This window comes from Xenopus laevis, chromosome 3S, assembly GCF_017654675.1.
Source record: "Xenopus laevis strain J_2021 chromosome 3S, Xenopus_laevis_v10.1, whole genome shotgun sequence".
Classification (NCBI taxonomy): Eukaryota; Metazoa; Chordata; class Amphibia; order Anura; family Pipidae; genus Xenopus; species Xenopus laevis.
In genome coordinates, this window is record NC_054376.1 from 49,849,880 (window position 1) to 49,959,505 (window position 109,626).

General features: G+C 37.0%; 2 protein-coding genes across 7 annotated transcripts in view; both read left to right on the top strand.

The window, feature by feature from the left end:
- LOC108712900 (probable phospholipid-transporting ATPase IM) overlaps positions 1-19,566 on the top strand; it is a 123,632-nt gene extending 104,066 nt beyond the window's left edge. For all 6 annotated transcript variants that reach the window (XM_018255405.2, XM_041588282.1, XM_018255406.2 and 3 more), the window contains 13 exons: positions 1,873-2,061; positions 4,211-4,326; positions 4,811-4,975; positions 7,896-8,007; positions 9,758-9,863; positions 9,955-10,102; positions 10,481-10,664; positions 12,639-12,862; positions 13,261-13,344; positions 14,982-15,227; positions 16,072-16,210; positions 16,296-16,426; positions 17,538-19,566. In XM_018255405.2, coding sequence (XP_018110894.1) covers positions 1,873-2,061; positions 4,211-4,326; positions 4,811-4,975; positions 7,896-8,007; positions 9,758-9,863; positions 9,955-10,102; positions 10,481-10,664; positions 12,639-12,862; positions 13,261-13,344; positions 14,982-15,227; positions 16,072-16,210; positions 16,296-16,426; positions 17,538-17,807 — 2,114 coding nt within the window. In that variant the 3' untranslated portion in view covers positions 17,808-19,566. The remainder of the gene's footprint in view (positions 1-1,872; positions 2,062-4,210; positions 4,327-4,810; positions 4,976-7,895; positions 8,008-9,757; positions 9,864-9,954; positions 10,103-10,480; positions 10,665-12,638; positions 12,863-13,260; positions 13,345-14,981; positions 15,228-16,071; positions 16,211-16,295; positions 16,427-17,537) is intronic.
- Positions 19,567-26,118: 6,552 nt separating this feature from the next.
- LOC108712901 (NAD(P) transhydrogenase, mitochondrial) lies at positions 26,119-74,509 on the top strand. Its single transcript, XM_018255408.2, has 22 exons — positions 26,119-26,222; positions 27,682-27,866; positions 29,956-30,185; positions 30,968-31,185; positions 31,526-31,613; positions 32,369-32,457; positions 35,506-35,693; positions 36,712-36,845; positions 40,630-40,821; positions 44,169-44,322; positions 46,581-46,742; positions 46,843-46,953; positions 48,169-48,314; positions 48,970-49,165; positions 53,174-53,407; positions 54,130-54,290; positions 55,618-55,797; positions 57,254-57,413; positions 59,558-59,639; positions 62,103-62,221; positions 64,201-64,316; positions 74,321-74,509. The coding sequence occupies exons 2-22, from the start codon at positions 27,734-27,736 to the stop codon at positions 74,459-74,461; spliced, it is 3,234 nt and encodes a 1,077-aa protein (XP_018110897.1). The 5' UTR covers positions 26,119-26,222; positions 27,682-27,733; the 3' UTR covers positions 74,462-74,509.
- Positions 74,510-109,626: the final 35,117 nt, after the last annotated feature.

Sequence of the window (109,626 nt, forward strand, 5' to 3'; positions counted from 1 at the left end):
AAATGCACATTTATATACACACAAATCATACTTCTTCTAATTAGTAGTAATTTTATATCTGATCACAAGTGTGAAATTGGCAAAGTCTACATTTTGCCATTATATTCTCCAGGTGTCGTGTAAGGCACATTACTGAAATTTGATTAGACTAAAACTACTGAAATCTTTGTCCAAAGAACCATTATTCCTAAAGCTGGCCACACACAGATCCAAGGCTTTGTGCAAGATGGAGAGTTTTCACTTCTTTACACTTGTGTTGGAGGGTAAAGGTTTTGCTAACCTTTAGGTCCTTGGTTCCCCATGGATTGTGCTTGCTGGCTAGGCTAGGTCCCTCTTTACAGATGGGAGCAGGAGTAGTTCCCCAGAGGTTATAAAAAGGGATACCCACGTGTGTTCTGCCTCTTTCTAGTGTATCCACTGGCTGGAGGAATTGGGGTGTTGCTATTGGTTAGGTAGGCCTCCGTATAGGAGAAGCAAGTGTCGGGTCAGAAATTATAATAGGTTGCTTTAGGAGTGACATATAGGATCAGGAAAGTTAGTGAGCAGCTTGGGCCCAGAATAACCCACATCTGTAAGCAGGGGCGCTTCGCCAATCAGACGAGTTGAGGCTCGTGGTACTTTAAGAGCCGTATTACCGGAAATTCGGCTCTTCTAGCGTCCTGGCCCTCTCTGCCGCCCTCGAGGACCCCCCTGGACACCCTCAGGTGCAAAAAGGTAAGCGCACAGGGGAGGGGGGGACAGCAGTAACTGCTGCCTCAGGCGGCGGAGGGGCCAGGATCGCTTCTGTCTGTAAGAGTGCAGTGGTTGGTGCAATGCTAATAGGCCTGCCAACCCCCAATAGGGTGTAGTGATCCCTATATGGGATCCAGTCATTTGGCTGACGATGTCTCATATTGGTGCCTCCAATTCAGCTTTCCACACAGTTGGCCACGGATCAATCGTTAGGCAATCAAACAGAATAGGCAAATCTGCCTGTGCATAAGGTAAACCCTTCAAAGTCCAACTTATTTATCTTGGGCATTTGATGTGACAGAGGGGAGAGTTGGAATATATTTTATTTAGATTAATCTTGATGTAAAAGAATCAACAGGCATATTTGAGCACAGACCTGAACTTTGCTACTGATGTTCGAGGGGGTTAATTCACTGTATGAGTTCCACTAGCACTTTCCATAGGTCTGACATTGCAGTCAGGGAATTTCCAGGATTGCTCTGACTTACTTCTGATACATGGTATCTGTTTATGAATGGCTTCTGTACACACCCCCTGACCTTTTTCACAAGCACTTATTGACCAAAAATGGATTTTGTTTTTACATCTATATACAAAGCAGCATTTTTATGTTTGACTTTTGGCTTTTACTTGTACTTTTAATAGTCATATCTGAGTAATGCAGCCTTCTGTTCATTCATGGAATCTCAAACAGATTTTAACCCTTGCGTTCCTGTTCCGAAATGTGCGTGGGATAAAATACAGATTTGAAATTTTAATCATGTGTGATTTACTTTCTTTACATAGAGTGCTACAAAAGCTTTTTTTTACATTTCTTGGAAGTAATGGGCTTAACCTCCATTTATCCTCTCTTGAAAAAGTTAAAGTGCGCATACAGTAATTTTCTGTGTTCTTTGAATATTTGATTTCTCCTTGCTTAATTGCATTTTATTCCTTAGTGTACTGTAATCCAGCTCTCACATGTAGATTATATATATTGCTGTGTAAATAACAAATATGGAGAGAAGAATGTTCTTTAAATGCCAAGTATTTGTTTATTCAAATGCATGTTTTTTGATAAGCAGATACAAGTTTGCCACAGTTTTATGAAATCTATACTATAAAATAATAGCTCATCTTTTTTTATCTTTTATGTTATAGGAGAGCTGGTTTACCAAGTTCAGTCTCCAGATGAAGGGGCGCTAGTTACAGCTGCTAGAAACTTTGGCTTTATCTTTAAATCACGTACACCAGAAACCATCACAGTGCAAGAGATGGGAAAAGTTGTAACCTATCAGCTGATAGCAATATTAGACTTCAACAACATTAGGAAACGAATGTCTGTTATAGGTAATTGGTTTTTACGTGCTCTTTTTACATATGATAATGGACAACGGTGCACATATTTAACACGCAATTATCAATTAATTGTAGAGCATGTTTAAAAAAAAAAAATAATGTATATATACCAGTATGGGATCTGTTATCCAGAATGCTCGAGACCTGGGGTTTTCCGGATAATGGATCTTTTCCGTAATTTGGATCTTCATAACTTAAGGCTACTAGAAAATCATGTAAACATGAAATAAATCAAATAGGCTGGTTTTGCCTCCAATAGATTAATTATATCTTAGTTGATCTAAAAAAACAAGCTACTGTTTTATCATTACTGAGGAAAAAGAAAATATTTTTTTAAAACTTGGATTATTTGGATAACGTGGAGTCTAATTAAAACCTTTCCGTGATTTGTAGCTTTTTGGATAACAGCTTTTTCCGATAATCGGCCCCATACTAATCTTGCCTTTTTTATACGTTTTTTGGTGCACTCACTGTGGCAGGGTAATGCTCATATGAGCTATTTAGAATACAAAAATCATTGAAGTTTTGGGTCAACCTGGAAGAAATCAATATTAAACTAAGGGACATATTCTGCACATAATGGTGATACAGATTACCAATATGTGCTTTACAAACGAATTTACGTTCTATTAAAAGAAAAATGTTATTGCTTATGTTTTAGTTGCATGTTCATGTTTGTAGAACTAGCAAAACAATATGAGAATAAACCATGTAGTGTGTATTAATCCTGTAGTGACCTTTTCATAAAAGTGTTTCATAACCTCAGCTATGTGTCAGCTTGCATACCTTTGCTGGTGAGTGGGCAGAGCTCCTGGAAAATATAAATGTGACACATTGAAGGAAGAAGGTCTCTGAAACAGTATGGGGCAGATTTATCAAAGGTCGTGGGGAATTTTCGAATGAAAAACATTTCGAATTTCAAGCAATTTTTTTGTGTACTTCGACCAGGGAATAGTCCAAATTTGATTTGAATTTGAAAAAAAATTGAAAATTAGAATATCGAAATATATCATGTACTGTCTCTTTAAAAATTCGTCTTCGACCATTCGCCATCTAAAACCTTCCAAATTGCTGTTTTAGCCTATGAGAACCTACTTGGAGTCAATTGGTGGACTTTTTTTGGGAGAAACTTTAATTCTAATTTAATAGAATGTGCTATTACTACGATTCGTACGATTAGAATTAGAACAAATACGAACCTATTCAATTGAAAACTGACGTATTTGGCCAAAAAAAACCTTCGACTTCATTTCGGTTGGTCTTTTTGAATTAGAATTTCAACGTATTTCAAATTCGAATTTCGACCCTTGATAAATATACCCCTAAGTGTGTATGTATGTTTATGTATGCATGGAAGTTAAAGGGTTAATTAGAATTTAGGTTAGTACCTTATCATTTCTTGATATGAAGTAGCAAGCCTTTTCGCCATGCCTCCATTTCCCAATTAATGATACTTTTTGAGCCAGGAAACCCATTACTTCTATATATTATTTCTTGCAGTTTAAATGTTCAAAAGTTTATATGAGCTTTATAGAGAGGAAAAACATTCAACTCCTAAAACACAAATTGGCTGTTAGCTGCGGTTGTCCTCAGAGATTTCCTAACGAAAGTCATGAATAGACGGAGATTTCTGTTCTTCATCAAAATTCTGTTTCTGCCCCTTTCGTGTCTGCTAATCCACATGGAGACAATCAAAGCCAGTAAACATGTGTTTCCCTATTCAGAGGGAATGGCCTGTGTGCAGTAATTGGTAACATGTAAAAAGTCTATGACTCAAGATATAATAGTTTGTAGTTTGTAAATATATATAGAGAGAGAGATACACACACACATATAGAGAGAGAGAGAGAGAGAGAGAGAGAGAGAGAGAGAGAGAGAGAGAGAGAGACAAATACAAGAGTCCTCTCGGTCTTAAATATATTGATAATGGGTTGAGTGCAGAGGACTCTTGTATTTGTCTATACGTATTTTGTGGTCACCACCGCCTAATGGTTTTAAAAATTAGTGGTGAGCACAACTTTCCCTTGTTAGAGAGAGAGAGAGAGAGAGAGATAACTATAAGCTTACTATGTATGTATATAGATAGATAGATATAGATATATTGTATTGTATACAGTTCTTAACTTCCTTTTTCTTACAGTACGGAATCCACAGGGAAAAATTAAACTTTACTGCAAAGGAGCAGACACAATCTTATTTGAGAGACTTCATGACAGTAGCGAGGAACTGATGTATAGAACTTCAGATCATCTTAATGTGAGTTTTTTACAAGTAGAATTGGGTGTATCTGGATATATTTAGCAATGAATCCAAAGCCTTTATTCTATTCAGTACATTTTTTTTATTTACTGCAATATTTTACTTTAGGAGATTAGTTCTGTGTTCAACACAATAATGCAAATGAAACCGTTTGTCCTACAGTTGCCCTTTAAGGTAAGGTCACACTGGGCGATTTGGGGAGATTTAGTCGCCTGGCGACTAATCGCCTCGTCTTTGTGGCGGCCAGTCTCCCCAAATGCCTTACCTCTGTCTTGCGCCGGCTAAAATGAAAAATTGCCTGCGGCATGGCACACGCGTCGATTCGCAGGCGATTTTTCATCTTAGCTGACGCAAGACAGAGGTAAGCCATTTGGGGAGCTTGGTCGCAGCAAAGACGAGGCGATTAGTCGGCAGGTAACTAAATCTCCCCAAATCTCCCAGTGTGACCTTACCCTAATTTAGATCTCTTGTTATCTTCAAGGAATTTGCTGGAGAGGGTCTCCGGACTTTGGCACTGGCATATAAAGATCTCAGTGAGGATTACTTGAAATGGTGGCTGAAGATCCACCATGAGGCAAGCACTACCCTTGAGAACAGAGAGGAGCGTCTTGCAGCTGCTTATGAGGAAATAGAAAGTAATATGATGGTAAGTTTCATCTTAGGGGCAGATTTATCAAGGGTCGAATTGAAAATTAGAGAACCAATTATTTGTATGTGCTTTTGTCTTAGATGTTGGAGTAGGGAGAGTTCTTAGATAAGTTTTATCCTTGGTTCCTGTAAGGATAATACAGAAATGAAAATCTGTATTTTGTGCGTTAGGTTTGTCCTTGTTATAATGATTTATATTTTGACCTTGCGTGTGTTTGTGTATGATATAGTTTTACAGTAGTAAAGGTATTAATCTGCACAGCCGGCACTTTCTGCACAAGAGGATTTTATAGTAATGTTTATTTTCTATTTGCAGTAACCCATCATAGTGAATCTGCACTGATCAGTTCAGTGCTCTTAGAATATCAGGAAATTATTGTTTTCTGCTTTAACAACTATAATAACATTGTAGTATCTAAGCTGTAAACTCTTTGGAGGCCAGACCTCTCTCATTTCAAGTTAAATATTTATTCAACTTTCAAATTTATATGGTTCAGTAAACTAGTGCTCCAGTGGCTGCATCTGAATATCTATTTGGTTGCCTTTACCAGGCAGTAACATTGAAATAAAGTATCTCTCAGACTTGTACAGTTGTGTTCAGAATAATAGCAGTCCGACAGCACTAACCTGATCACTCACTGTTTTTGGTAAAAATTATACTTCTACATGGCAAATAATTTACTAGTCAAGACATGCATGCTGCTGATTCTTCAAAATAATAATAGCTTGTTCCAAATAATAGCAGTGTGGAGTGTTCCGTTGAGGTCATTCAATCTGTGAAAAAAACAGGTGTCAATTATGGCCCTTATTTAAAGGAAAACTATACCCCCCAAACAAAGTAGGTCTCTATAAAAAGATATTGCATGATACAGCTCATATATGAAACCCTGCTTCATGTAAACAAACCATTTTCAGAATAATATACTTTTCTAGTAGTATATTCATTTGGGTAATCATAAATAGAAAATTGCCATTTAAAAAAAAAAACAAGGACCAGCCCCTGGGATCGAACGATTCACTGTGCACACAAACATACCAAACAAACTATACTTCTTAGGTCACATGAGCCAATTAACAGACAGAATTGTGTCTTTTGCTTCCACACTTCTTCCTGTTACAGTTAGAGTTGAAGTATTTCTGGTCAGGTGATCTCTGAGACAGCACACAGACCATCATGAAATGGTGGTTCAAGGCAAGAGATGTAAAAGGGCAATATTTGCTTAAATATATATTCCAGTTTGGTAAGATTCTTTAATATGCCACTTAATATGATATAAACTATCTGTTGCTTAAGTATTAATTTCAGGGGTATAGTTTTCCTTTAAAGGAGAAGGGGGCAACACAGGGGAGGTGGGAGGGATTTTAGCACAGAAGGGGTTTAGTTCTCCTTTAAGGAAGGAAGGCAGCAAATGTTGTGCATGCTGATTATAGTGCATTTCTCTCTGAAAAGGAGTAATATGGGTCGTTCCAGACATTGTTCAGAAGAACAGTGTACTTTGACTAAAAAGTTGATTGGAGAGGGGAAAACATATAAAGAAGTGCAGAAACCGATAGGCTGCTCAGCTATAATGATCTCAAATGCTTTAAAATGGCAAACAAAACCTGAAAGACGTGGAAGAAAACTGAATACTGCTATTCAAATGGATAGAAGAATAGCCAAAATGGTAAATAATAAGCTCCAGGAAGATCAAAGAAAGTCTAAAGTTACCTGTGAGTACTGTTACAATTAGAAGACGCCTATGTGAAGCCAAGCTATTGGCAAGAAGGCAAAGTTTACAGTTTGCTAAAGAACACATTGATTGGCCCAACAAGAAAAATGGTGCAACATTTTGTGGACTGATGAAAGCAAGATTGTTCTTTTTGTGTCTAGGAGCCGCAGACAGTTTGTCAGACGACCCACAAACACTGGTGTTGGGCCTATTTATTACAAACCAGGGATCATGGATCAGTTTCAATACACCAAAATACTTTAATAGGTCATATTGCCTTATGCCGAAGAGGAAATGCCCTTGAAATGGGTGTTTCAACAAGACAGCAACCCCAAACACAGAGTGGCCAGCCCAATACCCATGCCTTAATCCAATAGAAAACTCAAAAATTCTGTTTCTCAGGCAAAAAACAAGAAATACAGAATATTGTGGATTGGTGCCAGAAGTTGCTCAACTCCATGCAACACAGAAGTGCAGCTCTCGTAAACTGTGGTTATACAAGTAAATATTAGTTAAGTGATTCAAGCAAACTCTTGAAACATTTTTCAGTTTAGACAGTCTGAGTTTGTAAAAATTAATTCAGACACTGCTATTTTTTGGAACAGCCTAATATTTCCTTTTTTCACTTTCTGTAAAGGAAAAACCCAAATTTAGGCAATTTTTCTTTGTTTTATTTGGAATAGAATGTGCAGTGTTCCCAGTGCATTTGTGTGTATGGAAATAAAAACTGTTATAAGGATTTTGAGCTTTATTCACTTTTTTTATTCTGAACACAACTGTATGCGACCATCTTCTGTTCAAAAGCCTAGCAAAACATTTACTTTGAGATTCAGCTAGTTGTCTGTGAAATAACGCTGACCTGGCCTGGTTTGATTGCCGTTTTGCAGAGGAGGAGAAGAGGATTGGATTAATTTCCTCTAGGTAAATCCTTGGTAGGGGTTATTTGGTCAAAGGGTTTCTCCAATCTCAAGGGTTGCCTATGTAACTCTGATACCTTATTCTCCAGAATTTCTTTTCAGAAGACAGTTATACTGTATAGCCCCATTATAAACAATAACCGTTTATGTACTTTATGTGCCTCTTTTCCTTAATCCAATTTGGCCAGGCTTTAGTTATAACTGGGTCCGCGTCTGCACTTTGTTAATTTTTTCTCTTCATGAGGTTCCTTTGTAGTGCTGTCTTCAGTGACTTATAGATACTTTCTCAAAGCTACTAGGTGCTACTGCTATAGAAGACAAATTACAAGAAGGAGTCATTGAGACTATTTCACGTCTTCTACTGGCAAATATTAAGGTGTGGATTCTAACGGGAGACAAACAAGGTAATTGTAATTGAATATATTTTGGCTATGACTGTTATGATAGCCCTTACTATAAACTGTGATGGTTGATAAAAAAAAAGACCCTTTTAAGTGTTTTAGAGACTTGAGGCCTAGCTGGTTTTATGGTTAAATAGCATCACCAGCCTTACTGTAATGTGACAAGGGATGCACCAAATCCACTATATTGGGATTCAGCCAAACCCCCAAATGCTTTGTGAAAGATTAGCAGAATACTGAACCGTATCTGAATCCTAACTTGCATATGCAAATCAGGGACAGGAAGGGCGGAAGAGAACTGCATGGTTAAAATTCTTCTTCCTTGTTTGTGTGATGAAAAGTCACATGATATAAACTATAGTTGTTTTTCTAAAGCAAATACACTAGTTTTGCCACAGTGCAGGACAACAGTACGTCTTTCCTTTAAAGCACGTTAATTGTTTGGTGTTACTGTCCCGTTAAAGGAGAAAGAAAGGCTACCAGTAAACCCTCAAAGTAATGCTGCTCTGAATAATCTATCAAAAGAAACACTGCAATGCTTTCCTTCTATTGTGTATACATGTGCTTCTGTGTCAGACTTCCTGGCTAGGGCTTGAGTATGCTCAGTTTCTCTCTCTCTCTCTCTCTCTCTCTCTCTCTCTCTCTCTCTCTCTCTCTCTCTCTCTCTCTCTCTCTCTCTCTCTCTCTCTCTCTCTCTCAGGCAGTGATGTTACAGCAAGCTAATATGGCTGCTGCTATCCTAAACAAACAGAGAGAGTTTATATAGCTGTTTATTCAGGGATTGTAAAGCATTCTGCAGAATAAATATAGCCTTATAGCTTGCACTATTGTGGCTGATCTGTTGCTAATAAACTGCTTCGGTAGCTTTCCTTTGGATTCTGTTCAGCCAGGCATGACCGAATCCGAATTGTGCTGAAAAAGTACGAATCCTGGCCGAATACCAAATCCTGGGTTCTATGCTTTGACAGGCCTTCTCGACCCATAAGTCATAATATGATGTATTTATCGGGCAAGAGAACTTAGAGGTCAAGTATATGATTTAATCCTCAATTAGCACAAGATGTTGGTGCCTCTTCAAGACATATATTCATAACAGCGCTACCAACGGGCAGGATTTACCTAGAGTGTCTAATAGATAGTCCATGTGTAGCCCCAGATAGGCTGGCATACTGCAGTCATTGATGTTATTGTTCCTCCAGGTTGCACAGATCCAGCAGGACTGGTGGTTCCATAAAAGCCTCCCTTCCATAAATTAATATGGTTGCTTTGCTTACAGTGGATTAACGTTCCAATAACAGGTTAGACCCATGGTGCCAGGTGGTGACTCCTAAAAACCTACCCAGTCACTCAATCTGGACTCTATGGGGAAAGCAACAAATAGACAGGGTATGACAGGAAATTCACAGTAGGTGTTAAATTCAGCAGATCGAATGGCACCAGAATCTCTAATGCCTATAACAAGATTACTACCCAAATCACAGTATAATTTAACCCTTACTATCCTGTAACACATGGCACTGAATCACCTACGTGAAAATTGGTTATACTGAGAATACTATATACTAGGAATAGAAAACAATCCCACGACAGGTGCATAGCTAGCCCACAAACAAATATATTTTTTTACGTACATGTCAGCCCTTCAGATGCTCTTTAACTTTAACTTCCTTTTGGCAGCCAGTGTAAATAACTTCATGTTGGCTCTATATACATATAAAGAATACCAATTAGGAGTAATATCTTATTTTTATAGAAACTGCCATGAATATTGGTTACTCCTGTCGCATGCTCACAGATGACACGAATGATATTTTCATTATATCTGGTCACACCGTGATGGAAGTTCGAGAGGAACTAAGGTATTACATTTTGTTTCCTAATTTGAGCTAATGAAATAGTGAGTCGTAGTTATATGCTCCTGGAACTCATGTTTTATTATGTGTTTTAAAGGAAAGCCAAGGAGTGTACCTTTGGACAAAGCAGAAATCTTTATAACGGCCATCAGTTTTCTGAAAAGTCGCAAGATACCAAACTAGATTCTGTATATGAGGAAACTGTGACTGGGGAATACGCCATGGTTATAAATGGACATAGTCTGGTAGGTGTTTTTCTCATATACGGCACAGGCTCATTTATTTATGGATACTGACAGAAAATGATATAGGAAGAGGCAAGGCAGAGAAAGCAGTTGTGATTGTTAGGTACCATTATTTTACTGGAACAGTACAGAAGAGATGAACTGATAAAGATTGCAGAAATTATAAGAGAAAAGCTTTTGGGGCAGTGGTATGAAAAAAAGACCAAAAAACACACAAAACGATAGTAAATTACTATCTGTATATATTGACATATTTGTGCGTTTGAAGCATTCCTGTGGAAGTGACCACATAAATACATATTAAGATATGTAGAATTGTTCTATTTGACCGGTGACTGAATAGTTTGGTTGCTGAAATTAATGTTCTTTTCTTTCTAGGCTCATGCTCTTGAAGCAGACATGGAAAAGGAATTCCTGGAAATTGCATGCATGTGTAAGACAGTTATTTGTTGCAGAGTGACTCCTCTTCAGAAAGCTCAAGTAGTGGAGCTGGTGAAAAAGTACAAAAAAGCTGTGACTTTAGCTATTGGGGATGGGGCCAATGACATCAGTATGATTAAAAGTAAGTAACAAGTATTGCCTGATCTGTCCTATTTACTGTGCATTATGTGTCATGGTGGGGGGGGGGGAGCTGCTTCTTGGATTGAATGGAAATCGGAGAAATTTAAAGGAAAAAAAAAACAGACAAGTGTTTGTTTAATTTTGGTAGAATAAATCACTTAAATGGGTTGTGCACCATTGAGTTAACTTATAGTAACTTATAGTATGATATAGAGTGATATTCTGTGACAATTTACAATTGGTTTTCTTTTTTTATTATCTGTGGCTTTTGAGTTATTTAGCTTTTTATTCAACAGCTCTCCAGTTTGCAGTTTCAGCAATCTGGTTGCTAGGGGGACTATTACCCTAGCAACCATTCATTGCTTAAATAAGAGACTGGAATATGAATAGGAGAGGCTGGAATAGAAACATGAGTAATAAAAAGTAGCAATAACAATTAATGTGTACCTTTACAGAGCATTTGTTTTTCGATGGGGTCAGTGACCCCCCATTTGAAAGCTGGAATGAGTCAGAATAAAAAGGCAAATGCTTAAAAAACCAATAAAAAAGTAAATAATGAAGACTAATTAAAAAGGTGGTAAGAACTGGCCATTCTATAACATACTAAAAGTTAACTTAAAGATGAACCACCTCTTTAAAATATCTAGAATGGTACATTAGTAAGTGTATGCAAATAAACTGTTTGGTGCTCTGTATGTTTTAAAGTAGTACAAAACTACCAAACTCCCTGAGAAAATAAACCCTAGTGTGGTACTAACACTGGCTCAGTGCTATGCAATATTAATTTAACTTCCATGCACTGCAGCAGTGGTTCTGACTTTTTATTTCAGGTTCATCCCACAGTTCACAAGTTTACAACTAAAGAAAAACATTGGTGAAAATCATTTAAACATAGTTCCCAGAATATCTAAGACAGCAATAGGTTTTGACCTTACTGACCTTTAAGTTGAGCTTTTAGGTGTACCTAAGAGAGCAAATAGATACTGGATACTGTTCCCAAAATTCACCCAAAATCAACTTCATCTACTTTTTTGAGCCACTGGTCCAGTTGAGGCCAACCTGTTAATAGATTACCCCATTGCAAATTGTATCACGGGTATGGAATCTCTTATCTGGAAACCCGTTATCCATAAAGCTCAGACTCCATTTTATCCAAATAATCCAAATTTATAAAATGATTTTCATTTTCTCTGTAATAATAAAACGGTATCTTTACTTGATCCAAACTAAGATGACATTAATCCTTACCAGCCTATTGAGGTTATTTAATGTTTAAATAATTTTTTAGTAGACTTAAGGTATAAAGACCCAAATTGCAGAAAGATCCATTATCCAGAGTACCCCAGGTCCCAAAGCATTCTGGATAATTGGTCCCATATCTGTGTTATTATATTATGCATGCTGGCTTTTACTTTATAGTGCATCCTCATATTCAGTCATGTTGTTCAGTCTTACCTGTTATCTCTCTTACTTTTTTTATTTTTATGAGATAACCAGTCACAGGAACCTCTACTTACCTGCTACTGTGTTTATCATTTATATAAAATTAGTTTTTTGGAATTTTTAATAATTTATGCAGTTCTCATGCCCACATCAGGGTGTATGGAAGATACTGTAGTCAGGATGAAAAAGCTTGACTTGCAGGCCCTGAAAAGGGTGGGGAGGTTTGTGGGTAGAGTTTGGAATAATTAGGTGTGACTGTGGCATAATTGGGGAGTGACCAGAAGATCAGAGGTGTGGCCATCATGCAAAGGGGATTTTTTTATTCTGGCCCCATTGCACTGCCCACCTCCCAGGATACCAGGTAACCAGGCTAATTGTTGTAACCCTGTAGGGGGAGGGCCTTGTTAACTTAGTAGTATAGGGCACCATCATTACTGATGGCAACCCTGCTTCACCCATGCCACTATGGAATGTGATATAATACACAGTGGAGTATTTAACCTTTCTTCTACCTGCTATCTGTCTGTACTAGGTGCTCACATTGGAGTTGGCATCAGCGGGCAAGAGGGGATGCAAGCAGTCCTAGCAAGTGATTACTCGTTTGCCCAGTTTAGGTATTTGCAAAGACTACTCCTAGTCCATGGCCGATGGTCCTATTTCCGAATGTGCACGTTTTTGTGCTACTTTTTCTATAAAAACTTTGCATTCACACTAGTGCACTTCTGGTTTGGATTCTTCTGTGGTTTCTCTGCACAGGTAGGTTGAAAACATGCACTATATATAGATAAAATACCAGACACTAATTTCACCTTCAAATTATATGATAACCCTAATAATTCACTTTTGCCACACACATGTATATTATTGGATCATTTTTTTGTCAATAAATACATGACCAAATATGATAATTTTTGTTTCAATTGTTTAAATAAATATAATGTTTTTAAAAAGGACTTGCTTGAAAATCTGATGATGTTTTGAGGTCACATTCATAAATTTTTTTTAAAGGTTTCACAAAATTTCAAGCATGACTGTAGACATAGTACCTCCAATGTTAATGCATGTATGATATCTTCCCCTATATATTTGTGTGAAATTTGTTGGAGAGTCCTTTGCACAACTGGTTTGAATAAAATGTTTTTTTTTTCTTACAGACTGTCTATGACCAATGGTTTATAACACTTTTCAATATAGTTTATACATCACTACCTGTCCTGGCTATGGGGCTATTTGACCAGGTAAACGGTTACAATAAAAAAAACATATATTTCAGGCAAAGTTTTTTTTTTTAATTACAAGTTTACATATCCAGGGCGCCTAAAAAGTAGATTACAATCTGCATAACTCTTTCGAGTACTTTCCCCTCACTAAATAAGAACTGGTTACTGGCTATATCATTAAAGGGAAAATCAACTCTATAACCTTGAGTGAAGCCAATTTATAGGGTACTCTGAAGGAAGTCTGAGGAACACAATCCAACGGCTGTATATCTCCTTCACTTGAAGTCTGGTACTGCAAATATAACTACAGCTGCCTATTTTGAAGGAACTATAATTATTTTACATTGAATCTACGAAACTAATTACAAATTAACAGCATTTGATTATTTTAATTGGAATATAAAAAGGATTCTGTCATGATTTTTATAGTGTCGTTTTTATTTACAAGTGATACTGTTTACATTACAAATAATTCACACTAAAGGGTCACTAAATACTGCATTACTGCAGTTTCAGTTGTTGTACTAGAGTGTTTCAGTTGTTGTTGGACTACAAATCACATCATACTTTTACATATTATCAAGGATAAGGCATGCATGCAAGTTGTATACTTAAAGCAATATTGCTGTAATACAGGCATGTCCGAAGTGTGGCCCGGGTGCCAATTGTGGCTCTTTTTCAAATTTACACTGGCCCTCAGCCTCCATCATGAAATTAATAATAATGCGGCCCCCCAGCACAGTGCAATCAGGAATCCCATAGCAGTAATATTTGGGCACATTAGTGAAATGATCTGCCACTTGGTCTATACAGCTGCCTGTGTGCTGAAGGTGTTGGCAATAGACATGTACTGGTACATAGAGACACGCTGTTTTTGCATACTTCTTTAGGGCTGAAGGTGTCAAGAGACGTACGGACGTGCCAGTACAGTAAACTAAAGAAGTATGGCGTCACTACGTTCCAGTACGTGTCTATTACTAACACCTTCAGCACACAGACAGCAGTATAGTCCAAGTGGCAGATCATTTCACTAATGTGCCCAAATATTACTGCTACAATTACTCGATTCCTGTAATTTAATGTTAATGGTTCAAAGAATGTCAGGCTGAATGGTCGGCCCCCCACACATTTTCACTTTACCAAATCTGGCCCTCGTTGCAAAGAGTTTGGACACCTCTGCTGTAATACAATGCAAATTAATTGTCCAATGAGAATTCCAGCTATCTGTGTAAATCTGGCTCCATGTTCTTTGTTCCTTGGTTTAAGATGTAGTTTTGGTGTAGGCAGCCATCTCAGGTCATTGTGCCTGAGCTTTCAGAAACAGCCAGCACTGAGCAATGAACTTGCTTTCATATAAATTATTCTTTGGGGTGATTACTATTGAGTGTCATTCTTAGATCTACCACTAGGGCATGGGAGCATTTTTAGCAATGTATGTGTCAAGTGTCAGTCACATGACTGAGGGCAACTGGGATACTAACAACATGTTTAGCCCCATAATATAAAAAAAAAATCATTTTGCTCTTTTGAAAAACTGATTTCGCTGTATGGTTCTGCTGGAGTAGCACTATTAACTGATGCAATTAAAAAAAGTAAACTTTTTTTTTTTTTTTTTTGGCTTATTGTTTATCCAATCTTACTTTTTTCTTTTTCAGGATGTAAATGACCAAAACTGTATGGATTACACAAAGCTCTATGAGCCAGGCCAGCTCAATCTCCTATTCAACAAGCGGAGATTTTTTATTTGTATTGCACATGGAATATACACTTCTTTTGCCCTATTCTTTATTCCCTTTGGTGCATTTTTTAACACAGCTGGTGAAGATGGAAAACATATCGCAGACTATCAGTCTTTTGCTGTTACTGTTGCTACAAGTCTAGTTATAGTTGTCAGTGTCCAGGTAAGACATGGTTTGTGGTGTGCACATACTCAAAGCTTTACATTGAAATTAGTCCTCGAAGTAGTTTTTTAATATCACATTTTTAATTAATTTCTCATTTTAACGCAGCCAGCTATGTCATATTAATGTTTTTTTGGTTTTTTTTCAATTAAACCCCTGAAATAAGGTACAAGATGACAGATGCTATCCCAGTGATACCTTTCATCATAACTGTAACTAGTTTGCTGGTTTCCATGTATCTTATCATACAAGTCGTCTTTTCTTTGCACAGATCATTTAAAGGGATTAATTTTACTAAAATCTGGGTGGATTGATGCCGCTACACTTTCTCGTAAATTGAAACAGTGCCCATTATAACATCCAAATGCTTGAATTTTGTTCTTTACTTAATTTCTAATTGATGCATTTGTATTGAATTTCAAGGGAATAGTTTTTAGTCTACAGCTTTCCTTTTGATTCTCAACCCAAATAATGATATCTTAACTGTGGGGTTTTTGGTAGTTTTATGCAGTTTTTATCCACCTTTTCACATAAGCCCAACTGAATGAGTTTATATCAACTAGGAGAAGTATTTTTTTCCCTTTACACCTTCCATGACAAAAGCTGCTGCAGTGACCAAACAAATAGTGGGCATTCTGTAAGTAATCCAAGTATTCTGTACTTCTGTTTGTTCTTTAGGTTGCATTTAATGCTTGTGATTTTCTTGATGGTTGTGTCATGAAGGCTCATTATGTCTGGCAATAAAACAGGGTTCCACGCTGTACTAATTTGGATGCATTCTGATTTTCTTAACAGCATAAACGTTGAAAATATCAATTAATGGAGTGATTTATTTTATCTGCAGATTGGCTTGGATACCAGTTACTGGACGGCAATTAATCATTTTTTCATTTGGGGTAGTCTTGCTGTGTATTTTTCAATTTTATTTGCCATGCACGGTGATGGGATTTTTGATATATTCCCTAGCCATTTCCCTTTTGTAGGTATGTAAAAAAAGTGTTGTGTTATTCCCAGTATGGTTGCATTCTGGCTTCATTCTGACTGTACACTTTTGTATTATTTTAACAGGAAACGCCAGAAATTCATTAAGTCAAAAAAGTGTTTGGCTTGCTATTTTCTTGACCACTGTGATCTGTGTTATGCCGGTTCTCACATTCAGGTTCCTGAAGGCTGATCTAAGTCCAACGCTAAGTGATAAGGTAAGAAAGTTAAAAAAAAAAAAAAAAGGGTGTTCATGAAAGTGTTTCATGACTTTTTGAGTTGAGGAGCAACACAAGCATTTAAAAGTCCCTGTGGGTGCCAAATAATGGCTGCTATTTGGTAGCCCCTATGTGGGAGGCTATACTTGGCACTCTACTTAGTTCTTATGCAATTAAAACTTGCCTCCAAGCCAGGAATTCAAAAATAAGCCCCTGCTTTGAGGACACTGAGAGCAACATCCAAGGGGTTGGAGAGCAACATGTTGGGCTCATTGGTTGGGGATCACTGCAAACACTTAGTACAGTAGATTTAAGCACAGTCAGTTTTACTTGGCACCTGTTAACAAGAATACTCAAGACCTGGAGTGTTCCGGATAAGGGCTCTTTCCATAATTTAGATCATCATACAATAAGTTTACTAAAAAAATAATTTAACATTAAATAAACCCAACAGGGTGTTATGGCCACCAATTAATTAATCTTTGTTAAGAAAAAATACAAGGTACTGTTTTTATTACAGAGAAAAAGGAAATCATTTATAGAAATTAATTATTTGATAAAAATGGAGTCTATGGGAGATGGCCTTCCCTTAATTCTAAGCTTTTTTGATAACTGGTTTCCAGATAAAGTATGCTATACCTGTACAATATTTACTGTGTTATTGACAAGGGTTAATCAGGGCAGCATTAATCAAATGGTGAACTCACCTATTCATTTAAATATGCTTTTAAAAATCCGGTAGTAAGGTATAAAAAGTGGGTGAGTTTTTTTGTCCGGTGAGCTCTAATTTCACACTTTTATAAACCTGCCCCTTAGTGTTGTCCTCTTTCTGCATGTAGTGTGTCCAAAACAACTACAACTATTTTTTTTTCTGTTAATGTTGATAATTGCACTGAATGCAAACCTGACTATTGTGCTCTGCCCTATCTACTTTACTAGAAGTAGTTTAGAAAAATGACTTTTAAAATGTTGAAAAAATGTAAATTAATATAAAACTACCTACATGACATGTTTGTGTTACCAAAGCCATTTTTCTCTGCTCAGCCAAAACAGCATTGTAATAGGATTACCAGCTCTTCCAACCACCCACTATTTGTCTTCTATTTTTAAGGTTCGATATTTGCAGCAGGCTAAGAAGAGACGTAAACCTCTTGAGAATCGTATGCGTAGGGTACACAGAACAAGCTCCAGAAGGTCTGGTTATGCCTTTTCTCATCAAGAAGGCTATGGGGAACTGATTACTTCTGGTAAAAATATGCGTGTAAATAACCCCCAGGCTTCCTCAGGACTGGCAAAAACTTCAAGCTGGATAGAGAATTTACGGAAAAAGACAGCCGAAAATTTTAACAGTTTCAGCAGTGACAAAACGTCCAAATTATGATTTCTGAATACATTTGTTATATCATGTTTTCCTTTTCTTACATTTCTTTTGAGCTGTGGCCTTTTTTTTTTTGCACTGTTTTTTTTTTTCACATCTAATGAGGATGATGGGTGCCTTACAAAACGGAGGGATGTGGAATACTTCATTTTTGTGAAGCAACCAGACATAAACAGCTAATATAACCGATTAGATCATCAAAATTCAGACCGCATCCTCGAAAAAATATCCAACAATTTTTCCATTGGTAGTGACTTACAATAAGGTATTCCATACTGTGAAAGAGGCAAGCAGGTGTTCTACAACAATATCACATCACTGTAGACTTAATATTTTTCCATGTATGACCTACAACTGTTAACGGTTTTGTTTGACTGTCAGCAGTGAACAATCTAGCAGACTTTACTATCTTTTGAATGTTTACTTTTGCTTCCTTAAGTTTAGGGTCTCAACCAAAATTGTGCACAATTTTCTACTGTAAATATTATACTGTTAATCAAATTCCATATCTTTTTACTACTGCATATTTAAGGCTAGGCCAATCATTTTTCCATTTAAAGGATTTCTCTTACACCTTAAACTGCAGTTTTATTTACTATTTTCTTCTGCTGCTATTTACTGCTGCCGTTTCGACCACGGTTTAATGGGGAAAAGTCCTAAAATTTTCTGCAGTTTTGCAGAACACAAATCACTTTGTTTTGTTGATGACCATTAGTACATTAAAAAAAGCAATGTAAAAGGCCCTTTTATCTGACCCTTAACCATTCCTGCTTCTGTAGTTAAGGAGTAGTTTATACATTGCTATGGGCTATTGCTGTTTGTATACAAGAAAACCTTTCACGCATTTTAATGCAACATGGATTCCAAACTTGTTCAGGGTTGATACTTAATACATTCCTAATTATACAGGATACATTTAATTGTTCTGTATCAGCCTTTTCACATACTGAATGTTAATCTACGTATCCTAAAAATATCAGGTGATAATTAATGGCTCAAATTGAGCTTGCCCATTATAACCATCCTAAAGAAAAATATGACTGCAAATTTTTGGCCATGACCATTTCAGCCAAGTATTAAAAAAACATCCCAGCACTATAAAAATACATTTTGCCCTAATGTCCCATCAATGCTATATAATCAAAATTGAATATTTAGCTCTTTAAAAGATGTGATTGTAATCCGGATGTGTTTTTAATTTATTACCCATTCCTAACAAGACCACCGTGCACTCAGGGGATACCCATTTATAGGATATTTGCATTTCTGCATTTGTATGACTTGTATTTTGTCATTCCCTCCTGAATACATATCAAATGACTATAATCATATCACAAACTCTTTCATGTTTTAAAGGCTGTGTTGCACATTGTATAAAAGCAATTCAATTACTACCCCTACCGCAATAGGAAAGTTAAAAAATGATTGGCCTGTACCCAATCTCCATTAGAACCTAGAAATATTCTGTAATATATCTGGAACATGTCTATATGAACACAAGAACAGAAAAAAAGAAATTCCCAGAAGGGAAATATTGGCCAGTTTGAAAAAGTGCCTGAGTGAGTTGATGACCGCCTACTCTATTTCCTCAACAATTAAAGGAGTTTGTTTCAATTTTGCTACTGGTATCAGCAAGTTTTCTACAGATTCATAAGCTTTGTAAATTCTTCTTTGCCAGCGTTTTTCACTGAATGCCCTTAATTCTATTTTTTGTGCTGTACGTGAATAAATGAAAAGAAAAATAAATGTGTACTAATATGTCCAACTGAAAATATGTTTGGAATTCCTAATAGTTACCCCATGTAATGATACTAAGGGGCAGATTTATCAAGGGTCGAAGTGAATTCGAGGACATTTTCAAAGTAAAAAAATTCGAAATTCAAAGTAATTTTTTGGATACTTCGACCATAGAATAGGATACTACGACTTCGAATTTACTTCGACTTCGATTCAAAGTAAAAATCATTCGAATATTCGACCATTTGATTATGGAAGTACTGCCTCTTTAAAAAAACTTCACCTTCAGTACTTCGCCAACTTAAACCTGCCGAAGTGCTATGTTAGCCTATGGGGACCTGCCAGAGCATATTTCTAAGTTTTTGGGTTTAGACCGAAAATCTTTCGAATCGTACGATCGGAATACGATCGTTCGATGAATAAAATCCTTCTAATTCGAATGTCGGAGAATTCTATTCGATGGTCGAATTTCGAAGAATTTTCGACTTCGAAAATCGACCCTTGATAAATCTGCCCCTACGTTTGCCCAGGAGCAGTAGCCCATAGCAGCCAATAGAATGTTTATTTTAAACCGGTGACTAGTAAATTCTAGCCAATGATTGGTTGCTCTGGGTTATTGTGCCTGAGCAAACTTAGCACCTTATTTTACATATAACACCATCCATGTATTAAACACTAAGAACACAAAGATGTTGTGTGGTATCGGTACAGTGTGCATAAATTTTGCAGTATATAATCAGTTTGACATATTAATCCACCTTATTACTTATCATATTATACTTATTTGTTTGTTTTTTTACTTTTAGTGAAAAGATGAAGCAATTTAATGCTCTTCTTTTTCTTTGTATGTATTTTGGTTGGGAATTTTAAGGGTTATATCTTGCCCACAGTATCTTTAGTGCCTCGCATTTCTTATTTGTTTGCTTTTGCCATTTCATTTGTGGCTGAAATTGTTGCCTAGAGTTGGTGTAGGAAACGGAACCAAGGCCACCAGCCTGTGGCTTTTAGGCTGTTACCTGCCATCTCTCTGCTTCACAGTGTCTGATATTGATCAGTGTAGGGAGATTACAGTGTCCAGTTTCATATTTCCTTGATTTTATATTACATCCTAACATCTAGAAGACTAGAACCAAGCTGATTATTGAACCAGCTTTTAAATGTTTTTTTGTTTTTTTAATGGAACCGGTTATAGACCGTCTGTGGTTTTTGACATTACAATATATCTTTTTAAGGATTTGGCATAATACTCACATCACATGCCTGGGTTCTGACTTGCATGTTTGATCTAACAAGTGGGGGTGCTGTGCTATACTAGAAAGAATGTAGATTTCACTCTAGGACTATCTTGCCTGTGCTATATTGGTCCATCAAAGACATTGTACACAGCAGTACTGTGTGCCCATAGATTGTCAGGCTAGCTCAGCAGAGTTAATGTTGAAACCGTGTTTTCTTGATCTGCACCATAATAACTTTATTTTTTTCCCTTTCATCAATTGCTGATCGTCAACTATGCACAAATGATTGGATCTGCAGTCTAGTCCACGTTGTATATAGAAAGACTTGAATGGTATAATAAAAATACTGAATGTATATATTCTTTTTGGTCCAGTAATTTCATACCAACTTTTCTCTGAAACAGCTTTGATAACTGTCAAAAAAAAAAAAGCTTTATCATTTGCTAATTTTCTACTGTTTCAAGTTTTGTTTTGCTTATTGTCTATATTTGCATTTGATGTACTGAAAACAAGTTTTGGCTTGAGGTTAGCTATTTTATATTTACGAAAGGTAAACAATATTTCCATTTATAAGGTATAAATATATATAAATATATATTTAGAAATATCAATCTTTATTATTTTAGTAAGAGACATAGTGTCTTTCAGGTACTTGTATAAATTAGATTAGATTTCTATACTATGTCTGGCTTTTGTTTTGTGTTATAGAGAACAAAAACTTTGTTGGCATGATGGAATACCAAAGAGTTTGCGCTCTTTTGTAACATATTTAAGGTTTACATATGTACATACTGTTCAATAATTTATTTGACATTTATATACAAAATATTTTCTACAAATATACGATTTCTAAGTTATTTTGTCTGTTGTATGATTTCCTTTTATTACTATAGTGAACATACATTTTACCACTCATAATCTGAAAGTGATGCTAGAATTATAAATACCTTAGTCCCGTGTGTCCCTTAGAAGAGGTAAAACTAAAAATGTAGTTACACTTAAGGTATCTTATTATAAATAAACTCATTTATATTCAAGCAGTGGTTATTAGAATAGTTTTTTTGGGGAGAACTATTTATCAAAATTCAAATTTGTGAACTCGCCAAACTCGAAATGTGAGCTTATTTATGAAAAATCTCAAACAAGATTGAATGTTAAAAAAAGTTAAACAGCTGAACATGGCAAAATGGCGTTGCACACATCATTTTCATGAGTCTGGGACAACTCCCATTGACTTCTACATGCATTTGGCTGGTGTTTGCTGTGCCCCATAGTGGAAGGTTTTCATAAACTGTAAATATTGGGGAAATATTATTATATTGCACTTTTGTGGTTTTTAGTGTTAACATAATTTTCCTATAAACATTCAGTAGATAATGTTGGTAGCCTAAGTTTAGTGCTGTATTTAAGTCTGGTGCTGCCGTAGCTACCAGACCTATACTGTGCATGGGCCTCACATTACTCTGGGTGCATATACAGTGGTGCTTGAAAGTTTTTGAACCCTTTCAAACTTTCTATATTTTTATATAAATATTACCTAAAACATCAACTGATTTTCAAACAAGTCATAAAAGTAAATGAAGAAAGCTTAGTTAAACAAATTAAGCAAAGGATTAAATTTAATAATGTATTTATTGCAAAAAAAAAAATAAAAAGATCCAATAACATATCTGCATGTGGCAAAATTAAGTGAATCCTTAGGATTATCATATAGTTTGAAGATAAAATCAGAGCCTGGTGTTTTCAGTCAGTGGGATGACAATCCGGTGTGAGCGAGACCCTGTTTTATTTAAAGAACAGGGATCCAGCAAAGCCTGATCACACATACAACATGTTTGTGGATGTGTATCGTGGCTCGTACAAGAGGTTTCTGAGGACCTCAGAATTTGTTGTTGAGTTGTTGATGCCCATAAAGCTGGAAAAGGTTACAAGACTATCTCTAAAGAGACAACAGACAGACTGTGTACAAATGGAGGGAATTCACCGTCATTACCCTACTCAGAAGTGTTCGACTATCAAAGATAACTCCAACTGCAAGGCATTAATACATTTTGTGAATACATTGAATACAAAATGCCTGGCTAAAGCCCTTTTGTATTCAATGGCACAATAACACTTTACATGATATTTATTTAATTGCATATAAAAACATTGGTGGACACACCGATCGATTTAAATAAATATAAGGTAGGTAAAAATAAGGAAGGAGACCAGAATGGGGGGGGGGCAACCAAAGGAGCACTAAAGAGAAGAGTAATTGGCGGCATGAAAATAGAAAGGAAGAGACAAAATAGGAAATGTTGGAGGAAACCACATGTTATATAAGAGGATAATAGAGGAGAGAAGGTGAGTAAAGCAATATATATTGGGAGATATATATATATATATATATATATATATATATATATATATATATATATATATATATATATATATATATATATATATATATATATTGGATAATCTACATCTTACTGTAATTTTTTAAAAATACTATAAGTGCCTGAGGAATTACATGACCATAAAAAAAGCACAAAACCACAATGTAAAATCTAAACTTCTTCCCTGCCAATTAAAGCAGCTCACAATTCTGCCCTACAGATACTGTACACATTTGGCCCATGAATGTGCGTTTGTGGAAATGCATACTGGTAGTTTCATTCATTTTGTCAAAACTTAATAAGACTGCTGTTGTGACCACGGGGGCCAGTCTGAGCCAGTTGAACATTATACTCTACTGGACATGGAGGCCTATTTATCAACAGTCTCATTTTAGTGGTTTTTGAAACCACAATTAAAACTTGCTTTCTCTAAAACCACAAATGTCATGAAATTTATTAAAAGATCCAAACTGAAAAAGCATGAACATTTTACTTGTCCCATAAAAACTACAACTTATTCATATTGTCATACAAAAGCCAGTGTAAAAAAACACCTGAAAACCTATAAAACCATGAATCAAAAAAAGACTGTCCAATTGTAAAAGGGACATCTGCCATTGACTTCTACGTTCAGGTTATAGCTGGAGTGTTTTGAGATTTGAAAGTGTTGCAGTTTTGTTGCATAATAAATCCTGGAAAAGTAATTTTTTCCTGAATTTTTGGTGTCAAAAAACCTGACCTGATAAAGCCACTGTTATATAAACTGGCCCCATAATTTTGGCCAGTGATTGCTCTTTTTTTCTATTTTTTGAATGTAGTTTTTAAGTGTTAATTGATTTACAATATTTAGGGGCACATTTACTATTGGTCGAATATCGAGGGTTAATTAACCCTCGATATTCGAACCTCGAAGTAAAATACTTCGAATATCGAAGTCGAAGGATTTACCGCATTTCGAATGGTCGAAGGAAAAATTGTTTAAAAAAAAAAAAAAAAGCAAGGAAAGCTTATGGGGACCTTCCCCATAGGCTAACACTGGTGCTCGGTAGGTTTTAGGTGGCGAAGTATGTTGTCGAAGTTTTTTTTTAAAGAGACAGTACTTAGACTATCGAATGGTCGAATAGTTGAACGATTTTTAGTTCGAATCGTTTAATTCGAAGTCGTAGTCGATGGTAGCAGTAGCCAAAAAAAAACTTCGAAATTCGAAGTATTTTTTATTCTAATCCTTCACTCGAGCTTAGTAAATGTGCCCCTAACTGTATACCTAACATTCCTGGGTTTCGTGCAAAACCCTGAAGTTTTCTGAATTTTCAGGGCAAAAAAGCATAAGAAATCTGAGTTTTTCGGGAAAATGTAATGATAAATAGGTGTAAAAAAACCTGAGCGGATTTGATCGGAGTTTGAAGCAGAAGATGTTGAAATAAATTCGGACATAAAGCAAAGCAAATCTGTAGTTTTCTGAAACCCATCAAGTCTCAAAAAAACTGGTCTTCATCACAGATGGGGCTTCCCCCAGGTCTAGCAGAGAGGCTAAAAGCTCCTTCATGTCTAAAGAAATTCATTTAATTTTTGCAGTAGATCAGTATAGTTTAGAGTAATTTATTTTATTTGAAACAATTGCAAAAGTACCAATATTATGGCTACAGTTGTATATTTGTCTTATTAGTGTACTAAAGGAATTTAATCACTATTTAAAAATGATATACAGTAGTAATACCATATAATTTAACACGTAAGAGTGCAAGGCAGAATATAAAACCACATATCAACAATTTAAACTCTGGAAACTAGCCAAAATAAATCTCAAGAGTAGAAATGAGGAAAGGTTTTTTGCCAGGTAGACTAACGAACGTTTTCAAAAAATTCGCACTAGAATTTCTTCATGCAATCTGTTTTGCCAGGAAAACAAACACACACAAAATGAGGGGCTTTTGGTAAACTTACTTTGTAGGATTTTTGGCCTGAGCAACTTGGGGCGAAGGATATCTAGACTGTCCAATTTTCTTTCTATAGGGAACAGTGGTAGTATAGTGGAAAGGGACTTTCCTAACAATATAGGGTGCTGTATCTGCTATTGCGGAGATAAAAACACCTTAACCACAATATATTTTTTACTCCAATACATTTCAGAAAAAAATTGCATTTCTGAAACCTTTAAGTGAAATACCTGGAGTTCACTCATCCATATCAAAAAGCAATTCAGCAGGACCGGGCCCAAGCCTGTTGGCCACCTCCTATGCATCTTGACAATGCGCAATTGAAGTAAAAGCCCCATGGTGGTTAGAGACTAGGAGAAAGAAGATGTATGTGCCCAGCAATCTGCCTCTTCTGTCTACCACTACTTCTGGCCCTGCAATTCAATGTCTGCAGATGCTATTTATTTGGTAGATAAAAATCAAGTCAACAGTTCATTCTTTAGCCAGTTAGTGGCCGTGATATTCAAATATAAAAATCAATATACAGTATCTCATAGTGAGCTAGCAATTGGATTCTAAGCTGGCACGTGATGGGTTCCTTCTGTAGTTGGTGGAAATGATTTTCAAATGTATATGCTGCTAGGTCTACGACTGTTTGAAAAAGTTAGGGCTGCAGAAGGCAGTGGGGTTCATCTATCAACACTGGGCAAATTTGCAGTAACCCGTGGCAACCTATCAGATTGTTGCATTCATTGTTCTACTTGCAGCTGGCTTTGAGCCAATCGCCGATTGGTTGCTATGGGAAAATTTGCCCAGTGATAAATAAGCCCACTGAGTAGTTTACATTTTTGGTGATATGTCTTGTTTGTGTGTGTTTGGAATGTACACTGTTCTGTTGTAACATTGCAGAATATGTTGGTGTAATATGAAGACCTGTTAATAATGTTCTCATTTCCCTTTAAGTCACTCTCTATGAACTTGCACTGTGCTTGCCAGTTTTATGTTGCTTCCATATCAGATGGCTCCTATTTTTAGCTGGTTTGATATGCAGGACTTAGCGTCAGTACATGAACTGGCTTGAAGGTCACTATCTGAAGTTGACTCAAACTCATGCAGTTCTTTCGGGGGGTTTGCACATAGAGACCACAGGTTAGTATGGAACACAACCTCATGACATTAACCACAGTGCTGTAATACAAGATCATATGATAGAAAGCATCTTTGTTTTAAGGTTGTTTAGTTGTAAGAGCGATAATCTATTGTAGCTTAAATTTTTGTTTTGGTTAAGGAGTAAATAAGCTTACATATAGAAGAAGGTTATATATTAAATGCAAGCTTTTAATGTAACTTGTGTCCCTGCTTCAGACAGGGGTGTAGAGGCTGCAGGGAGGCAGGAGGTATAGGGGCCCCATGGGGCCCTAATTCATATATAGTTTCAATAAATATTGGAAAAACAATTCAACCTCTAAGCATTTTGAGGGCCTGAAAAATAATTTGCTGTGGGGTCCAGTGATATTTAGTTTAGCCACTGTTCAGGCAACTATGTAATATCCATTTTTATAAAATATATATTTTCTCATTTTAATGGCAAACACGCACAACATTCTGTTACTATTAATAAACCTAGGTTTGTTTATATCAGACATCATATTTCCGTTAAGTATAAATTCTAAAATAACATTTCGTACCGAAGGGAGAGATTTCTGTGACTTTATATCCAATCACACTGCCTACTTGAACACAAGAAGGGATGCTCAAAATTACAGTTTTTTCTCCTGCTATGTAGTATGGTTTTCATGCATTCTAACAGTCCCAATATACTCTTAAAGGACATGTAAAGCCTACATTTTCTTATCATGTATATAAGTCTGGCACATCTCCCCCACCCAATTGGCATTATTTGTACTGCATACATCCCCTCCATTTACCAGCACCATTCATTTCCCTAAAACAAATAGCAGCTTTCACCCGGGGGCAATTTTCCCTCTGACACATCATAAGTGCATTTATATCTGCAAACAGCACATATGTGATGTAAAGTTCACGCAATTGAAGAATGCAGGCTAACACAGGCACAATTTACTATGATAAGTCCTGCTTGGATTGAGCACTCTAATGGCTAAGCTGAGCTCAGGAGAGGGGGGGTTAGGATCTAAATATAGGATCAGACAGCTAAAGCAGAGTTTCTATGGGAGCCAGCAATGCCATCTCTTCATTGGCTGCTAGACTGGAGGGTGGGTGAGTTGAGAACAAATGAGCATGCTCAGTAGCCAAAAGCCAAAGGAAATTCCCGAGGGAGGGGGCTGTGTGAGATAGAGGAGCAGAAGGAATTCTTAGTGGTTAAGGGGATGCTGCAGCCTTTCTATTAACCTTTGAACAACCAGAGTGGCAGGTATTTAGAGATTTCAAAGAGGCTTTTCAGTGATTAAATGTTTGCATGGGGCGTTTACATGTCCTTTAATGTCTAGTGAATAAAAATATCAACTGAACTGAGTCATATGCTGGTGGCTTTAGCAGGTGTCTTTGCTTTAAGGTGTTGACTATTAATATAAAATGTGTTACAATATATGAATGACAATTCTACTTGTATATTTGATTCTATCCTTAGGGCAGCTGGATCGAGAGAGAGAGAGAGAGAGAGAGGTCACCAAATTTTGACTATGGCAGGCATGCTTCTCTATATAAACCGCTCTTATTTCCCTGTACTGCGCAAGGTTAGAAATTTGCAGCAGTCGACAGGAAAATGCTACTTTAGAACATTTCAGCTATTATGGAATGCACAGGTGATTAAAGGTAAAAACAAAATGTGTTTTGTTGCAGGTCTTTATTTTATTTTAAAAATTATAGTCAAAACTTTTCCCAGCACAGTAGGCTGCAGTACAAATTGTATTTATAAGAAAAACATATATCAAACATAATAACAGCACCCAAAATTGAGACTTCCCCTGCATGCATGCTCGCAAATGCGCCATAGCGATGGGAGCTGGCGAATGCGGTGTTTCCAATGCGGCTAGTCAATATCGTAACCATAAATATTCAATTATAAATAGCTATCATTTATGCTACCAGTTGGATACATACCTTTTCAGGAGCTTACCAGTAGGTAGAGATAAGTATACATGATATTGCTGGGTACATCCAGGCTAATTGGCCCATGAATATTTGTTTAGCAGTAAGTATAAGAAAACCATATTTTTGCAGAGCAGTTCATCCACTGGAATAATGTATAAATAAGGAAAACCCTTATTACTGGAAGCCCATCTTCCATAGACTGCATTTTTTTTTAAAAATGAGTTCCCTTTTCTCAGTCATAATAAAACAGTACCTTGTACTTGATCCTAACTATTATATAATGAATCCATACTGTAGGCTAAACAATCCTTCTGGGTTTAAAGTATGGTGATCGAAATTACAGAAAGACTCCTTATCTAGAAAAACCAGTCCCATGCCTGGATGAATGTATGTGTATATATATATATATAGAGAGAGAGAGAGAGAGAGAGAGAGAGAGAGAGAGAGAGAGAGAGAGAGAGAGAGAGAGAGAGAGAGAGAGAGAGAGAGAGAGAGAGAGAGAGACTATATGCCAGCACAGTCTTTGTGTCAAATAGGGTTACTAACACATAGGGCAGATTTATCAAGGGTCGGATATCGAGTTCATGGGAGTTATTATAAACTCACGTGTAGTCGAAATTCGATCAATTGCAACTTATTAAAAAAAATAATAATTTTGCAAACTCTGGTGAATATGTTTGACCTGAAAAAGTTTTTTTCTGAGAAAAAAAACTCGAATCGAATTCGATTCGAGTTTTTCTTTTCTCCAAAGCAAACTAATGTCAGGAAGGCTGCAAACAACTCCACATTGATCCCAGGATGTCTTCCATAGGCTAAAACAGGAATTTGGCAGGTTTAAGGTGGTGAATAGTCGAATCTGAGTTCGTAAAGGGCCAGTGTATTATAAATCTCGAAAATCTAATTAGAATTTTTAAAAAAAACTCGAATCCAATTTTAACAATTCCATAGTCAGATTTGATAGTTTTGGCCAAAAAAGAAACCTTGAAAATTAGAATTTTCACTTCAACCCTTGATAAATCAGCCCCATACTGTATTGTCAGAATCTGCATGATTGCAGACCAATTTGAAAACTGTCCAAACTGACTGACTATTCTGTATCTGCCTGTGTATATACCATTTATATGCTACCCTATATGCTAATATTTACACATTATATATTTTTATATGATAATGGTGTTCCATTAATATATCTGTCATGAGCACAAAAGGCGTCTGTGGCGACTGTTTCATCCCATCTTGCTTCTAGCCTGTTGTTTATGATAACATGAAAATTGTTTTCTTTGAAACCAGTAAACACACGAAATCTGGAAATGAATCACAGGCAAAATATACAGGCCATTTGTAAGATTAACTTGAAAGCAATGTTTTTCTTGGATTATGGTAAAGTTCAAGGCTTTTTCCCTTTCCACACCCTGTTAATCTGCAGGAAACAAACATCACTTATGGTGCATTTTTTGCAATTTTATCATTGTGGAAAAATATTTTAGAAAAATCTTGATCATCTTCATTTCCCACTGATCAATCAGTGCCGATGTTTTCACATAGCAAACCAATGTGCTGCATCTCCTGTGCAGAATCTGCTCTTGCTTTTATACTTTATTATCTGTTTGTGTCTGGATTCAGCCTGCTGTACAGTTTGTTCTCTTCATCCTTCTGACATGCTCAAGATTCAGTTTTGGTTTTAATTTTTAAGTCCACTAATGGATATGCCTGCTCTTGGCAACTGTGTGCTCAAATCCGTTCATTATAAAACCATCCACTGAAATAAATTCATTTTTAAGATTTCTTAATGGTTCTTTTCTATTGTAAGGTACCCTTTTTCGAGATCTTGTTGTGGGAGTCCCAAAAGAAATCTCAAAAAATGAGAAGAGGGTGGCAGTGACTCCTGCTGGTGTGCAGGCTTTGCTTAAGCAAGGTTTTAATGTCCAGGTGGAAACTGGAGCAGGGGAAGAAGCAAAGTTTTCTGATCAACAGTACAAAAAAGCAGGCGCATCATTAAGCAACACCAGATCTGTGTTTGGTTCAGACATTGTACTGAAGGCAAGTTTTTTTTTTGTGGGCCACTTAATACTGTAAACACATTTGAAAATATTTAGGTGCTAAATTATTTGTACTTAAAGCTTTGCAAATTAATAGATGGTTTTATGAAAAAAGCATAAACAAACCAAGTGGTTGTCTTAGCAAGGACATATTTTGCTGCAACTCGTTCAAAAAAATAAAAAATAAATAATAATAATAATAAAAAAAAAAAAAAAGCTACTGGGTGGGGGGTATATTTGGATTCACAGATCTGTACTGCTAAAGGGCTGTGGTCAGCTTGGGTTGGTACATAATTCCCTACACCTATAATGTGCAGCAGTTCTAGCTTACTTTTTGTTAAGCACTATTGCCATCCATCAACAATTTTTATTTTTGTAGAACACTTCAAAGTTAATCGATTGTTAAATTATTTTGTTCGCAAAAGACTACAGGGCAATTTACAAATAATATGGGGAGACTTTGTTGTATATGCTAAACCTATTACTTGCTTTATGGATTTTTTTTTTTTTTGCACTGAAAATCTCTATGCAGTTAAAGCTTACAGACTCCCCAAAACACTTAACTTTTTGCCACATCTACAATTTAGAAAATAGGTGGCTGGAATATGTCTCCTGTCATAAAATTCTATCATTCATGCAAAACATTTTTAAAACATGCATGATTTAGAAAATAAGGCGTTTGAAAAGCAAAATCGTTTATCTGAACTGAAGCATCTATTTTCTCCAAATCAGATTATGCACTTACTGTACCTGGATTAACTTTTTGCTTTTTATTTTATAAAGGTACGAGCGCCTGGTTTTAACGAGGTTTTGGGAACTCACGAATCGGAACTGCTCAAAGAAAGAGCAACACTTGTTAGTTTCATCTATCCTGCTCAGAACCCTGATCTAATGGATAAACTTGCACAACGGAAACTTACTGTTTTAGCTATGGACCAAGTACCTCGAGTTACTATTGCACAAGGCTATGATGCCCTCAGCTCAATGGCCAACATTGCTGGGTTTGTAAAATATTTTATGCCAAACAAATGAAAATCATGGCCCTAACCATAACATAGCAAAGAGGAAAAATTAGCGCAGCAAAGAATTTCTGCCATTAAAATTGATATAACACCAAATGGGCGATGGCAACTCTGAATCCTATGTTTTATTTCAAGCAAACAACTCTTTTTACACAAAAAATGTACACTCTGATGTACCATGGCATTAGTGGTGAGGTCCCAGACTGTCTTTACTAGTTGCTAAAAGTGTTTGTTGTACTAGCAGATCTCTACCAGAATGAATTACCAAAATATGAATGAATTTCTAATGAAATAAATAATGAAATTGTGCCCCTTCTAGATACAAGGCGACTGTACTAGCAGCCAATCACTTTGGTAGATTTTTCACTGGTCAAATAACAGCAGCCGGAAAAGTGCCCCCAGCAAAGGTAGGTATTGCATATACAGCTTGGTATAACCTAAACACAGACCCATGCTAACCTCTAGTACAGCTGAGCTGTGATTGATTGGATGGCAGTTGTCCAACTGTAGTGATAAATGGAATTCATTCAACTGTCGGCTGGTAGCAAAGATATGTGTACTTTTGTATGTGTGTATTTTAAACTCCAACCAAAACCTACATTATATATCTGTAGAGATTTGCCCTATCACCCTGTGAGTTCATGCATAATTTCAGTATATTTACTTTTATAAAAGGGGAGCACTTCTAATATCAATAAAGGTATGGGACCTGTTTTGCAGAATGCTCAGGACTGGGGTTTCCGGATAACAGATCTTTTTGTAATTTGTACCGTCATACCTTAAAGGTAGCCATACACAGGGAGATCTGATCTTTCGGCAATGTCGCCAAACGAGCTGAACTCTCCCCGATGGATGATCCGATTGTGGGCCCAATGACCGGATAAGAATGAAGGCTATATGGGCATTCGGATCGCGGGACCGCATCAATGAACAGATGTGGCCGCGATGCTTCAGGATTTTTTACCCTGCCTGATCGACATCTGGCCAAATTTCAGGCAGATATCGATCGGGGACACCCATCGGATGGCCACACACATGGCCAATTCAGCAGCTTTTATCGGCCCGTGTATGAGGACCTTTACAGTTCATGTATTTAATGGGCGAGGGGGTTATGAAGTATGAGTAGCTGGTTATAATATTGTGATGTCATTAATTTATTCAGGTGTTAATAATTGGTGGTGGAGTTGCGGGTCTGGCTGCTGCAGGTGCTGCAAAAGCCATGGGGGCTATTGTACGTGGATTTGACACCAGGTAACTGAACATAAATATATCTCTATGAAACTGAAATTAGTCTTTCATTACCTCTGTTCTTAATGTTCTTACCCGTATCCCACACTTCCCACTGACGTGCTTTCTAGCTTTGTTTATCTCTCTGTTTCTTTTTACAGATGGCCTTAAAAGCAATAAATGTAAGAGATTCAAATTCATTGGATCTATTTATTTCAACTATGCATTCCTTTCATGCTTAAACTGGCAAAGGCCCTCCATTATAAAACCTTGCAAATCCCTTTTTTCTAGGAATCTGGGAAGCTATTTTGTTGTATTGTAAATACGCTTGCTTATGAAAATACGGTTAATGAATTGTAGGAATATCAACTGGCCTGATTCAGTTCAATGTGAAATGGATCAAAAGAACCAAATCTACAGATTATTCATATGACCTGGTTTAGGTTAACCAAATTACATTATAATCATACAAACCCTAGTTTGTGTCTCCCCAAAGCATCTAGAAAATGTGGCAATCCAATGGATTTTCTATTGCTGTGCAAACAAATGTCTTCAATGATTATCCATGTTTTCCACCCTAACATTTTTTACACCCAACAGAAATTATCTTTTTTTCTTCCCAGTTTTAAACCTTCTATACTCTAATTATTGCCTACTAACTGTTCCAATACACTCTCCTATTCATTGGTTTCGCTACTCAATTTTCCTGCCTAACACTTTTGATACCCAATTAAATAGGACCCATAATGAAACAACATATAGGGTTCAGTTAACTATCTCAAAGCTGCTATGCTAGTAAAACAAAGATTAAATATGCAGTTGGTGTTTCCAACGAGACACTGCACTTCAGAGCACTAACTTACTCCCTGGGCGTTTCAGATTTATACAGACATGGACAGGAGAGATAGAGCTGCTTCCACCAGCTCATTGCATATTTCAGTGTATGCAACTTGGTAATTATTGAGTGTTGTTGGCAACTCTGTTGAACCTTTTGTCCCACTTAGCAATAACAAATATTGAGACTATCACTGAAAATACGAAAGCTCAGTTCCAAAAGTTCTCAGAAGCGCAGCCTAAACAAATACTGTTTAGTGAAAGTCTAAAAAATATCTATATTTTATAATAATTTAAATGCTGTTATTTAATTATTGTCTTGCTACTCTACTGCCCAAATTACTTTTTCTGTGTTAATTTAAGGAGCAGATTTATTAAGGGTCATATTGAATTCTACTTTGTTTTATGATCAAAATTTGTGAATTATCCAAACTCATTTTGAGATTTATCGCACTCTGGCCTTTTAAGGAATCGAATTCGACTATTCGTTACCTAAAACCTGCAGAGTTAATGTATAAGTCAATGGAAGAGGTCCAGGGACAAATAAGGACATGTTAGTTTTGACCCGTTTCGACAAAAATTTGCCGCCGTCAAATGTCGCCGACGCCCATTACGTCTACGGTCGTCAAAAAAATTGTCGCGCAGCAAAATTTTTTTGATGCACGTCTTTTTATTTTGACGCACAACACCATACAAGTGGGGGCGTAGTTTTTTTGGCGAAACAAAGCGAAAAAATTCGCCCATCCCTAAAGCCTTGCTAACATTTAGTGTTTTTCTGAGAAAAAAACTCAAATTGAGGTTAGTCGAATTCGATTCAAATTCAATTGGAGTTTTCAGGTGGGGAAAATTAGTCAGAGTTTTAGATATTCAATTTTTATTTATAAATAACCCCCCAGTTGAATTTTGAGTATATTCAAATTTAATAGAGTTTTAAAAAACTCGCATGAATTCGAAATTTGACCTTTAATAAATGTGTCTCTTAACTGTCTAAGTGAAGAATTTTCACTTCCCTAATAAATTATGGAATTTTATACAGTATGTATGGTTTTGTTGCTGGGAATTTTAGTATTCGTAGCAAGTGAAATTAGTAATTGTAGCAACTGAATACTGAGCATTGCTGCAGACCCATTCTCATTGTAATTAGCTAATATGTTTACTCTGAAAATCTGTTTGTTTTATTTTTAAATTAAACACCGCAAATGGAACCAGGTTTATTTTCACATTCCCTCCAATTTTCACATTCCCTCCAATTTTCACATTCCCTCCTTCTGCCTGGAATCTGTAGAGGCAGAACCCTGGCTGTTCTAGAAACTAGCTAAATAATTCTTTCTCCAATAGGAAAAAAATAGAGTAAAAAATAAAACATAAAGAATTTCCATTTGCACTGCTTAATTAATAGATACTTATCTTATTCCTTTTCTTTTTTAACATTATTAAAAATAAGACAGATATGGCTATTAATGTGTCTTACCCCATTTATCAGGTCCATTTTTATTTAAATGTTCTTAAAGGAGAAGGAAAGTGTTCTTGCACTTGAGGGTGCCAATAGAGCGAAAAGCCGAACTTTAACTAAAAAGTCGGCTATTTCGCTCTACTGCGCATGCATCTGCCCCGGAAAATTTGAAGAAAAAAGAAGCCTGTATCACTCCATGGTGCTCGTTGGAATAACCCCAGGCCCGTGCAGTTTTCTGCTGATAGGAGCACTGGCCCGGGTTTCAGGTTAGTAAATACATTCACTTGGGGGTGCCTAACATTTGGCACCCCCAAGTGCAAAAAGACTTTCCTTCTCCTTTAATCCTTGACATATATTTTCATCTTGCTGCTTCGCTATATTCTTAGTATTGCCATGACAATTCATCCTATGCTGAAGAGAAATTGAAGAATGAAAAGACAAATACTGTATATCGCCTTGCAATTACAAATCAACTGTTCTATCTACCTTCCCTTTTATATATACATACATCTTATATCTCAGATCGCCCTTTTATATATTTACAACATGTATTTTTATTGGATTCGAGTGTCCGCCTCTTGAAATAAAACAGCTACAAAAAGATAAGGCCATTGCTCCTCAAATAGAAGTGCATATTGATGGAAACTGTGTCTCTTGAAACAGTATGAGAAGTCTGTAGATCATGGCACACCTTCTTATATTACTTTTTCTAAGTGGTTGTTAATGCAGTTTTCCCTGTCACAATAGTCAGCTTGCATTACTGTATTTGCAATTCTTTTCTCCAGACCCCCAGCCCTGGAGCAATTCAAATCCCTTGGAGCAGAACCCCTGGAAGTGGAGATTGCTGAAACAGGAGAAGGTGTTGGTGGTTATGCTAAAGAAATGTCTAAAGAATTTATTGAAGCTGAACTTGCTCTCTTCGCCAAGCAGTGTAAAGAGATTGACGTCATAATCAGCACAGCACTCATCCCAGGTAAGTGTGGAAAGCATTGAGCATTGCCAGGAGGGGATAACCATGTTCACTGTAGGGATGTCCTGGCTAGCCATGTGACTTATTTGCTTCTTGTTTTCTTTTTTATTCTGTGCAATAGACCTGTAGAGTTTAGGGGAGGAAGAATATCTGTGTAGACATTGTTCAATGATCGGTTTCTTTAGATGTTATGAGCAAGCTTTTGAAGTATTGCCTATTGCCATAGCGATCCCTGTTAAAAACCATCAGGGCTTTCAGCATTGGCTTCTTTTAAGAAAATAGATGCCACGTTAATTTTAGGTCAAAAATCCTACATGGATTCAAATTGGCCCTTACAAGTTGTTCTATTTTATTTGAGAGACCAACAATAATCATATGTGTGTGCTACAATAGGGTCTTCAGGTGATTATCTAGCACAGCTGCTTAGTGTGGCAATTCAAATGCCGTGAATAAAGCCGTGTAGTTGCCGTCAGAGAAGCACAGTTATGAATTTTAAAAGAAATGCATAATTTTGTTTTAAAAAGACCGCATTATTGCAGATGTTCGGTGACAACATAACCGTTTGTTGTAAGTGAATAATTCTCTAGAGAAACATATATGATTATGCAGAGATTATTTTGTTTGGGTGAAAGAATTTTATTTTCCTGAATAACAAACAACACTGATCAAAGGAATTTCATCTGTTCCACACTGTACATGTTGCACACTTAAATCATTCTGTGATGACTACGGAAAAAATATCATTGCCTTGCACTATTTTGGCACGCAAGTTATTTAAAATACTATACGTTACATTCAACGCGATGACATTCACAATAGCCAACTACGTATATTTTAATTTTTAGTTATTCAGCAATTCAGCACTTTCTCAGATAAAGATTTTAATGGAAACGAGAACAAGGGCAGTAGTAGTAGTCTAATAGCAATGAATAGTATTGAAAGTTAATTCTGGTTGTGGTTAAGGAAGATGTATATGAGAATGCATTGTTAATCAAATAACACATATACTGTATCTTAAAAGGGAAAAAAGCTCCAGTGTTGATCTCCAAAGACATGGTAGAGTCTATGAAGGATGGATCAGTGATTGTTGACCTTGCAGCTGAGGCTGGTGGAAATGTAGAAACAACAAGACCTGGAGAACTGTACATACACAAAGTGAGTCTATACAGCTAGACACCTGCAGCATCGGCAGTTTTTATTTTCATTTTCATGGAGCCTTAGAAGTTCTCTTGGACCAGTGTCCTCCAGAGAAGTGTGTATGTATGTCACCCATGGCTCTCTAAGGTTGTATCCTGATGGAAAGCTGTACAAATGTATCTGTCTCCTATTTGTATAGAAGGGAGCCACCAATAATACAAAAAAATCTTTCAGTGGAGATGTAATCTGCAAAGGCACATGTTAAGGTTGTGCTTGCTCTCTCTTAGTCAAGGGTAATTTATATAAGCTAGTATTTAAGGTTTTAAGTTCCCTTTGTGTAGTCGTAATGGGAAACACAAGTGTAGATTGTTCATTATAGTTACTGGGCAAATATAGCCTCAAGAAGAAGCACTGAGTTGGCCTAGAGGTCATAATTAGTAACATTAATGGGCCCATCCTACAGCTGTGAAGTTTCTCCAGTCCTATGATGTCTGTGTTACATTGTTGTGGCATTCTCTTGAGCTTCAAGTTTGTACCCCTTGCATGTAGTGTGTGATCAAAAAAGGCTTTGTATTATACACACACACCTGTAGATGGCATAGTTGTGTAAAGTGTCTATACTACAAAATGACCAAGCACAGTGCACCTACCCTTTATAGACTGAACATTGAATGCTTCATGAGAATAAATAGTTGCTCTTGTAGTACACTTCAATTTTTTCTCTTATGTTGTCCATAACATCTATATACAATGCAGTTCTGAGATCTTCATATGAATTAAATATTTTAATTTTAGTTTCTTTGTTTTGCACATTTTAATATACCATTTCTGTATGCACAATAGTCTTTGGCCCCAAAGGAGAATTTTATAGTAATGAAACAAGTCTGTTCTGTGTTGAATTTTTTTATTGTAGTTTGTGTGATTTTACCTAGCATAGGTGGTCTTTACTACTGGGAGCAAGTATGCACTGCAGAGATGTATATAATATACATTAGTACAGTATGTGTGGTTGTATAGGGAATGCCTAGTATATATTGTAGCACAGAGCATGCCACAGGTATTCAAGGTATTCAAGGCATATAAGGTATAATAGTCACAGCATGAATATTAGTTACTGTAGAACACATCAGTAATATGCTGTACTAAGTGATACAGGAATGTGTGATAAGCAGCGGTGTGTTTATATCTTGTGCTTCCTTAGGCCATTGTGTAAGTTAACTGTATATCTATAGCCAGGGCTGCCATTAGAAATCCAGGAGCCCCGTACAACAACATTTTGCCCACCCCAGATCCCGCCCACCCCAGATCCCGCCCACTCCACACAACAGTTAAAAGACCACACAGACATTAGTGCTAAAAAAGGTAACCCCCCACACACACAAGTTATAAGAAGCTATTGATGGACAGGGCCCCCTTATAAGTTAAAAAAAACTGTAGTGCTAAGGCCCCCCTTAAAGTTTTTAAAAAAACATTGGCGCCAGGGCCCCCCTTACAAATTAAAAAAAATAATTGGTGACCAGGGTCCCAATATAAGTTAAAAAAAAAACAAAAAACATTGCCGCCAGGGCCCCCCTTACAAGTAAAAAAAAAATTGGGGCCCCAAAGAATATTTTTTAAAAATACATTGGTGGCCAGGGGATTAAAAAAATAAAAAAACATAAATTGGTGTTCAGTAGAATTGAACTCATGGCTTCAGGACTTCAACTTTGCCTCCTTTCGTGACTTTGGGTCTTTTCGTCAGGACTTTAATTTCGGCTGTTTTCGTGACTTTGGGTCTTTTCGGCGCTTCAGGACTTAAATTTCGGGACTTCGGAAATGGCCGCAGGCTTCGGTGCTGTCAAGGGGGCCCGGCTCTTTTGAAAGTGCAGCACTGCCGGACCCCCCTTCAGGCCTGGGACACTCGTACCCCCTGTCCCCCCCTGATGGTGGCCCTGTCTATGGCATACTCAAGCACATTTGTATCTAATTCAAGGTATATCCTCAGTTATAAACTTTAGGAATAGAAATTAAAATCAATAATTTTGTTGGAAAATAAAATATACATTTTGAACTTAGTTTTCTCTGTGGGAAAAAAAGATAAATAAAAAATATGTACAAATAATATAAAGGTTTAAAAATTTATAAAGTTTTTTCAATTCGAATAGAATTTTGGCCTATTCGATGGTCGAAGTACCCAAAAATTATTTTGAAATTCTAAGTTTTTGAATTCAAAATTCACTTTGAATTCACTTCGACCCTTAGTTTTTGGACCTTTTCAGTTCCCTTTTAAAGGTTCAACATTTGGTCTGGGTTCATTAGCTCAAAGCAAGGTTACTCATATATGAACTACCTTTCAAATAAAGATACCAGAAACTGTAAATATTATGTTCATCCCAAGTATCACCATTGCCCTATTTGGAGAGCAAATAGACATCTTTCCCACATTTCCCAAATAACTGGCATTCAGGCTGGTTCCCCAACCAGTGCTCTAGGCCCACAATTTGGAAACCACTATATATATAGTGGATAATGTACCCCCTACTGTAATTTATAAAGATATTATGTCACCAAGGAGTTATGTGAGCATATAAAAGCACCAGGCCGAAGGCCAAGTGCTTTTATACAGGTCACATTACTACGAGGTGACTTCCAATATCTTTATAAATTTCAGTAGGGGGTACATTATGCATTATAATCTACATTTTGTGTGAAATGTTGGGAGGGGGTCCAACATTTCACACACATTGGTCGGTGTCCAATTCTGGTCGCTGGTGTCCAAATCAGGCGCCCCGGCGTTCAATTTGAACACGGCGTCAAATTTGGCAGACGGGGACCCCTCTTATAAACGGCGCCTTCTGACGTCAGAACGCGCCGTTTATAAGGATATAATTTACAGTCTGGTCCCATAGAGAAATGACCAGACTGTAGATTATATAGTGAATAAAGTACCCCCTCTTGTAAAATATAAGAATATTATAAGTTACCGAGGAGTTTCATGACCATATAAAAACAAGAGGCAGAAGGCCGAGTGTTTTTATACAGATCATGGAACTCTGAGGTAACTTTTAATATCCTCATATTTTACAACTGGGGTACTTTATTTATTATAATACACAAATTTAAATGAGTCATGTGACTGAAATTACTCAGAACTCACCGTTTATAACTGATGATATCAGAACTCACCGGTTATAAGGATATAATTCATGAAATCCAGGGTGAATCCTGATATTCTCATGTCTTGTATCACTTTCTATATTCATATTCATATCATGGAGAACTTGCAGCTATAGTAAATACAGCTCAATAAGCAGACGACGGCTATCAGAGGATGCTGGGAATTATATAAAAGCAACAGCTTGGAATGCTAAAGTTTGAAAGACCCTGACCCAAGTTTAGTAAACTTCAGACAGCATATCTGGATACTGTATTGCTTTTGCTGGGGATAAACTCTAGGGCAGCAATGTCTTTTTATGACTGCATTAGACTTTTTTTATTTCCCCGACAAGAAGTACCGTTGTAGAGAAAATATTTTATTGAATAACTTCTTATTTGTTCTCATCCTTAATGATCAGATTCTGTAGCCAAAAAATATTGGCTACGTGTAGACTTAACTTGGCAGCAGTAAGACCCAGATGGCTAAGTCTGCAATGTACTTTTATAAACTATTTCTCCTGATATATTTGAGGCTGTGCCTGTGTCAAGAACTTTTAATTTGAACACCAAAAGCACATATAAAGATAAACTTGCGTGACGTTCAGCATGTGATATTGTTTGTGTCATGTTAGGTTAATCAACCACATTGGTATTTTTTTCCTACCAGGGAGTTGTACATGTCGGATACACAGACCTGCCAAGCAGAATGGCATCTCAGGCCAGTACCCTGTATTCCAACAACATTGTGAAGTTATTAAAAGCAATTGCTCCAGACAAAGAGTATTTTTATCTTGAGCCAAAGGATGAATTTGACTATGGCACCATTGATCATGTCATTAGAGGAACAATGGTAATGAGAGTAAGTATTAAGTAAATCAAAAGGGCTGTTGCAGACACACAAAGCCTCCAGATCATTAATTTTGTTTCCTTTTATGGATATATTTCAACTTGTTTGGCAAAGGTACATGTTGTATCACATTTATTGCTGGTGCATAGTGGTGGAATGCTACATAATGTTAGTATAATGATATATATTCTACTCACCTTTGTACAGCTTTTTTTTTTTTATTTATTTTTTTTAAATACCTTCTAATTACTTAATCAAAGTTGAGCTTTTAATTCTTTTGACTCTACTTCTAATTGTTTTTTTATTCCGTCTTTCCAAATAAAATCAATTGCCAGTTGATATGTCTGCACTGGCCCTCTGAACTGATAGCAGTTAAATATCTAGGATCTAGTTTTAAAGAAGACTGAAAAAAGCATGAAACACTTTATTGGAACCATCACCACCATCAGCCATAATGAGAATATTATAGAAACCTAAGGGTCTAGAACATCTTTAAGTTCATTATTCATTATGCCTTAAATACACCCATCAAAACTTCCACTTCATTTTAGTGCCCCCACCCACTTTAGCAAATACATTTTATTCTTGCCTACTTTTCTTTCTTCTTCTAATAAATACTAGTGTTATTTACCCTAATGCTGACCAAGGTCCCCTCTAATCTTGTGTAGTCTGTACACACTATGGGGCAGATTCACTAAACACCGAATTTGAGCTAGCTCACATGGCAAGACTTCGCCAGGCGTAAATTCGCCCAGACAACGCTAATTCTCTAACATGCGAAGATACGTCCGGGCTACGAACTCTGGCGAAGTTGTGCTAGCGTTTCTTTGGCAAGAAAAGCGCAGTTGCGCTAGCATTGGCTAATTTGCATACAGCAGGAAGTGAAAGTTGTATGCACATGTATGTTGCAGCAAATACATTACATTACACAAGTCCAGGGAAACTTAAAAACAAAAAATAGAGTTATTATAATGGCCTACACATGAGCCCAGTGTATAGTTTATTTGCCATATGTTTGGAAATGTAGGGGGAAACCCAGGTACCCAAAATCTTTACGGACTTTGGCAGCCTATCGCCCTGAAAAAGTGAAAAGACGCTGGCGTTTTTTGGGACTTCGAAAAATTTTCAACAAAAAAATCAAGGATGTCCTATACACTCCATTGCATTTCGCCTGGTCTGAGCTGGCGAAGGCAAGTCTGGCAAAGTTACGCCTGTCCTTCACTAGCGAAGTTATGCCTGTGCACGTTTGTAAATCAGCAAAGTACCGAAATGACGTCACACTAGCAAATTGTCGCCAGCGTTCGTTACTTCGCCCTTAAGTAAATTTGCCCCCATGTGTCGTGGGTCCAAAAAGGTGCTGAATTTGAAAATTATAATACTGGACCAAAAAACATAAATTACAATAAGTCATCACACTTGATTTATGTATCTTGTACTATGAGATTCATGGTGTTTGAAAGAGGAAATAAGTTTGAAGAAGGGGACTACTACATTTGAATATTTAATTTTAATGCTGAAGAATCATTTTATCTATTTGGAGGCAAATACACAATATTGCACTTACATCTGCACCAGTCACTTTAAAAAATGACTAATGCGTTTTGATTCTAATATTCTTTAATTCATTTTACATAAAAACATCTGCACTTTATGTATTGTGAATTTATTGGACGCACAAGGGTTGGTTATCTACTTGAAATGTGACACATTTTCTGGACTATCACTAGTAAACCACATGAAACCTCTCCTTTAGTAGTGCTTTATCTATGGCTTACTAGTGAAAACTCTCTTTTTGTACAGCTTTATCTATGGCTTTTAAGGAGCCCATGAGCTGACCAACAGCAGGGCTCACTTTTAGTTATATGGGTTAGAGCAGTGATCCGCAACCAGTAGCTCGTGAGCAACATGTTGCTCTCCAACCCCTTGGATGTTGCTCCCAGTGGCCTCAAAGCAGGTGCTTATTTTTGAATTCCAGGCTTGAAGGCAAGTTTTGGTTGTATAAAAACCAGGTGTACTGCCAAACCTCAATGAAGTTTGACAACCCACATAGGGGCTACTAATTGGTCAATCACAGAACTTATCTGGCACCCCAGGAACATTTTTAATGTTTGTGTTGCTCCCCAACTCCTTTTACTTCTGAATGTGGCTCACGGGTTCTAAAGGTTGGGGATCCCTGGGTTAGAGTATACTTTAACTTCCTCCATTCCATATTGACTGGAACAATTGCAGACTGTAACGTAATCTCAGACTTAATACCCATTAAAGTTTAACTGTCTTATTTCCTCTCAAACCTCCTTAAGAATAACCTTCTAAAGGAAGTATTTCAATTGCCTTCTTCTGCATCTACATACCTGTGACTTATGCACTTGTTCCCATCTCCATTTTATTTTTCTGTCTCCTCTTCCTCTGTTAGCATTTCAGGGCAGGGATCCCATTCAAACTGTGTATGGAAGCACCTAGCATGTATGTATTCTCACTACTTAATTTTATAATAACTGTACCCCTGTTTGTGTAATATGCTTTGTGACACTCACTTGCATACTGTTCTGGTGCTATGTAAAGAAATACATTCAATACACTACTTTAACACCCTCGCTTTATGGCACTTTATCAGTCATATTGATAGCAGAAAAGTTCATCTGATCTTTTGCAAATATTCTGCACCTCTATAATATAACTTGCTGCGTAATAATTTGAGTAACTTTTATGATGCACTATTTCCAATCAGTATCCCATAAGCTTCCTATAAACAAGCAATTTACTCCAAAATGGGGCATCCAATAACAGAGTTTGGGAGTGTTCGGTCACACAAACACAGAACCTAATTCCTTAGATTTAGTTGCCCGGGCGGTAATCTCCTCCAGTAGTTTAGTGTGACCCTACCCTTAAAATTTTATAATAGTGTGTATTGCAAGGGTTGCCCATCACTCATTATATAGCTACTGTTTTTCTGTACCTGCCCTATATAATATTCTCTCTCTCTCTCTCTCTCTCTCTCTCTCTCTCTCTCCAATATATATATTCAATATGCTCAAAGAATATCTAACTGCTACCAGTTATATTCCTACCTCTGTTCAGTTTAATTACAAAATAAGATGGTTTAAATTTTATTGTGAATCTATTAGGAGCACAGGGTCTCTTTTGTGTAGCTTATACCTAGTTTTTTTTTTTTTTTAAAAAAGTGACGTCTTCTTTCTCCAAGCCAATGTCCCTGCAGGCCTAGTAGGTTTCACATGTGTGCAAATATGGACATGCTTCTTCTGACTGATTTCTGGCTTATTTCCAAGCTTTGCAGTGTTGGCAGATTGTCTCAAATGTGTAGTAATGATTAATTACTAATAGGCCTGTATTTTTTTTAGGAGGGTCTCCACTTATTCCCTTCTCCACTTCCAAAGACTGCTCCTCCGGCAGCCCCTGTTAAACACAAAAGTGTTTTAGAAGTCAAAGCTGAGAGAAAAGCCACAGAATCTCCTTTCAGGAAAACAATGACATCAGCTGGCGTTTACACAGCAGGTATCATCATCTGGAAACCATTTTTAATTCCTTTTTAATTAATTTTTCTTCTTTAGGCCTTTCCCAAAGGTCCCTGTATTTTTTTTAATTTGATGCAAGGCTATTCCCTGTGCATCGTTAATATATATGTTTTACATATTTAAATATTAACAAATATTAACAAGGCTTTGCTTACATTGTATACTGAAAATTAACTCCCAGGGATGCAAACCTCCATTTTTTTTTTCAAACTTTGCTACATAAATACAGAATGCCACAGTCTACAAAGAAACAGGCAATTAAAATGCACATATTTCTTGATATACTTTTTTTGCATTTAAAATCGAGATTAGGCCAGTGACCAAAAAAGCAAACTGATTGGTCGTTTTATTACCCTTCTTTTCAGATCTACTGTATTAGCACAATAAAAGACAAAACCAGACATTGGTCACATCTGATTACATGGGATGAGCAGGTTTAGTTGTTGTTTAGAAGATGTGAAGGGTTTTGGTACAATCTTTCTGCTTACAATAGAGACATTGCAAAGAAATTATTCACTTAAAAAAAAAAAATTTACTTTATTACTATAAAAACACAATCATTTGCAAGATTTTCTCATGCAGAAGACTGGTGTTTTCCCACTATCACCAGTCCTAGATCCTTTAGCACGGCACACTTCAAAAATCTGGTTTTAGTCTTACAACCCATGTACCATTAGCCTTAGGCTTGTAGGCAGTGGGTATATTGTACTGTGAGGCATTATCTAAAGCATTGTGGCCTTTAATATGCTGTGGAAGGACAGTGCACTCCAGTTTCAGCCTCAGGGATTAAGACGAAAAGAAAAAAACTACAGTCCAAATGAAGCATTACAAATATGGGTGGGTGTTTATTAGCAAATCACAACACAATGTTCAGTCACGTGCTGTACTCAATATCCAGTACATCCCTGTGTGATGCGCATTCTCTCTGAAACTGTAGAAAGGCATGTAGTTCCTTAGGATGAATGATGAAGATATCCAAACCCAAAGAGTGAGTCACAACATTAGACAGGCATTACAAGTCTGTCATTTTTCCATCTGCACAAACTTCCCTGTGACTCTTCCACTGCCTCTGTCACTGTTGACTTGTTATGAGTCACTGAGATAATAAGTACATGGAGTTAAAGGACAAGAAGTTAATCCTTTGACAGCCAGGGGAAGTTTGCTACAACCACAAAAATGCAATCTGTAAAGAATAAAACTGTTACTGTTTAGACAACTCCAGGTCTCATCTATTCTATCACAAGAAAGCAGCACATATCATATAACGCTTCTTAAACATCTTTTTTTTTAAATTTTACTTTATTTGAAGGCAAACCAAATCACCATATTCCGTGCCTACTTAACAAGACACCGCTCCCTAAAATGATTTGCTGGTGTACACTTATCTCTAAATACTATCTAGCATATACGAAAATTAACTGGTAACTCAGACAATACCCAAACTTTATCAGAGGTAGAGTGTAGTCCAGCTCCTTTTCTTGTGACATTAAGACTGGAAGAAAAGTGAAGGTTGCCAGTGCCCCTCTCCTTTCTCTGCAGTGACATAGGATTTCTGGTTCAATATAAACACAATCCCAAATCCTAAGCCAAACTCTGTCAACACAGGTAAAGATAATAACATGCCAATCTGCTCATAATTGTATAAGTTTACCTTTGAGTTGTCAAACAGTTCTAAAGGAATACAGTTTTTTATCCAAATCTCTTCTCCTGATACCCAGGGATTTTTTAATCATTTTTGATGTAACAGAAAACTCTTGGCTTTATGACAGCTGGGCACTCCTTTAGTTTGAGTTAGCATGCAATTAAATTTCCAGCACCCCATAAAATGATGTAAGTTGGTTATTATGCTGTATCTATATCATGCCTTGGGATGATTAAACCACTGCAAATCACAAATTGCTTTAGGTGGTGTATCGGACTGTCAACCAATACTGTCTCATAGTGTAACATTAATGCTGCAATGTTTTACCCTTGTTATTAAAGTAAAACTGCCTCCTGTGCCTCTATTCTTTGAGAATAAGTTGCTTTAACTCATTTCCCTGATTTTCCTGAATTTTACACCATTTTTTCAAGATGTAGTATAATGAATAACAAAATTACACATGTAATTGGCTGGAGGTGGAATCAATTTGTGGCAATACTTCTGATCTTGAAAGGGATCTATAATCTAAATTAAAGCCACCTAACTGAATAGTGCAGTTCTGCAAACTAATAATTTCTTTCCCTTGCTTGTTTCAGGTTTGGCTGGTGTTTTAGGCCTGGGAATTATTTCCCCAAATTCAGCTTTCTCTCAGATGGTAACTACTTTTGGCCTTGCTGGAATAGTGGGCTACCATACTGTGTGGGGTGTCACACCTGCCCTACATTCGCCACTCATGTCTGTTACAAATGCTATCTCGGGTAGGTTTTAAGACACTGGTAAAACAAAATCAAATAACCTATAATTTATAACAGTAAGAACATATGTTTCTTACATAAAATCTATCTGTTGTTCTTTCAGGTCTCACTGCTGCTGGTGGGCTGGTGTTAATGGGTGGGTCATATTTTCCTTCCAGCTTGCCTGAAAGCCTGGCCTTACTCGCAGCCTTTGTATCATCAGTAAATATTGCAGGTACAAATATGTTTTATTCTGATGTTTTGAAACAAGATTTAAATACTGTATATTTATGAATACAACATGTTTTCTTCATACACTGAAAATGATAAGCAGAACTAAATGGCAATGTATAAGTACAAAAGGGAGCACTGAAGAATATAATGCGATATGGCTTTAAAAGTGAAGTGAAGAAAAGGACAGTACTATATATATATATATATATATATATATATATATATATATACATATATATATATATATATACATATATATATATATATATACATATATATATATATATACATATATATATATATATATATATATATATATATATATATATATATACATATATATATATATATATCATTTGCTTTTAGTATTATTGTAATGTTTTCCCCCAATTACATTACAGTATTCACACTGCTTAGAAAATAATTTCCATTGGCCCTTTGCTGCTGTATCACCAAAAAAGGTTCATTGACAGCTACAGTAGTGCTATATATATTCAGTGTTCTGTTGTTGTTGTTATCTTCTATTGAATATCTTCTACTATTGCTTTATGCAGCTGCGAAGTAAAATCATTACATAGGCTGAAGCACTAAAAATACCACTAACCAAGTGACATAACCAAATCTATTAAAGGTTCACAAAGTGATTTTCTAATGTGCATTTAGTGCAGGAGAATTTTGTGACATATGTTTTAGTAGGAAAGTTGTGGACAGAGAAAAGACCAACAACATTTTAGGGGCACGCTCAGATCCTAGTTAGTAACAACAGTAAAAACGGTGAATTATGTTTATTCTTCAAGCTTTCTAGATAAACAAACAAAGGCTCACATATCAAGGGCCACTCTATCACTTGTAATTTCATACATTTATTTCCCTAATGAAATACAGGTAAGGATGGGTGAATCTGTTCCGTTTGGCAAATTTGCGAAAAATTCGCGAAACACATTTAAGTCAATGAAAGTCAAAATAATTTTGACGTAAGCGTCAATTTTTATATGGGCGACTATTTTGTTTAAATGCATTAAAGTCAATTTGTGTCCAAATAATTTTCACACTCGTCAATTTTTTTTAGTTAATGCACTTGCGGCGAAACACGGAATTTCGCCGCAAATTTGTGTCTGCCGAATTTATTCGCCCATCACAGGTCTCCACCTGCTCTTTGTTTGTCTCCTTCAAAACCTGTCTTGAAGTAATTCGTGTTTGTTTGTTTACAAAATAGGAGGATTTCTCATTACCCAAAGGATGCTGGATATGTTCAAGAGACCCACAGATCCGCCGGAATACAATTACCTTTATCTTCTGCCAGGGGGATTGTTTGTTGGTGGTTATGGAGCCTCTCTGGCCCTCGGATATAATATAGAACAGGTCAGCTTATTTGGTGAATATGTGGAACACTGTAGAACATCATTTGAAAAAATGATTGTTCCTACTAAACATTTGTGTGTGTGTGTCATAAGCATAACTAAGAAAAAAAATCCTTACAGGTAAAATATGGTACTGAGAAGGTTAGTTCATGTTTAGTTATAGGCTAATTTGATCTACAAACGGATTAAAGTCAATAGGTTTTTTTTTTGTGACATTTTTCGAGCCACATGCCTTTTTTTTAACTATACATTAGAGTCTATGGAGGTTTTTCCCTATTCATGTTCCTTTTATTTTTCAGCTGGAAAGTATGAAGTCATAACAGGTTTATCATAGAAGCATTTTGCTCCTCTGCAAAGCTGCTTAGCTTATCTGAAAAGTAATTAAAAAAGAAAAAGTGAATTTGGCAAACTGACACAGAAATGAGTGATATCATTGTTTGCCATTTGTCTTATCAACCTACGTGGCCTGCCTCCTTTGTAGTCTGAGTAGGTACTTTTGTAATTAAAGATTTTGGGACCATCAAAAATTATTTTAATTCGATTGGTGAAGAATGGCAATAAATACAAGTATGAAAATGGCTTTGAATTGAAAATAAGCCATCGGCTGCAGCAACCAAAGTTTATAAACTCTTCTCATGTCTATACTTTGCTTTTAGATGATGTACCTTGCATCAGGTCTGTGCTGCGTTGGAGCACTAGCAGGATTATCAAGCCAAAGTACCTCCAGGCTTGGAAATGCTCTAGGCATGATGGGCGTTGCAGGGGGCTTGGCAGCTACCTTGGGATCTCTGAAACCTTCACCAGAATTATTAACACAGATGTCTGCTGCCATGGCTATGGGTGGCACTATAGGTAAGTTCATTAAAATAATATGCTCGTTTGTATGTTGGCAATATACAGTAAGGTTTTGGTCATGGCCATTTAAAAAATGTAGTTTTTAAATCAAAACAATGATTTTGCTTCTACTTGTATGTTTAAAATAACCTTTTTCCTTTTGTTGAATCTATGACAAACCAGTACTGTAGGCTTATAGCTCCCCAGAGCACAACTGTAGACACTCCCCTCAGCTTGACGAAACCTACAAAATGAAATATTGCAGAAACCAATGCATTCATCCATGAACGTCCCTAGTGGGGCTGGGACCTGGGTAAATCTGTATGTTCGATGGGTAAAGTGCTTCTAAAACCCATATTAGAACATTAATACTGTTTTGTGATTTGCCCTTTTACTGTACATATACTGTATTTTGTATATCAAGGAAAACTAGTGATCCAAAATGTTTTTGCATCATGTTTTTATTTCACTGTAACTAAACAATATTCCAAACACACTATCATTAATCATTAAATAAAATTCAGGACACCTACATTTACGTTATGTTTCTACTGAGCTCTGGGAAAGTATCTTGGAAACAATGCTACATTGTAGTGAGCGTTTAGATGGAAAATGTATTCTTTTAAAATTCTGTACAGTGGGTCAACTGCTTTTATAATCCAAGAAAAACAAAACAGTTTCAGGGATAACAGACAAACATTTGATGACAATTTCAAGCAATATCACATGTCTGAAAACATACTTTGCCCGTTGATGAATGTGTGTGTTCGAAATAATAATAGCTTTGATTTTGAAGGGGGTTTCATGGAGCACATGACATTTGCAGAATCTATTATAATTTTCTTTTCTTAGATCTTTAAAGAATAGATGAGCTATTACATCAGAATATGTTGCAGTTATGTGTTAATATCTCAAAAAGGAAGAATATTCAACCTTCCAAATTTCTAATAGAGGAAAGCCAAGAATATATATTACTGAAGTAGTGTACCAGCTCTGCATACAGTTTGTGAGTGACTTCTGGGTAGATTTGCTCCAGATCATTCAGGTTTCTTCCAAAATGCAGGAGTGATTCAACCGCAATATGCAAAATGATTTTGTGGTTGGAATGAGGCCAAGACGGACGATTTTGGTCAAAGTTCACTGAGCTGCCCATACCTCAAAAACCCCTAGCGTCATCCTGTGTGGGGCTGCTTTTCACCAGGAAGGGCTAGACATCTTTTTAAAATAATAAGAAAATGCTGCAAGAAAACCGCCTTTAATCTGCTAAAGAACTGAACCATGGAGTACACTTTTCAGCAGGACATTGATCCAGAGCACAAAGTAAAAGTAACATTGGAGTGACTCAAGAACCAAAAAGGCCCCAAACTCAATTCAGTTTGAGAGTCTCCGCCACCTTGTGAAAATTGAGGTGCTCAATAATCATCTCACTAACCTGAATGACTGGGACCAAATCTGCCTAAGAGAACCACTTCCAAAAAGAGTGCAAATCCTGTACATACCTGTATTTACTCCTAATGGCTGAAAGCTGTTATTGCTGCAAAAGTGCCAGCCTGCTTGTTGTCATCATAAATCCTGTAAGTATGTAGGATACAATAACTGACGTATCTGGCTAGAGGTTGCCCAGGAAAATTTAAAGCTATCTGGGGTACCTGGCTAAATATTCAAACTATCTAAGTACATCTAAGCTCATATAATGTATATGATGACATGTACCCTTATTTCACCTCCCCTCTCTACCCTCTCTCTTGTTTCCACGCCGTTTTCTGTTTGTTTTGTAAATAATTAAATTGAAAACAAAAATAAAAACTGTAAAAAAAAAAAAAAAAAAAAAAAAGAATGTAGGAAACAATCTTTGACTCATTTATTTAGTACATTATACGCAACATCTATTTTGCTTGATTAACATGATAGAAGAAGATGGTGTAATTTATTTTACAAATCCTCTTTGGGAATTTTTTTTTTTAATTTTGACCTTCAATGATATAAAAAAAACCACAATACAAAATTTCCACATATGACATATTTATCTAGTAAAATGTGAGTTTAATTGCTAGTTTTGTTAAACATCCATTACTTTCTACAATGATAAATTGGTAGAGTAACTAACTAGATTTGATTTACTCCTGAATTGATAAATATGAAAGTGCAGTGCCATAAAGTGATTCCTTCCTTAGCCTGTCATACAGTATAATGCACTGGCATACATTAATAGCCAGCAGAGGAAGGAAAGTCGATTTAAATGAACAATAGACAATAGTCCATCAAGTTCAACCCCCCCTCTCCCAAATCACTCCCAGCATTTACTTCCATATACTTATTTGTTATTATATTCTTCGTATATTGTCTTACGAATAATGTCAACTGATCCTTGGAAACCCACAAACCTACAAATCAGATACTGTATCTATAAATATCTTCCAAGACTAGGATTCTTGATGAGACATACAGTAATTCAGATATTCTGTGTACCAAACTTCAGCCCTTAAAAATATATTGGAGGTTGCATTTTATTTTTACTGACAGTTTGGTGAGCTGCATCACGCTGAGATATGTCCTCAACCAGAAACATATTTTATTATTCAGAGCTCAACACAGCCTTTAGACAGTAACACATGCTCTTAATATTATGTATTTAGGCTGGTGTAAATCTCTCAGAAGTAATTATTATCATCAGTTGGTTAAAGATTTCTTTAGGCAGTTGTGGTACACCGCACTGCTGATTTATTTTAAGAAGAATGTATTGCTGGGTTAAAAAAATATTCTTAAAAACAAGATTGGTGGAGAATTGCTTCAGGCTAATATTTCCCTTTTTTTCTTTCTTCATTCTTTTTGGGAGTTTTATTGTAAATATCTCTTTCAATTTAGTGTGAATTTTTCCCCAGACCCTAATTAATACTTAGATTGGGATCTGCTCAAAGGTCCTGAAGCCATGTGTGAATAGTCAAATCTAGTGCATTTGTAATGCATACATGTTAAGCTAGTAAAGGGACAACGGAACAGAAAGCAATCACTCTGGACCATCTTTGTCAAGTTAAAGAGGATGTAAAACCACATCTATTAAGAAGATTAAATATTAGGCAACTTTCAAATGTATATTTTAAACTGGATTTTTTAATTGTTTTCCACATTTTAGAGTAGACTTAATACACACCATTTATAATTAGTGATTAAATAACAGCTATCAGCCATGCTTGGATATTGTCATTCAGAATGGCAACAGCCCAGTGCCAAAAGGTCCCACTCCTTAGCTGGTCTATTGTAAGGGGAATATCAGATTACAAGAAATTATGAAGATCTTGGAGAAAACAATAAATACGTCAATAATACAACATACAGATAAAATGAAATTATGAAGCTAATTTTACCCTTTGATTGTAAATAAAATATTAAAATTGTTGCTGCCTTGCTCCATATTGGGTTTAGTTACAATGCCTTCACCTCCCAAAGCCATAATGTATCTCTAAAGCTTACAGAGTCTCAAATTATTTTTTTCAAATTATTTATTGTTTTATTTCCTAACCTGTGGTTTTGCACCAGCGTAGTTAAACAATGAGCATTTCGTTTTGATCAGTCTACTACATGTTAGAAAATGAAAGCAAATACTTGCCCGTATATTGTTGTAATTTGCTATTTTAAGTCTTAAAGTCTTTTCAGGTTGTACACGTGCAATCTTTCTATAGCAGTGCTTAAGATGATCAAACAGCTTAGAAATAAAAAGGAACATATGTTTTATACATACTCCAGCATGCTCCTGTTTAGTTCTTCAAAAAAGAAAAAGCAGATACCTTGTGTGCCTATAAAGTAAATGTAGCCCATAAACAAATATTACTCAAGAGACCCCCTGTTGTCCTCTTTTCTAGTTGTATGTAGGATGTGCATATTAAAAATAGAGCTCATATCTGTTCCATTTCTTTACCATGTAGGCAGTTGCATTTGTTCATACACTACGATTAGAAGGCTTGCTAATGATACTTTTGATTTTATTCCATTTTGTTAATCTGCACTTTATCTTCTTTTTTCTTTGAGGGCTCACAATTGCCAAAAAAATAGAAATTTCAGATCTTCCTCAGCTCGTGGCTGCATTTCATAGCTTGGTTGGCTTAGCGGCAGTTTTAACATGTGTTGCTGAGTACATGATAGAATATCCACACCTCGATGTGCACCCGTCTGCAAATGTCATTAAAACAGTTGCATATTTAGGCACCTACATTGGAGGAGTCACATTCAGTGGTTCTCTTGTAGCCTATGGAAAATTACAAGGTGAGTTTTTTTCCAAGTAAAGTCATTTTTATCTCATTGGGAATACAGGTGCAATCAGCTATTTATAGTAGCTTATTCATGCCAAGAGGACATCCATCCTTCGGTATCAAATATCCTTTTTTGAGATATCCAAACTTTAGCCCATTAGCAATTGTTGGCCTACAACACCTATATGCAACCATATCTGCCACAAAATATGATATTTGTAATTGTAACACAAGCATTGGTCACTTACCCTTATACTGAAAAATGCTGATAAATATATCTTATACATTACTACATGAGGTTAGCGGATTTGTCACACTGTAACTGAGAAGTAATCAGTGTGAAAATAAAATTCTAGTTCAATATGATGTTTCTTTATTATTAGATTCTTGGTAGCATAATATTAGAATCTTACAAGCACAACAAGCACAAGTATTCTAATTTCTCATACTAATTGAATTGTTCCTTTGCATATTAACATAAAAGCATATCTCTGTTCAGTTAAGAGTAAAATGATGTCAATAAACAGATAATTATCGGCTTTATTGTGTAGGTGATAAAGATTTTGGCAAAACCCATTATCTTTTATGTCATTAGAACCTGGATGGGCACCAACATCCAATAGAATGCTGTTGTATGCAGATTTTTAATAGAGGTTTTTTCTATATTTGTAAAAACTAAAAATGTAAATTTTGCTCTGTTAATAAAAGTTGTTTTAAATTATCATTTGTGTGTAGGGATTTTGAATTCTGCACCTCTCCTCTTACCTGGTCGCCATTATCTTAATGCTGGATTGTTGACAGCCTCAGTCGCTGGCATGGTGCCTTTCATGTTGGACCCAAGCTACAGTACTGGCATGGCTTGTCTTATTGGTGTCTCTGGGTTATCCTCCATTATGGTATGTAATTAATCTCTTACACTGCTAAACAGTGCAATTAAATATGATAAGTAAGGATAATAGTACAATTAAGGTTTTTTTACTAGTCAAAATGAAATATTGCCAGCAGAAATTTTGATAAAAAGTTGGACCAGAAGAACTGAGTTGGAGGTTAGGAGGAAAGCCAGGACTAAGCAAATCCTTGATGGAGAAGGAGCACTTTTAGATAACAAACTTTGCTGTGGCAATCCTGCCAATTAAGAGCAGAACATCAGTGCATAATTATACACTAGTGATGGGTGAATCTGTCCCATTTCGATTTGCTGAAAAATTTACAAACTCCAGCAAAAAATTCAGAAATTTAAAAAAAAAAAATTACGTGCAACAATTTTTTCTCATTCCAAATGCATTAAAGGCAATGGGCGTCAACATTTTTTCTCAGCGACAATTTTGTCTTGGGGACTTTTTGTCCAAATGCAAAATCAATGGGTGTCAAAAAATGTTTGCGACCAACAATTTTTACACACGCAACTTTCTTTCTTCTCTTTCTTTTCATTGTTGCAGCAAATTTTGGCCAAGTTTCGCAAAAAAATTTGTAGGTGGTGAAGTACAGAAATTCGCCGCAAATCCATGCCTGGCTAATAAATTCACTTATCACTACTATACACTCTTTGTGCATGTATGATAAGAATTGCAATGGGCTTTTTATTGCTCAGTTTGGGGCTACATTTGCAGTATGGATAAGAAACATCACTGTTGGGTCTAGGGAATTAACGTGGAGTTTGTCTATGGCCTCTATTAAAGGAATTGTTCAATATAAAAATAAAAAACTGGGTAAATAGATGAGCTGTGCAAAATAAAAACAATATTTTGTATAAAGATAATGTCATAAATGTAATTTATAAAGGCTGGAGTGACTTGATGTCTAATATAATAGTCAGAACACTTCTTCCTGCTTTGCTGCTCTCTTGGTTTCCACAGCCTATCTATTTACCCAGTTTTTATTCTACACTGCACTCTAATTTCTAAAAAAAAAAAAAAAAAAAAAAAAAAGTATCATTTTGCTATGAGTGATTAATTTTAAGAAAGTCATTACGGAAAAACTAGAGATTTTAGTAAATTCTGTTGAAAAGCATATATGAATTTTGGTAGCATAGTCATTTCAAACAAGTTAATGGTTTCAAGCATTGATAGGGGTGGCTTTGTATGGTGATACCCAGATATTTCAATGAGGAGGTCCATTGTATATCCCCTGGAGGGCTTGATTCATGGGCTTGATCTATAGGCAAAAGTATTGATTTTGCCCAATTAATTTTGAAAAGATAATAGGTGTATCTCTTTGTTACAGGGTGTAACACTGACGGCAGCTATTGGAGGAGCAGATATGCCAGTGGTCATCACTGTACTCAATAGCTATTCAGGGTGGGCCCTGTGTGCTGAAGGATTTCTGTTGAACAACAACCTCATGACAATAGTAGGGGCACTGATTGGCTCATCCGGAGCAATCCTTTCTTACATTATGTGTGTGGTAAGTCAAAATGTTAAAAGTGCATTGTGTAAAGCATCCTGCACTGGACTCTATGAGACTTTGACATGGTACTTTCAATGCCATTATTTATCAATATATCCTTTTTACTAGTGAAAATATAAACTATAAATAATAGTGTTTCACACTAACATGCCATTGGCTATTGGTTTAGTTTATTCTTATGTGCCCTATGTGCTTAAAGTGACCCAATTAAATATCTATATCTTTCCTTCAGGATGCATAATTACTTTCTAGTTAGTAGTGCTTTTTACCTTTAAAGGGGTTGTTCACCTTAACTTTAAGTATGATGTAGAGAGTGATATTCTGAGACAATTTGCAATTGGTCTTCATTTTTTGTGTTTTTAAATTATTTCACTTTTGTTCAGAGACTCTCCAGCTTGGAATTTTAGTAGCTATTGTGAATTTTATCCTTTCTTCTTCTTATTATTGTTATTTCCTTCATTTTCAAGTATAGCTTGTATAAACCTGTAAACCTGTATAAACTAAAGATGAGACAAAGACAATTCTACCAGAGAAGATTTATTTATACACAATGGTATGGTCAAATTGTGTGAATTAGCAATACCAACATACTGAGCACATCTTTAAGACTTTCTTCTTTTAAGATCTTGGTAGGATCTAAGTTACCCTAGCAACCAGGCAGTGGTGTGAACCAGAGACTGGAAGATAAATAGGAGAGGCCTGAATAGAAAGATAACAAAAAAAGTAATAATGACAATAAAACTGTAGCCTCACATAACCGTAGCTTTTTTGGCTGATGGGGTCAGTGGAAAGAAGGCTGCGAATAGCTCAAAAACTATAAGGGTAGGGCCACACTGGGAGATTCAGGGAGATTTAGTTGCCCGACGACTAATCGCCTCTTCTTTGGGACGACTAATCTGCCCAAACAAGTCTTCCGGCTGCTAGAATGAAAAATCGCCTGCGGCATGACGACTAAATCTCCACGAATACCCCAGTGTGACCTTACCTAACAAAAAATTAAAAACAATGGAAAAGTTGCTTAAAACTGGCCCTTCTATAACATACTAAAAGTTTACTTAAAGGTGAACTAAACACTTCTCTCACCAGTGTGAAGCTCCCCAATTGGCTCCCGACCATCATGTGTCCAAAATCCAGCTCCCTGGCAACAGAGCGTCCTCACAAATTTCAAAAATGGATTTCCATGGTTCGTTTTTCGTGAAATAATAAAAGCTTCTTTATTTATTGTTATATTAATTGCATGTCAGCCTTGACACAGTGCACATTATCGTTACTACTGACCGGTTTCGTACCTCACTGTACTTCCTCAGAGATACTCTGAGGAAGTACCGTGAGGTACGAAACCGGTCAGTAGTAACGATAATGTGGTGAAGGTGAACTACCCTTTTAATGCAAAGGCTGAATGTTTTGACTTAAAACTAGTTTTACATGAAAGATTTGTAACTCACACATATAGGCTATGAACAGATCCCTACCAAATGTAATTTTGGGTGGATATGGAACATCTTCTACTGGTACTGGGAAACCTATGGAAATCATCGGGACCCATACTGAGGTTTCTGTTGACCAATCTGTTGAAATGATAAAGGATGCTAACACAATTATAATTGTCCCAGGTATGTACATAGTTCAACATATAAAGAGTACAAAAGTTCATCTCTTGAGCTAATGCAAGCTACAGTATGTTAAGAAGCTACAGACATTCTGTGGTCCTTAATAAATGAGACCTTGTAGTAAGGATCACTTTAAATATGTAAGTAGTTTCTGTTACATTTCACCCATGATTCATTTCATGAATACTTATCAAGGTACTTAATTGAATCTATGACAAAATACAAGATTATTCAGTATTCTATATATCCTATTCTATTCCTGCTGTTGAAAAGCCCTAAAAAAAACTCCCTACCTATTGAATGCCACGAACACACCGCTGCCTAAGAGACAGTAAGAGAAGAACAATTAGACCATGCCAATCAAGCTGACATAGAACATTCTACCATTCTCATATGCTGCCAAGTGCTATGTTTTATAGCTTGCTCTCCTGTGAGAATGATGTCCATTTTATGATGCAGGAAATGTATATGTAGGTTCTCAGATGGCAGTAAATTGCCAATTCATCATTTCCTTTGTGACACGTGAAATATACAAAAAGGCACATAATGTACTTAATGTTTACAGATAAAGGAATTGGCAAGTTTAATAGAGATGTACAGTGAAAAAAAATGGCATAACTTAGGAAAACTGTTATTATAAAACTGTTGGATGTTGTCTAGAATATTTTACTTCCCTATTTTGCCTACCCCTTTCTTGTTGGGGATGAGTACTGATGGTTATTAGTGGTAGAGGTTTGAGATCAGCCCCAATAATTAAAAAACTACACAATTCAATTCATGACTTATGTGTATATCTAGAGTAGCAGAATGTATGATTTTGGCACACATTTGAGACATGTGGTGCTCAAGTAAGTGGAGTCATTGTATCCTGTATCCAGACTTTGGTAAGAAGTTATTGAAGGGCGGCTAAAAGCCAATAGTTTGTTGAGCTTGAAATAACCACAAACCATAAGAAGGTATCCCTAGACATCCTGTAATAATTACTAATCCTCTGACATTATCATTTCCATTCCCGGTGATCAGGTCAGAATTGTAAAACTTGGCTTGCTTGCTTCCCAAAATACTAACATGCAAGGAAACTGTGGGACGTTAATGAAGTATGCCGCCATTGATATTTTGTAGTAGATAATTGCATGACACAAAAGACAGAGAAAAGGCAGAACATCTTATTTTATAGTATATTTAGAATGTTTCAGAATTAATATGAAATCAGGTTTAAAATATTTTTCAGTGTTAAAATACAATGAGAAAATAGTTTTTTAAAAGGTTAATGCTTAAAATAATTGGAAAAAGAACTGCATCTCACTGTGACCTGGATCCATCCTAATCTTCTAATGGTCTGCATCTTTGTTTTTATAGCTGAGTGGGATTGGCATTTTCTTGAGCTTAGTGAAGGCATTCTTATAGTAAATATTGAAAGATAAATGGAAAATATTATTTTTGCAGACAGATACAACCGTTAGGTTTTGTTAACATTTCCTTTTTATTTCTATAAATGTTTATTTAATATATCACATTGATATAATGTTGTATCCAGGGAATTTTTACATCTTATATATGCAGAGGCCATTGATGTTCTGAAGAGCAAAAACCGTACCCAATGAGCTTAGGGACCAACGCTCTCTTGTGGTCAGATTTTTTGAACTGGGGTGATGCTAGCCACCTAATGCCCCAGAGCCTGACCCACCAACTTCTGTCCCATAATCTGGTTGTGTCTAAGCATGTCTTAGACATAACTTTGCTTCATGTATAAAAAAGTAATGCAATGCATATATATATATTGCTATGAAAATATATATTGCTCTGTAAATCAGTATAATGTTCCATCAACTGAAGACTTTGACACAGCTATTTATTTTTCTGGGTCTCTGATACTGATGCTCAAAGCCATGTTAGGCGGTGTATAGGAGTTATCAAGCACCTTCTGGTTGAATAATGTTTACTTTGTTTCAGGAAGTCATTCAATACATGAAACAAAACTGTTTTAGTATCTAAATTAGGCAGATCATGGTTTTGTGGAATGATTTTTTTTTAAAAATTCAATTATGTTTGAAATTGGCATTTAATGAGCAAGGAAGTCCAGAATAATCCATTAAGTGGTTGCGTGCATATATGCAACATACATGATGAATCCATTTATTTTTAAGGATGGGGCCTTTGCGCGGCCAAAGCTCAGTATCCCATTGCTGACATGGTGACAATGCTCCAGGATCAAGGAAAGACTGTTCGGTAAGCATGTCCTATGTCTTTCTGTATCTGTTACATCTGGGGAAAATTGTATCCAATTAAAATCAGCATTGTGCAAAATCTTCATAGCTTAGACATTTATAGCACTAAATTTATTGCAGTTTATCAGCAGGTTATCATTGTTTGAAAAAATATATTCTTATATATCCTTAATGAGGTACGGACACCAGAAAATAAACTCTTTTTTTACATCTATCATAATATTGCCTTTGAAAGCAACTTTGCCATAAAGTATTTGCACAATGCTTTTACGTTACCTGAGATGCTGAGATGAGACAGTCAGGTTGACAAAACAGTCAGGTTTAGAAACTTCAACTACCAATTACTTACAAAAACAAACCTCTCAGCAAAAAACGATCAACATGACCTATAGGTAACTTTCAATGTACATTCATATAAAGTAGTTTTTTCAGTGTCAGTATCACTTTAAGTTTCTTTCGCAATGGATTTTCCTGTGTAAATTCTTAATGCGTAATTATCCTTAAAGGTATATGCTCATTACCTAAGCCCCTTTTATTGTAATTAATTCTTTACACAGTCCTTAATAGATTGTTATGCTCTATGACACAGATTTTTCAGAATTCGTATACTTCTAGTTAGGGTATGGAATCCATTATTCAGAAAGCTCCAAATTACGGAAAGGCCATCTCCCATAGACTACATTTTATGAAAATAATCCAAATTTTTTAAAATTATTTCACTTTTCTGTGTAATAATAAAACAGTACCTTGTACTTGATCCAAACTAAAATATAATTTATTCTAATTGGAAGCAAAAACAACCTGTTGAGTTTATTTAATGTTTACAGGTTTTTCTAGTAAATTTAAGGCATGAAGATCCAAATTACAGAAAAATCTGTTATCTAGAAAACCCCAGGTCCCAAATCTTCTGGATTACAGGTCCCATACCTGTGGAGGTTCAATGTTTCCATTAGCTATTCCTCTGCTATATTTTAGCATCATCTTGCCTACTGCCTAGAGATATCCAACTTTTACCAACAAAAAATGCAAGTTAGATTATGAATCAGAATTATATATAAAAATATATGTATATCATCTATCTATCTATCTATCTATCTATCTATCTATCTATCTATCTATCTATCTATCGTTATATCTCTATCTATATATCTATATATACATACATGTATACTTTTTGTATATTTAAATTAAGTTTAAAAACCAAAACATATTAACAAAGAGATGTGTCAAGCATGCAGGCATAGAAATTGTTAGTGACTTCTAAAACACTTTACTGTACTTTCTAAAGATATCCTGCTGTGTGTGCTAAACTATTAGTCATAGTACAGATATATTTTAAAAACAAATATACATACTGTACATATATTTCTTATCTACATTAACAAGTAATTAAGTCACAAGTCATAAACATGCAGGCCAAAATGACATGTTCAAACTTTACTATGGCAATAGATCAAAATGAATACAATATAAACAAAGGCCAGTCCCCAGTTGGCTTACGGCAATCTGTGTTTTAGATAGAAAACTGGTTTCCTGCTTGTATGTCCATTCGAGCTGCATTCTTCAATACACTAGTGTTCCCTACATACAAGTACAGGGTGTTCATTTATGTGCCAGAGCTAAGTACCACCCCTTAAGCCCTTTCCCAAATGAGCTGTGAAGTTGCTTATATTTAATAAATAACTAACATAATAATATGCAAAGTTTATTTGATCCATTACATATCAACAGTAAATTAGAATTAAAACCCCCATGTTTTTGTATCCTGACCTCTGTAATACACTAGAATAGTTGAAAAATCTGCTTCTCCATGCATCACAGCAGGTCAGAAATCTGGAACATTGCTTGGTAAGATTTTACTGCGCAGTCTGCAGCTTCCAACACTGTATTAGTTAACGACTTTCTCTTATTTCTTAGATCTGTGGGATTTGTCTTCCTTACACTGCTTTCTGGCTTCAGTAGCTTGCCAAGTGCCTTGAAAAATGGCCCAAAACTACTAAGGGAAGGGAGCCAAAATAGAACAAAAGTACTGTTTTTCAGATTAGACCCTGACTAGATAAATTGGATGCCTCATTTGGATTCAAAATGCCAATGGCTGGAACGGCAGCTTTAATATTCATGAGCTTATCAGACCACAGTATTTGTAAACAATATCCCAGTTGAACACTATGGGTGGTATATTTGTACTGCAGCAGTAATATGTGGGGAGTTTCTAAATGTGAGCTCTTTAGTGTATCATTAAGTTACTCAGCTTGCGTAGTACTAACCTAAATTCAATTATGGCATTTTCTTCTGGTTTGTGTAGTCAGATGACCAGTGTTTTATCAAATACATGTGCAAATACATACTTTGTACAAAGCTAACTGCCACATAAATGATCTTTTAACAGGTCTGGTTAGTTGATAAAGCTTACAGCCTTTTATAAACATTTGCCAAGATTTCTTTTTTAAATTTAATACTGTAGATTTGGCATTCACCCAGTGGCAGGACGGATGCCAGGTCAACTAAATGTCCTGCTGGCTGAAGCTGGGGTGCCCTATGATATTGTGCTTGAAATGGATGAGATTAATGAAGACTTTCCAGGTACAGATATTCTAGTGTAAGATGATATGTAGCATTCCTAGTGTCTATGATTTCTACATTATGCCTTTCCTGGCCAAGCAGTTATGTGATATTTTCCAAACAATACATCTGATTGTCATTATAGAATAAAGGTTAGATTATTGCTTTTCTTCCAAGAGGGATTAACGAAGACAGAAATATTAAAGATACCTATATCTTGCCCTTCCTGTTAACAAAAGAAGGGCTACGTATTGGGTAAAAGATAAGTCAGAAAGCAAAATGCGTTTATGAGAATTCTTTTTTCTGCATTAGCAAAAAGAACTGATGGTATGTTGATTAAATGATAACAAAGAGGCCACAATGTTCCTTTAAGTGTGATATAGGCTGCACTGACCCTTTGTTAATGACAAAAAAAATTATAGCATTTTGGGACAACCGACAATTTGTGAACCCAAATAAGGTACTAGTCGTAAGCACATACTGTCTTATTGCAGAAACCTACAAGTGGTACCTTTAAATATTTTAGCTATAGACTTTTCTTCCTTAGTCAATTAGATGTTATTATCTATATAACGCTGACACATTTTATGAGGCACCTTTCAGATATTTATATCAATTCCTGCTCCAGTGGGGCTTACAATCTTGGATCCTTAGGTATTAAAGGAACAGTTCAGTGTAAAAATAAAAACTGTGTAAATAGATTGGCTGTGCAAAATAAAAAATGTTTCTAATATAGTTAGTTAACCAAAAATGTAATATATAAAGGCTGCAGTGAACAGATATCTAATAAAACAGCCAGAATCCAACTTCCTGCTTTTCAGCTCTATAACTCTGAGTTAGTCAGCGACTTGAAGGGGGGCCACATGGTACATTTCTGTTCAGTGAGTTTGTAATTAATCCTCTGCATTCAGCTCAGATTCAAACCATGGTAACCAGTCAGTGAAAACCAAGAGATCTGAAAAGCAGGAAGTAGTATTGTAGCTGTTATATTAGACATCCAGTCACTCCAGCCTTTATACATTACATTTTTGGCTAACTATATTAGAACCATTTTTTATTTTGCACAGCCTATCTATTTACCCAGTTTTTATTTTTACACTGAACAATTCCTTTAAATGATAGTTTGGTATTTGTTCTTTTCAGCCCTGAAATGCTCCAGTTTTAGTCTGTAAAAGCACCTGAACAAGTGTTCTCACATAAACTATAACACTTACACAGTGTCGGACCGGGATACCAGATAAATTCCTGGTGGGCCCAGGTGTCAGTGGGCCCTCATGCTGCTAAACATTTAACCTATTTCATGGTCATTCCCTATTCCTTAATAATGGAAGTATAGTATAGTAATAATAAAGTATAGTAAGTAGATATAAAAGACTAGGAGAATAAAGAGGTTGACTTCAGAGAGGAGGAATAATAGTTTGGAAAGTGGGCCCATGGTCAGGGTTTACTGGTGGGCCCCTGGCATTCCAGTCCGACACTGCACTTACATTATGGTGGGACATAAGCTAGCCAAAAAAGAATTATGATACAATACCCTACTACTACTTTACAGTAAATCACCATATTGTTTGGATGATACCATATAACAGTGCTGCCACACCATTTTCATCCATATAGACCCCCGTGCCTGAATATAACATAATCACAGGTATAGGATCCGCGATCCGGAAACCAGTTATCCAGAAAGCTTCAAATTACGGGAAGTCCATTTACCATAAGCTCAAATTTTTTCAAATTCAAATTTTTAAAAATGATTTTCCTTTTCTCTGTAATAATAAAACAGAACCTTGTACTTGATCCCAACTGAGATTTAATTAATCCTTATTGGAGGCAAAACAATCCAATCTAGTTTAATTCATGTTTAAACGACTTTTTAGCAGCAGTATGGCGATCCTAATTATGTTAAGATCCCTAATCCAAAACCCCAGGTCTCGAGCATTCTGGGTAGAAGTTCCCATACCTGTATAACTGATAAGTTTTGTTATGTCATTAACCTACAGAAACAGAGTTGGTGCTAGTGATTGGTGCAAATGATACAGTCAATTCTGCTGCCCAAGAAGACCCAAATTCAATCATCGCTGGTATGCCAGTGCTAGAAGTCTGGAAATCAAAACAGGTATGATAAGAACATGTGGAGTTCTAGAAAAGTTTGCATGTGTTCTGTTTTTCTTGTCCATGCCTGCAACTGTGCTCAGAACTGTCAACTTATCCTATTTTTCCAGTAGTTACAAGATTTTGCACCCTTTTCCACAATCACCCATCACTTTTTAGCATTCCCCCAATTTCTGGCTATTTTCCATGATCTTATGTCAAAAATCTGATTTGCGTGTGTAGAACATTTTAGTGACATCAGCAGAGTTATATGTGCATGAGCAGTGCTGTTTCCGTGGCTTCACAGCCCTTAATGTGTATTGGCATCTTAAATCCTGTGCTTTTCTCTCATCTGTGCTGGTCCAGAATACATTGAGGTCGGAATTACCTGGAAGTAGTTTGTGTGCTCTACCTGTGGCTGTATGGGTTTCCTCCGGGTATTACTATTTAAGTAAGCTGGGAATTTCTTATAAAAAAAATCTGTGTATGACAGGTAGCCAGTGCAGGAATAAGGAATTAGCATCTGTGTGAAAGGCTTCAGATAGGTGAAGCAGAATTTATAAAGAATAGTGGACTCATTCCTGTACAATGGTGGGAGTGTACATCAGTTTGTAATGGGTCTAATTAGACTGAAGGCACATGAGATGGAGGCTCAGCTTCAGCATTTTCCCTGCAGGAGGAGAGAAGCTGATATACTCCCATCCACTCAACTTTTCCTCTTCACCGACCAGCACAGAGCCACCCAGACACGGAACAGTTTTTGGCACAGAAAAACAAAACTATGAATTTTCACATATCCACTCACTTTGTCTGCATGCAGGGCAATCCTGTACCTGTCGTGCAGAGGAACAGCTGAATGGATGGGAATGCATTGACTTCTGTCCACCTTAGGGGAACACGCAGATGGAGAGGATATAGAATAGGATTGAGTGGGTTGTAAGATGAGTGTTAGAGACTAGGGGGTATATTTATCAAAGAGTGAAGTTAGAGATCGCCACAGTCCGCTAGAGTGAAATTCCACCATTCTCCATTCATTTCTATGGGATTTTGAAAGGAGTATTTATCAAGGGAGGAACTTTCACCCATTGATAAATATTCTTTTAAAAATCCCAAAGAAATGAATGGACAATGGCGAAATTTCACTCTGAAGGACTGTGGTGATCTCTAACTTCACTCTTTGATAAATATACCCCTATGAGAGAGAGAGAGTCTCTACAAGTAGGATGTAAGAGAAGTTGCAGCTAAGGAATAAGATTTGATAGAATAGTGTATTTGACTTCTTTCCTTGAAAGGTTTTAGAATTGTATCTACAAAATAACTAGCTGGCTCAATATACTTTTTTTTTTTAAAATACAGTACATTTGACATACAGTAAATTGTTAATAGAGATGTCGCGAACTGTTCGCCGGCGAACTTGTTCGCGCGAACATCGGGTGTTCGCGCTCGCCGGAAGTTCGCGAACGTCGCGCGACGTTCGCCATTTTGGGTTCGCCATTGTTGGCGCTTTTTTTTGCCCTCTCACCCCAGACCAGCAGGTACATGGCAGCCAATCAGGAAGCTCTCCCCTGGACCACTCCCCTTCCCTATAAAAACCGAAGCCCTGCAGCGTTTTTTCACTCTGCCTGTGTGTGCTGAAGAGATAGTGTAGGGAGAGAGCTGCTGCCTGTTAGTGATTTCAGGGACAGTTGAAAGTTTGCTGGCTAGTAATCGTTTTGATACTGCTCTGTTATTGGAGGGACAGAAGTCTGCAGGGGTTTGAGGGACATTTAAGCTTAGGTAGCTTTGCTGGCTAGTAATCTACCTTCTACTGCAGTGCTCTGTATGTAGCTGCAGTGGGCAGCTGTCCTGCTTCTGATCTCATCTGCTGACTGCTGCAATAACAGTAGTCCTTGTAAGGACTGCTTTTATTTATTTTTTTGTTGTTTTACTACTACTACTACTACTACTACTATAAGAGCCCAGTGCTATTAGTCTAGCAGTGTTGGGGAGTGGGACTGGTGTGCTAATCTGCTGCTCCTAGTAGTTCAGCAGCACCAACTTTAATTTTTTTTTTTTAATATTCATTTTTTTTTATTTTACTTTTTTTTATTTTACTACCGCTGTAGTAGTGTATAAGTTGACCTTTTAGGCATTATTTGCCCTGTAGGCATTATTTGCACACTGTTTTCTTCAACCCGCCATCGAGCTGTGTGACCTTGTTCACATTCTGTCTAAATATCCATAATATTACCGTCTCCAGAAAAAACACCGGAGTCACTTTTTTCAAGCAGCCATAATATATTTTACGTAATCCGTATCCACCGCTGTAGTAGTGTATACGTTGGCCTTGTAGGCATTATTTGCACACTGTTTTCTTCAACCCGCCATCGAGCTGTGTGACCTTGTTCCCATTCTGTCTAAATATCCATAATATTACCGTCTCCAGAAAAAACACCGGAGTCACTTTTTTCAAGCAGCATTCATATATTTTACGTAATCCGTATCCACCGCTGTAGTAGTGTATACGTTGGCCTTGTAGGCATTATTTGCACACTGTTTTCTTCAACCCGCCATCGAGCTGTGTGACCTTGTTCCCATTCTGTCTAAATATCCATAATATTACCGTCTCCAGAAAAAACACCGGAGTCACTTTTTTCAAGCAGCATTCATATATTTTACGTAATCCGTATCCACCGCTGTAGTAGTGTATACGTTGGCCTTGTAGGCATTATTTGCACACTGTTTTCTTCAACCCGCCATCGAGCTGTGTGACCTTGTTCCCATTCTGTCTAAATATCCATAATATTACCGTCTCCAGAAAAAACACCGGAGTCACTTTTTTCAAGCAGCATTCATATATTTTACGTAATCTGTATCCACCGCTGTAGTAGTGTATACGTTGGCCTTGTAGGCATTATTTGCACACTGTTTTCTTCAACCCGCCATCGAGCTGTGTGACCTTGTTCCCATTCTGTCTAAATATCCATAATATTACCGTCTCCAGAAAAAACACCGGAGTCACTTTTTTCAAGCAGCCATAATATATTTTACGTAATCCGTATCCACCGCTGTAGTAGTGTATACGTTGGCCTTGTAGGCATTATTTGCACACTGTTTTCTTCAACCCGCCATCGAGCTGTGTGACCTTGTTCCCATTCTGTCTAAATATCCATAATATTACCGTCTCCAGAAAAAACACCGGAGTCACTTTTTTCAAGCAGCATTCATATATTTTACGTAATCCGTATCCACCGCTGTAGTAGTGTATACGTTGGCCTTGTAGGCATTATTTGCACACTGTTTTCTTCAACCCGCCATCGAGCTGTGTGACCTTGTTCCCATTCTGTCTAAATATCCATAATATTACCGTCTCCAGAAAAAACACCGGAGTCACTTTTTTCAAGCAGCATTCATATATTTTACGTAATCCGTATCCACCGCTGTAGTAGTGTATACGTTGGCCTTGTAGGCATTATTTGCACACTGTTTTCTTCAACCCGCCATCGAGCTGTGTGACCTTGTTCCCATTCTGTCTAAATATCCATAATATTACCGTCTCCAGAAAAAACACCGGAGTCACTTTTTTCAAGCAGCATTCATATATTTTACGTAATCCGTATCCACCGCTGTAGTAGTGTATACGTTGGCCTTGTAGGCATTATTTGCACACTGTTTTCTTCAACCCGCCATCGAGCTGTGTGACCTTGTTCCCATTCTGTCTAAATATCCATAATATTACCGTCTCCAGAAAAAACACCGGAGTCACTTTTTTCAAGCAGCATTCATATATTTTACGTAATCCGTATCCACCGCTGTAGTAGTGTATACGTTGGCCTTGTAGGCATTATTTGCACAGTGTTTTCTTCAACCCGCCATCGAGCTGTGTGAGCTTGTTCACATTTTGTCTAAATATTGATAATATTATCGTCTCTAGAAAAACCACTTGAGTTACTTTTTTTCAAGCAGCATTCATATATTTTACGTAATCCGTATCCACCGCTGTAGTAGTGTATACGTTGACCTTGTAGGCATTATTTGCACACTGTTTTCTTCAACCCGCCATCGAGCTGTGTGAGCTTGTTCACATTTTGTCTAAATATTGATAATATTATCGTCTCTAGAAAACCACTTGAGTTACTTTTTTTCAAGCAGCATTCATATATTTTACGTAATCCGTATCCACCGCTGTAGTAGTGTATACGTTGACCTTGTAGGCATTATTTGCACACTGTTTTCTTCAACCCGCCATCGAGCTGTGTGAGCTTGTTCACATTTTGTCTAAATATTGATAATATTATCGTCTCTAGAAAAACCACTTGAGTTACTTTTTTTCAAGCAGCATTCATATATTTTACGTAATCCGTATCCACCGCTGTAGTAGTGTATACGTTGACCTTGTAGGCATTATTTGCACACTGTTTTCTTCAACCCGCCATCGAGCTGTGTGAGCTTGTTCACATTTTGTCTAAATATTGATAATATTATCGTCTCTAGAAAAACCACTTGAGTTACTTTTTTTCAAGCAGCATTCATATATTTTACGTAATCCGTATCCACCGCTGTAGTAGTGTATACGTTGACCTTGTAGGCATTATTTGCACAGTGTTTTCTTCAACCCGCCATCGAGCTGTGTGAGCTTGTTCACATTTTGTCTAAATATTGATAATATTATCGTCTCTAGAAAAACCACCTGAGTTACTTTTTTTCAAGCAGCATTCATATATTTTACGTAATCCGTATCCACCGCTGTAGTAGTGTATACGTTGACCTTGTAGGCATTATTTGCACAGTGTTTTCTTCAACCCGCCATCGAGCTGTGTGAGCTTGTTCACATTTTGTCTAAATATTGATAATATTATCGTCTCTAGAAAAACCACTTGAGTTACTTTTTTTCAAGCAGCATTCATATATTTTACGTAATCCGTATCCACCGCTGTAGTAGTGTATACGTTGACCTTGTAGGCATTATTTGCACACTGTTTTCTTCAACCCGCCATCTAGCTGTGTGTATTATCGTTTCCAGAAAAACCAACTGAGTTTTTGTTGTTGTTGTTGTTTTTTTAAAAATAATGCCAGGCAAAGGCAGGCCGCCACGCAGAGGCCGTGCTAGGGGCCGTGCTGCTATGCAATCCTGTGGCCCTAGCAAATTTCCCAGTTTTAAAAAGCCAATGACCCTGAACTCCCAAAATGCTGAAGAGGTAGTTGACTGGCTTACACAGCACACCCCATCCTCTACCGTTTCTAACTTTACCACAACATCCTCCTCATCCTCCACTGCTATGGCCACCCCACGTAACACTTCCTCCACCACCGGTGCCCCTTCTTCACTGGGGTCAGAGGAGTTATTTTCCAATGAGTTTCTTGAACTGAGTAATGCGCAACCATTATTGCCAGAAGAAGATGAAGGAGATGAGGACCTTACACCAGATTTAATTCTGGCAGAGAACACGATAGAGATGGACATAATGAGTGATGAGGAGGAGGTCCCCGCTGCTGCTTCCTTCTGTGATGTGTCAGAAGAAATTGATGCATCTGAGGAGAATGATGATGAGGAGATTGATGTTTTGTGGGTGCCTAGTAGAAGAGAGCAAGAGGAGGGTAGTTCAGATGGAGAGACGGAGAGTCAGAGAGGCAGTAGGAGAATAAGACTTAGAAGAAGCAGGGAGGACAGCCCGCAGGGATCAGCAGGGCAACAACATGTATCGGCACCTGTGTTCAGCCGGCCAACGCACCCGCCATTGCCGCCAATACCGCCAACTCCGCCAACTTCTACTGTTACCGCCAGATCGCACACTTCCAAAAAGTCAGCAGTGTGGGATTTTTTTAATGTGTGTGCCTCTGACAAAAGCATTGTAATTTGCAATGAGTGCAGTCAGAAACTGAGCCTTGGTAAGCCCAACAGCCACATAGGTACAACTTCTATGCGAAGGCACATGAGCGGCAAGCACAAAGCACTTTGGGAGCAACACCTCAAAGGCAACAGGCAAACTAAAAGCCACACTCCTTCTGGTCCAGCATCTTACTGCTCTACCTCTGCTCTCCTTGACCCGTCTGAACCACCCTCCACTCCGCCTTCCACCTTGACCACCTGTTCCCATTCCCAGTCATCTGCCACCAGCCAAGTTTCTGTGAAGGCCATGTTTGAGCGTAAGAAGCCAATGTCTGACTGTCACCCCCTTGCCCGGCGTCTGACAGCTGGCTTGTCTGCACTCTTAGCCCGCCAGCTTTTACCATACCAGCTGGTGGACTCTGAGGCCTTCCGCAAATTTGTAGCAATTGGGACACCGCAGTGGAAGGTACCCAGCCGCAATTTTTTTTCTAAAAAGGGAATACCACACCTGTACCAACATGTGCAGAGCCAAGTTACCTGCATCTCTGTCACTTAGTGTTGGGCCAAAGGTCCATATGACTACTGACGCATGGTCCTCCAAGCATGGTCAGGGCAGGTATGTCACCTACACTGCCCACTGGGTGAACTTGGTAATGGCTGGGAAGCAGGGAATGGGTAGCTCAACAACAACAGTGGAGTTGGTGTCACCGCCACGGATTGCACGCGGTTCTGCCACCACCTCTACTCCTCCATCGCTCTCTACCTCGTCTTCTTCTTCTTCTTACTCTGCTGCTGGGTCCTCCTTCTCCTCCTCCACACCTGTGCACCCCCAGCTCCCCCTAGGCTATTCGACGTGCCAGGTACGCCGTTGTCACGCTGTCTTGGGGATGACGTGCCTGGAAAGCAAAAACCATACCGGATCTGTACTCCTGTCATCTCTGCAGTCACAGGCCGATCGGTGGCTGACCCCACACCAACTGCAGATCGGAAAAGTGGTGTGTGACAATGGAAGCAATCTGTTGGCAGCGTTGAGACTAGGCAATTTAACACATGTGCCCTGCATGGCACATGTGTTAAATTTAATAGTCCAACGTTTTGTCTCCAAGTACCCAGGATTCCAGGACGTTCTCACCCAGTCCAGAAAGGTGTCGGCCCATTTCAGACGTTCCTACACAGCCATGGCACGCCTTGCTGACATTCAGCAGCGCTACAACATGCCAGTCAGGCGTTTGATTTCTGACAGCCAGACTCGCTGGAATTCAACGCTCCTTATGTTGGAACGTCTGCTGCAACAACAAAGGGCCGTCAACGAGTACCTTTTTGAACTGGGTGGTAGGACTGGATCTGCACAGCTGGGGATTTTTTTCCCCCGTTACTGGGTGCTTATGCGCGATGCCTGCAGGCTCATGCGACCTTTTGAAGAGGTGACAAATATGGTCAGTCGCACCGAAGGCACCATCAGCGACCTAATACCCTTCGCTTTCTTCCTGGAGCGTGCCGTGCGACGAGTGACAGATGAGGCTGTAGACCAGCGTGACGAGGAGCTGGAAGCGCACGATTTCTGGTCGGAATCACCAGAACGAACCCAGGCACCTGCTGCAACGCAGGGAGAGGTGCCAGAAGTGGAGTCAGAGGAGGAAGGTGGCTTTGTGGAGGAGGAGGAGGAGGACCAACAGGAGCAGGCTTCCCAGGGGGCTAGTGGTGACCTTTTGGGGACCCCTGGTCTTGTACGTGGCTGGGGGGAGGAGACCGTGGATGATGCAGTCCTTGATAATGAGGAAGCGGAGATGGATAGCTCTGCATCCAACCTTGTGAGAATGGGGTCTTTCATGCTGTCATGCCTGTTGAAGGACCCCCGTATCAAGAGGCTTAAGGAGAAGGACCTGTACTGGGTCGCAACGCTACTAGACCCTCGGTACAAGCATAAAGTGTCAGAAATGTTACCAACATACCACAAGTCCGAAAAGATGCGGCATTTACAAACCAGCCTGCAAAACATGTTGTACAATGCTTTTAAGGGTGATGTCACTTCAGGAACTCATCAACATTCCAGGGGCAGAGGTGCCAGTAATCCTGCCACGAGCACACCTGCAAGGACAAAGCCCTTTGGCCAGTCTGTAACGTCAGACATGCAAATGTTTTTCTGTCCAAGGCAGCGCCACAACCCTTCTGGATCCACCCTCAAAGAACGCCTCGACCGGCAGGTAGCGGACTACCTGGCATTAACTGCAGATATCGACACTCTGAGGAGCGATGAACCCCTGGACTACTGGGTGCGCAGGCTTGATCTGTGGCCAGAGCTGTCACAATTTGCCATGAACCTCTTGTCTTGCCCAGCCTCAAGTGTGCTCTCAGAAAGGACCTTCAGTGCAGCAGGAGGGATTGTAACTGAGAAGAGAACTCGCCTAGGTCACAAAAGTGTCGATTACCTGACCTTTATTAAAATGAATGAGGGGTGGATCTCGGAGGGTTACTGCACGCCGGAAGACTTGTTCTGACTTCTATGCAGCTGTCCTTCTCTTCAAGCCTCATGACTCCACACACAGCTGTCCTTTAGCGTCCTCCTCCTCCCTCCGCCACCGTTACAAACTAGGGTGCAAACCCTACTGGTTTAATTTTTTCTGGCCTCTGTGCTTCAGTGGCTGCAACCAAAAAAACTGGGCAAACAATGTCTACAAGGTCAACGTATGGCAAAAAATGACTATTTTCAGCATTTATATGGCATATTTTTTCTGGCAACTGTGCTTCAGTGGCTGCGTCCAAAAAAATGCATATTTTCTGCATTTATATGGCATAATTTTTCTGGCAACTGTGCTTCAGTGGCTGCGACCAAAAAAATGCATATTTTCTGCATTTATATGGCATAATTTTTCTGGCCTCTGTGCTTCAGTGGCTGCAACCAAAAAAATTTATATTTTCAGCATTTATATGGCATAATTTTTCTGGCAACTGTGCTTCAGTGGCTGCGTCCAAAAAAACTGGGCAAACAATGTCTACAAGGTCAACGTATGGCGAAAAATTACTATTTTCAGCATTTATATGGCATATTTTTTCTGGCCTCTGTGCTTCAGTGGCTGCGGCCAAAAAAACTGGGCAAACAATGCCTACAAGGTCAACGACGTTGACCTTGTAGGCATTGTTTGCCCAGTTTTTTTGGCCGCAGCCACTGAAGCACAGAGGCCAGAAAAAATATGCCATATAAATGCTGAAAATAGTAATTTTTTGCCATACGTTGACTCAACGTATATGGCAAAAAATGACTATTTTCAGCATTTATATGGCATATTTTTTCTGGCAACTGTGCTTCAGTGGCTGCGACCAAAAAAAATGCATATTTTCTGCATTTATATGGCATAATTTTTTCTGGCCTCTGTGCTTCAGTGGCTGCAACCAAAAAAATTTATATTTTCAGCATTTATATGGCATAATTTTTCTGGCAACTGTGCTTCAGTGGCTGCGACCAAAAAAATGCATATTTTCTGCATTTATATGGCATAATTTTTCTGGCCTCTGTGCTTCAGTGGCTGCAACCAAAAAAATTTATATTTTCAGCATTTATATGGCATAATTTTTCTGGCAACTGTGCTTCAGTGGCTGCGTCCAAAAAAACTGGGCAAACAATGTCTACAAGGTCAACGTATGGCGAAAAATTACTATTTTCAGCATTTATATGGCATATTTTTTCTGGCAACTGTGCTTCAGTGGCTGCGTCCAAAAAAACTGGGCAAACAATGCCTACAAGGTCAACGTATGGCAGTTGTTTAAAGAGAACAGTAGATTACTAGCCAGCAAAGCTACCTAAGCTAAAATGTCCCTCAAATCCCTGCAGACTTCTGTCCCTCCAATACAGAGCAGTATCAAGCAGATTACTAGCCAGCAAGCTTACTATCATCTGTCCCTGAAATCACTAACAGCTCTCCCCCTACACTATTCTCTTCCAAGCACACACAGGCAGATTTTTCAGATACATTTTTGCCCTTGATCCCCCTCTGGCATGCCACTGTCCAGGTCGTTGCACCCTTTAAACAACTTTAAAATCATTTTTCTGGCCAGAAATGTCTTTTCTAGATGTTAAAGTTCGCCTTCCCATTGAAGTCTATGGGGTTCGCGAACCGTTCGCGAACCGCTCGCATTTTTGCGCAAGTTCGCGAATATGTTCGCGAACTTTTTTTCCGACGTTCGCTACATCCCTAATTGTTAATGATTTTTTTCTCATTTAGGTAATTATTATGAAGAGAACTCTGGGAGTTGGATATGCAGCTGTGGACAACCCTGTATTTTACAAACCAAATACAGCCATGTTGCTAGGAGATGCAAAGAAAACATGCGACGCTCTACAAAGTAAAATCAAAGAAATATAATACTGTATTTAGTGTGCTGTTATTATACTAAAACAAGTATGTTCAAAATGTATTGCTTATTTGCCCTTATTTACAGTATGTCCATTATGTACTGTTAGTAATAGTTATTAATCTGCATTCACATGTTATGCACACTTGAATCCTTGTCTGCTACACATTAAATGAATTGATGTAATAAGGCCTCTACTGGTGAACCCCAAGGATAGCCGAGTGGAACTGGGATGTAATGATTTCCATAACAGCATTTGTGAGCACCCATCTGGCCCTTGGGATTGAAGAGTATCACACTATGGATTTCTGCATGTGTTCAAGTGTTGCTTAATGTATGGTGTATTCTAAACACTTATTAAAAGTGCAGCAAGGAGGTGGGGAGACAGTTGTGAGTGGAGGGAAGGGAATTGGAGGGGACAGGGTAAGTAACATAGCATGTGTTAAACACATATACATCCCATTGTGAATAAGTCTTATATTAGAGTCCTGATAGTCTCTGATTCAGTAAGTAATGTCAATGTACATACAGAAAGTCCCATGAATTCAATAATTTTATCATATTGGTTGCAAGAATCCATGCATTTTAGAAACCCTTTAAAACGAGGTTTGCAGTGGATGTTCAGGAAAAGAAGTTCAGGAATAAATCCAAGCAGCGGCTCCTTAAAATCAAAAAGCTTTATTCCAGGTTGCATTTAAAAACAGTGGACAGGGCTTCACAAGAGACATACTTCCTGTTCTATGACAGTGGGGTCACCTGACGCGTTTCATGCCTCGTTCTGGCACTTCATCAGAAGTGATGTCAGTAGTTACTCTAGCCTTTTATGACTATGTCAATTAAAAAACATCAATTAAGCGTAAAAACACTTTTTCTGTATACAAACGAGTAATATAAATTCAAGCCATGCTGCAATACATTTATACACATTGTTAATGGCATTTCAAAGTAGGGTAGATAATGTAAACCTTATATTACATTAGTTTTGTCAGAGAAAAAAGGATAGCTCCCAATCACTATTTAATCCCAATTCAATCAGATGGATTTGTACTACCTGGGATGACTTTCAGAGCCGAGCGAAGACACTGTGGGACAAATTGATAGAAAGGAAATATGATACAAATCCATTAAGAAGGCCTATGAAAGAGCAGTTGCAACTTCTAGACAAGAACTTGTAAACTCACAGTCTAAAAAAGGTAAAAGAAGAAATTAGAGAAAAAAAATCACAAAATATTGAGTAAACAATCTTTATTACACAATACAGCAACCAGGCCATTAAGATTAGGAAAATAGTCGAAAATAGACTTGATGTGTTGAAGATGGATCCTCTACTAGACTGAATGTTTGATAACATAAAGTTTGTGTATAGACGAGGAAGGACAATATCCAACGATGTTTCACCCAGCTTATATTGTCCTAAAAAACAACCAAAAAAAGAAGGGTCAGGTTGGCTAAAGAAAAATGGGAGTTACAGATGTGGAAGTAATAGATGCAAGGTGTGTAAACATAGACTTGTACAGACCACATTCAAAAGTAATATAACTGGAGATATTTTCCCAATAAAAAGTTATATTAACTGTAATACTAGAGGGATTGTATATTTAGCCACATGTACCTGTGGCAAACAATATGTGGGGAGAACCTACAGATCTCTCAAAGAACGAGCCAGAGAGCATCTCACACCTATTGATAAAGAAAAACTGGAACAGAACAATCTAACCAATAAAAAGAAAATTTCAGCGATAGGAAAACATATTATGCATGCACACAATGGAGATTTTAACCATATTAAGTTTCAAGGCATTGAAAGTGTTAAATTAGGGGCAAGGGGAGGAGACCTACGTAGAATAATTGATCAAAGAGAGGTGTACTGGATTTTTACCCTCGAAACACGATTTCCATTGGGATTAAATAGTGATTGGGAGGTATCCTGTTTTCTCTGACAAAAGGAATGTAAAATAAGGTTTACATTATCTACGCTACTTTGAAATGCCATTAACAATGTGTATAAATGTATTGCAGCATGGCTTGAATTTACATTACCTGTTTGTATGCAGAAAAAGTGTTTTTACGCTTAATTGATGTTTTTAATTGACATAGTCATAAAAGGCTAGAGTAACTGCTGACATCACCTCTGATGAAGTGCCAGAATGAGGCATGAAACGCGTCAGATGACCACACTGTCATAGAACAGGAAGTATGTCTCTTGTGAAGCCCTTTCCACTGTTTTTAAATGCAACCTGGAATAAAGCTTTTTGATTTTAAGGAACCGCTGCTTGGATTTATTCCTTAACTTCTTTTCCTGGATATATGATTGCTAAATGGCTGGAGTGGAGACCAGTATGTAAAGGAATTAACAACAGCAGGAGGTGCGCCTTAAGTGAGGAAGAGGGAGAACGGACACGTGAGTTGTATAGGAATTGCAGTGGATGTTAGATAGGTTACAAAAAGTGTTAGTAATATCCAATATATCTGAAATGCATAAATATTATCTGTGTTGCATTTCAGCTACCATGAAATTTCATTCAATCACCTACTGGTAGATAAGCATGGATTAATTTAAGTGGAAAATTAATTGAGGATATTTAATTATTTTGGGAAATGCACAGTTAACAGTGGATATTAACCGGATTTCGAAATGTTATCAACAGCGCATTTATAGAAGTGACTCCTATGCAATGCTCTTAAACTGTGAGGTTATCATGCACTTTTATTGAATGATATTTTGTTTAATAGTTATGTAAATAATTCCAGGATAACACAACCATTTTTTTTCCTCAAGTGTTTTTTTTTTTTTAATTTAGAATGGGAATTATTTTAGATGAATTTTTGTAGTTGTCACAGATAATATTAAAAATATTTAATTCTTTGTGGTTTGTCCTTATTAGACATTTTACACATCATGTCTCTTGTCTACTGGAGTTCATTTTGTCCGTGTCTTGGACTGATTCCAATGGAGCTCCTGCCTCACTAGTTGTAATGTAAGGTCTCCCAAACCCAGATCTAACTCCAAGGTTCCGGTCTCGGCCCACTCTTATGTCTATAGCAGCTGCCTTGGCTTCGGGTGGAGCTCTCCGCTACTCAGATGGTCACAGGTCTTATTGTGGGAAAACCAGGGAGAGAGTTCTGGGCAAACACGGGAACCGAACGTGTACAGAAAGGGCGGGGGAGCAGTCAGCATTGTCAAGGAACAGGCTGGGTCAAACCAAGCAGGTAAAGTGGTACCAAAACAGGAAGCAGAGAAGAGGTTAGTGTCACAGGCCAAGGTCATACACAGATCAGAAGTGAAGTACCAAGTCAGAATCCAAAGAATAGTCAACACAGGCAGGGTTTGGCATGGTCAGGGACATGCAATGTTAAAAAAAACAGACTAGAAATACACCCAGGAACTATAAATGGAACTGTTATGTTGGGCAATGCACATAGGGAAAGAAGCCCTCTATTTAAACTTCGCACCAAGGTGAGATGACATCACGCCACCCTTCCGAATAAGGCCGAGGACACCCGAGCGCTGTACAAACCAGAAGCGGCAGATGTGGAGCAGGATCACACCAAGCAGGCAAAGGGCGTACCTGCCAGGTAATTTTAATACACTAGTTCTTTACGTCAGTGAGTTACTACTGTTTTTTTCTCAAATCCTGAGGGCTCATTTATGACCGCGTTTTTATTAATGGTACCTGGGTTAAAATGCGCTCAGCACTGTTAAGTCCTTTTTGCCTTCTGTCCTGAATCAGCTATTGCTGTGCCTATTGATACAAGGGAACTCTGGAGCTACCACCACCTTCTACTCCAGAGTTTCCACAGCCGCCTGTGTTAATTGCCACGGTACAGTTATGCCAAAAGAATAGGGCACACACACATCCCTTGCAAGTCAAACACTGGAAATGAAGGCAAACAAACTCTGACTATAAGTAATATAAATAATGCCATTTGGGTGGTGGAAATGTTCCCAATTTAAATACAGTACATGGATGGATAATTCGGGGTTTACATGTCCTCTAAATTGCAAGCTGAAAGTGGTAAAAGTAGTAGACAAACTCTCAAAAACATAAAAAAGTAGACCAATTAAAAATAATAAAAAAAATCAAAATAAAGTGAACTACCCCTTAAAAGCCAAATGGATTAAACAGTCTACTAATCTCCAAAAAGCAACATTTTATTACAATTTTCCAGCAGATTTTTTAGCATCATTAATTATTCTGTACATGAAAGAAAAGAAGATATATTAGTGTAATAGTCAACCATAAAATAGTAAATGGCTTCTATAGTAGAAAGGTAAGTATTTGGTGTTCCCTTCTGATGAAGCATGTCTTTCTTTCCATTAATTCCATTTGTACAAATCCTGTGGGGAAAAAAACTTATTTAAAAGTTTTATCTGATGAAAGAACACATTGATGTGCTACTTTAATATAAGCAATTGTCAACAATGGGACACCTTTGTAACACTATTTTATATAAGTATAATATACACCACTCAAAACCTATGACAAACAACGCTCTTTCATCTTATGTCTTATGATGCAATTTTCTGAAAAATACTCTGACCAAATCTAAAATTTCATGTGCAGGTAAAAAACTCAATAAAATCGTGAAATAATCCAAATACCATGACTTTTTTGAGTAGTAGATTTGAGCAACTTTTTCAGATTTAACAAAATCAAAAAAAATTGGACTTTAATAAATAACCCCCTTTATTTCTATTATATTTTATTCATTTAACATTTAGTTTAATGATGTTCAAGACTTTAATATACTGGCTGTTTAAAATTATTTTTGCTGTGGCTTCTTATACATGTGAAATGGATGGTGAAGACAGATCTGTGGAAATTTTCAAAATTGAACAGGTTCAAAATCAATACACCAAATTTGCTTTTGGGGTATGAGTTCCTAGGCACCTCTTTGAGGGGACTGAGCCGATTTTGAAATAGCTTGGGTTTCCTCCGTTGTTTACAATTGACATCATGACAACAGTATGTGAAGTATGTAGCTTAATGTTTATTCTTCTGGATATGATTTCTTTTCTTTTCCAATTGTGTAAGTATCCCTTAAATGGTGAGTGAATTGAAACTCAAATTTCCAAGTCTCCACTTAAGAAAATTTCACTATGCCATGGTGATTAGTTTTTGGCTACTGCAACAATTCAATATACGTGAATTGCCTGATATCAAATGAAGACAATAATGAAGATACAATAATAAAAATGAACAAAAAAAAATAAAAAAAAAAACAAAAAAAAATCACCATATTTTTGTGATCAATGCAGCATTCTCGCTCTTAGCGAGGGAACCTGCTAGGTAATGAGCACATCATTTACCAAGATGGAGGCCAACCGGCATCTAAATGTTATACTATGTGAACTACATGCGATCTGCAGAGGTTTAGGAAGACCACACATTCTTTTTTTCTGCAAACTTCCACTGTTTATCTGATCAGTTAACTTATACTAAATTTGGCTGGCTTAAGCTTTCTTTTTTTTTTTTTACCAAAACACTTTGTACTGCAGTTCAATATAAATTATTAAGAAGTATTCAAATCCAACCACTAGTTGTGAGAGATACCATTAGAAGTGATGCTGCCCTACAGATTTATTGAAAGGCAATAAAGAAGTCGAATATCTATTCCTCCTTTACCCTTATGTAAGAAGGAGGAAATCCAGATCTGGATACAGTCAAAATTGGATCCAAACATTTAGACATTTTTATTGGCTTTAACTATAATAATTCTACTGAGGAAAATGTCAGAGCTTTATAAAAACATTTTAATAATAAATATTCATCATATACATGTTCTTTACCTTCACAAAAGGCCATGCAGAGGCAACAACTAATATATATATTAAAAAAAAAAATACATTTAAAAAAACAAACAAAACATAATGGAGATTTAACTATGCATTAAAATGGCTCGGGATCACATAATCATACTTTTTACCCATTCATTTATACACTCTCCAGAATTTAGCTCATGGAATTGTATATCTACATTGTGACTAGGGCAAACATGCCTCTAAAAATAGGGTACTAATATACTAAGGAGGCCGGTAACCTAACATTATACACATTACATTTTAACACCTAAATCGACACACTTGGGGGGTTATTAATCAAAGGTTGAATTTTGAATGTATGTGAATTTTTTCTTACTCTAATAAATTTGAATGTACTCACAAATCAAATGGGAGGTTATTTATGAAACAACTCGAACATCTATTGTTCAATCAAATAGTTCCGACCTGAAAAATTTGAATCAAGTTTTCCTCCGAAAAAAAACTCGAATGTCAAGAAGGCAATTAACATATTCAAAAGGACCTCTGCCATTGACTTGTAAATTAACTTGGCAGGTTTTAGGTGGCGTATATTAGAATTAGAACTGTTTCCATGGTTGAGGTGTGATACATCTCACGTTTGAATTTACATTCGAGTTGGTGCTTTTAAAGTTTTGGAACCATTTTGTTTTTAAAAATTCAAATGCACCATTCAAACTTTAATAAATCTGCCCCTTCATTTCTATATAATTTGATGTAATTTGTGAGGTAACTAAAAGAGTATGGGAAAACCATTAGGAGCGAAGTGGTTTAAAAATAAAATTACAGAACTAAAGTGGCACAGTCAGGACGCTGGCGCATTGTTCCTCAGTTTGAACAAATATACATATAATTAAGCCAAAGAAGAATAGCAGGAACAGCTGGCAGTTGTATGCCGAGCATACCAAACTGAGCTGACTAGTGGCAGCAGCAAAGGCAAATGGAGCAGGTAGGGCAAAAAAGATAATGAAAAGGATGGTAGTAAACTTGCCCTGTTATGAATTGCTACAGATACTCAAGCAGTCACAGCTGCTGTTGATATAAAATATGATTTATGGTGATGATGATGAAGACCCCCTATTGCTACATACTGTACTTATGGGACTCTAGATAGGGCCTTATGAACAATATATACCAGATATTATCCCTGAATTATATGTGCTTTTTTAACAAGTGACCCATAAATGTTACCTGCTGATTGGTTGTTATAGGTTACTAAACATGGGCAAACTTAGTGTCTTTTATTACATTTTAATATATGTCTGTGGCACTAAATAATTCTCCATTTATAGCTCCATAAAAACACTGACTATTTTGAATCACCCTCTTGTCATTTCATTTTTAAATGCTTAAAAAACTAATATTACTGCAGTTATAGAAGACTATCTACTAATATAAAAGGTGTGGAACAATGCATGCTCAAAAAAAGAAACCACAACAAAACTTGTAAGACTTCTTTTTTCTGGTGACTTTATGCGAGTTTAATAAATACCAAATATTCAAGATTTTGAAGAATATTCTCAAATATATTTGTGTTTTTTCGCTGCATTTTTTTCTTGAATCGTGAAAAAAAACCACAAACTCCAATTTTGATAAATTGCTCCATAGTGTAATAGTGCAAAATTGTTAATAGTAAAGAATGTAAGGTATTTGTTAAGAAGTGGAGAAATGTTTAACTAAATGCCTGTTTTCACATATGTTAGGAGAGTTATAAAAATAAATCTCTCTTGCCTTCTGGAATTTCTCATATTCAGAACTCATTATTTGTATGGTTTGAGTACAAATGTAAGCATCACACTTCAATCTGATATGTAAATGCCATGCTTACAAAACAGAAAAAAACACATCATTACAAGTGTCTTCATACAGTAAGTCAATCATTTGTCCAATTTTTAGCTTCCACTGTTCCTACAACCAGTTTCAGTATTGCTAGAAAAATATTAACTCGGAAAATGGGAATGTTGGTTTTGGAGGTAAATATTATACCATGGAATGAATGAAATAATCTAAAAATTCACAACAGCCTTGAAATTAAAAAAAAGCACTGAGATTCTGTTATTGACAACATAGAATGCATGTTTCTACATTCCCCTCCGTTCTATGATAAATAGGAGAAATGTAGATCAATACAAATGATGACAGGATAATGTTCTGCATTGTAAAGCATATTTATAAAAGACATGCTCCCCTTTATGTTAACTTAACCCCTATATGTAATAAAAGACACTAATGTGCCCAGGTGTCATTTCATACCAAACTACAAGACATGTGACCATGCTAACTGCTACAGGCAACTACACCGTTAACAGTGGAGCTCATTTATCAACACTTGGCTAGTGATGGGCGAATTTATTCGCCAGGCGCGAATTCGCGGCGAATTTGCGCATTTCGCCGCCAGCGAATAAATTCGCGAAACGCCAGCGAAAATTCGCGGCAAAAAATCGTAGGCGTAAAAATGTTTTTTTTTTTTTAAAAAACGGATGCCGGCGGTCAGAAACGGGCGCCGGCGTCAAAAACGAGACGCCGGTGCCGTTTCGCAAATTTTTCGCCGTTTCGCACGAAATTCGCTAATTTTTTCGGCGAAGCGAAATGGCGCAAATTCGCCCATCACTACACATGCCAAATTTGCTCTTAGGTAGTAACGTTTGCCAACCAATCAGATATTTGCTTTTATTGTTCTACCTGCAGCTGACTGAAAAAAAGCTAATCAGTGATTTGTTGCTATGGGTTACTGGCCAGGTGCAAATCTGCCCAGTGTTTGTTAGGGCTCTTACACACGGCCGTTCCGACCTGCGCTCCCCTGCGTTCCGTTTTTTGGCGTTCAGCCGCAGGGGAGCGCAGGAATAGACGCAAGTCATTATTTGAAATGGGGCTGTACTCACTCAGGCGCGTGTAGGCGCCGAACGCAGGAAAAATGCAGCATGTTGCGTCTGAACCTGCGTTCGGCGTCTACACGCGCCTGAGTGAGTACAGCCCCATTTCAAATAATGACTTGCGTCTATTCCTGCGCTCCCCTGTGGCTGAACGCCAAAAAACGGAACGCAGGGGAGCGCAGGTCGGAACGGCCGTGTGTAAGAGCCCTTAAACAAGCTCCAGTGTCTTATCACATATCCCAAATATGATGTTAGTGAAGGGCCTGTTCTAAGCACCATTTCAGCTGATCTTCATTGTTTATTAACCATGTTTTTTTTAAATTCCCATCGTGCCTATTTCCAGGGTGCAAAAAACATGCATATGCATTTTTTCAGAGTTACTGATCCTAACAACCTGTAGGGGTTTCATTTCATTGATATTTTATTTATTTCTCTTTCTATTCTGGCCCTCTTCTATTCATTCTCCTTTCTGTCTTTGCTACCTGGTTGCTGAGGTAAGTAAGTCCTAGAATCCCCATAAACAATGAAATTGCACGCCTGGTAGGAACACAACCAAAGCAACAAACAGTAAGAGAAATAATAATAATAATAATTTATCATACTAGTTACTTTTGTAGTGAGCTACTTATCACCACCTTTAAGATGGTACAACACAAGAAAGAGTACCAAATGTATTGCTTAGTCTAGAAGTGAGTTTTTATTTTTTATAATTCCAATCAAAAGAAACAAATTTCCTTTACAAAAAAAGGAATATACAAGGGACATGTCAGAACCACTTTAACACCCGCCCATTATACAAAGCAGGAAGGGGCAAAACATCAGTGGATAATGGATCTGTGAGCCAGATGGTAAACTAAGGGGCTGTTCATATGCCCCTGTGTTTGAAGCACAGATCATACACCCAGCTTGCTACTATTTACAGCAAGAATACTCTGACATCATTAACAAACATACCTTCAAAAGGGAAGTGAGATAAACTACTTCAATTAAAAGTTACTTTACTTACAGTCACATCATCAAAAACATGAAATGATTTATTATTCAATTGCAATAACACCCTTAAGTTCTTACTAGCATGCCTCAGAACAGCAGTCAGTGGAAGTCCCCAGAAGGCCATTCATTATCCAGAAAAAAAAAGAAATGTAGTAAATAAAAAGAAAATAAATGAAATGCAAAGAAATTAAATTATGACATTTAAAATGAGTCCAAGCACATATCATATGCATACTCTATTTTAAACTTAATTGTGGTCATGTTCTCTGTTAACAGATGATTTTACACACAAGCTCGCTGGTAGCCAAGCACATTGTACCATTTTGACTTTAGGCATTTTAGGAACATTTGAGCTTCAGGATAACAACTGTTTTTAGGAATGTAAGAAATAACATTTTCACTGTGTAGAGAAAAGTAGCAAGCACATTTTTTTGTACACAGCAAAAACCAATAGGAGTACAAAAGGGTATTAAAACAGTCCTGTTGAATACTTTGATACTATATAAGCACAAGATTACCCAAGCTACAGGTATGTGAACATGTGAACATACTATTTGATCTTCAGTCAAACAGTATATAGTGAATTATCTACCCCCTAATGTATAATATAAGGATATTATACGAACTGAGGAGTTTTAAAACATGGTTACTCTTCACTATTCCTGCCTCACTTCATGCAGAAGTCAGAAACAGATTTTTATTGACAGTTAGGTCTAAAGCTGGCCATAGACGCAAAGATCTGATCGTACGAATCGTGGATTCGTACGATTTTCGGACCATGTGTGGAGAGTCCCGACATTTTTCGTCCGGCGGAGATCGGTCGTTTGGTCGATCGGACAGGTTAGAAAATTTATGTCGCCTGCCGATAATATCTCTGCGTGTATTGCTGATCGTACGATTTTCAGTGGGAGACTGTCACTAGTGTTGTGAGACATACAGTAAGTATCGTACGATTGCTGTCAGGGGCAGAACATTGGCTGATCTGTTCTTATTTGATCGGAATGGTAAAGACTTTGATCTGAATGGTTAGTGGAGGGTCGGGAGATGGGAAAGTCCGATCGTACGTTGATTCGTACGATCGGATATTTGCGTCTATGGCCAGCTTAATACATCTGTTGAAGGGCTGCCTTTGCCTAGAATATGTATTAGAGTAGAAATACTCTCCCTACATGTAGGATTTGTTCCTGGCTTTGGTCAGTATTAATTATATATTGTTGTGATTTTTTTGTGCTGGAGTCCAGTTATTCAAGTTCTAACACATCTGCTAAGAAAGGGACCCCTCCCAAGAGATGTATTTAACCAGTCAATCAAAATCTGGCCCCGACTTAAAGAATGAAGAAAGAATAAAGAGAGACTGGTTGCTGAGAGAGGGATAGTGAATCATAATTTTAATATTTTACAAACAGGACAATGTTTAATTAAATTTAGTAAGATTCTAATTTACATAAAGGGGCACATTTACTTAGCTCGAGTGAAGGAATAGTAGGAAAAAAACTTTGAATTTCGAAGTATTTTTTTGGCTACTTCGACCATCGAATTGGCTACTTTGACCTTCGACTATGACTTTGAATCGAACGATTCGAACTAAAAATCGTTCGACTATTCGACCATTCGATAGTCGAAGTACTGTCTCTTCAAAAAAAAACTTCAACCCCCTACTTCGCCACCTAAAACCTACCGAGCACCAATGTTCGCCTATGGGGAAGGTCCCCATAGGCTTTCCTAGCAATTTGTGATCAAAGGAAAATCATTCAATCGAACGAATTGCGGTAAATCCTTCGACTTCGATATTCGAAGTCAAAGGATTTAACTTCGATGTTCGAATATCGAGGGTTAATTAACCCTCGATATTCGACCCATAGTAAATGTGCCACTAAGTTTAGTAAATTTCCCCATTGTTATGTTGCAAGTTCCACTTCCTTTCTTGTAAATAAAAAATTCTAGTGAATGATCTTTTGGGTAGGTAAATGATTGATGTGCATATGTTTTGTGATCAATTTTTTTATCCTCTTTAACCATTATTCTAAAGGGCTCAGAGAGCTCTTTCAATCTAGGCATGGTGACAGTACATACAGTACTTCAGCAACAAAGAGCAAATATAACAAGGAGCCATTTATATTGTAATTTGAACTCAAGTATTTTTTTCTAATTGCAAAAACACTCAAAAATCTCAATTGCTAGGTTTTTATAAACGATACACACAAAACTGTGAATCATAAAACCGCGAGTTCCAAACTTTTGCTAAAATCAAATATAAACATGTCTAAAAAACTGAAAATTGGAATTATGAATCACACATTCCCTGGAGCAGAAAAACAAACTATCATTAACATGAATACCACAGCTATTCTGAATCTTTTGAATAAGTTGATATGACCAAGCATATTATTCAATCTATGTACTTTTATATTCTATATACTCTTTACACACAGATACCATATTAATAATACAAATATATCGGCTAATTCAAAATGAGTCAATATGTTTTCAGGCATCCTTAAATACTGTAAGTTTTTTACAGTGTTGACTCAAGTTGCACTTTAAAGAACTACATTTTTGGATGCACTCAGGTGTCCTATTCTGTCAATAGTGCCCTTCTTATGTGTAAAATAATATTATACAAACAAATGGATACAATTTAATCTCCACTATTTTACATTTGTAATATGCATTTGGTTTTGTGTAATGCCAATTTTTCATATGAATATCAATGAGCTTGTCATGTTCAATAAATTCCTACAGTATGTTACAGAACTCAGCCACTAGAAATAACACTATTAAGGTTTTTCAAACAGGTTTAAAGGGGTGTAGCTTATGTTACCCAGAGGAAAGTTAACGGATATGTCATCAGTATCCTACTTTTGCCAGCTAGCTGTCAAACACAAAGACAAGCTTTCATTCACTTCATCAATCTTTAGTTAATTTACACATGCTGCAGTCAATGCAAGAATTGTAATTTTACATTTTACTCAATCATATTTAACAGAAACAACCAACTATCAACCCTTTAGGTGACAGCAGAATTTCTCATTTCAGAATTCTGGGTTTTTGTTGAATTCCACTCCCATTACAAGATATATAGGGGGAAATTTACTTACATGCGAAAATCCACCAGCGCTGGCTTTGCGCACATCGCAACACTTCGCCAGGCGTAAATTCACCTGGACAACAACACTAATTCACGAAGATCTGAAGTTGCGCACAGGCTACCGAACGCTTGCGAAGTTGCACTAATGAAAATACAATCAGCAGTTTGAAGTTATGCTAGCGTTGGCTAATTTGCATACGGCCTGCAGTTAAAGTACAATGGCCGTATATGCTGCAGCAAATACATTACACTACACAAGGCCAGGGAACCTTAATAAAAGTATATAGAGGTGTTATAATCCCCTACACATGTGCCCACAGTATAGTTTAGGTGACATATGTTATCAAATGTAGGCGGAAAGGAGGGTATGGGGGGGTATAGTGGTTGAGAAAACCATTCAACACGTGTAGAACAAAATCAAAATATCCAGCTTTATTGGGGTGATTAAAACAACAAACAGGCATCAATTACAGATGTACTCCTACCCTATGACATGAGGTCTACTGGAATGGAGACCAGCACGAGGAAATCCACGCACTGTTGAGAATGGGCACAATGGAGGAGTGGCCTCTTGGGCACGGACATGTGAGTCTTTTCTCTAATCTAAATGTTGGAAAGGAGGGTACCCCCAAAAAAGAAATTTCGATCTTTTTCAGCCTATCACCCTGTAAATAGTAAAAGACGCAAGCGTTTTTTTTGGGACTTAGAAAAAAAATTCAACTTTTTTTTTTGACAAACTCTTATCTACTATATTGCACTTCACCTGGTCTGAGCTGGCGAAGTAAAGTCTGGCGCAAGAGGTAACGTTCAGTAAAATAAAAAACTTAGAGTGCGTTAGAGTGCGTTAGATCTCCTTTGCTAGCGAAATTACTCCAGCGACCGTTAGTAAATCGGCGAAATGATGTCATACTGGCGAATTTTCGCCAGCTTTAGCGACTTCGCCCTTTATTAAATTTGCCCCATAGGCTCTTAATATCATCATTTGGTAAACGGGTACAGGATCCATTATCCGGAAACCCGTTAGCCAGAAAGTTCTGAATTATGGGAAGACCATCTCCTATAGACTCCATTTTAATCAAATAGTTCACATTTTTTAAATTTTTCTGTATAGTTAAATTGGACCATTGTGATTGGATTATTGGAAGAGTTTATACACAGAGGACTTCCCCTCAGCTGAACTGAAGAAACTGCTTGGATGAGCAGTGAAACATATTACTCAGCAAGTCCAGCTGCTTTACAAATTCAGCTCCTTCTGAAGAGCAAATGCGTATGCACAGAAACGGCACTTCCACCAACACACACGCACAGTCACTTCTAGTGACAGTATAGGCTCCACAAAGGAAATTCAGCGCAGCGTGTGCTCCATACTGTATGTTCCTTGGTAGCACCTACTGCCAGGTTGACAGCTCTGTAAAAATCATTTTTGCTAATCAACACCTTAAGACTGTTTGTCAGAAGCACATCCATATTACAGTATCCCAAAACCTCAGCAGGAACCATATAAATTTACAGTATCCCTTGTCTTTTACAGCTAGTCATATACATACTGACTGTTCTGTAAATTTATCACTAAAAAAACTGAGATCTTATTCAATCTTATTATACACCTACTTCCGTACGTGTGTCAATTAGGGTTACTAGTTTTTCCACTGTGATCATTGACTGATGTAGATACACTGCATTTGAAATCCACATTTTGATAGAGAGGAGCAACACTGATTAAAAATGACAGAGTTGGCAAACATGATAGCACTCTGTTGCCAGCTAAAATTTCAGCAGCAAGGAAAAAAACTCAATGCAAGAAAATTCTTTGCATACAAAGCACCCTGTGATGATCAAAGTTTATTAAGATTAACATCACCAAATGCAATGTTGATCTGATATATCTTATCAAGATATCCTAAAATATAGTATGGAAAGAGTTTATAACAAGCTGTAGGCATCTACATTGTTGCTTTCATTATATGTAAATGTGAAGAAAGAGTGGACGTCTCTATGTCATTGTTTATTTCTTTGGACAAGAATAGCAGCACTTGTGATCCCTATGCCATCCCCTCTGAAATCAGCATGTGGTTTTAGTCATGGCAGATAAACTTTAATCATTATAGCAAGCCTTAAAGATTGAAATTGTTAAATTTCTCTAAATACATGTAAAGTTTCATAGTCATACAGTTATGAATTGACCAGACGTTATAGGTTACCCGTACTGTTGAGCAGTTATGGTAGACTACACAGTATGTATACAGCTATTTATCTACCTGCATTATATCTACTGTATTGTATTGCATTCCAGAACCCTCATTCACACAGGCTATCCTCATGAAATACAAATTCTGTCTGAATATACCCATCTATGACACCCAGCTACATAATGCTGGGGCTGGATGTGATCTCTCTTTTACAGAGGAGCAAACAGAGTTTAGAGATTAGAATAGGAAGCAATGATATATGCACATGGTATTTAGTAAACAGTTACACCAAGGAGTATAAAGAGAGAGATACATGGTGTACATTAAACTGGATAAAACATCATACCTGTATTATATATTAATTAAATTTAAAACGGATGTATTTGAGTGTAACTCGTAGAGAACAAAATCACTGTTAACAAGTGATACCTAAAATATCAGCTAATCAACTGGAAAAGGTGTTGGTCACACTAAGCAATGTGGTTTTGTGGCTGAGAGGACAACATTTGTAGGAGAGATTTAGAAGACTGTAAGCAAATATGCAACTAAATATAAAAGTTTTTTTTTTTACAAAGCTCCCCTTTTCTTCTGCATACATTTTGGATTTAGGCAGGAAATGCAAAATCTCCCACTTCGGCTTTCTCAGACTATACTACTTAGCTAGCAGTTGATTAGCGTGCAACCATTTTGGGAAGTTGGAGAACAAAAAAGTCTATTGCAGTATGCATACCACAACAATATAGGCCAGACTCACCATTAGATCAATAGCAGCAGCACTCACCGCTATATACAGGCCCAGATTTCCATTTGGCTAAATTTGAAAATTATCTTAGAAGGGTTGCTAAGCAACCAATGAATTTGAACTGAGCATGTGCGAGATTCAAATCTGACGCTATTTAAGGAAACCTCAGATGCAGATTTGTGCCTGGTTATCAAGGTGTATTCCTGAAGCCTAGCCTTGCTACTACCGACTGATCTCTGCTGCTACCAGCCCTGCCTGTTTGAATACGAACCTCTGCTGCCTGTCTTGACCTTCTGCTTTTGACCCAATCTTTAAAACTTTAAACGCTTAGCAACAATATGAATATATTTTATATAAGCCAGTAATCCAGTAGGCTATTATTCATTCCTTTTTTTAATGGTCTAGCTCAGTTTCTTTTTATTACTTACTGTCCATGTTTAATTTGTATTGCTTTTTTCATTATTCTATCCTTGTTACAGCTGCATTTTTGGTTCCAATATAATGGCCACTGCTGCCAGTGATGATTCTATCCTTGTTTGCTGTCAATGGATTATTTCCATTATTGTTATATTTTATTAATTTTATACTAATTCTGACCAGGCTTTCAGTTTGTTTCCTAGTAACCTCAAGGTGGTCCTGATTGAATCCTATCTACAGTTGAGTGTTTCTGGGCCTGTTCCCTAAATAGTTCTCATTTAGTTTGTAGAGCTGTTTTGTTTGTTCTCTGCCTTATTTTGTAGTGTATATTTGTCACAGGGTTCTTCCTATATTAAAATGGTCTCTTAAGAAAAAAAAATATCTTACCCACCACTGGGGTTTCAGATAACTACATATAAAGAAAAGAATTCAGAAAATTGTACAAGGTATATATTACATATCAACCCAAAGAAAGTTCTAGGCATTTTCTAAAAGAAAAGTTTTGGTAAAGCAACCATTCTAGATATTTTATTACAGGGAATATATTTCATTATATGCCAATTGGCATCCAAATATTGGTATCCATAATATTGATGCAAATTAAACAAAGATTCATTATGTGGAAAATCCCATATCCCAAGCATTCCAGATAACACCTCCAATACCATCAATGCATTTTTTATAATGCAAAATAAACTCTACATATATAGTACTATAGTGATATAGTGGAACACATAGATAAGTATAAACTGTAACAGCCCCATGCGCTTATAGGTTTGCATGAACAGCTGTGCTTTTCCCATCTATTTTATTAGGATGTTTAACAATATCAATTTTCAAGAGAAGCTAAAGAAACAAATTACAATTTATTTTTATAACTCTATTTAAAAGGAGCGTTATTCTTAAACATTAATTGAACATAATTGCTTGTGTCAAACATACCTAAACTCTATGGTTAATAGGAAAATAGGAATCTACATACAGATATACAGTACAAGCGTGCCACCTAATAATACCACTTTTTATTACACATTCCTATACATTCCCAACTGTCCCATTTGAGCAGAACAGTGCCAATTTTGACAGCTCAACCCACAGTCCTGGCTTGTTACTGAAATGTCCTGACTTTCTCTTTGATCTCCTGCACTGAACTGCCAGAAAAAGATACAAAGTTTCTAACTTAATTGGCTTTTGGCAAAGAGCCCAGAAGAGCCACCAGGTGCACTTGGATACTTTTGTAACAATTTAAGATAAGCAAATAAGTAATTGTAACAATTTAAGATATTCAAGTCCCTTGGTAAACTGAGACTAACATCTTAAAGGGCAATTCACCTTCATTAGCAAAACTGTAATAACACATAAAAACCACAGTAATGTTTTTAAACTTTCATAACCTGCCAAATTTTGTAACATGAACATGGTAATAAGGGGGGTGGCCACAAAAATGGGCGTGGTCAAAAATTTCACCGCGCTTCATGTGACAAATAGGCAGTGTAGAAAACATGTGTGAAAAAGTTGCCAGAAAAGCTTTGAAGTCCAATAATACTGATTCTGCATTAGTGTAAAACTCCATTGGAAGAATGCGAAATCAGTCTTTGATACATGCTTTTAGTTTTATTGTTTTTATCTGAAAATGTGAAAGATGCTGCTGTTTTTATCATGACAACCTTATACTATTATTCATTTACTTTTACAGTATATGCTCGTCAAGCCATTTCATGAACACACTTACCCGGACAACAAGATAGTATTTTGTACTAAAATTTAGAAAAATGCTAAAGTTGCACAGTAATGATTCAGAAACTATAAAAAAATGCAAATCTTTTGCAAAGTTTCTGCGGGGTGATTTTAATTATATTTCAAGTAATTATTGTGTTCAAAGGTATTTATTGGGGTTTTTTTTTTAACCAGGCCATCATGCACACCTGTGCAGAAACAGTACTGTAGCTGTTATACTGCAGGTAAGTAAAGTTTGGCCTCTGCCTCCTCCCACATTTCATGCATTTAAGCAACAGATGTGGCACCAAGAACAGTTAAAAGGAATGGAAAGGATTTTCTAGATTTAGAAATAGCTATTTCTATCCAGGTCCATATTCACGTCAAGGCCACAAAGGCCCAGGCCTAGGGCAGCATAAATTAAGGTATGGAATGCCGCCCAGCTTCACGGGTGTAAGGGCACGAAGGCTCAGTATGGAGTGTGGACCAAGGAGGAAGCAGTCCGTTAAACTAAAGTTCGAAGTAATGAGGGATCGGCAATAGATTGGTCAAAGTCCAGGCAAGGCAGAAAAGGGTCAATACAAAGATCAGGCAGGAATCAGTATAACAAGACAATAAATCGCACCCAGGAATACACAAAGTGAAACCTATATTTGGGCAATGTTTACAGTCCACAGGCTCCTTAAATAGGCCGCCTTTGGCGCTGAAATGGACGCAGTGACATCATGATGCTGGCGTGTTGACAGAGCTGCGACCAGGAAGAACCTCCTGGACAGACTGGGTGCCGCCATCTTGAATCAAGGAATGGCGTCGGTAAGTAGTTTCCCTTACAATGGGTAGTTTGCTTTATTCAGCAGCTCTGGTATGGAGGATGCGCATGCCCGCAATCCTGCAGTACGGGGGGATAATAGCCATGATCAAATCATCAGTTGAAAAAGTCCTGAAACTTTGTTTCATTGTATGAGTTGACCAATAATTTTAGAACTTATTATTTTTTACAATTGAATATTTTACACTGTGATGTATTCTATCAAATGCTTATTATATAATGAGGGAAATCATTATGGATAGGATTTTCTTTTTATTTATGGAGTCAATGTTTCTAAATGTATCATATAGTATCTGTTTTTAAACACACATTCAAGGTAAGACATGGCATGGGAACTACAGAGATCTTTTTTCTGTGTGGAAAACTTTTTATATTTTTGAAAGATTTGGAAATGATTTTTTAAAAAAGTGCTAGTTATAATGCTTGTTTAGGCTATTCAATACTAATGACCTGTTATACATGCTGCTGTTTCATATAAATAAAACATTTTCAGCTTATTATTCAAGCACTGTCACCTGTCAGAATCCTTGTTTACTGAGCATGCATGCAGGTAGAAATGTTTCAGCAATTATTTTTATTGCTTATTTTCTGAATATAAAATGTTAAAGCTGAAAGGTTCAGTAAAACTTTATTGATCAGTAACAGTAACAATCTTTACCTTTACCTTACAGAGCTATGAAAAATCACCTCCTATATTTTATACATGCAGACATTGACAGTCTTTTCAAATGTTAAAACGGAAGACCAATACATGACAAAGGTACCTCTATGTTTGCCCCTTAGTAACAAGGAAAGACGAAGCAAAGCCTTTGGTTTAATAGAAAACAGCATTGAGATTAGTAAGAAAAACATTGATTAAAGGCATTCATATTAGCTTAGTCAGCTGAAACTATTGTATACAAAGAGGCCAGTCAAGCATGCATAAAAGCAACCAGGCAAAAATTAAATGTCAAGAGTAAAACAACTCTCAAATTATGTTATTAGTTATGTGATTAATAAAGAAATGAAAAAGGAGGGAGTCTGATCATTGGAATCATAGGTAGGTTTATGTCATCGGTTTCTGCAGCAATATATATTTTTAATGGTATTTTTATTGTTAAACTTCACAGCTTACAAAAGGATGCATGGCAAATAATAGTTAAAATGCACTTTGATGCTCTGATTTTCACACTTATGTTGTGGTGTTTTATAGAACTATACGGTAGGCTGGTCAAACTTATCTTGAGCAATATTTTTAAGGGCATCCTTTCCAAACACTGAATGAGAGAAAGAATCACCTCAGTTTTCATTATAATACTGACCTCATATTTGGGTAAACATGTGGAGTGCAATATTAAAAAAAGGGACAGGGCACAAGATTTTGCACAAAGGGTGCACCTCACGCTGAATGTGTAGCTGCCTGGTGGGTGGTATCTGGGTGTCCCCTTGAATGCCCTCTCCTTTCCTTTCAGGGTGGCGGCCTCTCTTGACTCATAGAAGGCCTTTGACTCTGTGAAGTGGAGTTTTCTTTGGGCCAAACTTCTTTACAACACTCCATCAGCCAATGTTAGAGTAATTGGCCCAGTCTTTCCCAATTTTTCAACTACTCAGGTTCAGGCAGAGATGTCCCTTTTCCCCTATTTGCCATTATAGTAAGATAAATCCCAGCTAAACAAGGGCTTCAACATGCCAACCTTACCGACCTAACTTGTTTGACCCTGCCAACTCCTTATCAGGAATTTGGCCTCTGTGGCCTAAAAATCAGCTGGTAAAATTGTTGTTTGGCATTGACAATAACCCTCAGAGGAATACTGCCCTCAGAGAAAAAGAGAAACAGTTGAAGCTCAAGTTTAGGCATACCTTTGAAGCACAGTTTGGCACTCTAACCCGGACACTTGCAACGGTAGTGATAGAGACCATGCTCTACACTCCCAATCCTGTGAAACTCCTGTCCAGGCTCTGTAAAGACCTGTTGGAAACAGTCAAACCACCCTTTGCTCTTGAGGGATGTAATTCCTGAGCTCAGCCAAGGACAATGAGACAAAATACAAATAGGCTTATACAAATATATACAAATCTATTTAACTCCGCTTAAGCTCAAGGGAATGGCTAAGAGACAGGACACCTTGTGTCCTCATTGCAAATCTCCAGGAGCTAACTTCACTTACATGGTATGGGACTGCTACCCCATAAAGGACTTCTGGAGAACCATAATGGGGACCTTGGCGGCCAACTTGGGAACACCACATGTAATTGATTCAGTGGTCTGTCTTCTAGTTGTAGTAGAGGATCTAGTACCTACCAATGCAATTAGAATTAGCTTCTGTAATCTCCTGTTTTATTCTAAGAAAACAATCATTATGCACTGGATCGGGCAAACCTGCCATCCCTTGCATTCTCAACACGGCAGACAGGTGGGGCTCTCCTGCTGATCAAACTGATTTATGAAACTAGGGGGGGGGCACTGATTCAAGAAGCTTTGTGGAGCTTGGTGTGATCAAAACCGAATAGAGCTATAAACCTGTGGTGTAGCATGACCGAGTCCTTCATATAATTTGCACTGTAGTGAACACCAAGTAAAACTGCTGTTGATTATGTATGTTGTTTTTTGTGTTTAAGCCAAATAAAAACATCATTAAAAAAAATAATAATAATAGTCTTGGGAATTATTTAAATTTTTATTTTAACATTTTTTTAACTTTTTTTTTTTTAATTATTTGCCTTTTTCTGACTCTTTCCAGCGTTCAAATAGGGGTCACTGACCCCGACAACCAAAACACTTGCTCTGTAACTCTATTATTGTTACTTTTTTTCACTTATTTTTTTTTGTTTATTACCTCTCCTATTCATATTCAAGGCTCAAATTCTAGCCACTACATGGTTTCTAGGATAATTTGTACCCTATCATCTAGATAGCTGCCTCAATTCCAAACAGGAATGCTGCTGAACAAAATACTATATCATTTAAAACCCACATATAATAAAGAATGAAAACCAATTGCAAATTGTCTCAGAATATCACTGTTTACATCATAGCATTCAATATGTAATTCTAAGGCTTTCCATCACTATAGTAACTTACAGCAGAAGGATGTGAAGGAAACCCAGCTGTAGCTAAAATATAGCTAAAATTTAAATTTTCATCTAATGCCCCACTTACTTGAGAATTCTCAAAGGTTGAGGCTGAGTTCCTTTACTGTGCATTGCAAGAGACATTTTCTTGGGGTGTTTAATGCTAGAGTAAATTCCAGCAACAAAACAGAAATATTCAAGAACTAGTGAGTGTCAAAAATTGTCTACCCATGTCTGACCTGAACCTGCCCTCTCCCAACCCATCACTTATATATTTATGCCGGACTTGCCCTCAGATGTCACTAGAGGGGGTCGGGCAGGCACAAATTTATAAATGTAAGAGACAGACAACCAGGATGGGAGATGCTGGAGGGGCTGGACTAGGGTGTTGAGTGTCAGATAATCATTGACAGTTAGATCCAATATATCTTATAGGGGGGTTCTATTTGCCTAGAAGATGTATTAGAGCTCATTCTATTAAAATTACCAGACATCATGTCTCTCTACATGCAGGATTTGAGCAAAAGGCAGTTATTTTGTTGTTTGTACTTGAATCAGTTATTTGAGTGAGCTCTAATACATCTGCTAGAAAAGGGAGCCCCCCCCATAAGATATGTTGGATCTGTCAATGAATATCTGACACCAAACTGCCGCATGAAGGGAGAATGAAGAGAAACAGATGCTGAGAGCGGAATAGTGAAGATAAACCTGATTATTTCAGAAATTATGCAGAATATTTAATTGATTGTATTTACAAAGGGGTCCGTTTACTAAAGTGCGTTAAAAATATTCGCACAATTTATAGACAGAATTTTCGCCAAATATGTTATCGCCAGTTACTAACCTGTGGTAAATATAAATTTTTGAATTTTCTTGCGCAAGAATAATTGTTCGCCAGTTATCGCATTCGCTGAAAATAATGCTACGTACACATTAACGCTTGGTTTACTAAACAGCGAAATGTGCTATAGACAAAATTAACGCCAGAATATTCGCAAACTTTTTTGCCATAATAACCGCCATAAAAAAGACTATTTTATAGCATAAATATTCGCAAAACCGTAATTTTTCGCCAGAAAATTCGCAACTCGCTAAAATTACCGCTAACATAAGCTGGTTCCTTAACGTAGTTACCGCAAGTGATCGCAATGACTTCTGAGCGTATCGCTGTTTAGTAAACTTAGTCGCTGCGAATATTCTGCCGTAAAAATATTCTCAGCGATAACATGCAGAAACTTAAAGTCAGATTTACCGCACTTTAATAAACGGACCCCAAAGTTTCTTATTTCAGTATGACGAAGCTTATATTAAATTTTCATTTTGCACTAGTTCCCCTTTAATGATTTACGTGTGAGTTCCTCATCTTTTTTTTCAGCCAGCAAAAATACACCCTCATGCTGAGTCGCTGACAGATTTCACCTGGTCTAACAAACCGATTCCAGGATGAGTCAGCTAGCTGCAATGCATCACTGATAAACAGCATTGCTGAGTTGTTTGCATTAGGGAACAAATATAATGGTGAGGGAACACACTGTATAAACCATTTACATTGATAAAACCTATTTCTGAAAAAATAATTCTTTAACAGTCACTACAGTATGGGTGCATACAGCAGTTCCCCTTTAAAATAGAGAAATCCAGTCTCTATGAAAAACTACTGCCTCAGCATTTTGGAGATGGTTATAATTAAATATTTAAGAAATGTGACTTGGCATTTTTTTCATATGTAAGTCCTGAACCCAACAAGGAAACAAAATTTTCAAATATCACTTTTGTGTTGTATATACGATGTTAAACTGTTTTCACTGCAATAATGTAATAATAAAGTTTAAATGTTGGTACATCTGGAAACACCACTTTATATTTATTGATTAAAAAAAACCTTTGAACATTTTTTTGTAAACCACCGCTTCAGATGTACTGCTTAATAATTATATATATGTAAGCAATGTAATTATTTATTGCATGTCTCCCAGTATATATGCATATTTTTTATTGGGATTTCATGCATAATTCAAATGCCAGTTTCTTGGAAATCATAGTACATATCATTACCTTAATAATTCAGAACATTACATATTTATAATAAAAGTGCGCCTGCTCCGTTCATAAAAATTTGGAGATGTAAATAATTTGCCTAAGGGCTTTGGAAATGGAGTTCTGAGGCCCCCTGTTATATCCAAAGGGTTAATTCTGCATGACAAGGCAAATAGAGAAAATCTGCCAAAATTTGCTGAGTGACTTAAGTAAACCGTCCTCCCATCTCCACGGGTGATGACACTCAAGCTTGACAGCTTTACCTCTGCTTTAAGTCAATCTAGATGCCCAGACCAAGGAGACATAATGGATGGAAATAGAGTTGTTCTTTGATGTTTGGAGAAGATTCAGTTGCTAATGGTGGCACAATTGAAATGTTTGGTCAATGCCTCATTTGGCAGCAGTTTTCAGACCTGACCTAGGCAGACTGACATGCTTGTATAACTTTACATTTTGCGAAGTAATTTTAGACTTAACAGCGAATAAATAACCCAGATTCATAGCAATGCAATCACACTGCCCATATTTCTTTATGGAATGCAGGCCCGGATTTGTGGGAAGGCCACCTAGGCCCAGGCCTAGGGTGGCAGGATTTTAGGGGGGCGGCATGCTGCCCAACCACACCCACATTGGTTCAAAAAAACTGGGGATGCGCAGGAGATACACTCTCCATGAAAATTTGCATGAATAAAGGGTAGGGGACAGGGGGGACAAACGGCAGTGGGCCTAGGGGCGCCCGCTATGTAAATCTGGCCCTGATGTAATGTGTGAAGGTGGTTTAATTACGCTCAGGGTTGTAATTACTGTTATTCTGGGTTATGCAGCAGGATTTTAAAATATAAATGATAAATATCCTATTGCAAAGGTTAAATAATGTATCTCTGCTATTATGTCCATTCAAAGTAAATGCAGCAATAATTTTTTGTGCAATGGACCAAGCTTATGCCATCTTTTACAAACAGTCAGGTGATTAAAGGGCATGGAAAGTGTATCTGTTAAATTGAATATATTTGCCTTAACAAATGCTGCTCATATATATATATATATATACCTTTCAAAAGTTAAAGTTTGTGGCATCTGCAAGCGAATGAACAATATCTCAAAGGAGGTGGACAGAAAATTCTCTGCCCAATTCAATCATTCTTTGGATTTGTTGCATACACAGTTGCATGCACAGAAAGTACATTTCAGGGCAGTGCATGTACAAATAAAACTTTAAAATTGTCACAACCACGATGATGATGAAACAAGTCATCAATGACATAAATTAAGTATGCAGGAAAAACTGTCCGAGGAAATGTGGCCTATCACTACACGAGGATTGATATTTTGTGTTTCCGTGTCCTTTAAAGGAGACATTTAGGGGCCCATTTACTTAGTTCGAGTGAAGGAATAGAATAAAAAAAATTTTGAATTTCAAATGTTTTTTTTGGCTACTTCGACCATTGAATTGGCTACTTCGACCTTCGACTACGACTTCGAATCGAACTAAAAATCGTTTAAATATTCGACCATTCGATAATCATAGTACTGTCTCTTTAAAAAAAAACTTCGACCCCCTACTTCGCCACCTAAAACCTACTGAGGTGCAATGTTAGCCTATGGGGAAGGTCCCCATAGGCTTTGTAACAATATTTAGGTCGAAGAAAAATCATTCGATCAATGGATTAAAATCCTTTGAATCGAACGATTCAAAGGATTTAATCGTCCGATCGAACAATTTTTCGTTCGATCAAACTATTTGCGGTAAATCGTTCGACATTCAAAGTCGAAGGATTTACATTTGGCAGTCGAATATCGAGGGTTAATTTTGAAGGCTAAAAAAATATTTCTCAAAAATGCCCCCTTTATTGGAGCTTGCTATAGATCTGCAACAGTCCCTGTTCATGTTTTAAATGAAGAGTGGGTGTGTCTTAACAGTCCCTGATAGAAGCACAGTAAGAGGGGACAGACAATCACAGTCCTGCAGTCACACAACAAAGACAGACTTCAGTTCCCTATCAGGTCTGCCTAGCTGCTGGTTCCTAACCTACAGTGCAGGGTGCTGAGTGCACAGAGAATTTAAGAATTAAGCGTGCAGTAAGTGGAACAGATGGGCAGAGCTAGATAGGGTTTGGGTGAATTTTCAATAAATCAGCCCCCAAAACATATATTTTTAAGCACATTCCATCTATAATTAATATTTTTACACAATATGACTTCTTTAAGAAGACTATTGTTTGCATATAATAAAATTATACAATTGTGTCCTATAGTTTTCATACACCTATAATACTTCACTCAACTATACTATGATAACATACATCGCCTGTATTAAGTCAATTAGGGTAGCTACCAGTAACGTAACTAGGGGGGACGGGCCCTAGAGTGGGACGTGCCCTAGCGCGGGACGTGCAGCCGGGCCCCCCCATACGCTATTTTCGGCCGGAATCCAGTGGTGCGCGAGCTGCCTGGGGGCCCTGAGGGGGTGCGGGCCCTGTCCCAATTACTCCCCCTGCTCCCCCAGTAGTTACACCACTGGTAGCTACTTTCTTTCCTTGTGTGCTAATTTCAAGGTTATAGCTTAGAGACTATTATTTATTTCAGTTTTTATTTACCATATTTGTGAGTTTACATTTGTTTTGCTTGTATTAAGGCTAGTACTCTATTCTCAAAGGTGGATAGAATACCTCATGCTACTTTTAATTGGGGTTAAAATTTTATTGTACAAACAAGTATGGGATCCATTATCTGAAAACCTGTTATCCAGAATGAATTTCAAGAAGGTCATCTCTATTAGACTTAATTTTTAAAAGTGATTTCCTTTTTCTCTGTAATAATAATACAGGACCGTGTACTTGATACCGGCTAAGATTTAATTAATCCTTATTGGAGGCAAAACAATTCTACTGGGTTAATTGATGTTTAAATGTTTTTTTAGTAGCCTTAAAATATGACAATCCAAACCATGGAAATACCCCTTTTCAGAAAACCCCAGGACCCCAGCATTCTGAATAACTGATTCCATACTTGTACTGATAATTAAAGTGAAGTTTTAGAATTACTAGTCATTTATCCTGTTGAATTGTTACATGGTGGTGCATTAAATAAGAGGGTCTTCCTTGACTATTTTTCTTTTATCCTCTGTTTTCTTGTAAACTTTTGGACTCAGCTATAAATATGAGTAAATGTACAAGAACATACAAGATCATCTTGTTAGTACAGAGAAGAATTGGTTCAGTGGGACATGGTATGGTATCTGAAAGGAAATATTTTCACACAGTTAAGTGATTCAGTTTATTAGCAACAGGCAATTTTATGGCTTTGTAGTTTTTGGGTGTATTGTTGCACCTGGGGAGTTTGATTTCCCACTGCCACTGAAATGCACAGAAGTCACATTCAATTTAGGTAGCATATGAGAGAAGACACAAAGAGACCATCAGTCACTTTGAATAAGTTACATATTTTAGTAGCTAAGTGCAGATATTACTCATAGTAAGAGCTCTGTATAACACTGACCTATATGGAAGTGTGCTATTAGGTTAATGGCTCCATTGGCTTTTGTATAGCAATTGCCAAAACCACTTGTGCTGCTTGTTAGGAGGCAAAATATGAATTGTTAAATATTTAATGTATAGTTAGTTTAACCACTAGTTGGCAGTGCGTCCTAAGTTGAACTATGAAGGAAAAAGTTTTTGGTACTAAAAAGTGAATAAAGAAAACAGGAACAGGAAATACAGTGGCAGCGATAGAGAAAGGGACAGCAGGGAAAGGTGAGGTGAAAAGATTGTGCAGCCATTTATCTTTCATGAAAAGGTCATAGCAATAAACTGGAACTGTTAATGAGAAAGTCTTACATACCTTGTGTCATAAGGTTACATGCCTACTATTGACTTTAATGGTAACTGCCTGAATAAGCAGTATTTATTACAGTATTAGCCTGTATGTTTATTACATGTCCTGTCTGAATATTATATTAGCCTATACGTATTAAATCCTTTCTGTATATTAAATACCATGCTGCATATTAACATACAGCTATGTAGATTGTTATAGTTACAATCCTCAAAACTCCTGGAACTCAGAGAAATAATATCTTTATTCCAACAAGTCTTATTTTAATCTGTCATCACAATATAATTGGTTAGAATATCCTGAGGCAACACATACAGTAGGATTGATTATTTTTAATTTGGAGTATGTACAGTAGTTTTTTAAAAGTTTATACCAAATTGCAACAAACCGTGTTGAAATGCATAGGTTAATACTGAATGTGCACGGAGTATTTAGTATTTGTGCTGTTGTAATAGAGAGCAATTGTTTTTTTGTGGATGGTTGCAATTGCCTTTTCCCCCATATTCAAAAGTAAAAGTGTTGTTTTCCTTTTTTTTTTATTTCATTTATTTTTGTTTTTACATGTGTTAATTGTTCCAGTAACTAGAGTCAAATGTTTTGGCAGATATATCCAGACTGCTTCTCACAAGCCATATTTGCGGCATTCCAGAATCTCGTGTACTTTTTAATGACAAGTTTAAAAGTGAAATAATGGACTTAATTTTCCAATGGGTTTCTGGTAAGTAAAATATTTATTTAATTTTGGTAACTCTTTTGCTGTTTTTCTTTTAAAACAAAAAAAAAAGTTTAATAATGGTAGCATATGTTATCAATATATTATTACTAAATGCCCCAGAAAGCATATTAATACATTTGTTTTTATATACATGCAATTTAAGACATTTGAAAAAAGTAAAAGAATACACATAGAGGGCAGATTACCTGCCTTATTATTAGAACTTCTGACCCATGGATTCAAGAGCAAACCATAATAAAATCAGAAACGTGGGGATTTTAATTAACGTCTGAAATCCTGAGGTTGGATAGAATATGCTTGAATTGATGGTTCAAAAAAACAAAACAGAGAATGCATACCTTTAGAAATATCAGTTCTGCATTAGCTAGAGGTAAATAGGCTTGGTGCAAAGCAGTGTAAGGATATGAAATATTGGAGGTATGTGTAAACACTGGGCAATGTTGTACCTGGGCAGTATGGAGCTATGGAGCAACCAATCAGTGATTAGATTTCTTTTAGGCAGCTGCAAGGAGAACAATTAAATTGTAATTAATAGGATTTGGTTAAATAGTAAGGACTGGGCATGAGAGGAAATTCAAAGATACTATTTAAAGTAGAACATGATGTTTTCATTATGTTAAATTTAAGCCTAAACAAATAAATGTATTTGTGTGGACTTCACACTCTATTACAGGTAATTTAGTTAAGTATATCACTGTTGATAGATGTTTTCCCTTTAAACGTGCCAACAAATATGATAGTCTCACAAAACCCTCCTTGGTGCAAGTATTTTCATACTTGGCAGCCTTGGCCAACCCAGTGACACTAAGGGACCTGTACCTATTGTACAGGGAGCTGTAAAAAATACAGACAAAGTGTATTTTGGCTGTCCAGACATGCCCACAATAGAGCATCTTCTGAGATATTTGTGCAGACCTAAAGCTATGGCAGCATTCCTTTAAAGGGGAAGGAAACCTAGTTGGCGCAAAAACCCTCCCCCCCCTCCCGTGTGTTGCCCACCCTGCCTCCTCCCCCCGGCCTACCCGTCCCACTGGGCAAATGCCCCTAACTTGTTATTTACCCTTCTGCGCAGGTCCAGTCCAGGGAGTTCACAGACGACATCTTCTTCCACGCGATCTTCTTCCTGCTTTGACCAGCGTTTTGGCGCATGCGCAGTAGGAGCATTTTGCCGGTACGGATCTACTGTGCATGCGCCAAAAGTCACTAAGTACTTTTGGCGCATGCGCAGTAGATCATACCGGCGAAATGCAACTACTGCGCATGCGCCAAAACGCCACACGGGAGGGGGGGAGGGTTTTTGCGCCAACTAGGTTTCCTTCCCCTTTAAGAACAATGTTTCATTTGAAAAATTACAACTGTGTCTGACTAAGTTTATGCAAAATGTGTTGGTGACGTTTTATTACCATGATTTAGTAGTGCAGCTTTCATGTCATAATTGTGTTATACAGTTCCATAAAAAGAGTACCGGAACATTTATTTTATTCCATGGAAATATCTATACATCAATATTTATATCTATTTTTTATTTGAATGAGAAACATTCAGTTATCAATCTCCTTATTGCTTATAGTGGTCAAACCTCTAGAGTTTTGAAATATGGTTCATTAGTTAAAGATCTACTATGACTTCAGAATAAAATTTTAAAACACAACTAACTAAAATCTTTCAGTTATAGTATAAAACAATGACTTCTGTCAACCTTTTTTTGCAACAGTTGGTCCAATAATTATGCTTTTTGAACTCTTGCCCTTTAAAAATCTTTCCTTGACTTCTGTAATACTTTAAATTAAATATAATACTAAAAATAATGTATTTTACTATTCTGTACTATATACTTGGCTCATATAATTTTTTTCCTAAAAAGAGCACTGGCTCATTGAAAAAAAACTGGAATATCGGCACCCTCCACTGCATTCACATTTTCTGGGTACTTTTAAATGTAATAATTTGAGCATACCTGTAGCATACAATGTACTTGTATTATTTTAATTAGACAAAGGTTTCACAAAAGTAATTACTATGTAGAAAATGACTTCCAATTGTATTTGATTATTTTCCCCAGGTGTAAAGCCTGTTCCTTGTTCTTGGACAAAGTCGGATTTAAGCTTGCTGGAGAAGTTTATAATGTGGATAAAATACATAATCATTTAAAACAGAAAGATGAAGCGCACACATCTTTCCAGATTGGTATATACCAAATGCTGTAACTGCAATATATAAACACTTAAGGGGTTATTTATCAAAATCTGAATTTTTCTGATATTTTATTGAAAAATGTCCAGCCAAACTAGAATCCCCAATTTGACCCAATTTACAATTAAAAAAGCTTGAATTAATCGGATTGGGGAAAATTAAATAAAATCTAGTGAAAATCCGAATTGTGCAGAGTTTTTTCCTGAATCGTACTATTTTTTTGGGCTAGAGTCAGATTTTCCGGCTAATTCCAGAGCAGACCACAGAAACTTACAAATAGGCACCTCTCCCATTGATTTATATACAACCTCGGCAAGTCTGAGATGGCGGTATTTCAGATTCATACTTTTTGCATCCTTGGTGTATAATAAATCTCAAAAATTCAAGGTTTTTTTACCACTACAAAATTCTGATTTTATAGTATTTTATCATTCGTGCTTCAATAAATAACCCACTTAATTCTAATGTAAGCACGGTTTTAAACAGGCATTTTTTAAAAATACACGTTTTCTATGATGGTACAAATAAAAAAGTACATATTGTATACTGATAGTGCTGAATGTTATTACAACTTAATTATTGCTCTGAAGCTATTACTCCAGTTTTATAATCCAGAATTCTTTTAGTGCAGGTTAGGTAGATTTTTCTGCTAAAATCTGAATGCAAGTTTCACGACAAACTGTCATTTTAATATTATTGATGTGTTAATATTGAAAGAATTATCTGAGAAAGAGACGTGTTCTGGACCCTATTTTTAGTACATGGCAGGCTTTCATAGAGAAACTCATCATTTTATGTTGCATATTCCTGCAATATTGCCCCTCTCGCACGCTAACCTGTCTGGGGGGAAGGCCGCAATTGTGCTCTCTCACACTAGTAAAGCCAAATTTCTGGTTTAGAAAACGTAAAATTGTCTCTTAAAGGTACCAGGAGCAGCTTTTTGCCACCCCTGGTAACCTACCTGGCGCTGCCACCTGAGGTGAGTTTTTCAATGGAGTGCCCCTGTCTATATGGCAAATAATTTACTAGTAGGTGTAGTTGAATAACAGAAAACAACAGACCCAACACTCTTGACATGCAAAAATTGTCAGCGCACGTTTGCCTTTAAAAATGATTATTACAAAATATAGCAGCTGGTCAACTCCAGATTGTGGGTTAGACTGAGCGCTGGCACAAGGGTGCTTCTAGCAGCTGGTTAATGGCACAGCGTGGGTTAGACCGAGCTCTCACGATTTCTTTCTGTGTTTCATGACATTCATGCTGCTGATTCTGTCTAACTGAATCATTAATTGAGTCTTGATGAAAACAATAGCAGTGTTCAGAATAACAATAATGTGTTCCAAATAATAGCAGTGTGGAGTTCAATTAGTGAGTTCATTCATTCTGTGAAAAAACAGGTGTCAATTACAATTTAAATGGATCCTTCCAGACATTGGTCAGAAGAACAGGATACCTTGATTAGAAAGTTGATTGGAGAAGGGAAAACATATAAAGAAGTGCAGAAAATGATAGGCTGCTCAGCTATAATGACCTTGAATGCTTTAAAATGGCAACCAAAACCTGAAAGACGTGGAAGAAAACAGAAAACTACCATTCAAATGGATCTAAGAATAGCCAAAATAGCAAAGACTCAGCCAATGATCAGCTCAAGGAAGATCAAAGAAGGTCACATTTTGGAACAGCCTAATATTTCCTTTTATTCACTTCATGTAAAGGAATAACACAAATTTGATCAATTTTTCTTCATGTTTTGATTGAAATAGAATGTACAGTGTTCCCAGTGCATTTGTGTATATAAATAAAAGCTATTTTAAAAAACAGAGACTCGAAAACAACAATGAAAGTATTTTCTAAAACCTTAATGGAAGGAATTTTTTAGAAGAAAAAATTGCAAAAGGTAGCCAGAAAAAAACTCACCTAGTAAAAGCTGGCAAGATTGTATAGAAGTCAATGGGAATATTCTTTAACAAGAGATTTATTTATTTGCCAGTTTATTAAAATACTCAAGATTTTCACATTCATTGAAAATGAGTGGAACAATGTGATTTCCAACGGCATGCTACTTTTTTTCGGCAAAAAAAAAAACCACGCGGGAGCAATTCTGTTGTTTTTCCGATGTTTTTTTTTTTTTTTTGCTCATAAACTTGAATTTTGATTAATCTGCCCCTAAATGTATAAGAGCCTATGGGAAATGTTTCTGATTGCTAAATGAATGCATATATCCTATTTCAAGTGCAAGAAGATGTTTTCCCTTGTGGACTTTTCATTAAGAATAATATAAAGTACATGCATTTGGATATTTGTATTGTTCCCTGTGAGAAGTTCGTTAGACTTGCCCCAGGCTTTCATTTTTGTCTACCATCCAGTGTATGCTGGCAGCAGTGCTGTGTGCTAGACTTTCTGCCTGGTCATAGTCTTAAACAGAAAAAGCATAGTTGCCAGACTATTTTGTTATTTTGTTCAAATTAAAAGCATATGAAACAAATACATTTTTATACATAATATCAACTTAACTTCAAACAATAACATTTAGATAAAGCTAAAAATTTATTTTAATGCTATAAACTATGGAAAGAGCATGAATGATTTTAGGAAATATTGTCCAAGGCCATATGGCCTAAGAGTAATCATACAAAATTTATATAATTTAGTGAGGTCATTCATTCTGTGAAAATAACAGGTCAAAACAGTTTTAGAACTAAACCCTAAAAATATCATATTTGATATACCAAACTAATTGCACCAGCCAAAAGTTTCAGCTTGTCAATAGCAGCAATGATCCAGGACTTCAAACTTGTCACAGGGGGTCACCATCTTGGAAAGTGTCTTTGACACTCACATGTTCAGTGGACTCTGAGCAGCTGTTGAGAAGCTAAGCTTAGGGGTCGTCACAAGTGGTCAAGCAGAAAATGAGTTTGGTCTGTAATATAAGATGATGCTACAGGGCAGATGATTACATTCTGATGCTAGTTGCACTAATTTCTGTGCTGTCATTAAGTAATTATCTGTATTAATAACTAATCAGCCTTATTCTCTATATATACAGTGTATTGGGAGTGGGTCCCTAAGCTCAGTAAGTGACAGTAGCACAGAGCATGTGCAGTGAATCAGCAGATAAGAATATGGGGAGCTACTGGGGCATATTTGGAGGCACAGATCTTTACTGCTAAAGGGCTGTGGTTGCCTCGGGTTGATACAGAAAACCAAAACATAATGAACAACATTTGTGGTCTACTTCTTTAATTAAGCTTTAGTTCTCCTTTAAGGAAGAAAGGCAGGAAATGTTGTACATGCTGGTTACAGTGCATTTCTCTCTGAATAAAATGAACATTGTTCAGAAGACCACCGTACTTTGATTTAAAGTTGATTGGAGAGGAGAAAACATATAAAGTGCAGAAAATGATAGGCTGCTCTGCTAAAATGATCTCAAATGCTTTAAAATGGCAACCAAAAGAGAAATGGCACAACATTTTATGGATTATTGAAAGCAAGATTGTTTGATTCTAGGTGCCGCAGACAATTTGTCAAACGACTCCCAAACACTGTACATTGTACAAGCCTAATGGCACAAGCACCATGATATGGGGATGTGTTTATACAGTAAGCTGGTTATTTATTAAAGGAATTGTTCAGTGTAAAAATAAAAACTGGGTAAATAGATAGGCTGTGCAAAATAAAACATGTTTCTAATATAGTTAGTTAGCCAAAAATGTAATGTATAAAGGCTGGAGTGATTTGATGTATAACAAGTCAGTCAGGACACTACTTCCTGCTTTTCAGCTCTCTTGGTTTACACTGACTGGTTACCCTGGTTACCAGGCAGTAACCAATCAGAGACTGGAGGGGAGGCCACATGGGTCATATCTGTTGCGTTTGAATCTGAGCTGAATGCTGAGGATCAATTACAAACTCATTGAACAGAAATGTACCATGTGGCCCCCCTTCAAGTCGCTGACTAACTCAGAGTTATAGAGCTGAAAAGCAGGAAGTTAGATTCTGGCTGTTTTATTAGACATCTGTTCACTCCAGCCTTTATATATCACATTTTTGGCTAACTAACTATATTAGACACATTTTTTATTTTGCACAGACTATCTATTTACACAGTTTTTATTTTCACACTGAACTATTCCTTTAAAGTCTGAATGCTAAAAACTCGAAAAATTAGAGTTTTTTTAACTACTTTTTGTGGGGGGAAAAAACCTTGAATTTTTCACCATTTATTATACCCTGAGGCTGCAAAAAGTTTGAAACTAAAAATACCCCATCTTCAACCTGTTGAGGTCCTTTAGAAGTGAATGGAAGAGGTCCTATTTGCTATTTGAAGATATTATAATTGTCTGTGCTGCGTTTTGTATGATAATCCAAACATATTGCTTTTGTGGCTTTTCCACTGATTTTATAGAAAAAAATCATACTTTTTGCCTGCAGGTTCCAAAAAATTTGATTTTTTTTTTCCATGACAATCCAAAAATTTTTTTTTAATGATAAATAAGGGTAAATCGTGGATTCTAGTTTGGTCATATTTTTTTTTTATTAATTATTCAAAAAAATTTGGATTTTAGTAAATAACCCTTGAATGTCTGAGTTTGCAAAGAAGAATGCAAACACTGCTATCTTTTGGAACAGCCTTATATTCCCTTTTCTTCGCTTTATAAATTTTTCTTCATGTTTTGAA

Coding starts and splice junctions, on each gene's coding strand:
- LOC108712901 (XM_018255408.2), top strand. CDS start 27,734: ATGGCAGGCATGCTTCTCTATATAAACCGCTCTTATTTCCCTGTACTG. Junction 40,822..44,168: donor GAGGAACAATGGTAATGAGA/GTAAGTATTAAG, acceptor TATTTTTTTTAG/GAGGGTCTCCACTTATTCCC. Junction 57,414..59,557: donor CACAATTATAATTGTCCCAG/GTATGTACATAG, acceptor TTTATTTTTAAG/GATGGGGCCTTTGCGCGGCC.